Genomic DNA, 114,436 nt, shown 5'->3' with positions numbered 1-114,436 from the left:
ATGAACCTAGAATAGTCATCAACAATAACAAAAACATATGGTTTTCCACCTAGACTTTGCATAGAGTTAAGACCAAATAAATCCAAGTGAAGCATTTCAAGTGGTTTAGTGGTAGATATAAATTTCTTTTTCGTAAAGTTAGATTTTGTTTGCTTACCCATTTGACATGCATCACATATTTTATCTTTCACAAATGGTGTTTTAGGCAAGCCTTTCACTAAGTCTTTTCTCACTAGTTTTGACAACAAGTCCATGCTAGCGTGTCCTAAGCGTCTATGCCATAACCAACTAGCTTCATTTATTGTAGAAAAATGAGTTACTTGTTGTGAAGCTAGATTATCAAAAGTAGTAGTATATACATTTTCATGGCGATCTGTAGTGAAAAGAATTTTATGATTTGATTTACTTTCAACTATGCATTTATCATTTTCCAATGAAACCTTATAGCCTTTATCACACAATTGACTAATGCTGAACAAATTATGCTTAAAGCCATCAACAAATAGAACATTATCAATAATCAGGGAAGGATCCTTACCGACCTTACCTACGCCGATGATGCGCCCCATTGCATTGTCGCCAAACGTCACGTTCCCTCCATCCTTGGGAGTGAATGCAAACTTCACCTTATTGCTAGTCATATGCCACGAGCACCCACTATCTAGGTACCACCTGTCCTTTGAAGAGAACGATCTCAAACACACCTGCAAGATAGACTAAGTAACTGACGCTAGTCCCCAAATTCTGTTGGGTCCACGGGGGCTAGTGACTGAATGACCCTTAACTACCCATACCTTTCTAATTTTTACATGTTTATTCCTAAGTGGGCAATCAAATATAATGTGACCGATTTGCTTGCATTTAAAACATTTTAATCAACACCTTGGATCTTTAAGTGCGATTTGAGATTTTGATTCACATGTGAAATGTCCCAAATAAAGATTATGTCGTCTAATATTTTCAACACCATTAAAACCAAGTCCCTCTTTGCTAAGAGAGTTTCTTTGGGCCCCATGTAGTTTTTTAAAATTATGTTGACCCTCGGTAAATTTAAAAACAATTTTGGAGATATCCTCCAATTTTCTTTCAAGCTCATCAATTTTCAAATATTTTTCTTTAAGAATCATGAAATTTTTTGCCATTTCAAATAATTTTGACCAATTCTCGCATTTCTTTTTCAAAACATCATTTTCCTTGGTCATTTTATTCAACAATTTGGATACACGAATATATTCAGATTGCAATTCTTTAAAAGTAGGCATGCTATTAGACAAAATCATTAGAAGAATAATATGAAGATAAAGAGTAAGAAGACAATACCTCATCATCATCTGCCATCAAGCACAGGTTAGCAACCTCTGAGTCACTGCAGTTTGAGTCTGAGTCATTGCTACTTAGTTTATCCCAAGAAGTGCCCGCTTTCATGACTTTCTTCTTTTTCCTAACTTCCTTTTTCAGTAAGGGACAATCCGACTTGATATGCCCAACCTTGTTGCAGTTATAGCACGTAGGAGCGTTTGATTTTTCCTTTCTTTTACTCGATTCTCCCTCCTCAGAAGCGGACTCCCTATATCTTTTGTATGGTTTACTATTCTTCCTGAAGAATCTACTGAATTTCCATGTTAGCTTGGCCATATCATGTCTAGAATCAAGTTCGCTGCACTCACTAGATGTATTAGTGGATGTTTTCAATGCAGTTACTTTTCTTAACCTATTATGTTCATTGAGTCTCTCATTTATAGCTAATTCATAGGTGATCAGTGAACCTATCAACTCATCCAATGTCATGGCCTTAAGGTCTCGACCCTCAGAAATGGTCATAGCCTTAACTTCCCAAACAAGAGGCAAGCCTCTAAGGACTTTCCAAATCATCTCATATGTAGGATAGGTCTTACCTAATGCATGTAGTGAATTAATGATATGTGTGAATCTAGTGTACATGCTTTGAATAGACTCCCCAGTGTTCATCCTAAATGTTTCATACTCACTGGTCAACATATCAATCCTACTATCTTTTATATCTCTAGTACCCTCATATGTGACCTCTAACTTATCCCATATCTCCTTAGCAGATGAACATGCCATAACTCTATTAAATTCATTTACATCAATACCACAATACAAAATATTCGTAGCAATGGCATTCAAACTAACAACTCTCATATCATCATCATTATATTCTTCCTCAGTTTTAGGAACTCTAGTTGTACCCTCAGTTTTCATGAGAACATAATTACCCCTAGAGACAACTTTCCACACCTTCCAATAAGTGTTCTGAAGATAGATGCACATCCTTTGCTTCCATAAGGTGTAATTAATACCATTGAAAATTGAAGGGCGTATGGAAGAGGGTCCCTCAAGGAAAAGGATTACAGTACAATGAGCCATCTAGATCTTTCATAAAATAACTATTAAGTCTAAGCTACTAGTCTTTGATACCAATTGTTAGCGTTAATGTAATTCCAAGAGGGGGGTGAATTGGTATTTTAAAAAATTTGTTCCCTAGGTCAATCCACTAACAGTAGTATTACTCAAGCCTAAGGTCAATCTAGTGCATATAAAATAAATCAGTATGAATAATAAGAAAAAATTAAATTGCACAATTGATTTAACTAAGCATGCAAATACAGTAGTAAATGGAGATGACACCAAATGACCAATTATATTGTTTGTGTGCGTAATTGATATATTTCATACTTTGTCATTATTGTGCATTGTATGGTTATATTATTATCTTGTTGGATGCTGAAAGTAATAAGTCTTAATCATACTGAACTGTTTGAGTAAGTAGTTGTGGATATCTTGAAAAATATATTACTCAATCAGGTCATTTGTATACAGAGATTTTTGGGAAATGCTCTATTTTCAAATAGCATGCTGCCGAAATTTCTAAAAATCTTCCAAACTTATCTCTTATATATGAATGTGTATTCCTATTTGCCTATATACTTAAATGTTTATTTAGACCCTTTTTGCTATTGCCAAAAGGGGGAGAAGTTGGCAAGTATTTGTCATCATCAAAAAGGGGGAGATTGATGACCCTATAAGTCATTCCCAGTTTTGATAATGACAAATACTCTTTGTATTAGATAGATTTCAAGTTTGTGTGCAGGTTTATATTAACAAATCAATTAATGGCACATGAAGTAAAGTCTGAAGACCCTAAAGATTATTTCTTATTGTAATTTATATTATTTGGGTTTGTAATAATTTATATCGGTCTGTAATAATTAATGCATAGCATGCATGTAGGCACTGAAGCTCAAAGACCGTAGAGACCTTAAGGATCACCCTTCCATTGACCGAAGGTCGACCAACGCCAGGTTTTTTTGGCGTACCTAAAAAGGCCTTAGAAAAGACCGAAAAGACCCTAGGTCCCAACACTTGCACGTAAGAAAGACCCCATATCACTTACATAATCAGGGGAATTAAAAAAGGCAAAATCGGATTTAATTGAAAAAGTTGAGAGGCTTCGGGTGACCAAACCCAAGCCGTGTAAAACGGCTTGGGCGATCGAACAAGTCAACATGCTGAATTCATGTTTCGGGCACCCAAACCTATATTGAGTGTATCTCCTTTAGGCACCCGAACCTGTGTCAGGTTCCTTTTCAACTACCTGGGTGCTTGAATGATCATGTTCAATATGGGTTCGGGCGACCAAATTGGCTGGTTTCGTTAACCGAACTTGGAACCGGGCAGTCGAACCTCGAACAAAATGCTACTGACTTTGGTTCAGCCAACCGACCCTGATTTCAGGCACCCGAACCTTTAAAAGTTGAATTTCTGACTAAGTCTATTCGGGCACCTGAACCTCAGACCGGGCACCTGAATCTCACAGGTAAAATTATTTTTTACTAGGGTTAAATTTAATTAACAGGGTTAATTTTCCTAAACCTTTTTAAAAAAATTTAAAGAATACCCTACATTCCCCCAATGGTTATAATTTTGTCATTCTCTATATGTAGGGACTCATTTGCAAAATTAAGGGTAGATTAGCAACATAATTAGTGAAAAATCCTCTCAATCTCAAAAAATATGTTTTTTCCTATTCCACTCCAAATACTCTCATATATTCATTCCTTGGATACATCTTAACATTGTGAGAGTTTACAAATTGTGCTAGTGCTTATTAGGTATTGCTGATACTCCCATTATCATGCTTGAATATTTGATATTGATTTTGGGGAGTTTAGCGTAGTTTATTCCACAGATTTTTTATTGATAAAATCTTGTGTTGGGATAAACTCATAAGCTTAAGGATTTTTGCATTGTCATTGCAAGATTCCTATAACTTTATTTTTGTGTACAAAATATTTTACAAAACTAGATTTCAAACAACTCTTGTATTAGATACATTTGAAAAAAATATTTTTTGAGTTCGTTTGAATATCATTGCTAGTATATTTGAAACACTAATTTGATATTGAGATTTAATATACTTTGCTTCCAAAGATTAGCTCGTTAGGACACTTTACGCATATTCAAATATACATCCTTGAGTGTTGATTGCACATGTAGAGCACCGAGCTTATAGTTCTTACAACGTTAAGGTGCATTGATTATATTGTGCATATTGTAGTTCATATCTGCTTAGTGTGAGAAGCATATTTCCATGTACACAATTTTTATATACATTGGTTGTATTCCAGCCACGGGCCTGAAGAGGGAGACTAGCCCTGTTGAATAGTCCCAGACTGGCTTAGACCCGGTTAGGAAAGCTAGGTGTGCCATCCTGGTAAGGCGTGTTGGTTGAGGTCAGCCCTATTAATTGACCTGGTTGTAAATGGTGCCGCTCGTCCTGTTAAGTGAGCATTAGTGGAATCCTCGGGCTAGCGAGTTAGAGGTAGAGACGTAGGCACAGTTAACTGAACCCCAATAACATTTCTTGTGCGTTTTTTAATTTCTGCATTTTAAATTCCAGCACATGAATGTTTATATTTTACTGTTGTGAATGATTGGGTTTATGAATGCATAGACAGACCCTAGGTTGAGTAATACTGCTATTAAACCAATTGACCTAGGTGATAATTTTTAAATACCCAATTCACCCCCCTCTTGGGAATACACCAAATCTAACAGAAGATACTGATAGTGCTCCACTGCACCGACAAGCATAAGGTCCTCTATGTCACATATAAGTTGGCAGGAGAGGCCAAGAGATGGTGGACGACCACGAAATTGCAAGAGGAGCAGAAAACCATTCCAGTGCCGATGACTTAGGCCCAATTCAAAGACATATTCTTTAATAGATATTATCCTACCACCATCAGAGAGACTAAAGTACAAGAGTTTCTGAGTTTGACCTAGGGATCGTCGACAGTTCAGCATTATGCGGTGAAATTCATTGAGTTGTCATCATTCGCTCTATATATAGTACCAGATGAAGTTAAGAAAGCCCAAATGTTTGAGCGGGGTTTGAGACGAGATATATACAAGTAGGTGGTAGTACTAAAGGTGCAGGATTTCTCTGAGTTGGTTGATAGAGCCACAATAGTAGAGGAGAGTGAGAAGGCAAACATGGGAGTACTGAACCAGAGTAAGAGGCCCATGCTACCAGGTTTTCAGATGGGTTCTAGTCGGGGCCCATGGAGAGGAGACCGGTTTGGTGGAGGCCAGTGGTAGGTGATGGGGTGCCGCGGTTTTCAAGGTAGGCAGACTTTTCCTATCTACCTTAGATGTGGCCAGAGGCATTTAGGTGAATGTAGGATGGGATAAAACGTCTTCTATCGTTGTGGGAGACCCGGTCATAGGGCTTGGTCATGCCAGGGACTACCGGCTCATGCACTAGCTCACAGACCATTTCGGGGTGGTTATCAGGTGCCTCGTGGAGGCTAGCAGAGGAACACAGCATCGACGAGGGTTTATGCATTGATGCCGGGAGACGCTGAGGCTTTTGGAGATGTTGTGCCAGGTATCCTTACTGTTTTATCATATAAAGTTATTGTTTTATTTGACACAGGTGCCACTCATTCCTTTGTATCTGTGGGTTATGTTAAAGTAACTGGGGTAAAGGCACAGTTGTTAGATGTTGAGTTGTCTATAGCCATGCCAACGGGATCCATTGTGAGGTGTAGGAAGGTACTTAGGAACTTTCCAGTGGGCATTCAGGGGAAAGTACTACCAGCTGATCTCGTGATATTAGATATGCAGGGGTTTGATGTAATATTAGGTATGGATTGACTGACAGCTAATCACGCTAGTATTGATTGTCATCAGAAAGAAGTGATTTTCACTCCCCCGGGTGAGCAAGAATACATATTTGTGGGTGCATGCGTGCATGCCTCAGCACATCTGGTGTCAGTTTTTCAGGCAAAGAGACTACTTCAGAATGGTTGCCAGGTAGAAAAGTTGCCAAAGGAAGAACTGAAACAGGCTGATATTCTAGTGGTCAGAGAATTTCTAGAGGAATTACCTGGTTTACACCAGATCGAGAGATCGAATTCACTGTGGATCTGTTACTTGGGTTGGAACCAATATCTAAAGCACTGTACAAAATGGCTCTAGCCAAATTGAAGGAATTAAAAGATCAATTGCAGAAGTTGTTAGATGAAAGATTTATCAGGCCTAGTATGTCATCTTGGGAGCCCCAGTTCTGTTTGTGAAAAAAAAAAATGGGACCATGAGGATGTGCATAGATTATAGAGAAATAAATAAACTAACAATCAAGAATAAATATCTTCTTCCCATAATTGATGATTTATTTGACCAACTCCAAGGGACCCAGATCAACTCCAAAATTGACCTTTGGTCAGGCTATCACCAAGTGAAAGTCAAGGCAGAGGATGTATCAAAGATAGCATTCTAAACCAGGTACGGGCACTACGAACTCCTAGTAATGCCATTCAGATTAACAAACGCACCAACAGTGTTCATGGATTTAATGAATCAGGTGTTCCATCAGTACTTAGATCAGTTTGTTGTGGTGTTCATTAATGATATACCAGTCTACTCGAAGAGCCTTGAGGAGCACGAAGGTCATTTGAGACTGGTTTTACAGGTGCTAAGGGATAAGAAACTATATGCTAAATTCAAGAAATGTGAATTCTGGTTGAGGCAGGTTACTTTCCTTGGGCATATATATCAGTTGATTTGAGTAAAATAGAGGCAAAAGTGAGTTGGGTGAGACCAATGAATGTTTAGGAGGTTTAAAGCGTCGTAGGTCTGGTAGGGTACTACCGAAATTTTGTGGATGGCTTCTCCAAATTATCAGGTCCACTCACATGACTCACGAGAAAAAATGTGAAATTTGATTGGATTGATGAGTGTGAGCAGACCTTCCAGGAGTTGAAGCAGCGGCTGGTCACTGTATCAGTATTGCCTATTCCATCATGGGAAGATGGTTTTGTGATATATAGTGATGCGTCCCAGAAAGGACTTAGGTGAGTGTTGATGCATCACGGGAGAGACATCGCCTCCGCATCTAGATAGCTTAAAGAGTATGAAAAGAACTACCCTATACATGATCTAAAGTTAGCTGCAGTGGTGTATACTCTAAAAATCTAGAGGCATTATCTTTATGGTGCGAAATGCGAGATCTTCACTTATCATAAAAGCTTAAAGCATTTCTTCACCCAGAAAGATTTAAATATGCAGCAGAGAAGATGGTTGGAGCTTATCAAGGATTATGATTATACTATCAGTTACCTTCCAGGGAAAGCAAATGTGGTGACTGATGCACTAAGCAGGAAAACAAAAGGAGTAACGGTGTCAACAGTGGAGATTTAGCGCCCTATCTAGATGTATTTGGAGAGGTTAGGCGTGGAGCTGATAGAGGGTGATCACTGGGCATTCATTGCCAACTTGGTGGTACAGCTTACCTTGTAGGAGAAAATTAAAGCCCGCACAGAAGAATGACGCAGAGTTGGCAGAGTTGATAGAGAAAGTGCGGGATAGACAGGAAGACGAGTTCAATATTTCAAAGGATGGAGCCTTGAGGTTCCGTGCCAGATTATGCGTTCCTGCAGATGCTAAGACTAGAAGGACTAAATTGGAGGAGGCTCACTGATCCCTATACATAGTTCATCCTGGTAGCACTAAAATGTATCGGGATCTTCGAGAGACTTTTTGGTGGAGTGGAATGAAGAGGGATATAGCTGAATTCGTGCAGCAATGTTTGACGTGCCAGCAGATAAAGGCTAAGCATCAGAGGCCGACAGGACAGTTGCAGCCACTCCACATCCCTGAGTGGAAGTGGGATTACATATCCATGGATTTTATCACTAGGTTACAGCCTGCTACATGTTCAGAATGCTATCTAGTTGATTGTTGATCGATTGAAAAAACAACCCACTTTCTACCCATTAAAGTTAGCTACCTTATGTATAAAATGGTAGAGACCTATATTCAGAAGATAGTTCGACCCCATGGAGTATCAGTATCCATCGTTTTAGATCGTGACCCACGTTTTACATCACGATTTTGGAGGAGCTTGCAGGAGGCTTTGGGGTCTCAATTATCATTCAGCACAACAAATCATCCTCAAACTGATGGGAAGACAGAGAGAACGATTCAAATATTTGAGGATATGTTGCGAGCATGTGTGCTGAATTTTGGGGGTTGTTGGACCTAGTATATGTCGTTGGTTGAGTTTGCCTATAATAACATCTACCAGGCCAGCATCGACATGGCACCTTACGAGGCGTTGTATGGTAGGAGGTATCATTCTACATTGTACTAGGATGAAATGGGTGAGAGGCAAGTTTTGGGTCCGAAAATGGTACAACAAGTGTACGATAAAATCCAACTAATTAAAGATAAAATCAGTGTAGCTCAGAGTCGGCAGAAAAGTTACGCAGATACTCATCACCGAGAGTTAGAATTTGATGTGGGAGATAATGTGCTTTTGAAAGTAGCACCATTGAGAGGAATTATGGGGTTTAGGAGCAAGGGTAAGCTGAGCCCTAGGTTTATTGGTCCATTCAAGATACTCGAGAGAGTGGGTCCAGTTGCCTATAGGCTAGCGTTACCACCAACATTGTCCAAAATGCACGATGTATTTCATGTCTCCATGTTAAGGAAATATGTCCCAGACCCTTCCCATGTAATTAGTTATGTAGAGATAGAGCTCAGAGATTCACTAACATATGAAGAGACACTAGTGCAGATCCTAGATAGGAAAGAACAGGTATTGCGCACTAAAATAATTTCATTAGTAAAAGTTTTGTGGAGAAATCACGCAGTAGAGTAGGCTTCATGGGAGCTAGAGGAGGAGATACGACAAAAATACCCACAGCTGTCTGGTGGGGATTAGTAGTAGTCAGGGGTGATAAATCACAGAAAATCAGTATTGCTTATTTTAGTGCAGAGTAATTAAAATATGAATGCATATTAGATCATAGGATAGATAGTGTTTAAGTTTTGGGAGAATTTTCATTTTATGTATATATTTGTAATCTGCCATAACCCTAGTTGTAACCATGGTATTCCTCCCCCATAAGTGAGGGTAAGTAATAAAATAAGTAGCCAATTTTTTCAGAGGATGGTGTTTAATAGAGAAAAAATTTCAAGGACGAAAATTTATAAGGAGGGGAGAATGTAAAGACTCAAAAATTTTGATAATTAAATAATAGAGAAGAACGCTAAATTTAAAGGAGGTAGAGCAAGGCTCGTCGATGAATGTCCTGGCTTCGTTGACGAACTCCCTCTAAGATTCATGGACGAAGTTCAGGGTTCATCGACAAAAAGATACTGACAGGGGGTTCTTTAGACCTATAGGTTCATCAACGAATTCTTTTCCTTCGTCGATGAACCACCTTCTTCGCTTTGCAGTCGAAGCCACATGTCTCGTCGACGAAGCCATGTTGCTCATCAACGAAACCATGTGGCTCGTCGACGAAACCACATGTCAAGACACCTATAAATACGCAAAATCGGGAATTCAACCTGAAAAATCTCTCTCTCCTTTATTTTCTCTCTTTAAAATTCGACTACTCTGACTTCTCTCTATAAATCCGTCTCCGTTTCTCCCCAGTTCGATGATCAGAAGCTACCACAATGATCCTGAGGAGATTCTCTACAACCTAACCAGAGCAGAATGTTGATTTGAGAAGTTTGGTCACCACCCCAATTTCAGGGTAAGTAGATTATTTTGGTATTTTCAGTATTATCAAGTTTATCTGTACCCAAATTTTTTGTTGTGTAAGAACATCTTGGTGTTTTATGAAGTAAAATTAGGGTGTTATGATTTCAGGGTTAGGGTGTTTTTAGGACCCTGCAGGCATGGGTTGAGGACCCCAACGGATATCCTCCTAGGAGACCAGGTAAATTATAGTTTAGAAAATTATGAATAGGCAGGTTCAGGAAATATGAGTGTGATGATTTTCTGGAAAATTCAGTGTTTTACTAGGGAGTTAATTTATATATATAATTATAGGATTTTGAAATTGGTACGCTGAGGGCGTGAGGGTTGAATTGGAGGCAAGCCTCCCGGTCAGATAGGTAAGGGAAATATGTTATGCCAGAAAATTCAGGAATTTTATCCGTAAAATATAATATTTGTTTATTAAGATACAGATTATAAATTATACAGTTTTACAAATTTTAGAACATGACTTTTTATCAATTGTGTGACCTGAGTAGATTTTTTTTAGTACAGAGTTTATATAATTATTCAGATGACCATGATTTACAGTATTTATTCACAGAAATATGTTTTACCAGATTTTACAGAATTATAAATTACAGTGTATATACGAACATATATTTTACAGATAGATATTTTACAATATTTATAGAATACCATGATTTCCAGAATTTCAAAACCATAACACTCAAATTATTTAGTCAAATATTATAGATATTTCAGTCAGATATTATAGTTATTTGAGTCAAATATTACTATTATTTCAATCAGATATTACAGTATTTACAGATAAGATTTACAGTGCTATGGTTATTTTGGAATCATGATGAAACAACAAGATAATTATATATATTAGTATTATATAGTATCATACCTTGATGAATCAGTTCAGTTTATATTCAGTCAGCCAAGCACGGTACTGTAGCAATTTCAGATCAGAGTGCAACCACATATCTTAGATAGTATGTGGAATACTGTCAACCGTGCCTGAAGGGATTGTTGGCTCCCCAGAAGTTTGGGTTATGGTGGCCGATTTAACGAGGTACATATCAATTACCGAGCCCGGAGGGATTGCAGCTGGCCGGACTGATGATTGGTAGAGTTCTAGATTGACTTACCTGGTAGGCCAACCAGAGTTAAGTCCTACCTATAGGCCTCACAATCCTGTCATGAGTGGTTAAATCATGACATACAGTTTTTCAAGGTATTATCACAGTTATTAATATGTATACAGATTTACAAAAAATAGCAGATATATTATAATATTAGCAGTATGAATAAATAGAAAATTCAGTTAACACGGCTGTATTTTAAACTATATAGGTGTGCGTTGTACTATATATTGTCTTACCAGCTAACTCAGTTTCAGATATTTATCAGTATAATATTTTTTTAAACTCAGTTGCCACACATTAGTAATAGTATATTTCCTCTTACTGATCGTTGTCTCATCCCAGTAATTTAACATTTTTCAGGTGATCTAACTAGACGAGCAGATCAGGCTCGTAGATAGAGTGATTGTTGCACCGCCCTGGTTGTGGGGTATGTGTTTTCAGGAGGATGTGTTTTTCGGTAGTTTTCTAGGGTTTTTGGTGGATGTTACTGGGAGATATGTTTTTGTGTATATATATTTTTTGAAGAATTATTAAATTCTGGTATTGTAAATATGGATGTACAGTTTTATGTTTTATGCTGCGTAGGTGTGCAAAATGAACAAGGTTTCCTTAGTGCTCATTTGGGGCCTGAGATGTTATAGTAGATAATCCAAAGGTATTAGAGTAAATTAGGTTTCAGTATATAGTAAAGTTTAATTGAAAAAAAAATGGTATAGATTTTCGGGTTGTTACAGTATCTAATCCTAGCAAGGAAAGCCCGGGTATAGAGCATGCGAAAGTGTGTAATTTATAAGCTTAGCCTAATCTCTCTGTCCCCCACTTTTATTCACATGTTATTTCAACAGTTAACATGCTTATTAAAAAAATGTGGAAACAAAATATTCACAATTAACATGCTTATCCAAAATATGGAAACAAAAATATTTACAATTAACATGCTTGTTCAAAAAAAATCTGGAAACAAAATATTAACATGCTTATTCAAAAAATATGGAAACAAAATATTTAACATGCGTATTCAAAAAATATGGAAACAAGATATTCACAATTAATATGCTTATTCAAAAGATATGGAAATAAAATATTTACAATTAAAATGCTTATTCAAAAAAATATGGAAACAAAATATTCACAATTAACATACTTATCCAAAAATTATGGAAACCAAATATTCACAATTAACATGATTTTTCAAAAATTATGGAAACAAAATATTCATAATTAACATGATTATTCAAATATTATGAAAACAAAATATTTACAATTAAAATGCTTATTCAGAAATTATGAAAAGAAAATATCCACAATTAAAATATTCAAAAAATAAGGAGTAATTAAAAGACTTTTCAAATTTGAATTTGGGATAATTCCTAATTAATTACTGGCTCGACTCTCTAGCATTCCCAGCGAAGTTGTCAAGCTGTCACGACGTCTCGAACAGAACGAGGCGAACTGAAAAATATAATTAATAATTTTCGGCAAAAATAGGAATGGAGTCGCCACGATCCTTTTAGTGTAATTAGAACACTTGATTACTTCCCGACGATGGGTAGAATTGGTCCGTGTCACCAAAGTAGGGATCGAGAGTTTGGTTATGCGAGGGGAAGGCATGAGCACCCCCCTACATGCCCGTTTTTACGAACGATACCTAATTAATTATAAAATTATCCCAAAGTAAATTTGAAAAGTCTTTTATGTTACTCCCTTTTAGAATTTACAAAATGCAAATGTACATGAATAAATCACACAAATATTTACAATATATATATTCCCTCAGAACCGAGGTACACGAAACTTAAAAAGCTCATACCCTTTTTGTGGCAATTATAGGGAATGGAAAATCAAGAAAATATGTTACAAAATATACTCCCAAAATTTTGAAATTTTGTAGGGTTTTCTAAGTATTAAAATACTATTTCGGGAGGTTTTCGGTATCATTCGGGATGAAAACTTGCCAAAAATGATATTTAGGTCTCAACAATATTTTTCTTGATTTTTCTATTTTTCGTAATATTTTTGCAATTTTTTATTTTTCCCAAACTTTGAGCAATTAAATAACGAAAAGACAATTAAAGAAAATAGTGAAAATTAAATCAAAAATATTTTTGGAATTTTCTTAATTTTCTCTTTTTATGCTTTTTTCTCAAAATTTTAAATAGCTAATATAGTATGAAAAATAAAGAAAATAATATAATATTAATACCCTATATCATAATACGTAAATATTGTATATCATGATAGTCAAAACCCTAAATACACAAGCAGTGAATATAGAGCCAATATATCACAATAACGAACATGACATTACAATCAATGAATAAAGAACTAGTACATAACGATATAAAAGAATTAGTATAATGAAATAATACAAAAGATTAAGACAACAAAAATTTAAACTTTAAATATTAAAACATCAACTGTAGCGCCTCGACCCGCCACGTGGGTCCGAGATGCTAGTGTAAAACATATAAACTCTCTTATACCAACTGAAGCATATATAGATGCAACCTGCCCTAACCAGGAAATCCTAGGTGCACCTGCCATTACTAAAATTAAACCATACAATGGAAGAATTCTAAAACATCTAACCACCACTTTACCAAAGTTCTATCTGTTCCCAAATACACACATACACAGTCTGCCTGTATATTACAATCCCAAAATAACAAAAGAAGACATCTGGTATCTCACCAGTTATGATAACCACTCCCAGAAGTCAAATCCCAACCCCGAGGTAAGCTAGGTACAGTTCCCTCGAGAACCTGAAAAATAATTTGTATAATGGGGTGAGACACTTCTAAGTAAGATGGATTATATTAATATCAGTATGTTGCTAGCATGAGTTCTCAAGTGAATATAAAACTTTCATTATTTAATTGTATATGAAATGACATTTTATAATTGTACTGATCAGTATATCTGGAAATATATACTTTCTTAATAATAAATTGTCAGCTCAGTATAGCCCTTTTATAGTAAATTTGCTTATATATGCACAAAAGATACAACCTAGACTGCTGTATTAGCGTCATCATGCTATCATATTCTCATACGACATGCTTCCCCCCATGACGGGTTATATGACCCGAAGGCTGGACTCAGCTCCTGGCCGACTAACCATAGCTGGGTCAAAAAAGGTAGTAAGTACGATCGTGTCTACCTATGGTCATTCGGAACTACCTCGGATGGCCCCCCCCAGTAGAAACCTCGGAGTAGTACAGTGGCCTAGGTCACCGAATCATCTATCTATCATCACACTATCATCCCAATGTGATTGCACTCCCTGCCAACATATAGCTACGGTACCATGCTCATAACATCACATTTCATATTCATAGGGCTCTAGAATAGTAAATGACAATTTACATAATAAAAACTAGTTTATTCTCATTTCATATAAAACCTGTCATTTATTAACTCTTGGCCCTGAGCAGTCATGTTAAATCTCGGCCCCCAACCATCGTATCAAATCTCGGCCCCCAGCCATCATATCATATCTCGTATTATCAGTAAAAACATTCTACTCATATATACCATTTAGAAACTATTCTCATGCCACACAATTTTTATCTGATAGATCATAAATAAATAAACTGACGGGGAAAAACATAAATTTCTTAAAATAGGGTCTAAACATCTCCAGGGTTTTATTTAACTTAAACTATTTATTTTATAGAAAATAGGAGATTTCAAACCAACCATTTAAATTTTCCCCAAAACATATGACAATCAAAACCATCCTTTTCAGATACCTGATTCGTTTAGAAAATCACATGTCACAATTTAAACGGTCCATATTTCAAAATTAACTAACATGATATAATCTCCTTACCTGGCTTACTAAAAACCCTAAATCCACGCCCTGCAACGTTTGAAGATCAAAACCTTAAAATTACATTTTTCCCAAACTAATCAACTCAACACATAGAATATTTCTCATTAAGCGTTTCCTAGGCCTCATATGCTCCAAATCAACAATAAAACCCTAAAATACCCTACTTACCCTAGTTTTAGAGTGGTGCCTAGAAAGGCCCGATCAAAAATCCACTCTACTAGACTTGTAGAAAATCGCCCCTAGACCCTTGTGGTGGCTTCCGATCGTCGATTCGGTCGATGAATGGTGAGAAACTGAAGAGAGAAGGGAGTGGGGCACGGGTCAGAAAGAGAGAGGGAGAGAGAGAGAGAGAGAGAGAGAGAGAGAGAGAGAGAGAGAGAGAAATTATGTCTTCTTAATGAAGAAGCAATCTAAAATTCTATTTATAACCCTTTGACCGGCACAATTCATCGACAAAATGGGACCTTCGTCGACAAACCGTAGAAGCACGTTCGTCAATGAAGGAAGAGGTTCGTCGATGAACCCTAACCTGAACTTTCCTCTCGGGATCTCTTCATCGACAACACCTGAACTTTGTCGACGAAGCACAGCGTCGACGAAAACAGGGGATTCGTCAACGAGGCATGCTATTTTCCCTTTTAAAATTTTTCCTTTTTCCTTTTCTTATTTATTTCCTTATTTTTCGGGTTCGAGTTTCTACATCAACAATATTACATGAATATTAAAGGTAAATATAATAAAAATAAAGTCCCATAGCCACACTATTAATTATTTACTACCAACAAAAAAGTGAATAAAGAGAAACACAATAATAATATACAATAACAAATATACAATAAAACTTAACCCTCAAATATTAAAACCTACATATATATATTTATATATATATATATATATATATATATATATATATACACGCATGTGTGTGCAGGTTAGCATGCAGTGAACTCATAGCAGGAGGGTGCTGCCAGAGTTGGTGTGTGATAACAGTGTGTGTGCAGAGTATGTGGACAGTGTATGAGTGTATGTATGATGTGCGTATATGGGTGTAAAAAAGTTGTGTGCATTCATGAGTGTTAAAGTGTGTGTATGGGTGCATAAATTTGTGCATGAAAAAAAAAATATGGACGTGCATGTGTGTTAAAGTGTGTGTGCATAGTGTTGTGTGTGTGGTGCGTGCAGTGTGTATGTGTGGTGTGCCAGCAGGAGACTTACTATAGGAGGCCACCGGAGCTAGTGCGAGACGACAATGCTGGTGACAGACAATGGCGCTAGTTCAAGCAATGAAAGTGGGAGAGATAGGGAGATTCGTTCGCGTGGCTATGGCGTTTCCCCGGTGCGGCTGTATGAAGGACTACCACTGCTATCATGGGAGCAAGTTCTTTGGCTGGTCTGCAGGCAAGGGTGACGATGGTGACGGTGGTATGGCAGAGAACGCTGACGGCTATTATATGGCCGGAGCTAATACGGTGGTACTTGCAGATGGTTACGGCGTGCTCATAGAGAATCGGAGAGGGCTAGAAATGGGAGAGCTGGGTTCGGATCTGTGCTGGTAGAGTGGGAGAGAGGCAGTAAGGATGACGAGGCTCTCAGGTGCCGACCGTTGACTAGTGGTGTAGCGATGTGAGGGTGACCGGAGATGATGATGATGGTGGTGCAGGGAGAGGTGGTGTGAGATCTTATGGTCGTGGGATGGCTAGGTGGTGGTGAAGATCTTGTGGCTGTGTCATGTGCGACAGCTGTGTGTGACATTGCATGGGCTGCATGGCCCATGCTACAAAAGCCTTTTTATTTAATATTATTCCTCCAATCAACTAAGGATAGGCCCGGTAAAAAATGAACTTGATTTCCCGGAGACAAATGGACCCAAATTCAATTTAATAAAATGAATAAAAGGGACTCGATTTTTAGTGACTTAATTGAAAGAACTCAATTTTAAAAGTTAAAAGACTCAATTAAAAATTTAAAAGACTCAAATTTAAAAATCAGAAAGACTCAACTTAAAAATACCAAAACTCAGTTTAAAATAATCGGGACTCAATTTAAAGATATCCGGACTCCGTTTTTTAAAAAAATAAAAATAAAAAAATTAATTTTGAAAATAACTCAATTAATAAATAACCGGGACTCAAATTTGAAGTAATCGAGACTTAAATTTAAAATGATCAAGACTCAATTTTTAAAATGACCAGAACTCAAATTTTTTTTCAAAATAGCCTACACTTAAATTTTTAACATGACCGGAACTCATTTTTTACAATGCGGGGACTTGAAATTAACGATAACTGGGACTTAATTTTTGAAATTAAATGACTCAATTTTGAGATAAAATAGGACTCCCATTCCCAGGATTCAAGTCAACTTTTACTACGCGGGGTCTCCTTAGGATGACATGGTTAAAATTGGGGTGTCTACAAAAGGTATAGCCGAGTGAGTTTGCATGGTATGCACATCCCGCATCAGGATCATACCACTTTGGAAAGGGAGGATGCACGGGCGCCCCTGGGATGGTCGAGATCAGTTTTCTCTCAATTAACTGAGGGAATAATTCTGAATATGTCATAGGAGTTGGCTCCACTCATTTGAAGCCTCTATCCTGTGTTTGGGTGTCTTGTTGTCTTGGTACGAGCCTAGGCCCAGGGGAAATTATCTAGGGTCATGCACCTGAACGCACTGCTTGATTGACCGCCGATTCATAAGTAAAATTTTTCTTTTCCCAATGGTTCCTACCTTCTTGGTAAAGGCGCCCTTGAATCGTCTAGGCTTCTTCTTCTTTCTTCTTTTTGGCTCACTTCTTGGTCGGGCCAGAGCCTAAATTCATGCTTTTTGCTTTTCCTGTTTTGATAGCAGTTTGATCCTTTCTCCAATGGACACGACATCCATGAAGCTATGTGGTGTGCTAACTAGAAGATGGCCAAAGTATAGGTCCTTTAGGGTGTTCATAAACAATGAGATTGCCTCCCTATCTTCTACATGAGGACAAAACCTAAATTTCGGCCTCCCTTCATCTGTATGCATACTCCTTGAAGGTCTCAGTGGCCTTTTTCTCCATATTCTGTAGAGTCGTCCGATTAGGTGACATCTCCAAGATGTGACGCTACTGTGTCATGAATGCCTAAGCCAAGTCTTTCTAGGTACGTACTCGGGCCTTGTCCAACTGGATGTACCATCTAACCGCTGCCCTAGTCAAGTTCTCATGTAAGCAGTGTATGAAGAGCTTGTCCTCGTCAGAATAGGCCACCATCTTTTGACTATATAGGTGGAGGTGATTCAATGGACATCTGGTCCCATCGAACTTTTCAAGCTTATGAACTTTAAATTTGGGTGGCAGAGTCACCCTCGAGACTAGGCAAAGATTAACAGCATCTACTGATTTGAATTAGCCAGTTCCTTCCATGTCTCAAAGGCATTCTTCTATCACATCATACCTCCGCTCGTTTCAGTTTGGGAAACATGTTCTTTGTTTATTCCTAGATCCGAGAACAACACTAGGGGCGTCTATGTAGAGAACCAAAAAATTAAATTAATAAAAGAAATGAAAGAGAAGGAAAAAGGGAAGGGAGAACAGCAGGGATTCGTCAACGTACTCAAAGACCTCGTTGACGAATATACCTACAATTCTCGTCAATGGAGTATACGTGTAACGACCTGATTTTACTACCATATTTTTTTCCCTATAAATATAGACTATGAAATTTCACTACTCTGTTACCTTTTAATATAAATCAAACTATGATCATGGTCCAGATAGGACCTATAGAATCTGAGACACAACAACAACCTAAGCAGCGAGAAGTTGAAGTAAAAAAACCCATAACCATATAAATACATTACTATACCATAGTGTCTGAACCATTTCCAAAACATACATAAAAAATTGTTCCTAGAAATACCCTCAACTGAAACCAAGGCTATACAAAATAACCTCCCAAAAATACTCACCCTTCTGATGGAGCAGTACAGTAGCCCCCTCTATCTGCGAGCCTGATCTGCTCGCCTAATTGGTTCACCTGAAAAATATTAAATCATTGGGATGAGACAATGCTCAGTAAGACGAAATATGCTATTGCTAGTATGTGGAAAATGAGTTACATATTCGTAAAACCCGATTTAGAAATACTGTAAATAACTGAATTTGAGAAAACATGTATAATAAGAGTAATGCATAGTTCATATATGTGATACTTAACAAAGCTATTTCCATGATTTTTCTATTCATAATATTTCTAATATTCATAAGTACATCCACTGTTTTTGTAAATCTGATTATACATATAATAATTAATAAAAATTCCTTAGATGGCTATATGTCATGATTTAACCCCTCATGATAGGGTTGTGCGGCCCGTAGGCGAGACTTATCACTAGCTGGCCTACGAGGATAAATCACTATACTCCGAAAGTCAAATCGGCCTCCTCAACCCTAACTGACAGGGAGCCTGTCCACAACATAGGCATGATCGACTGCTATAAATCCACATACTATTTGAGTTATGTGGTTGCACTCTGAATTGTAAATAGTTACAGTATCGTGCTCTGTGAACTGATCTGTAATGGTCCACCAGCGTCTAATACTATATAATACATCTTTATATAAAATATATATGTTTTATCATGATTTTGTATCAACTATATTAACCATGATTCTGTAAAACCCTGTATTAACCATGACGCTATAAATAACTATATTTCTGTATGAACTGTAATTCTGTATAAACTATAATTTTGTATGTCATGGTTATGTAAAATTGTATAATCATGGTACTTATGAAAACTGTAAAAAAACATCTTCCTATACTATAACTATGAATCATGAAACTATAGAGACTGTATTTCTGAATAAAACAGTATATCTGTATAAACTGTGTATTTGAATAACTGTAATTCTGTAATTTAAAACTGTTTATTCTATGAAAAATAATACTATGAATCTGTATACTCATAATTCTGTAAAAGCTGCGTAGAACACTGTACCATACCAGTATTTCTCATGCCACACAAGTAAATAATACTCATTAACCATAATCAATAAAATCATATAATTCCTACTCTAGAAAACCCATAAACAAATATTATATTTTTCTAGTGAAAATAACTGTTTTACTAGTATAGCATATTTCCCTTACCTGATTTCTGTAAAGCTTCTACAATGTCTTGTCTTACACTCGCAAGGTTCCCTGTTCAACACCCTAAAAACAACATCTCGCAAAACAAAACCTTAGTATTTCTTTGACCACTACACTTTCTATAATTATAAGTAAGCCAAATTCTAAATAAAAAGCCTTACCCTAAATCTGGAAAGAAATTCAATATAGTCCCACCAACAATCCACTCCAGCAGACTTGAACAAAACTCTCCTAGGAGTGTCATGGTAGCCTCAGATCGTCGATCCGATGAAGAATCAGTTCAAAATCTTAGAGAAAAAGGGGAAAAGGATGTAAGGAGAGAGAGAGAGAGAGAGAGAGAGAGAGAGAGAGAGAGAGAGAGAGAGAGAGAATTTCCTCACATGATTTCTGCTGAAAAATCTAGTTTTAACATACTTATACACTGGCCTTCGTCGACGAGACACGTCACCTCATCGAGGAGGTCACGAAGGAAGTTCGTCGATGATGTTTATTCTTTGTCAACGAAATTCAGGGTTGAGAAATAGCCTCTCAATATTTCCTCGTTGACGAAACGCGCCCCCGTCAACGAGCCCAAACAGCCCCTGTTGAATTTCATCTACAATTTCTTTTCTCTCTGCCCTCTATTATTTAAATACCATAATTCTTTGGGTCATTACAATATGTGTCTCATTGATGAGAAAATACCGTGAGTTTTGGGAAATTTTCAGATTTGTTGATGAAATAGCCTCCTTGTCGACGAAGTGCCTTCATGGGTTTGTCAATGAATTACTTGAACTCGTCAACGAACACTGGCCTATATATTTACAAACCCTCATTTTCAGCAGCGTTTTCTCTTTCCTCTCACTCTCTTTCTCTAGATCCCAAAACCCTCACCTTCTCTCTTCGTTTTCAGCTTCATTACAACCTGGTTTGACGATCAGGAACAGCCACGAGGTTCTTGGGAAGATTCTCTGCAATCTAGGTGGAGTAGATTTTCAAGTTGGAGTTTCAGGGCATCCCAAAACCAAGGTAAGTGAGATACTTTAAGGGTTTTTAAGTTAATTTGGAGTATATAGAGTTTAGGGATTTATAAATGATAAATGTTCTAGGAGCTGGGTGGTTTAATTTGGGAAAAATGTGATTTTTAGGCTTTTAAGTTGTGAACGCCGAGTAGCGTTAGATTTTGGGTGTTTACGAGCCTCTCAATAAGCCAGGTAAGGGGAATAAATTATTACAATCGATTTGAGAAATACTGATTAAGTTATTATGTGAAAATGGTATTATTATATTTTACCTGAAATTTATTATGATATAAACACTAGATGAAATTTGTGTGGCATATGATTTATATTGAGATTTGTTTAAATCTGGGTTAATGATTTACTCTGAGAATATGAGATTATGAAATGTGAATTGTGATATGAAATTTGAAATGCGGAAATGATAAAAAGTGATTATGTATCGAAAAATATATCTTCTGAGAAATGATGAAACATGAGACATGGAAATGTTTTATGGAGAAATGTGAATTATGTTAAACGAGATATGTATATGTAATTATGAGATGAAATGAGTATTGAATTAATGAAATACCATTGAAATGATGAAATGAGTTGTGATTACTAAAAATGTGAACATTGCAATGATAATGCTGCAATGAGAATAATGATATGTGAATACTGGTATGTAAATATGAATATGAGAATATGAGAATGGGAAATATTGCAATGTAAAATTTTGCAATATGTATATTGAATTGTGAGAATTGAAATGTGAAATTCTGAAATATGAGTACAAAAATGTGAATGATGAAATGCAAATACCGCCTAATGATTGTGGGTATGTTGTAGTGATAACCCTAATGGATGGATATGGAAACTCTAATAATTGGTTGTGATATTGAGCATGGTACTGTTGCTAGTGGAGATAGTGCAACCACACGGACTCGTGGAGCGTGTGGCGTGACAGTCGACTGAGCTATTTAGTAGAGTCATTGTGCCCACTGAGTCCGGATTAGGGCTATAGGCTGGTCACTCGTACTACAGACATGGAATATATGAGATGATATTTTGATCTAACCGGGTCGGCCAACCGCAGTTAGATCCAGCTTTTGGGCCACACAGCCCTATTCATGGGGGGAAGCATGACGTGGAGAGATATCCTCAGGGCAACTATGAGTTACAGACACGGATGTAACAGCGACACTCATGAGCTAGATATGAAATGGAAATGGAAATGGAAATGAAAATTAAAATGGATATAGGAAATGAAAAAGCGTGAGTTATTATATAATTAATTAAAGCGAAGTAAGACATTCCATGTAATAACCCAAAAAATAATAATAATAATAATAATTAATTAATTAATTAATCAGATTTAAAATATATATATAAATTATTTTTTTATTAATAAAATATATTATTGTTAATATTTATTATTATTATTATTATTATAACCTCCTGAAGTAGAAGCTTCAAGAGGATTTCAAAAGGATAAAGGATGCAGAGAAGGCATCCTGCGTAGGACACCCCCCCCACCCCATTGAACTCTCTCTCTCTCTCTCCTCTCGTTCTCTCTCCCTCTCTCCTCAATTTCGTGGCGGATTTTTGCCTGATCGAGAATCAGAAGATACCGCTAGACTCCATTCTCTGCTGCCGTCATTTCTACCAAAGCGGATCGGTAGTAGGAGCGGCATAGGCTCCCCTTTTTCTTTAATTTCTTGCAAAATATAAGTCTGATTGACGAACGGAGACTACCACGAGAATCTAGGGATGATTCTCTACAAGTCTAACGGGATGGAATTCCTGTGGGGTCGTCGTGGGCAAAACCTCAAATTTGGGGTACGGGGGTTATTAAGGGGCTTATTTTTAATTAATTAGGATTAATTTAGAAATACTAAAATGTTGAGCACCTGAAGTTGAAGTAGAATTTTCAGAATTTAAGGCTCGAGTGAGCGCCGCAGGTGTAATTTTGGGCCCCATCGGCATAATTTAGAAAATTAAGTGAGAGTGTTAAATATTAGTTTGAATGTTAATTTGAGGTGTGTGGAGCCTAGGGAAGGCTAGATGGGTAGTATTTTGGGGAAATGAATTAATTAATTTGGAAAATTTTGTAATTTGACTATATTTAAGGGTATATTTATTTATTTAGAATTTATAGGTTTAGGAAATTATAAATAATATTTTATTCAAGATTAATTGCATTAAATTAGGATTTTTGATTTAGGGTTTGGGTGAGCGCCGCAAGTATTTTTGGAGTCCCTGTTGGCGTAATTCAAAAAACCAGGTAAGGGGAATTATATATTAAATTAGATTTTATGAAATTAAAGGTAATAATTTATGTTATATTATATGTATGTTTTAGTGTGAATTGTTAAAATGCCAACCATGTACTATAATTTTTGAGCCTAACACCACTTATTTAGTTACGTATTTATGGAAATGAACTGAAGAAAGTGGAAGGAATTTTTTGGATAATTATGTAAGAAATGGAAATTGTATTTTCAATAATTAAATGTTAAATGTGGGTTGACCTATTTTATAGGAATATGTATGAATTTTTATTGTTAAATTGTGTGGCATGAGATTCTGTGCAAATAAATATTAAATGTATGAGATACAGGCTAAGTAAGTAAGACATTATGAATAAAATGTGATACGGACAATGTTGCCTGTGTATGTTAAATACAACCATGTAAATATAAGACAGCTGAAAGATAGCCATGTTAGCAAATCTAGCTCATTTCTATGTAAACTAACTGATGACAGCTAAAAGGAGCTGTGTAGTAGATTCTAACGCATTTCTATGTGGACTAACTGATGATAGCTAAAGACCAGCTATAGTACAAAGGAATGAAATGAAAATGTTTTGCAATGAAATGACATTGGAATGACAATGCAATGAAATGAAATGTGAAACATGAATGATACAAATGGGAAAAAGAGTCACTTAAAGTGAAATGCAATGCAATGTTAAGCTATGAATATGAATATATGTGCATGATTGAATAATGATAGAAAGTATGATGTATTATGATATTAGAAATATTTATGTACGTAGAACATGTTACGATTGGGCAAGGCGTACCTTTCGCCTGAGGGCCTGCTGAGTAAGGCGAGTACACTAGTAGTTACAGACGTGACAGTAGCTGCATAACATACTAAGGCAGAGGGAACCTACTTGTATGGGTGGATAGATTTCCCTATCCTTAGGGCCTTTGCCAATAAACTTTTGTATGAACTGTGTGAGTATAAGATCAATTTATCACTTGTCACTTGAGGGCTTACTAAGTAAGGTGAGTGCCCTGATATGCTTTAACTGCAACCTTTGGGTTGCCTAAATATCATAGCAGAGGGGTGCTACTTGTATGGGCGGGTAATCACCCTTATCCTTGGGTAATCTCGTGGGTTAAATATTTGCATATGATTGATTAGGTCCAAAAAATGATTTCAGAAATTATACTAAAGATCTTCAAATGTTAAATTTTATGTTAATTATAAACTCATGTTGGTCACACACTGTTTTAATATATTGTTTCTTCCCTTACTGAGATGTGTCTCACCTAAATTTGAATTTATCTTTTTCAGGATTTCCTCAAGATCGAACTTTATGAGCTCAAGGTTTTTATAGCATTATTGGGGAATAGAAAAAAAAAAAAAAAGGTGTATTTCTAAGTTAATTTTAGGATGTATAAAATTTATGTTTTATGTCTTTATGTTTTAAGTTAGTTATGAAAGGAATGTTTGTGAACATACTGAAATGTTTTGGAGATGTATGTATTTATGGAAATGCAGGTGATGGTTGGTTTTTATGGATTTATAGATAGAAAATAGAAAACTCTGATATTATGGTATATGTTATATGGGGATTATGATTTATGTTTTTCGCTGCATATGTTATAGATTATGATCTATCAAGATATTATCAGGTATAACCCACCAAACCGGGGTTTAATATGGGTTGCGTGTGTATGGTTTTGGAAATGAAAGTAAAATCTTATGAAAGCTTGCATTTTATATCTATATGATTATGATTGTGGAAATGGTATACTTTCTCAGAAGATACGAGATAAACCTGGTGATAGAGCTTCGAGATAGAGGGGAGCTGATACCCTGAGTAGACAGGGTGAGTATTACTAAGCTAGGATGGAGGATTGCCCTAGAGTATTTTGTGCTTCTTTTGGGAATGTGTTAGTCATGTATATATGGATGGTTAGTACTCTGGTATGTGTATTCGTTGTGGTAAGCATATATATGAAATGACTTCCGCTATTAGGTTTGTGTGTATGAGTATGATTGTGTATCTAGTACCCATTTTTGGGTCGGATTATGTATTGTGGTATCAGAGATTGACGTGACCAATATATGATTATATGTGTTATTTATATGAAAAAAAAATGGTATGAAAAATTGGGGCGTTATAGTCTATACATCGAGGAACCCTTGAGCTAGCAATTTTGGGATGAATGGTTGCACACTTGGCATAAGTTGTCTATTGTGTAAGGAGGAGGAACCGAAATCTACCCATGAACTGGAGTGAATCTCGGGGCATGGGCAGGGACTAACTCTGTTTCTGAATCTTGGATCTGGGCAACCTTCCCCTTATTGGCATTCATTAGCTGTTCCATCATCTTGCTTATCTAGGTCTGAATGTCCTTAACATTATTGCCCATATCTTCTTGGCCTTGTTCCAAGCCCATGACACTATTCTCCAAATGCTCACTCATTATTTTGGTCTATCGTATGGTGTTGTAAAAATGGGTGGTGGTCTCAATATTAATTTCTATCAACTAGGCTTCTTCTTCACTTTTGTAAAGAAAACCCTCCCTTTTAGAGCATGGTTGCATGAATGTGTAATGTATGAATGCGTAATGCATGAATGTAGTATGCTAATGTAGAAATATATACATAAAAGTGTGACCATGTATGCAACATAAGTTACTTTTACTAAGATTTATAGAAAAGGTCATCATCATTTGACTAGAAACGATCTTACTTTTATTTCTCAATAATATTCCTCTGGTATTTGATAATCAACCCTTGCTCCCTTTGCCTTATTCGTTGAAAGTCCATCTCAGTTCCTGTCACTCTTTCTTATGTGGAACATAGTTCTTCTTGCAACTTTGTTTTCTCCTGTACCTAGGGGTGTACACGGTTCAGTTCGGTTCGGTTATTGCCAAAACCGTCAACCGAACCGAACCTCTCGATTTTTAAAACTACTAAACCGCAATCGAACCGTATACCGTCGGTTTAAAACCAAACCAAACTGTTTATTTTACGGTTCGATTTGGTTATTTCGGTTTTACCAAATTTTAGACTAACAAAATAAAAAAATAATTATATGAAGCCAGCCATAGCCAACTGGGCCACAGCTTTAGGGCTTTGACTGCAAAGCCCAGCACGGAAGAGATTCAGCAGATCCAACTTCAATAAATAGGGTGAGGAAAATTTTTTCTTCCCATTTCCAACCAATGTGGGACAGGCAAAGCAGTAGAGCACCAAGATAATGTCAGCGTGAGTCCGTGACCGTGAGCGACTGGCGTGGGCGCCGGGCATGAGCGTGGGCGTGACCGTGAGCGACTGGCATTACTATGTGTGTCTGTGTGAGCGTGAGCATGGGCGTGACCATGAGCGACTGGCGTGGGCGACGGGTGTGAGCGTGGGCATTGCTGTGTGCCTGTGTGTGACAGTGTGAGCATGGGCGTGGAGAATCAGAGATGTGGGCGTTGCAGTTGTTGTGTGTGTTTGTGTGAGCGTGAGCGTGGGCGTTGCTGTGTGTGTCTGTGTGAACGTGAGCGTGGGTGTTACTGGAGATGTGGGCGTTGCAATTGTTATACGTTGCCATCCATGTGTGTTTGTGTGAGCGTGAGATTGAGAAGATGATGCCTTGCCTGGTGTGGTAGACTTGTAGTAGCACTGTTGCAGGCTGCTATTCGTTCGGTCCTTCTTCCCTATAGCACTCATCCCACATGGCCAAAATGGGAAGTTTTGGTTCTCATTCCTCTTTTATAAAATCCTTCCCCACTCCTTAAGAAAGTATAAGCCAATGTAGGTATAATTATTTTTTCCACATGCACTTGTAATCAAAGTTCCCAAGATATAATTATTTTAAAATTATAGTCGGTTTTCGGTTTTTACGGTTCGGTTTTTGAGTGAAACCAAAATCAAAATCGAAAATCTACTTTTTATATGTTCAAAATCGAAACCAATTACCGAAACTGAAAAATCGAACTGAAGCTTCAAACGGTTCGGTTTCGATCCGATTCTCGGTTTTTCGGTAAATTTTGTACACCCCTACTTGTTCCCATTTTTTCTCTTGAATCTCCCTTGATAATTCTGCCTGACATGTGAAAACTTTTGGAATTTCTTTAACTTGAGGATTAATTCTATTGGCACGCTAATTGTTATAGATTTCGTGAGTCTCCATGGCCCAAGTGCCTAAGTCTACCAGATATACATGTCTCAATGATATCGTAAACTTTCTGATTCGCTTTTGGGTCCTATTTCGTTTATAAGCAAACTCATAGTCCGCTAAACCATAACTCATAGGTATAAATTGGGAGGATCATGTTTGCCTTCTGAACATAGGAGGTGCATAAGCTATCCCTCCCCATGGGCCTAATAAAGGAACCCACGGGAATCCCCCACATCTATATATCATACTGGGGTAGCCCATCCATTGTGCCTGCATACAAGTCCCCTAGTCATCAGGTTACGCAATCCTGCGTTCCATTCAAACCTGTTGGGTTGCTCTACCCACTGGACTTTTTCAAATTCAGTTAAGGGGATTCGAAGTGTTGAGAATATGGGACGAAAGGAACTTTGGCCATGTGGCAAGTGACTCATGATCCAAACATAAAGAAAAGGTATGCAGCACCTTAATATTCCTCGCCCCTTGGTCCTACAAACATTGAGAGATCGAAATGTTTCTTCCAGGACACCAGGTACTGGGTTAACTCCACTCTGTACTTGGGCCATGAAATAGACTGTAGCTTGATCAATAATCCCCAATTCTTTAGGAAAGATGATTAGACCACAGATAACAAGGGCCAATATATGCAAATGGGTCTCTTCCCTTTTCTCTCTTTCCATCAATATCGTCAGGTGTTCCTAGGTGATATTTGTAATGACCCAAAAAATTTTAATGATAAAATAATTGGGAAAAATAATAGATGAAAAATAAATTGTTAAAGGGTACAAACAAGCGCTCGTCGACAAGCAGGATTTTCTCATCGATGAGAGATCTTCAGAAACTCGCCGCTGAGTATGTATGTCTCATTGACTAAAATTAACCGAGAGGATTTGGGCTGTTCTGAAACTCATCGACAAGCTCACAGCCTTGTCGACTAGTGTTCTTCAGTGGTTCATCGACGAGTCCATGTGGCAAGGATGAGTATATAAAGATCTAAGGTAACTTTCTTGTGAAGGAAAACATTTTTCCTTCAGCTCTCTCTTTTTAAACGCGTCTCTCTCACTTCTCTCTAGGAATCCTGCCTGGATTCAACCTGAATCGACAGTCGGAGTTTGCTATGGTGTTCTAGGGAAGATTCTCTACACATCTAGTAGGTCAGTTTTCTAAATTGGGCATTTCTAGAAACACTCCTAAATTGAGGTAAGGGTTAGGATTTATAGTTTTGGGTTTTTAAAAGGTTGTTTAAGGTTATTAAGTTGAGAAAATGTAGAAATAATAGTTTATATGGGGTTTATTTAATTAAACAAGAGTTTTTGAACCAAGGACTGGGTGAGCATCACAGGCATCAGTTTGAGATACTTGTTGGTGTAGTTCGAGGATTTAGGTAAGGGGGAAGTTATATATATTAAATCAGGTTTTTATGAATTAAATAAAAATAGACTATGTTATATATATGTACATATGTTTTCATGTGGGTATAAAATGCCAACTTTTTAAATTATGTTTTCTGAGCTTAGGGCTACTTAGTTAGCTATGTACATGTGAAATGAACTGATGAAAGTGGAATATATTTTTAGGATAACTATGTAAGAAATGAAAGGTATTTTCAGTATATAAACATTGAATGATGGTTGGCTTATTTTACAGGCAATGTATGAATTATATTGCTAAAATTATGTGGCATGAGCATATGGTAATGAAGTGTAAATGTATGTTATATGTATGTGATGTAGGCTATGTAAGAAATGCATTGACAATGAAATGTTATACAAACCATGTTGCTTGTGTTTGATAATGCAACCATGTATGCAATGACAGTTAAAAGGAGTTTAAGACTAATTGATGACAGCAAAAAGGAGTTGTGTTAGAGGATTCTAACGCATATCTATGTGGACTAACTGATGTATAACTAAAAGGAGTTGTAGTACAAATGAATGAAATGAAAATGAATGAAATGGAAATGTGAATGAAACGGACATGAAATATGAAATGTGAACGATGTAAAATGTTAAAGGTTACGTAAAGTGAAATGCTATGAAATGCTAAAGTTATGAACATGAACATCTATGGATGTTTGAATAACAACAAACAGAATAATGTATTATGGTATTATCAGGTATTTATTCCAATAGAATGTGTTACGCTAGGGCGGGGCAAACTCTTCACCAGAGAGCTTATTAAGAAAGGCGAGTGCACTAGTAGTATCAGATGTAGCAATAGGCTACATAACGCACTAGGGCAGAGAAAAACTATTTGTATGGGTAAGAATATTTCCCTATTCACAGGGGCCTTTGCTAGTAAAGTTTTGTATGAACTGTGTGAGTATGAGATTAAACTATCACTTAAGGGCTTACTGAGTAAGATAAGTGCTCTGGTATGCTTCAGTTGTGACCTTCGGGTTGCCTAATATATCAGAGTAGAGGGGTGCTACTTGTATGAGCGAGTAATCACCCCTATCCTTGGGTAGTCTTGTGGGTAAATATTTGCTTGTGTATTATTAGGTTTAGAAAATGATTTCAGAATTTATGTTAATGGTTTGCAAATGATATTAAAATGTTGATTGTAATCTCATGTTGACCACACAATGTTTTTAATATATATCGTTTATTTCCTTTACTGAGATGTGTCTCACCCGATTACGAATTTATTCTTTTCAAGACCACCATGTAAACGATCCTAGAGAAGCTCGAGGTTGATAGCATTTTGGGTTATAGATCGAGAAAAGGGTATAAACATTTTGATGATATTTTGGGTTTATGTTTTAAAGTTTTTTTAGGTATGAATGGTTGTGAAACATACTGGTGTTTGTGAATATTGATTATTTTTTAGATGTATATATACATATATATATATATATATATATATATATATATATGGGAATATAAGTGATGAATGACTATTGTGGATTACAGATAGAATTAGTAAACTCTGGTATTTAATATTATGATTGAGGATAATAGTTATGTTTTCCGCTGCATATGTATGATTTAATTATGGATTAATAGGATTTAATCAGGTATAACACACCGGACTGGGTTTACAGGTTCGGGGCGTTACATTTTGGTATCAGAGCAATGATTTTGGGATTTTGAGAACTTAGGAAATTATTTATACCAGAGTATAAGAAACAGTTTGGATAGGGATACTAGATGAATAGGTTAGGCATTGAGAAGTAGTTTTGGTATAGGGAAGTATAGGATTTTGTCTTATAACTTGGAGGCAGAAATCCCTTGACGGACTTCTATGATTTTTTGATTTAGTCGACGGTTTCAGAAAACCACAGTAAATCCATCAACGGTGATGTTTCTTAGCTGTGAGATTGGTCCTTATATGGAGATTTTGGATTTTTATTGGATTTAATTTAATGATTATGTTGTTTGGGGTTATGAGATGGAATTCTTATCTCTTTTCTGTCCTATTTTCAAGATGGATCCTAGAAATGAGGATGTAGAGGCTGAAGGAAGGGAAGGTTCAGATACTTCCAATGAATAGGAAGTTGATACCTCCAAGACGCTGTGAGGTATAGTCCGTCAAGTTAGGGTAGAGATGAAGAAGAATCCTAAAGAACATAACTATCCACTTGTAGGTCAGGGCTGCAGCATTAAAGAGTTTATGGGGATGAACCCTCCGACTTTTGTAGGAGGACCAGATCCAGTGGCTGTGGAGAATTGGGTATAGAAAATAGAGGAGATCATGGTTGTACTCGATTACACAAACGAGCAGAAGGTCCGTTATGTTGCATTCAAGATGACAAGAGAGGCGAAACGCTGGTGGCTTTCTACAAAGCTGCTAGAGGACCAAAGGCTAATAAAGATAGCTCTTACTTAGGAGAGATTCAAGGAACTGTTCTTTAATAGGTATTTTCCTTCGTCTATTAGAGAGGAAAAGATTGAGGAGTTTGCTAATCTATCCCAGGGGGATATGACCATTGTAGAATATGCAATGAAATTTGTGGAGCTATCATGCTTCGCACCATTTCTAATCCCGAACGAGGCAAGGAAGGCCAGAAAATTTGAAAAAGACCTGAGGCACAGAATATACGAGTTGGTGGTGGGGTTTCAACTTCAGACTTTATCAAAATTAGTTGATAAGACTTCGGTGCTAGAAAAGAGTATCCAGAGGAGCACAAAACCTTCAAACCAAAAGAGGACGCCTACACCATTTAGTTTTCAGTTTAAGACCAGTTAGGGATCAGGGAAGAAAGGTAAAAAGGTAGTGGACTCCATATGCCATAACTGTAATAAAAGGCATAGGGGTGAATGATGGTTTGGCACTCCGAATTGTTTCAGATGTGGTAAGTCGGGGCATATCAAGAAAAATTGTCAGGAACCATTGCCTATGGTATCTGTCCAGAATCACGATCGAAGAAAACAACAGGTACCACTTGGAAAAGGTGTTCCACCCCAACTATACACTTTAAGCTGAGGAGGATGCCATCAGAGAAGCAGGTATGGGTTTAAGATTAAGGAAATTATAAATTAATTCAGTTATGGATGATTGAGCAGTATATATGATGATGTGATTAATTGTAAATAGTGTAGGGATTTGGGTGATATACATATTCAATTGTATGACTTAATGAATTTTAATGATGTGAAAGAATGATTAGTAGGTAAAATTTCGAGGACGAAATTTCTTAAAGGAGGAAGAATGTAATGACCCAAAAAATTTTAATGATAAAATAATTGGGAAAAATAATAGCTGAAAAAGATAAATAAGGAATAAAGAAAAAGAGGGGAAAGAAAAATTTAGAAGAAAAAGGGAAAAGAAATTGTAAAGAGGTACAAGCAGGTGCTTGTCGACGAGTAGGATTTTCTCATCGATGAGAGATCTTCAGAAACTTGTCACCGAGTATGTATGTCTCGTTGATGAGAATTAACCAAGACAATTTGGGCTATTCTGAAACTCATCAATGAGCTCACGGGCTTGTTGATGAGTGTTCTTGTAACGACCTACTATAATTTAAATTTTTATTTTTTTTCCATATATATTGTTATTCACATATAAGCTGAAATTACACTGCTCTGATACTCTTCATTTTAGGTTTAATTATGCACCTAAGCAACAAGAAGTTGTAGTCATATATCCACAACCATACACAAATATCTTACAATACCAGAGAGCTAGATTATCCTCAAGTTACACGTATATAACTGAATAGGGCTATACAAAAATATTTTCTACCCCAAAAGACTCACCCTTCTAACAGGTCGGTACTGTTGTCCCTCTACTTGCTGCCTGATCTGCTCGCCTAACTGGATCACCTGAAAAATATGCTATTGCTAGTGTGTGGCAAGTGAATTACATTTCTATAAAAATCTGATTCTATAAAATCATGAATAACTGAATTTGGGAATACAGGTACAAATAATATATAATACCACCTTGTTCACGTTGCTTAACATAATTGTCTTTATAAATTTTCTATTTATAATGCATCTAATATACATAAGTACATCCTTTGTTTCTGTAAACTGTATATACATATAAATACTGAAAAACTTTCCTGTGGATAACTGTATGTCATGATTTAACCCCTCATGACAGGGTTGTGCGGCCCGTAGGCGGGATCTATCACTGGCTGGCCTACCAAGACAAACCACTATATTTCGTCAGTCAGATCGGCCCTCCTCAACCTATATATGATGGGGAGCCTGTCCACAACATAGGCACGATCAACTTATTTGCCACGTATTATTTGAATATGTGGTTGCACTCTGAATTGTATATAGCTACGGTACCGTGCTTGGTAAACTGTATCTATAATGGTCCATCAGGGTCTGATACTACATAATACATCTCTATATACAACTATGTAGCGCCCCGAACCCTTAAACCCGGGTCCGGCACATTTAACCTGATAAAATCTCTGATAAATCATATTCCATAATTAACATAACATACGCAGCGGAAAAACATGATCATAATCTCCATATAACATAATACCAGAGTTTACTAATTCTAACTATAATCCATATTAAATCATCCAACACCTGCATTTCCATAAATCTACATAACTCCCAAAATAATTTAGTATGTTCACAAACTTTCTTTTCTCCACAGACTTAAAATATAAGGACGTAAAACATAAATTTTTGCGTTTCATAATTAACATAGAAATATACCATTTTCTTTTACTATTTCCCAATAATGTTATAGAACCTCGAGCTCTCTAAGCTCGATCTCGATGAAATCCTGAAAAAAAAAAAAATTTATATTCGGGTGAGACACATCTCAGTAAGGGAAGAAACCATATATTAAAGCAGTGTGTGGCCAACATGAGTTTATAATCAACATAATATTTAACATTTGAAAATTGTTAACATAATTTCTGAAATCATTCCCTGATCCTAATCAAACACATGCAAATGTTTAACCCACGAGATTTCCCGAGGATAGGGGTGATTACCCGCCCATACAAGTAGCACCCCTCTACTCTGATACTTAGGCAACCCAAAGGTCACAATTTAAGCATACCAGGGCACTCACCTTACTCAATAAGCCCTCAAGTGTTAAATTGATCTCGTACTCACATAGTTCATACCAAAGTTTATCGGCAAAGGCCCTAAGGATAGGGAAATCTACCCACCCATACAAGTAGGTTCCCTCTGCCCTAATACGTTATGTGGCTACTGCCACATCTGTAGCTACTAGTGCACTCGCCTTACTCAGCAAGCCCTCAGGCGAAAGGTACGTCTCGCCCAATCGTAACATGTTCTACATACATACATATTTCTAACATCATAATACATCATTCTTTTTATCATCATTCAATCATACACATCTGTTCATATTCATGACTTAACATTGCATTGCATTTCACTTTAAGTGACTCTTTCCCATTTTACATTGTTCATATTGCACATTTCATTTCCATTTCATTCATTTCCCTTTTCATTTCATTTCATTTCATATCCAGCATCTTTCAGCTGTTTTACCCAGCATCTTTTAGCTGTTATACATTTACCCAGCCACTTTCAGCTGTTTCACATTTACCCAGCCACTTTCAACTATGACACATTTACCCAGCCACTTTTAGCTGTGACACATTTACCCAGCCACTTTTAGATGTTTTACCCAACATCTTTCAGCTGTTTACATGGTTGCATTAACACACACATGCAACATTGTCCATATCGTATTTTATTTTCATGGCTTTACTTAACATGCATCTCATACATTTAACATATATTTGCACAAATTCGCATGCCACACAATTTAATAGTAAAATTCATACACTGCCTGTAAAATAAGCCAACCAATATTTAATGTTTATATACTAAAAATACCTTCATATCTTACATAAATATTCTAAAAATATTTTTCCACTTTCATCAGTTCATTTTCACACATACATATCTAATAAACAGCCCTAAACTCGAAAAAAATATAATTTAAACAGTTGGCATTTTACCCATACTGAAACATATACACGTACATATAACACAATTTATTTTTCCATTAAATTCATAAAATTCTGATTTAGTATATATTTTTCCCCTTACCTGGTTTCTTGAACTACGCTAACAAGGATTCCGAAAAATACCTGCGGCGCTCACCCGAACCCTGAAATTAAATTCCTAATTCCAATAAATTATTCTTGAATAAAATATTATTTAAATATTTCCTAGGGTCATAATTCCTAAATAAATAATAATACCCTTAAATTTAGCCAAATTGCCAAATTTCCCAAATCCCACTCTCACTTTGGAGTAAGGCCTAAAAAATTCCAATTGACAAATTACCTACGTCAAAATGATGATAAGGACGACTAGGACCCCGTGGTGGTGTTCGTTTGTCGATTTAATCACGTATTAATGGTGAAATTGAGAAATTGGGAAAAAATTACCTTTCCCCAGGAGCAGTGCCTAAGCCTTTCCCATGAAAAATCTGCTCCAGTAGAAATGTCGGCAGCGGAACCAAGATTTTAATGGCACCTTCCGTTTCCCGATCGGTCGCAACCTCGCCGAGAAATTGAGAGAAGGAGAGAGACAGAGACGAACACGTAGGAAATTTTTTAGAGAAGGGGGGGGGCAGCGTGCAGCTCTGCTTCTTTCTTCTTCTTCCTTCTTCTTTCTTCTTTCTTCTTATCTCTTCTTTCTATCAGTAACTTTATATATATATATATATATCTTATTTTAATTATTATTATTTTTTTATAAATCCAATACAATGAAATTTAATTTAACAACTAGTTATTTAATTATTTAATTTATCTTAATTTAATTTAATTTCTTTAATTTTAATTTTTTTTTCTCTTTTCCCACGTCATTCCTTTTATTTCTTTATCTGTAATTTTATTTATTATTATTTTTCTATATTATTTTAATCCTTTTAAATTTTCGGGTCTTTACAAACTATCTGTTTTACCATGATTCTGTAATAACTGTATTAACCATGACGCTGTAGTAAACTGTAACTATATTAATTGTATTTCTGAAATAAATTGTAAATCTGAATGTCATGGTATTGTAAACTGTATAATCATGGTATTCTGAAAAAAATATTATAAAGCATGTTCGCTATCTATATATTCTGTAAAACATAATCCTGAAAATTACTATAAAACATGTCTTTATACTATACTATATATATATTCTCAAGTCACACAGTAATTTAAAACATATTAAACATAATAAATAAACCATATAAATTTCTGTTGTGAATAATAATCTGGTAAAAACGTATAATTTATACTGAAAACATACTAGAACTACCTAGCATAACATATTTCCCTTACTTGATTCCTGCTAAAAATCCCCTACTATAATAGGCTCACACCCGTAGGGCTCCCCACTTAATACCCTGGAAATAATATTTTTCAAAACAAAATATTACTATTTCTTCGCCTACTATATTTCCTACAACTGCTGGAAAGTCAAATTTTGGCAAAAAGACCTTACCCTGAATCGGGGATGAAATCCAACTTCGTCCCACCCGTTCCACTCCGGCAGACATAGGGAGAACTTCCCCAAGAGTGTCATGGTGGCCTCAGATCATTGATCTGACGGTCGACGGGGCCAATAGAGGAGAGAGAGAGAGAGAGAGAGAGAGAGAGAGAGTAGGAACCGTAGAGAGAGAAGAGAGAGAGAGTCCCACTGAATTTCTGCGTAAAAATCCTCGTTTAACACTATTTATACTGTGGCTTCGTCGATGAGCCATGTCATCTTATAGACAAGGCGAAGAAGAAGGTTCGTCGTCGAACACCTTCTTCTCATCGACGAAATTTAGAGCTTAGGAACAACCTCTCAGTATATTCTCGTTGACGAAACATGTCCTCGTCGGCAAGACCCTCTTGTACCCTTGTCAATGAATCCCCTGTGTTCGTCGATGAGGCCCTAATAAAATTTCTTGGGTTACATGGGTAGTCTTAGGAGATTACAACTATAAAGGAAGATTACCCCAAAACCAAAATACTACCTATCCTATACTCTACATTACAATTACATTGTATAAAAAAAAATTTATCACTACTTAATTTATGTTGATTAAGGTGTAATCCCAAGAGGGGGGGTGAATTGGGTATTTCAAAAATTCTTTCAAACTTATTTACCAATCAATCCCTATTTATATGTTTAACTAATTAATGGCTACAATTTGATGTTGATTTGAATTACTAAATCAATGAATTCCTTTTTACCCAATTAAGTGCATGTAAAGTTATTCAACAAACACAAGCAAGCTGGAAATTGAAATACGATGCGGAAAATAAAAAGGATAAGGGAAGAGAGAATGCAACTGCGATTTTACGAGGTTCAGCCAACCCAGCCTACGTCCTCACCTTGAGCAACCCACTCAAGGATTCCACTATAATCACTGCTCCTTAAATTGGGACGGAGCTTCCCTTATAATCCGCTGCTTACAAGAGGTACAACTCCCTCCTAATCCGCTGATTACAAGAGATACAACTTCCTCCTAATCGGCTACTTACAAGAGGTACAACTTCCTCCTCACACCCGGTTCATAACCCGAACCGTGTTTACAATTTAGGCTCAAATCTGCAAACACTCAATGTTGCTCTAACAAAAGCTGGTGAGTACAATTCAAAGTCCTAATACATAATCATATGATAAAACTTGAAGCTCAGTATGAATGAAACGATAACATCATTTTATGAATGAAATGCTTCAACACACAATTTACCTCTTTAACCAAAACTCCAAAGTAATGATATATTTAAAATGTTTTGGAGCATACTAGGGTTCTTAGTTCACTTTGCAAAAATGCACAAAATATATTTGATGTGAACTTATGAATAAAAACTTTTTCTTGACTATTAAATCAATCAAACTCACAAAGTTTTCTTTCAAGTATTCAATCACAAACTGAGTATATTGTTTTTCAGAAAATATCCCTTAATAAAATGTATAGTTATAAGAACCGAGGATATTTAATCAAGCGTTAATATACCTAAAATATAGGTCCTTTAGCGAACACACACTTGAATCAAACCTTTCAATTAATCACACATCCTAACTCAAGTAATGATTTTGTTTAGAATAACTATGTAAATGTATAAGCACTTTCAAGATCAATCTTTTAAATCAAAATAGATTTTTCAATAATAAGCTCTATGAAATATATATATATATATATATATATATATATATGTATATTTATACTCTTGAATCAAAAACCAATCAACCAAGCAAAACAAGCTTTCTCAAGTAATGATCTTTTCAAAAATCAATTTTTATACGTATATGCACACTCAAGATCAAAACTTTTCTAATGATAATCAAGAACACGTAATGAGATGAAAAGTTCTTTAGAGTAATAACTTGAAAGATCAAACCTCAATACTAGATTGAAGTACAGTTGAGTAAACAAGTTCCCCTTGAGAATCTGAGTTGATTTTCCAAAGCTCGAAGATTAGAGATTGAAGTGTAGGCAATCGTATAGCAATAGGAGCAAATTTTCAATGTTCTTTCAACAAGGTGTGTTCTTCTCTTTCTTGTGTGTCTAACCTTTATTCTAGGGTTTAGATATTCAGTATATATCGTGTCTTACCCTTAGGATTGATCTCAACTGTAGGATCAATGAAATAGCTCGTGAGTCCTTTTAATAAAAATCCAATTTTTAAACTTTCCCACGACTTTAGGCAACCGAACTAGGGTTCAGGTTCCTGAAGTGGCAAGTTCAGGCGCCTGAGGTCCTCAGTTCAGGTGACCGAAGTGCCTCTGCCAGGTTCTGTGTTTCCCATTAATTCTTCAGGCTACTGAACTTAATCTTCAGGCAACCGAAGAATTCTTTAGGCGACTGAAGTTGAGTTCAGGCTACCGAAGTGCCCTTTTTCTCAATTTTTCCTTCCTAACTTAAAAATCTGCTTTGCTCCTTTTCTTGGGTCTTTTATAAAACAAATTTTTCATTATTTTAAAAACATTTCTAAGTCCATGGAAGTTTCCTAATGATGTACATGAAATGCATGAATCCTAAAATCATTCTAAGTTATGTTGAGCTTCAAATTAAATCATACAAAAATGTAAGTACATGAGTTTTAAATACCCATTCCCAAGATATTCTTGAACTTTGCCGTTTGCATCTTGATTCTCCTACTCTTTGAGTTCCATGGATCTTGCCAAGATTTGTTAGCTTTACTTTGTGACTTCCATGACTCGTTATCCTTCCGTGCATGCTTAATATAGTTCCTATTCACAAACTCAATGCACAGATCAAATACCAAGTGATTTGTCATTATCAAAATCGGATTGGACTCATAGAGTCAACAATTTACACATCACTACTATAACCCACTAAACAAGTGGGGGTATTTTTGCCTAATCTCATCTTCAAGCTCCCAAGAAGCTTCTTCTATCGCCTGATTCATCCATAGGACTTTTACTAATGATATCTTCTTATTGCGTAATTTTTGTTCTTTCCAATCTAGGATCTGCACTGGAGCTTCCTCATATGCTAGATCATCACTAAGTTACAATTCTACTTAGCTGATAATATGATAAGGATCTGTGATGTATTTCCTTAGCATAGAAACATGAAATATGTTATGAATCCTAAATAGAGAAGGTGGTAAAGCCAACCAATAGGCAACTGGCCCAATCTTCTCGAGTATCTCAAATGGGCCAATAAACTTAGGGCTCAACTTACCCTTCTTCCCAAACCTCATAACCCCTTTTAACGGAGCTATTTTGAAAAATACATGGTCTCCCACTTCAAATTCCAATTCTAGGCGGTGAGTATCCGCATAGCTTTTATGCCGACTTTGTGCTGCACTAATTCTATCTCAAATGAGTCAAACTTTATCGCACGCCTGCTGTACTACTTTTGATCCCCAAACTCGCCTCTCACCCAGCTCACTCCAATATAAAGGGGAACAACACCTCCTACCATATAGTGCTTTATAAGGAGCCATGCCAATGCTAGCCTGGTAGTTGTTGTTGTAGGAAAATTCCACCAATAGCATATACTGAGTCTAGCTAACCCCAAAATCCAACACACATGCTCGCCACATATCCTCAATTATCAGAATCGTTGTCTCTGTCTGACCGCCTTTCTAAGGATGGAAAGCGGTGCTGAATGCTAGCTGAGTCCCCAATGCCTCCTACAAGCTCCTCCAGAACCGCGATGTAAACTGTGGATCACGGTCCGAGACTATGGATACCGGCACTCCATGGGATCGAACAATCTCTTGTATGTAAATCTCTGCTAACCTGTTCATAGGGTAGCTAACACTAATGGGCAGGAAATGAGCTGTCTTTGTCAGCCTATCAATAATTAACCAGATGGCATTTTGACCATGAGGCGCTGGCAGTAACCCAGTAACAAAATCCATGCATACGTGGTCTCACTTCCACTCAAAAATGAAAAGTGGCTGCAACTGATCAGCCGGCCTCTAGTGCTCATCCTTAATCTTCTGGCATGTCAAGCACTGTTGCACAAATTTTACTATTTCCCTCTTCATGCCACTCCACCAGAAATACTCCTGCAGATCCCTATACATTTTCGTACTGCCATGATGAACAGTGTACAAGGATATGTGTGCTTTTTCTAGAATCATCCTCCTGATGCCGTTATCTGCAGGTACACACAATCTGGTGCGAAATCTCAAAGTCCTATCGCCAGAAATGTTGAATTCTTCTCCCTAACCATCTTATATTCTGGCTATTACTTCTGCTAATTATGGATCATCCCCTTGAGTAGCTTTAATTCTTTCATATAGTATAGGTTGTACAACCAGACTAACAATAAGCGCCTAAGGATCATCCTCCACTAATTCCACACCGAGCCTTTCCAAGTCCATATGAATTGGGTGCTGAACTACTGCTGCTAGTTGTGCTACATCTTCTGATTTACGGCTCAAAGCATCAACCACCACATTTGCTTTACTTGGGTGGTAACTGATGGTACAGTCGTAATCCTTAATGAGTTCCAACCACCTCCTTTGCCGCATATTCAATTCTTTCTGTTTAAAGAAATACTTTGAGCTCTTATAATCGGAGAATATTTCACATCTCTCACCATATAAGTAATGTCTCCAAATCTTCAGTATGTGTACAACCGCATCCAATTCCAAATCGTGAGTAGGGTAGTTCTTTTCATATTTTTTCAACTGCCTGGAAGCATACGCTACCACCCTACCATGCTACATCAATACACAACTAAGCCCTCTCAAAGAGGCCTTACTATAAATCACATACCCATCACCTCCTGATGGAATCGTCAGTATTGGTGCAGTGACGAGTCGCTGCTTTAATTCTTAGAAACTCTCCTCACATTCTTCATCCCACACAAACTTCGCATTTTTCCTGGTCAATCACGTGAGAGGTCCTCATAAGGCTGAAAACCCCTCCACAAAATGACGGCAATAGCTTGCTAGTCCCAAGAAACTTCTAACTTCTTGTACATTCCTCAGCCTGGCCCAATTCATCACCGCACCAATCTTGCTGGGATCCACTGAAATACCATCTCCTGAAATTACATGGCCTAAAAATGCAACTTTCTCAAGTTAGAACTCGCACTTGCTAAATTTGGCATAGAGTTTCTTTTTCCTGAGTGTCTGCAGAACCTCTCTCAAATGCACCTCATGATCCTCAAAACTCCTCGAGTAGACCAATATATCATCAATAAAAACTACAACAAACTGATCTAAAAACTAGTGAAAAATTTTATTCATCAAGTCCATGAACACAGCTGGGGCATTCGTTAAACCAAACAGCATAGCGAGGAATTCGTAGTGCACATACCTGGTCATGAAGTTTGTCTTCGCGACGTCCTCTGCTTTTACTCTCACTTGATGATACCCTGATCTGAGGTCGATCTTGGAATACACCCGAGTACCCTGGAGCTGATCAAACAGATCGTCTATACGGGGTAGAGGATACTTGTTCTTAATAGTAACCTCGTTATCTCCATGTAATCAATACATATCCTCATAGTCCCGTCCTTCTTCTTTACGAACAACACTGGAGCTTCCCGCGGTGATACACTTGGTCGTATAAATCCCTTATCCAGAAAATCTTGCAACTGATCCTTTAATTCTCCCAATTCAGCTAGAGTTATACGGTAGGAAACCTTGGAGATCGGCGCTGTCCCTGGAGGCAAATCGGGAGGAAACTCTGGTAGCTCCTCTGGTATATACATCAGGAAGTTCTTGCACGACTGGTGTACTGTCAAACTTCGATTCATTTTTTGTCACTTCTTTTACAAAAGCTACAAACCCTTGACTTCCATCCAGGAGCAATCTGCTCACCTGCATAGCCGATACCAACTGCGGCGGCGTACGTACACGTGAACTAGTAAACCTAAATTCTTTCTCACCAGGGGGTCTGAAAACTACTTCTCTCTGATGGCAATCAATACTGACATAATTAATTTCCAGCCAATTCATACCCAGTATTACATCAAACATGCACATCTCTAACACGATCAGGTCAGCTGGTAGCACTCTCCCTTGAATTTCTATAGGATAGCCTCTGAGTACCCTTTTATACCTTATCACTGACCCAGACAGTGTAGCTACTGACAGTTCTCTATCTAATAACTGAGTCTTATTTCCAAATAATTTAACGTAGGATATAGAGACAAAGGAATGAGTAGCACCTAAATCCAATAAAATAATAACGGGATGTGATAAAACAGTAAATGTACCTATCACCACATCCGTAGCAGCCTTAGCATCACCCGACGTCAATGCGTAAACCCTGGTCGAGGCTACATTCCTCTACTGGCCTCCACGAGGCACCTGATATCCTCCCCGATAGGGCTTGGGAGCTAGAACCTGATCTGGCGATCTTGGGCATGCACGTGCCACGTGGCCAGGTCTCCCACAACGATAGCAAACATCTCTCTTAACCCAGCACTCCCCCAAATGTCGGCCCCCACATGTCTAACATACCGGGATAGTCGGCGTACCCTGATTCTTGCGAGGTCCTGTCATCTACCGCTAATCTCCCCTATCACAACCTCCTTTCCATGAACCCCTACTAGAGCCAACCTAAAAACCCAGAGGTACTTTGCACCGCTATACCCCTTTGTATACCACTCTCAATGATCGCAGCCCTGTCTACAACTTCCGTAAATTTATGAGCCCTAAAACAAATCACTTGCTCAAACAAATTCTGCCTTAGTCTCTCTTCGAACTTCCTTGCTTTTTTCTCTTCATCTAGCGCTAAATGTGGGGCAAAACATGAAAACTCGATAAATAGAGCTGCGTACTGAGATACTATCATTTGCCTCTGAACTAGATGCATAAACTCTGCTACCTTCGCGCTCTGAACGATAGAGGGGAAGCATCGCTCGAAGAATAGCTCCTTGAATTGGTTCCAGGTCATTAGCACTGGAACCGGCCTCTACTCCTTAATTAGTCGCACTGATCTCCACCAGCGCTTCGCTTCCCCTGTCAGTTTAAATGTTGAAAATACTAACTTTTGTTCGTCTGTACATGGAAGCACAGTCAACATCTCTTCGATGTCTTGGACCCAATTCTCAGCTACAACCAGATCATCTTCTCCAGCAAAATATGGAGACTTCATTCACGTAAACTACTCGATCGTGCGACTACGCTCCCTAGAGATCTTGGTCATCTCAGCCATCACCTACTAAGTGACGCTACGCAGTACAACATCTGTATCTTCTCCACCCCATACTGGAAGGTCCTAGCTTGTCTCCCCCAGCATTCGTGCCACTGCTCCCTGGGTCCATCCTGAGGAAAAAGAACACACTTTAAAACCTTATTGCTTATACAATCCTTATCTATTTCATTCAACTAAAATCCCATATTCGCGCTTTACTATCTTCCCTGTACTAAATTCAGAATCAGTTCCAATAACTCAGACACACGACCCGACGATAGTTTACTGTGGTTTTCCTGAAATCGTCACCCTAGGAAAAACACATAAACCATCATGATAATCCTGTACCCAGACTACAGAACAAACCTCAAATCTTTTCCTATACTCTAGTATTGCTTCCGCTGCACTCTAAAGTCTAAAGAACCTAGCAACCTAGGCTTTGATACCAAATTGTAACGACCTGCTATAATTTAAATTTTTATTATTTTTTTCCATATTTACTGTTATTCACATATAAACTAAAATTACACTGCTCTGATACTCTCTATTTCAGGTCTAATAATCCACCTAAGCAACGAGAAGCTGTAGTCATATATCCACAACCATACACAAATATCTAACAATACCAGAGAACTAGATTATCCTCAAGTTACACGTATATAACTGAATAGGGCTATACAAAAATATTTTCTACCCCAAAAGACTCACCCTTCTGACAGGTTCGTACTGTAGTCCCTCTACCTGCGAGCCTAATCTACTCGCCTAATTGGATCACCTGAAAAATGTTAATATAATGGGATGAGATGACACTCAGTAAGATGAAATATGTTATTGCTAGTGTGTGGCAAGTGAATTACATTTTTATAAAAATCTGATTCTATAAAATCATGAATAACTGAATCTGGGAATACAGGTACAAATAATATATAATACCACCTTGTTCACGTTGCTTAACATAACTGTCTTTATAAATTTTCTATCCATAATGCTTCTAATATACATAAGTACATCCTCTGTTTCTGTAAATTGTATATACATATAAATACTAAAAAACTTCCATGTGGATAACTATATGTCATGATTTAACCCCTCATGACAGGATTGTGCAGCCCGTAGGCGGGATCTATCACTGGCTGGCCTACCAGGATAAACCACTATACTTCATCAGTTAGATCAGCCCTCCTCAACCCGTATCTGTTGGGGAACCTGTCCACAAAATAGGCACGATTGACTTATCTACCATGTATTATCTAAATATGTGGTTGCACTCTGAACTGTATATAGTTATGGTACCGTGCTCGATAAACTACATCTGTAATTGTCCATTAGGGTCTGAAACTAAATAATACATCTCTATATACAACTATCTATTTTACCATGATTCTATAATATTTGTATTAACCATGACGTTGTAGTAAACTGTAACTATATTAATTGTATTTCGGAAATAAACCGTAAATCTGAATGTCATGGTACTGTAAAACTGTATAATCATGGTTTTCTGAAAAAAAATACTATAAAGCATGCTCCCTATCTGTATATTTTGTAAAACATAATCTTAAAAATTACTGTAAAACATGTCTCTGTGCTATATCTATATTCTCAAGCCACACAGTAATTTAAAACATATTAAACATAATTTATAAACCACATAAATTTCTGTTGTGAATAATAGTCTAGTAAAAATGTATAATTTATACTGAAAAACATACTTGAATTGCCTAGCATAGCATATTTCCCTTACGTGATTCCTACTAAAAATCCCCTACTGTAACGGCCTTACACCCTCAGGGCTCCCCACTCAGTACCCTGAAAACAATATTTTCCAAAATAGAATATTATTATTTCTTCACCTACTACATTTCCTACAACTGCTCGAAAGTCAAATTTTAACAAAAAGACCTTACCCTCAATCTGGGATGAAATTCAACTTCGTCCAACCAATAATCCACTCTAGCAGACTTAGGGAGAACTTTCCCAGGAGCGTCGTTGTGGCCTTAGAACGTCAATCTGACAGTCGACGGGGCCGAAATCGAGGAGAAAGAGAGAATGAACCGTAGAGAGAGAAGAGAGAGAGAGTCTCGCTGAATTTTTGCATAAAAATCGTCATTTAACACTATTTATACTATGGGCTTCGTCGACGAGCCATGTCATCTCGTCAACGAGGCCAAGAAGAAGGTTCGTCATTGAACGCCATCTTCTCGTCGACAAAATTTAGAGCTTAAGAACAACCTCTCGATATCTTCTCATCGACGAAACATGTCCTTGTCAACGAGACCCTCTTGTGCCCCTGTCGACAAATCCTCTGTGTTCATTGACGAGACCCTGATAAAATGTCTTGGGTTATTACAGTTCTTCAGTAACTCGTTGACGAGTCCTATCTTCTCGTCGACGAGTCCACGTGGCAAGGACGAGTATATAAAGATCTAAGGTTACTTTCTTGTGAAGGAAAACATTTTTCCTTCGGCTCTCTCTCTCTCTCTCTCTAAATGTGTTTCTCTCACTTCTCTCTAAGAATTCGGCCCAAATTCAACCTGAATCAACGATTGGAGGGTGCTATGGTGTGCTAGGGAAGATTCTTTACACATCTAGTGGATCAGGTTTCTAAATTGGGCATTTCGGAAAAAACTCCTATATTGAGGTAAGGGTTAGGATTTATAGTTTTGAGGTTTTAAAAGGTTTTTTAAGGCTATTAAGTTGAGAAAATGTTGAAATAGTAGTTTATTTGGGGTTTATTTAATTAAACTAGGGTTTTTGAACCAAGGACCAGGTGAGCATCACAGGCATCAATTTGGGATACCTGTTGGTGTAGTTTGAGGATTCAGGTAAGCGAAAAATTATATATATTAAATCAGGTTTTTATGAATTAAATAAAAATGGACTATGTTATATATATGTACATATGTTTTCATGTGGGTATAAAATGCCAACCGTTTAAATTATGTTTTCTGAGCTTAGGGCTGCTTAGTTAGCTATGTACATGTGAAAATGAACTGATGAAAGTGGAATATATTTTTAGGATAATTATGTAAGAAATGAAAGGTATTTTCAGTATATAAACGTTGAATGATGGTTGGCTTATTTTACAGGCAATGTATGAATTTTATTGCTAAAATTGTGTGGCATGAGCAGATGGTAATGTAGTGTAAATGTATGTTATATGTATGAGATGCAGGCTATGTAAGAAATGCATTGATAATGAAATGTTATATAGATCATGTTGCTTGTGTTTGATAATGCAACCATGTATGCAATGACAGCCAAAAGGAGCTGTAGACTAACTGATAACAGCTAAAAGGAGATGTGTTAGCAGATTCTAGTGCATATCTATATGGACTAACTGATATATGCTAAAATCTGCTAACATAGCCCCTTTTAGTTGTCATCAGTTAGTTTACAGCTCCTTTTAGCTGTCATTGCATACATGGTTGCATTATCAAACACAAGCAACTAATCTACAACTAAAAGGAGTTGTAGTACGAATGAATGAAATGGAAATGTGAATGAAATGGACATAAAATATGAAATGTGAACGATGTAAAATGTTAAAGGTTACGTAAAGTGAAATGTTATGAAATGCTACAGTTATGAACATGAACAATTATGGATGTTTGAATAACGACAAACAGAATAATGTATTATGGTATTATCAGGTATTTATGCTAGTAGAACATGTTACGCTAGGGCAGGGCAAACTCTTCGCCTGAGGGCTTGTTAAGAAAGGCGAGTGCACTAGTAGTATCAAATGTAACAGCAAATTGCATAACACACTAGGATAAAGGGAAACTATTTGTATAGGCGGGTAGATTTGCCTATTCTCGGCGGCCTTCGCTAGTAAACTTTTGTATGAACTATGTGAGCATGAGATTAAACTATCACTTGAGGGCTTATTGAGTAAGGTGAGTGCTCTAGTATGCTTCAGTTATGACCTTCAGGTTGCCTAATGTATCAGAGCAAAGGGATGCTCCCTTTATGGACGGGTAATCACCCATATCCTTAGGTAGTCTTGTAGGTAAATATTTGCTTGTGTATGATTAGGTTCAGAAAATGATTTCAAAATTTATGTTAATGGTTTGCAAATGATTTGAAAATGTTGATTGTAATCTCATGTTGACCACACGCTGTTTTTAATATATATCGTTTCTTTCCCTTACTGAGATGTGTCTCACCCGATTACGAATTTATTCTTTTCAGGGCCACCATGAAAACGAGCCTAGAGAAGCTCGAGGTTTATAGCATTTTGGGTTCAAGAAAAAGAAAAAGGTATAAACATTTTAATGATATTTTGGGATGTAAATAAGTTATGTTTAATGTTTTATGTTTTAAAGTTTTATAAGGTATGAATGGTTGTGAAACATACTGGTGTTTGTGAATATTGATTATTTTTAGATATCTATATATATATGTTTACAACCATTCATGAATACAGGTGGTGAATGGCTATTATGGATTACTAATAGAATTAGTAAACTCTGGTATTTTTTATTATGATTGAGGATAATAGTTATGTTTTTCGCTGCATATGTATGATTTAATTATGGATTAATAGGGTTTAATCAGGTATAATGCACCGGACCGGGTTTATGGGTTCGAGGCATTACAATATTCTATCTTCTTCCCCATCTTCCTGAGTTGTCTTTTAAATCTTGATGCCTATAGCATTATACAACTCCTTTACGAAGGATACCCTGGGATCATGCACGTACACCCTGTAGGTTGTTTGTAGCTTCATTAAGTGCAATAGCAAAGTGTATTCCTCAATGGTTAGGGCCATGTATACCCCCTCCAAGGGAAAGCAGCAATATGGGGGGGGGGGGGTTCCAAAATTCTACCAGTACATTCATTATTTCGAGGTCTACTGGTATATGCAGCAAGAATCCATCAACATTTTTTTTTTTAAAGCATTTTTGCATAAATGGTTCTAAACGATCCCTAAGAAGTGAACCAAGAAGGCTCGGTGAGAAGAGGACATGGAGTCATAGGAGTGTAAGCCAAGAAGGCTTGAGAGAGAATGATAGTGATCATTTGAAAGTGAGCTAAGATAGTTTGAGGATGGTTGTCCTGTAAGAGTCAAATTGTGTAAAAAATAATAGAATCTAGTGAAAAAGCTCGAGCTAGTTGGCTTGTGGAGTGGATGTAGGTCTAGTGACCGAACCATTATAAATCTTGTGCCTTCTCTCTCTCCTCATTGTGCTTATTGCTTTTTGGGCAATAGTAGTGTGGGAGTCTGGTTTTCATAATATCATTTCATTGCTTTGCTTGAATGTGTTAAATTTAATTTCGAATAATACTTGTGTGTGTTTTAGATCATTGTTTCAAAATTATATAACAAGTAATTTTTAAAACCACCTAAGTCATCCTTTATTGGGTACCTTACAGGACCAAAAAAATGGATCATCGATCTTGGATGACCTCTAAAAGTAATAGATAGCCCATAGGGACTTGGTGATCATTGAACACAAAGATGGTCTTAGGGGTTTAGCTTCATTTAAGTGAATTTGGAAGGAAAGGATTATCCATGTTGGATGAGCCAAGAAAGAAAAAAATAGTCTATGAGGATTCAACCCCGTCTTGAATGAGCCTAAAAAGGAGGTAAAGATGGCCCATAGGATTCTTATTCATCTTGGACACACCTAGAAGGAAATGAGCATCCATCTTAGATGAGCTAAAAAAGTAATAGGTAGTCTATGGGTGATTCAACCCTATTTCAGATGAACCATGATGGTAAAGATGGTCGATGGGGGTTGAACCCCATTTCAGATGAATTTGGAAGGAAAGGATCATCCATCTTGGATGAGCTTGAAATGTAACGTAATCTATAGAGATTCAACACCATCTTAGACAAACATGAAAAATGAAGGTAATGCGCATCTTGATCAGGTTCAATAATGGAATTTTATTGGGAGCAAATTCTTTATGGCTAAGTGGTAAAAGAAGTCAATGAGTCCCTTTTTGGAGCCCCATGTCTCTTAGACAGTTTGCTTCATTCCTATGGTGAAACCTTCTTCGTTGTTTGTAGTCTTGTTATCATTATACTTGAATGTCTATCGTTTAGACAATGGAAGATTGATAAATCTAGATTTGTTGGAGTTCCTCGATTATTGGCATTTAGGATTCAAGCATATGGTTTGAAGATTGCCTTCTTGGGATCGATGGGCTGACAATTGTGAAACTAATAGTGCATCTTCTTGGTTAACTAATTTCCTGTCCTCTAAAGAGGCTTGGTGCAATACATTTGAATTAATCCTTTTTTTTATATAGCAATAAACAACAATTAGCACCAACCTTGTATTGTTCAAGAAATACATTTCCTTAAAAGGAAGGAGAGACTTGTTTTTGACCCACAACAAGAATTGGTCAATGAATTGAGAATTACTAAAAAGCTGAAAGGCATATGAAGTGGATTATGTTCAGCAGAGAATAATGGGACACTCGAATTTGCTTCACTAACCACAATATTGATCTAGCTACAACTTTAAGAGTCTACATAGAGATGTAAAAAACATTAATGTCAATTGTCTTTCCCATGTGTACCCCTAACAAAAAATACCCCAGTATCATAGTTTAAAGAGGGAATACGGTCTTCAGTCCATTCCTGGTATCATTTTTTATCCCAAGAACAATTGAAGTGTGGAATGGGTACTTATTTAATGCAATTCTAGGGTATATTTCTTTAGGATCATTCATTAACACTATATATCATTTCCCTTTTCTTGGTTCTCTTTTTGTTTTGAGCCTCTGCTCTTCTTTCTTTCTTTTTTCCTCTCTCTTTTTTATTTTTTTTATTGATTGCTTTTTTTTTTCATTGTACCTATATCCTCTGCTTAATACCATTTTTGGGTTTTCACCAAAAGTTGGCTCTTTCATGTACATTGCATATTAAAATTTTTGTCACATATGAAAAAATATAATCCATTAGCTTGCCGGAGGATTATTGTACTTAATGGTAAAAAGTGAACTTAACTTCCTTTGAATCCTAAAAACTTGATGAAGCTTGTCAAATTGATTTTGGTCATCCTTGTCTAGCTTTAGACAAAGTTATTTAAGTAAACATCATCAATTACTATACTCAACCCATGATATTAGGGTGGACTAATGACACGAGGAAAATAAGATATGTTAGGGTATAAGAAATGATTGCAAAAATCGTTGTTAAACCCAAGCTCCCATGAATTAATGGTACTGGGTAATGATTGAATGGTGAAAAGTTGGATTGAACTTACTTTCTTTAAAAAGTTACCTATATAACGCCTCGACCCCCTAAGTGGGCCGGAGTGCTACTAATCCATTCATTTACCTGCTAGCCGACATTCTAATATCATTTATGTAGCTGAAAACATAAATGTAATCTTTCAACAATATAATACCAGAGTTTTCTACTTCTGTCTATATACCAAAATCAACTTTTCATCCACTTGTATTCGCATATTTACATATCTCCAACAATCAGTATTCACAACCATTCATCTCTTAGAAAACTTCAAAACATAAAACATAAAACATAAACTTTATACATCCCAAAATATCATCAACATTATACCCTTTATTTCTATAACTCAAAAATGCTGTAATAACCTTGAGCTCTCTATGTTCGATCTCATGAAGGTTCTGAAAAGATAGATTTGCATTCGGGTGAGACACATTTCAGTAAGGGAAGAAACAATATATATTAAATCAGCGTGTAGCCAACATGAGGTTTGTATATAACATATTATTCGTCATTTGCAAATCATTAACATAATTTCTGAAATCATTTTCTGATCATATTCAAACACATGTAAGGTGTTTTACCCATAAGATTACCTAAGGATATGAGTGATTACCCGCTCATACAAGTAACACCCCTCTGCTCTGATATAATAGGCAACCCAAAGGTCACAACTGAAGCATTCCAAGACACTCACCTTACTCAGTAAGCCCTCAACTGATAGATTAATCTCGTTCACATAGTTCATACAAAATTTTACCAGTGAAGACCCCCGAGAATAGGGAAATCTACTCACCCATACAAATAGTTTCCCTCTGTCTTAGTACGTTAATGAGCCTATTGCTACATCTGATACCTACTAGCGCACTTGCCTTCTTCAACAAGCCCTCGGGCGAAGAGTTTGCCACGCCCAAACATAACATGTTTTACTAGTATAAATACTAATAATACCATAATACATTATTCTGTCTGTTACTATTCTGTAGTTCACATATGTTCATGTTCTCAGCTTTGACACTTCATAGCGTTTCACTTTACATGGCTCTTTCCCATTTTGCATCGTTCACATATCCTATTTCATTTCCATTTCATTCTCATTTTCATTTTAATTCATAAAATATTCAGCCTCTTCTCAGTCGTGATTGTTTAGTCTTGGCATCTTCTCAGTCGTGACTATTTAGTCTCGACATCTTTTCAGCCGTGGTTGTTTAGTTTCGGCATCTTTTCAGCCGTGGTTGTTTCCATAGGTACATTAACCCTCAAATGCAGCATATTTCATATAACACTTTCATACTCAGTTCATTTCCTGTATATCCTGCATCTTATATATAACATAATTTCACACAATATGTTTTTTTACTCATGCCACACTATTTAGTAGTAAAATTCATATATATCTCCTGTAAAATAAGTCAACCTACATTTAATATTTATATACTAAAATATACATTCATTCCTTACATAATTATCCTGAAAATATCTTCCACTTTCATTAGTCAGTTTTCACATATACATATCTAATAACATAGCCCTAGGTTTAGAAAACATAATTTAAACGGTTGACATTTTTAAACTCTTACAAAAAACATATACACGTATATACATAACATATTTTATTTTCCATTCAATTCATAAAAATTCGGTTTAATATATATTCCCCCTTACTTGGTTTCTTGAACTACGCCAACAAGGAACCCAAAAAGATACTTGCGGCGCTCACCCGGTCCTTGAATCAAAAATTCCAGTTCCATTAAATTAACTCTAAATAAAATACTATTTTAACATTTCCTAGGCCCCTAAATTCCAAATAAATAATTATACTCTCAAATATAACCAATTTACTTAATTCCCCAAATCCCACTCTCGCTTTGGAGTGGTGCCTAGGATACCCAAATTGAAAATTTACTCCGATCAAAACGTCGACGATCAAGACTAGGATCTCGTGGTGGTGCCCGATCGTCGATTTAACAGAAGATTTAAGGAGAAATTGAGAAAATAGGGAAAATTTACCTTACCCTAAGAATGATGCCTACGTCGCTCTTACGACAGATCCACTCCGGTAGAAAGTGTCAGTGGCAGAGTTAGGATTCCAACGGTATCTTCGATTTTCCGATCAACCAAATATTTGTGAGGAAATTAAGGAGAGATGGAGTGGAGACGAGGAGAGTGACGGAGAGTGGGGGAGGCATTTGAGGGCCTCTGCCTGTTTCAAATTGAAACTTTGGATTTCAATTTGAAATCTGCCCAGGAAGCTTTGTAGCTTCCTTTCTTATTTTTTTTCTTTTTACTTTATTATATATTATAATAATATCATGTTATATACATATATATATATATATATATATATGTATATATATATATATATATATTTATCATCTATCCTTATACATTTAGGCATATAAATTTAACCATCATATAACTTAACTTAATTAATTCAATTTAATAATAATTAATTAATTAATTAATTAATTAACAATGAGTAATTTTAATTTAATTTAATTTAAATTTTTTACTATTCCTTTTATTTGTTTATTTCATTAATTAATTTAATAATATCTAATTAATTAATTGATTTATAATATATATATTATTTTATTTTTATTTTTTTTTCGGGTTACTACAACCTACCTCAAATTATTATGTAATTTAGGTTATTGATGGTGCTTTGCTAATGAGTAGATGAATGTCTCAATCTTTGTAAGGAGGCTAGGGTGTTCAGGTTAGGAAAGAACAAAATTTTTTGGCTTAAGGTCTATTATGTTTAAGGTCAAAATGGTTAAGGATCACCTTGTCCATTCTTGTTGAGCTTGCATTTTGAGCTTCAGTACTATTTTTCTCATTCTCTACTTTTTTCTTGTCTCGTTTTCCCTTCACTTTCCCCTCTTTTTATTTTAATTTTCTCTATTTTCTCTTTTCAATTTTTTACTTTTTATGCTTTTTTTAAAGCTTCCCAATTTATGAGTAAATTGCTAATAATTTGCCTAGTAGGGAGATGATCCTCTAATTGAGTTGAAAGAGACAAATTCGGGCTTAGAATGGAGTGACATCTTTGGAAAAATACTTATGAGTACCAAAGTGAGCATATGTGATGGGTGACCATTATTTGGTCAACCCCTACTAACAATATGCCTGTATACCATAAGTCCTACATACTAATGGGACTTCTATAGGGAGTCCCTGACCCTTCATTTGATATTGGTAATCTTTCTTAGATTATTCAAGTTAACCGGAGAAAGGAAGATCTTTGTTGCAGTGGATTATTTCACCAAGTAGGTGGAGGCAGAAGCCTTAGTCCTTCGATTATGCAATGATGCTTTATGACATAGTTTGGGTTAAATGCGTCCAAGGGCCATGACCTCAAAGTTAGGGGGTCAGATTTGAATTGAATCCTCCTCAATATAGGGTGTTGGCCTTACAAGGTTTAAAATCTTGTTTTGATGATAACAAATCAGAGGAACTTAACATATTTGATTAAGTGACGATGTGACAGGACTCAAGAAAGAGAATATAAGGTCAAGTGCTCACAAAGATCAATGAAAGCTTATACTACAAAGAAAGATGATCAAATGAAGCTTAAAAGACTTGAATTCAAAGATGATCTAATAAAACTTGAAGATCATGAGAGCATGAATGAGAACTTGCTAAAGTATATTGAAACTTGAAGACAAGATGTAGTGAAAACAAAAATATCATGGAAGACTTCAAAGCTTAGAGTTGTAGGCTTTAAGAAATATGATGCTAGTACTTCATGTTTTAAATATCTTATGAAAATATGTTGAAAGCTCTTTAGGGGTAATTATGGAATTAGAGACCTTATTTCAAACCCCGGAAAATGTTTTATAAGAAATCAAAGCAAGAGAGTAAAAAGGATTTTTGAAAACTAAAATGTAAAAATCTGAATTTAGTCTGACAATTGAGGTGCACTCTAAGAAGACTGAAGATGTACTTCAGAAGACTAAAGATTTCGTTCAGTTTATCGAAGAATTTCTTCAGAATACTGTAGAATTAGTTTAGTCCACTGAAGATTTTTCTAAAAGAATACAGAAAAGGTAGTGCACCCTCAAAAGACTGAACCCTCAGTTCAATCGTCTGATCTGAGACTTCAGAAGGCTGAACCCTCAGTTCAGTCATCTAACCCTATCTCCAGTTCAAATTTTTCACTGTGTTAAGGAACATTAGAAGACTGAACCCAGTACTTCAGTTGTTTGTACATTGTTAATGGCTAGAAATTTTAAATGTTTTAAATTTCAGATAAAGGTTTCTTGTGCCTCAAAATTTATGAAAACTTGGCGGATACTCCAAGTAATCTTGGGCAATACGAAATTACTTTTCTAAGCCTATAAATAAATGGTTTTGCAAATCAAAATTACAACCAAGAATTGAAAATTCTATTTCAAAGCTAAAAGTACACTTACTCTTTCAAAGTTCTATGTTGCTCATTCATTGCAAAATCTGATTTGCTGAGAATACTGAAGTGCTGATCCATCCTACTTTGATTTCTATTGCTGATCATCATCTAGAGAAGGATATTGGTGAAATCTTACTAGAGCTTCAATCTTATTTCAGTTTTATATTTAATTATTGAAGTATCTAGTGTTTGAAATTGTACTAATTTGCTTCATGTGAGAGTGCTATTGTACGCAGAGATTGTCTCTTGTTTTATTGTAGTGATTGACGATTCCAGGTTGTTGGATCATTGGACCTAGCTTGGGGTATCGCATGGAGAGGCATTGCTCTAGCCTATTGAAGGAGTGACTGAGCGTGGGGTATCGCTTGGAGAGACATTGCTCTAACCTATTGAAGGAGTGACTGAGCATGGGGTATCGCTTGGAGAGGCGTTGCTCTAGCCTATTGAAGGAGTGTCTGAGCGTTGGGTATCGCTTGTAATGGTTTGTTCTGCTTGTAAAGGAACGGTATAGTAGAATCTTTAGGTGGTATTGGCCTAAGGCGAGGACGTAGGCTAGGGATAAGCCGAACCTCATAAAAAACGTGGTGCCACTCTCCTTCCTTACTCTCTTTACTTTTCAGCATATATTAACTGTGTGATTGAATTTAATTTTTTATCATATACACTGCGTGGATTGAATATTAAATAAACTAAAGATTAATTTAATTTTGGGATTTGCGGAAACTGAAAGGAAGTACGTTGGTTGATCAATACAAATTGTGGAAACTGTAAGGGAGTACATTGATTGGTTAACACCCAATATTCATTAACTGAAAGTTTATTTAAAGTCCAAGTTCTTGGAAGGAGTGTTGGATTTCATATTGAGAAATCAAATCAATCAATACAGGGCTTACATATATTTACAGGGCTGCAAACAAACAAATATTTTTAGTTCTTGCAAAAGCTGAGAATTGCCAAAAAGCTGCATATTATATCTTGATTTGGTATTTTGTGGTTAGATGTTTGTTCAAGTTGTGTTTTACTTGTGGTGTGTTAAGTATTGGTTTGTGGATTGAATTAAGTGATTAAAAAGTTTTGCTGTGTGTTTGTTAAAGTAAGAAGTGGTTAAGAATTCTTGAAAATAATTAAAAGAAATTTTTAATAACCCAATTCACCCCCCCTCTTGGGACAATACCTCAACTTTCATAGGGCATAGACCTAGAATTAGAGGTTAAATCTGAATCAAATTCTCCCAAGGGTTATGAGCCTAAACAGGAAAGTTAGATTTGAGTGAAGACCTTGCAAGGCTATGAGCTTGGAGATGGGGATCAATTTTTTCTTTTGATCATTATAAGAGCCAAAAACTCAAAGTTGGGGGCAGATTTGAATTCAATCTTCTTATGGGGCATGGGACCAAAGTTAGGGGTCTATGAGTGCGAACATAGCAATTAGATTTGAGTTAATAAGGTCCATATCCTAGATTTTGGGGTTAAATTTTTATGGAATCCTCTCAAGGCTAGGAGTTGGAGTTGGGGATTTTGAAAATTGAATCCTCTCAAGGCTATAAACTTGGATTTTAAGTTCAAATTTGAGTAAAATCCTATAAAAGGCCATGAATATGAAGTTATGGGATTAGATTTGAGCTAAAACCTACCGAGAGACAAGAGTCATAATTTAATGATTACATTCAAATTAACTCTACCTAAGGCTAGTAGCTCGGATTCGGGAATTAGATTCATGTTAAATCCTCTTGAAGACCACAAGCCCAAGTTATGGGTTAAATTTATGTCAAGGGTTAGGCATAAAAATTGCAAAACCCATGTGACGAAGGAATTAAAAAGCATTTATAGTAATGACGAACATGAATAACATCTAAAACTTCTAGGATCTCCACTTAGTAAGAAGGAACAAAGCCTCCAGGCAGTAAGAGCTTCCACTTCGATTAGAGTGGCAAGGATGGATGCCTAGTCATTATTATGTAGCTCAATTGTCAAAGGGTTAAGGGGTTAAGCTAACATTAAGTAAATTAAATTTTTTAAATTTTAGTTATTAATACTATTTTTAGCATAAGATAAGGTGATAATCATGTGTTATAAATGTACATTAATAACAATATTATTTTTAACTAAAAATAATAATATTATATTATTTAATTAGTAAAATATTGAATTTTAATTATAAAAAATAATATAGTTATCAATTAAAATTTTAATTATAAATATTTTTATTTAAAATAAATTAAAAATAATCCTATATTATTTTACTATGTATAATGACATATTAGTTATTATTGAAATATAATTTAGTTTTGGAGTGAAGAAGAACAATCTATTAATTTAAACTAACATTAAGTAAATTAAAAATTTTAATTTAAATGGGAATATTTTTTTTATCATAAGTTAGTACAATAGTTGTATGTTATAAATATACATTTAGAACATGATTATTGGTCCTTAAAAATGTCAATTTTATATTATTTTATTTAATATAAAATATTTAAATGTTAGTTAAAATAATTAATAGTAAAATTATTAATTAGAAAATATTAATTTTTTTAATTTAAAATATATTTAAAAGTAATCATATCCCTATATTAAAAAGTAAGTATTCAAATATATTTACCCTATGTTTGGGGAGCCCTTAGGTATGGATTTGTATTGAATTTGGATAAGATATAATATAATATTATGTTGACATTCGTTCAAATACACTTAAATTCAAATCCAAGAACCAAAATCCATGCTCCTAAACACTACTTTATTTTTAATTATTTAATATTTTGAGATTTTTTAATTATAAAATCATAGGGATTTAAGTGTTAAAGTTTGTTATATTTTTTGTATTTCCTTTTGGTTATGAATTATAATAATGTACTAGGTTTTCGATTTTGAAAATTTATATAATTTAACATGAGTGCATTTTCTCTATTCTTTTTTTCCCTCCTTTCTTAACTAGCTGAACCACATTAGCATGTCCATTTCTTAACTTAATCATAAAAATGTATACTTTATACTAATTTATGTTCATTCAAAATTTACTTATCGAATATGAGTATTTTACAATGACCTTAGGGTCTGTTTGGTATTGTTTCTGTTTTTAATTTTTAATTTTTGTTTCTCTGTAGTAAATAAATAAATCATAAAAACATATTTGCTTATGTTGTATATTTTCTATTTTTATTGACAATTTTTAGTTGTTTGTGAAAAAAAAATTGAAAATAAGATATTACGGTGTTAAGTTGTTTTGACAATTTATTGCCAAAATATTTTACTATTTAGGATTAAAATTTTTGGATTAAATCATCCATTGTATCCCTATTTTTTTTTACTAAAATTAAAATAAAATGATCACATGAATTTAAAATATAATTAGAATAAAAATTCACATAAAAATTTTAAAAAACTAAAAAAAATAATAAAATTCATGTACAAAACATTTTTACTATATTTCAATTGTGATATATAATAAGATTATTTTTGTAAAGTGTTTCCAATTATATTTATTTTATTGTTTTAATCAGATATTGTAATTATTATTTGATTTAAGGACCAGAATGAGCATTTGTTTAATCAAGTTTTTAAAAAATAAAAAAATCTACTCAAGTAAAAATTCATGTGATTCTATTAAATATAAAATAAAGCAAAATTAAAAATTCTTCGCATTAAAGCTTGAAAATATTTAATTTTATTTATAATGTCATAAATTCATGAAAATTTAGGTAAATCATCAAGTCTGGCGAAAAATGTGAAAATTTTTTTGACTACTTATAAATTAAAGAAAAAAAAAAGATGCCTCTTCAAATTTTGAAAAATGTACTACCATTTGACTTGGTTAGAAAAACACAAAATTTTCAGTAAATTTAGTAAAAGACAATAAAAATTTAGAAAATTTTTATATCTAAAAAAAAAAAAAAAAAACACTATCTTTTTCTCAAAGATGGAAGAAGTTCTTATTAAAAGTTTAAGATATAAACACGAATGACTCTTCATCGAGGCCACTTAGGTGCTTGCCTAAGGACTCAAAAATTTTGGGGCCCCAATTTTTTATTTTAATATAATAATATAAACATTATTTATGGAATTCACTTATTTGGTGGGTGAAGTTCATTTGATGTATTTAGAAAAATTAATTTTAAATAAAAATAAAAATAATACAAAAATATTAAGTATCCTATCAAATCCTGATCCACTTAACAATGTATCACAGTACCGAGTGGCAAACCTCCATGCGTGAGCAGCGGAAAAAACACGACCTCTCCTCCACCAACTGGTCAAAACCTGACTGCGTTTGCTATTCAACAATACGCGACGACCCCATGATTTGTTCGCGAAAATCTCTGCCATGCCCCAGCTTGGATTATCTGAATCAGCTTTTCATATCCAATTATAGCATTCTTGCCCGTAATCCTATTTCACATGGTTCCCGACTTCTCTGCTCAAGGTATACTTCTCTTCTTCTTTTCCTTCCTTGTTAAGCTTTTCATTTTTTATTATTTATTATTTATTTTTTATGTTTTTAGTCTTGCTGGCAATTCGCTTCCTGCCCTTTAATTTCTCACTTTTGTTCGCTTTTCTCTGATTCATTCTTTGGTTTGGTTCGATTTCTTTGCTTAATTTCCATTTTTCTGGATGTTCTATAGCTGTAGCATTAAGGATTGGTTAATCTGACAAAAGATATTTCAAGGTTGATTTGGTTTCAGATTCTGACCCTTTCTCATATATGACTTTCTGTGTGTCCACTATATATCAATGACTGCGTCCATTGCAAATTGTGCTTTGTCTGGCAATGGATGAGAAATTAATTGATTTATGTATTGGGTATTGGGAACCCAACTGTGCAAATTAGGCACCATCTATTTTAACGAAGAGTGTCACGGACCCCCAAAATGGGACTCAAGTAAGGGCCCTATGGCACTCATTGAGAGCTCTCCCTCGACAAGTTAGTCAAATCTCACACATTCAAGCTTGCAAGCACAAGCACCAGGTGAGTCTCAATACTCAAGGAAAACAAGGAACAATAGGATTTCATACGAGCAATATATTCTTATACACCGAATAAGACTACAACAATCAGAGACATCATAATCCAGGGCAACAAAACACCACAATGAAAAGAACTACCTGTATTATTCAACTACAAGAGAATCACCATACAAACGATAACACAGATATTCATATATTCATTCTAAATCCCTGGAGAATACAATTATAGCAGTATCTTTCTTCCCCTTTTCCCCATTACATTGTCACTCCCTAACATCCTCCCTCACTCATTTTATCGACGTCCTCGTCGATGTGTTGTAGAAGGCCTTGTCACTCTTCTGATGTCGAAGTTGATGTTATAGTCTTCGAATTTTTGAAATCTTCAATCTTCTGTATGGCATGATGAAGGTTTTCTGCCTTTTCCCAACTATTCTCTTCTTCCCCCAGCCCCAACCATTGAATCAGAAATTGTTGTTGTTGACGACCTTCTGCATTGACAACTCTATCTGCAATGATCTCCTGGACTTCATTGTTGACAGGCTACCTTCTGGAAATTGTTGATCTCCTTAACTTTTGTCGGTGTGGATCTGCTTCATCTGTGTGGAATGACTTTAAATTGCTTACATGAAACACGGGGTGGATTGGACATCTATGGCTTTTCATCCACTCGGGTTGCTCAAGCCGATAAGATGCATGTCCCACCTTCTCGATCACTCTGATTAGACCTTCGTAACGGCGTAACAGCCTTTTATCCTTGCTGCGAAGAAAACGAAATGTCTCCGGCGGCACTTTTACAAGAACCAGATCTCCAGCTTCAAATTGTTGTGGTCGTCTCCCTTTGTCAGCCCATTTCTTCGTGCGCTTCGATGCTTTTTCTAACTGAACTCGAGTGACTTCGATGTTTTGCAACCAATTTTTCGTGAATTGGTATGCTTTCGGGCAATTTCCTTTGTATGGACCATCTAGAGAGTGCGGGAGAGTTGGTTGTTGACCTGTCACAATCTCAAAAGAGCTTTTATTAGTCGCAGAAGATTTCATAGAGTTAAAACAGAATTGTGCCGTGTCCAGTAAAGTAACCCAATTCTTCTGATTGGAGTTAACGAAATGTCGCAAGTATTCTTCCAGCATCCCATTAAAACGTTCGGTTTGATCATCTGTTTGTGAGTGATAGCTGGTGGACAGATTAAGGTTTGAACCCATCAAGCGAAAGAGTTCACCCCAAAATCCCCCCGTAAATCTAACATCCCTATCACTGATTAGGCTTTCTGGAACACCCCAATATTTCACCACATGCTTGAAGAATAGCTGAGTTGTCTTCTCTGCTGAACATGACTTCGAGACTGGTACGAAAGTTGCATTCTTTGAGAACCGGTCAATCACCACCAAAATTGTGTCATACTCCTCTACTTTTGGCAACGAGGAAATGAAGTCCAAAGAGACACTCTCCCATGGCCTAGCAGGAACTAGCAATGGCTCCAATAAACCCGAGGTCTTCTTTCTTTCTACCTTGTCTTGTTGACAGATCAAGCAAGTTTTGGTATAACTCATCACATCATCTTGCATATTCGGCCATTAGTACCCCTGTGTAATCAATGCCTGAGTTCTTCGCCATCCCGGATGACCAGCCTACAACGTGTCATGGCACTCTTTTAGTAAGGTTTTCCTCAAGTTTCCAGCTTTGGGCACATAGACACTCCTGCCTTTAGTCATTATCAGTCCATCTTCTACCCCAAATTGTCGTGTCTTCCCTTCTTCTATTAGTTTGCTCAGTTACTGTGCCTGCTAGTCTGTACTTAAATGTTCCCTGATAAGATTCTTCAAAGGTAACGCCACCCTACTAGTTGATAGATGACTGATGAGTTTCAATGCTGCCAATTTGGTTTTTCTACTTAAAGCATCAGCCACTTCATTCGTCTTCCCTACTTTATATTCAAAATCAAAATTAAATTCAGCTAGCTTCTCCTGCCAACAGGCTTGTTTTGACGTTAGTCCAGGTTGTGACAAAAAGTGAGTAATTGCCACATTATTGGTTTTTATAACAAATTTGGACCCCAAGAGATAGTGCCTCCACACCCAAAGACAGTGTACCACTGCGAGAAGCTCATTTTCCTGTGCTGTATAGTCCCGTTCGGCACCCGATAATTTTCTACTTTCAAAAGCAACTGGATGCCCTTCCTGCAAGAGAACTCCCCCTAATGCAAAGTCTGAGGCATCTACTTGCACTTCAAACGGCTTTGTCACATCAGGAAGGATTAGCACAGGATCTCCTACAATCTTTTCCTTTAATTCAACGAATGCTGATTGACACTCTTCTGACCACCCCCATGGTACCCCCTTCCTCAGTAAATTTGTTAACAATACAACTCTTCTGGAGTACTCCTCTATAAACTTTCGATAGTAGTTAGCTAGGCCCAAGAAAGATCGCAGTTCTCTAACGGATGTAAGTGCTCGCCACTCCTTGATGGTTTCTACTTTAGCTGAATCCATCCGTATCTGGCCCTCCTCAATGATATGCCCCAAGAATTTAATACGCTTTTGAGCGAAAGCACACTTCTCCTCTTTTACATATAATTGATTTTCTTTTAGCTTTTGAAAAACCTTTCGAAGATGATCTTTATGTTCTTCTAAGGATGCGCTGAAAACCAATATGTCATCAAGGTAAACAACCACAAACTGATCAAGGTAGTCCCGAAAAACCTGATTCATTAGAGAACAAAAGGTAGCGGGTGCATTTGTTAGCCCAAAAGGCATGACAAGGAATTCAAATGCGCACTACAATGCGCACTTGATGATATCCCGATCTCAAGTCCAGTTTAGTGAAATATCTAGCTGTACTTAACTGGTAAAAAATATCAGCAATCAGTGGAATGGGATACTTGTTGCGAACCGTCACCTTATTAAGAGCACGATAATCTACACACAAGTGCAAATTACCATCTTGTTTCTTCTGGAATAACACTGGGGCCCCAAAAGGTGCTTTTGAAGGACGGATGAACCCTGCTGCAATTAGATCATTTAATTGCCTTCTAAGTTCAGCTAACTCCAACGGCGCCATTCGATAAGGGGCACGTGCTGGTGGCTTTACTCCTGGCAAAAGCTCAATTTCGTGGTCAATTTGTCATCGAGGTGGTAAAACCCTAGGTAGCTGTTCCGGAATCACCTCCTTGAACTCTTCTAAAACTTCCTTAATCTCAACTGGATATTTCTCTAGATCTGCATCTTCTGAGACTATCGGTTGACCCACGAAAGAAGATTCTCCCCTTTTTACACAATTTTTGAATTGGAGGGCTGAAAGCAACTTCCTCTCATCGAAATTGTTGTAGGTTGTGGGGACCGTACAAGGTGTATTTCCCATTATCACAAGACAATCTGCAGTTGGTATCGGCATTGAGCGTGTCACTTTAAGAAAATCCATCCCCAATACCACATCAAAGTCGTCAAGGGGTGTCACGGTGAAATCAACTGTTCCAGACCATGACCCCATTTGGCATGCCACTTTAGGTGCCACCCCCACCGTGGTTAACGCTTGAGAATTCACGGCTTTTAACTTGCCCACATCCTTATCTACTTGCAATTCTAATCGTTGGGCTTCAGAATCAGTAATGAAATTATGGGTGGCCCCTGTATCAATCATGGCCTTGATTTTCTTTCCATTCAAAAGTAGATCAACATACATTAATCCCTTCTCCTGAGACTTGTTGTTAACTACTTGCCGCTTTAATGCCCCTAAAAATCTCAATGCTACCACCATATTCTATTGTTCTTCTGGGGTTGCTGTCGTGGTTTCGGTTTCCCCTCGAAGGGCCTTTAAAACATTCAAAGCCTTACGTTCAAGGCACTCCGCCACTCGATGCAGACCCATGCAAAGAAAACATGAGATCGGCACTCGACACTCTCCACCCCCCGTTCGTCTGCCCCTCCACTCCCTTATTCATGGGCGCTTTTTTATCTTTCCAAGAACTATTTGTCTCCCTATCCCTTCCCTCATTTGTGGGCTTATACGCTTTACTGGACAGGGAATCATTACTGGCAGATATAGGCAAATTTCGCTTCCCAGAATTGTCTGAAAAATCATCCAACCGTTCAGCAGCAGCGAGGGCAGAAGAGAGATCACAAGCACCTTGCTGACGTAGTTCATTCCTTGGTCATGTCTTCGAACCCCGAAGAAAATGAAATAGTCTATCCGATTCGGTCATATCTATAATGTCCAACATCAAGGCTTGGTATTCCCGTACATAGCTCCTTATTGAGCCGGTCTGTTGCAATTCCATTACTTTGCACTTTGCTATGTACTCCACATTTTTTGGATAGAATTGGGTCTTCAATGCCTGTTTCAACCCCTCTCACGTGTTAATGATACATCTATTGTGCTGAATATCATTCCATTTAATTCTCCACCATAATTTTGCATCCCCAACCAGGTATACCGTTGCCATATTTACCCGGTCCACTTCTAGATCCACTCGTGAGCACGTGAAGTAGTGCTCCATATCAAAGAAGAAATTGTCCAGCTCCTTTACATCTCGCGTACCCCTAAAACTTTTAGGTTCCGGTACCTTCAATCGAAAGCCCTCACTTGGATCTGCAACTGGCCTTCGGGCTATCTGTGCCACTGCATTCACTTTCACAGTTATCTCTTGTAGATCCCTCTGGACCTGGACCACCGCACTTTGGACATTGCCCATCTCCTTCAAATCTTCCTTCAAAGCAGTAATGGACTCCTTAACATCTTCTGCAAGGAAATCAAAATTATTCGTTAGCTCTCGTAAGGAGGCCTCAAGCTCTATTGGCTCTCCCTGTTGGGACGAAAGAGATGGCAATATGCCCTCAATATGTTCCAGCCTGCTCTCAAAGGCTTCCAACTGCTCGATACTCTTCTGGAAGGCCTCAAGCTCTCTTGGCTGTTTCTCCAGGGATTTCGCACGTGGAATGAATTTTTCAAGTTCTTCAAGTCTCTCTACAACTTTTGATACCCCATAGAGATTTTCTCTAGGGTTTTCTTTAGCGGCCTTAAGCTCTGTTGGCACGCCTTTCTCTTTTATCAATGTTGCCACCAACCCTTGGAGTTCACCGCACGTTGTCTCCAGGGTTACAAGTTTTGTCTCAAGCGCCTCAATGCGCTCCACTTTTCCTGACTTGTTTCTCATATTACCACTTATGGTGCTCGCACACACTGTGCTCTGATACCAACTGTCACGGACCCCCAAAATGGGACTCAACTAAGGGCCGTGTGGCACTCGTTGAGAGCTCTCCCTCGACAAGTCAGTCAAATCTCACACGTTCAAGCCTGCAAGCACGAGCACCAAGTGAGTCTCAATACTCAAGGAAAACAAGGAACAATAGGATTTCATACGAGCAATATATTCTTATACACTGAATAAGACTATAACAATCAAAGACATCATAATCAAAGGCAACAAAACACCACAATGAAAAGAACTACTTGTATTATTCAACTACAAGAGAATCACCATACAAACGATAACACAGATATTCATATATTCATTCTAAATCCCTGGAGAATACAATTATAGCAGTATCTCTCTCCCCCTTTTCCCCATTACATTGTCACTCCCTAACAAAGAGCTTAAGGGTTGTTATTTTGGTATTGGTAATTGAACTGCCTAGTTTTTGTTCTCAGCATTCAGATTCAGCCTCACACTGTTTAGGGCTTCAAGTGATGATGTCATTTAACGGGATGTTGCGAGAGGCCACAATCGTCATTAACAGAAAACAAATTTTGGTTTTGGAAAATGATAGGTCTTATAGCATCAAAGAAAGATATAATCATAAGATCTATCATCTATCATCTATCATCTATCATCTTATTTTAACTATTGACAGAAGTTGGTCTATGGCAATACTGTTGGGCCTTGTTTCCTTTAAGAAAAAAAGGAAATCCTTGGGTGAGAATGTTGAGGGCACTTTGGAAAGGATCCATATATGTATATGTGTAATCCAAATGCTATGCATTCTAAATGATGTGCAAGAAATGTTTTCTCGGGTTAGTGAATGGGTGCTTATTGGGTTGTAGTTTTGTTGAATTCAAGCCTAGGGGTAGTGTTAATGAATAGAAAGAAGTGCCAAGATGCTTGGTTTGTGGCTCAATGAACATGATTCAAGGGGTATTGCAATGGGGCATAAACAATCCATCCTTTCAGTAGTCAGTTTTCTTGAGATTGGAATTTCCTAGTCATCGACAAAGGTGGAATTTCAGTGATCGGAAATACAGAAGAAAAGGATTCATACAAAAAAACTCTAGTCCATACTGTTCGACCCTTATCTGCAGAGGGAATTCTTCAAATTTAGCTTCTAATTTAAGAAGCTTGTCACAAGGAAATTTCATTCTACACAATAAATCGATCAACTACCTTTGTTGCCACTAATCTTAGTAGGATTTGAACATTATTTATTTTTTATAGCAAAATAAAATGAATTTATTAGAAAAAGAAGAATGTACAAGAAGGAGAACAAGAAATCTTACACAATAGAATAAAGAAAAAAGAGAGAAAAACAAAACAAAAACAATAAAACAAAATTTAGATAATCAGACTAACAATGCGTTCCATTGGATATCAGAAAACCTCACTCCTTTAAAACAACCTGAAAAAGCACAAATTGTGTGAGGCCAAAGAATGAATTTTTTCCTATAAAAAAGATGTGTTTAATTTTTTTTTTTTTCTTATTCCATGAATTTACGAGTATTTGATTCAATCCATGAACTCCAAATGTGAAAACCACACACATATACAAAACATGAGCATCTTCCTTTTACCAAAACCAAAAAAAGAAGTGGCCAATGAATCCTCCACCAACTCCGGACTAACCCAGTTTTCTCCCAAAAGACCAAAAGTTTATTCCATATATCCAAGCAAACGTGCAGTGCAAAAACAAATGAGATGCTGTTTAATGCTGTTTTAGGACTATCATGACAAAGAAAACATTTATTAGGAGAAAGTGCCTTTAAATGTCTCCTACTTTACAACAAATTGTTGGTGTTAACTCTATTAAGATTGGCCAACCAAGTAAAAGCCTTGATCTTCGACGGAAAAATTATATAAGACGGAAATTGACTGCCATTTCAATTTCGAGGGTGATGGAAATTGGAAATTTCAACAATTTCCTGGAAATTTAAGACCATGTATGTTAATAAGAGTAACGGTATTATGGTCATTAGAATGTACTTGATATATATTATAAATAGAGACAGGTATTATAAATAGAGAAAGAGACATATCTTTGTTAGGTCTTCATTTTTACCCTGAACTCAATAGTTGTTAACATATTGAATCTACAGTGTGCATTAGTAGTTCGGTGGAAAAAACTAGTACTCCTGCCCCCTCCTTCAGCCAAAGAGCCCTGGATTTTTGCCTCCAAGCAATTTCCTCTGTAATGATGGCTTTGGCAAGATCATTTTTGAGAACAAGTCTTCTAAACCTACTCTCAAAATTTAAGGCCTTCTTAAAGCTCCCCTTCTTCTCCTTAATGTTGTTTAGAATTGCATTCCTCCTCAAATTGATGTTGGCAAAAGTAATTTTGCTCCACCATTTCAGTTTCTCTTTCAGCACTTTCAGCTTTGAGGCAATCACAAAGCTGGCCTTCCCTTCAAACTGCAGCTCGAGCCACCAATTCTTGACCTGTTCATCAAACGCTTTGTGCTTGAGCTTCATATTCTTGAAGCAGAAATGAGTTGTCCCCCACTTGTTTCCTCCCATTTCAAGAAGGATGGGAAAATGGTCCGAGATTTGACGAGGGAGTAAAGATTGGGTAACTTTATGGAAGTGTTTCTTCTTAGTTAGAGGAAATAGAATTTGTCAATCCTTGTGTGAGGGAATCTCCCTAGAGTTTGACCTCGTGAAAGAACTGCCAATGAGGGGAAGGTCAATGAGGGCTTTACCATTCACGAAGTTGTGAAAGTCTTGCATGCTAGTTGATTTTGAGGATCTCCTGCTCCTTTCTTGAGGGTGTAAAATAATCTCCCCTTGATGGCCCAAGGGGCATCCTGTTTGCCTCTAACTTTCATGAGCGCATTTCACAACAAATGTCTGGAAGAGCCTTCGCCTGGACCATAAACCCCAGTGAAAATCTAGTGGAATTTGTCTTTCAAACTCTTGAACAACCAAGAAGGAGAAGGAAAGATCTAACATTTCCACTGCCAAATCATTCCACATTATGAGAATCTCTTTGCATTGCCTGCTGAATCCAAAGCAATCCATTTGCAGCTCTTAATTACCAACTAGCTATTTAGAGATTTGTTTTTTGATAAAAAAATATGATATATTAAGACAGAGAATATACAATCAGCATGAGGATACTAAATCCTCAAAGAAAAAGAAAAAAAAATCAAGAAACAAAAAGAAAAAAAAGATAACAAACCCAACTACTAAAAAGCAAAAACTAAAATCAGCCAAGAAATCCCCTCTTCAAACCCTTCCCATCATAGTTCACTGAACACTTCAAATTAGCTAAATCTCTCTGATCCATATTCACCTTAGATTTACCAACAAGCTTAACTTCATTTCCTTCATGATTAGACAATTAAGGCCCAAGTTATGCAACAAACTCTGAATTTGAAGGTCCTTCCCAGAAATTACTTGAGCCGGAGTTGGCGGAATTCAATCTTTTTCCTTTTGCCCTTCATTTGAAACATCATCCTCAAAAGTACTAATGGGAGGCACATAAGTTAAATCCCTGAGATGATCAGGAGAATTGGAAGACTAACCATGCTGATCCTGAATTCGATCCAAAAGTAAGCTCCTATCACAATCAAAATCACTACTGTCAGCATTATCATCATCCAGAACATCCCCCCATCTCTTACTATCCTTGCAGATACTATCTTTCTCACCAATGGCTCCACTTAACCCACCTTTTGAATCCCTCTTGAGAATTTTTTTTGAATCTACCTTAGTTTCCTAAAAACAGATGACATCTGCCTTACAATCATTGAGAAACAACCTCATGGACCTTTTGGTTTTGTCATTAAGTCCCCTCATGTTCTATAAAATCAATTTCCTCAACATAGGTTCAGTACACTAATCCGACTACTTCCAGCCTCCGCCATGTCCGAACTCCCTCCCAACCTATCATAAGAATTTTTTTTTGAATCTACCTTGGTTTCCTAAAAAACAGATGACATCTCCCTTCCAATCATTGAGAAACAACCTTACCGACCTTTTGGTTTTGTGATTTAAGTCCCCGTACGTTCTATAAAATCAATTTCCTCAACATAGGTTCAGTACACTAATCTGACTACTTCCAGCCTCTGCCATGTTTGAGATCCCTCTCAACCTATCATAAGTTACCGAGCATTCCAATCTCTTCAATTTCCTATTCATACCTTTCTTTTGACTGCTACATTGAGGCAATTATTCTTCCTTCCTCTTTTCTCTTCTTTTTGATTTCTTCAAATAAACATGTTGGTCTGTCCTTGAAGCCTTCTAAAGTAACCCCAAGTCTTACTAAGCAAGTTCATTTTGTGAAGAACCCAATCGGACACCTGCATTTTGAAGCTGGCACTGTGAAAATCAAGCCCATTGAGCTTATGTGAGCTTATTTGGCTAAAGAACATATTAAAAGAACTTGATTTTCCATATTCTCAGCCTATGGAGGTGACATGTGCTAGTCTAAGTTGATATTCATTTTTCCTCCAATGCAGTATTCCATGAGCAAACAAAACACATTGAAATTAGTTGCCACTTTGTTCGAGAAAAACTTGTGCAAAAACTTATTATAGTGACTAGTGAAGTCCAAATTCCAACTTGCTGATTTATTCACTACTCTTGGGGGTGCATTTGTAGCAAACTAGGAGCATATGATATCTATGATCCTATTTGAGGGGGAGTGCTACTAGTTCAGTTATTTAGTATTATTGTTGTGTTAGTAAGCATGAGTTAGTGCGAGAATTAGTAAGGGTAATATGGTCATTTGTACTTGGCATACGTTATAAATAGAGAGAGAGAGCTCTCACTGTGATTAAGTCTTCCAATTTACCCAATACTTCAACATATTATTTAAGTAGAGTAATGCCTTAAAGAAAAAGGGGAATGTGATCCTCAGTCAAAGTGATATTTTCTAGTGCCAAAGTGAAATTAGCATAGAAGGCTCTTTAAGGGAGGGTGTTTGTTCATTAATTATTGTTAAACTCACTAAATATTGAGTACATGCTTAGTCTGCTTGCCTCTGTCGCTAAACAGACGTTACCTATGGTGGTGAATGAGATGAATTGCATTGCTAAATGGTTTCCCACTTGACTCGTATTTGCTTTATGCTTGCTTACTGCTTACCATGCATTTTTTATTTGATGCTTGTGAACTTGTTCGTATGGTGAATTAAGTATGTGTGCTGCAAGCCTACAACTAGTATTGCATGGCCTTTACACCATGAGACATGTTTGGCCTATGACATGAGGGCATGATGTGATGAACATTATTCCACAATCTGGTTATCAATTTTAATTTAATTTGTGCTTGCAAGAAACTAGCTGGATTTGTTATTTACTCATCACATGATGTTTGCATGAATGTCAATTTCTAAACATAGAAGGTTGGCTTTGAGTTTCCATCCTTTTGCATTGGTTATTGATGAATCATAAATGGATGGGTAAATGTCGGGTTCTAGTCCGCCTTACAAGAATCAGGAACTGCATAATGCCGAGGGGGTTTGAGTCAATGATCATGCTTTTTGAAGTAGTGGCCCGACTTTGGGCTGCTACAACATGGGTGAGTTTATTGGTTAATTCAGGAAAAAGTCCTTTGTTTTATGTTGTTTGTTGGAAATTTGAGTTGTTAAGACTATAGAGGGACGGGTTATAAAGTAGAGTATGCTAAATATTTTTAATTTAGAAGGTTTTGTGATAAGCAAGATTCATAAATATAAGGAATGTAATTTTAGCAATATATATATTTATATAGAAAATGTAACTTAATTGAGAGGAAGTACAATGTACAAGGAGGAAAAGGATTACTTCTAAACAAAACTTGAGGAAATAAACCAAAAAGAAAGAAAAAGTAAAAATATATACAAAAGGAATAGGATAGCCATGGTTTTAAATAACACTAAGGATCAGCGTGTGGTTATTGTGGCCATTGCTGATGTTACTCTTTTCATGAATTCATTTTTTGCATCAGCAAACTAGTAAAAAAGGACTTGCCTTATGTTGTAAAGTTAGAGATGGAGGAGAGAACAAGAGAAGGAGAGGAGAAGAGGAGAAGAAGAGAAAAAGAAAGGAAAAGGCTGAGTGGCATTTTCCTATAGTCTACGTATAGCTCCAGGTCTGCCCCTGCCCTCTTATATATTACTAATAATAATAAATTCTTAAGAACAAAATATCCCTGTTAACACAATCTAGTTATTAAATTAACATATTCTCTCTAACACTACCCCTCAAGCTGGAGGTGTATAAATATCATCTAACCTTAGCTTATAACACATGTTAGACAAGGTGGGCTTAAATAAAGGCTTCGTAAAAACACTGCCTATCTGATTGAAAAATTTCACAACGGGAGTTCTCATAACCTTCTTCAACACAGCATCCTTCACAAAATGACAGTTAACTTTTATGTGCTTTGTACTCTAATGAAATGCTAGATAGCTAGCAATATAAATGGCAGTTTGATTATCACAAAACACATCTATTGGCTTCATTACCAAGAATCCTATCTCTACATAAGAGACTTAAGCCACATAAGCCAACTCACAGTATGAGCCATAGCTTGATATTCCACTTCAACATTAGATCTTGCTACAGTAGTTTGTTTCTTGCTACACCTAGTAACAAGATTACCTCCCACAAATGTGCAATTTCTAGTAGTAGACCTTTGATTGTCATTAGGTGCAGCCTAGTCTGCATCAGAGTATCCCACAATCTCACAATTTCTATCACATTTACGTATTTAACCTTGTTGGGTCAGCCTTTGAGATACCGCAAAATTCAATAAATAGTATCCCAATTTAATTGGTTGGGATTTTACTGACTCACCACCCCCACTGCAAAAAATATGTTAGGTCTAATGACATTCAAGTAAATCAACTTGCCAACCAACTGCCTATATCAATGTTTGTCTTCAAAGTTTGGTCCAACACCATATTAGGATCCATAGGAGTATCAACTGGTTTACAAGTATGAACAGCTGCATCACATTTCCGAACCAATTATACTTCATGACCTTGTCTATATAACTATGTAGAATGGTGATGTTCACTTCTCCTTCCCAAACAGCTAGGAATCTGCGACAGACTCAAATGCCTAGCATGTCTTTCCTACCATGATGATTCAACCTCATCAAAAGTTACCAACATCTCCAAGAGAACAAAGGGTCTTCCACTAGTACCATAGATCTGGTTGATCCAACATCTCTGTGGTCTCAAGTCCCAATTCCGTACTTCAAGGGAGAGGGCCTTTTGGTCTACAAACCCATGACTAGAAATGACCATAAATGGTTCAATGTTGATTGCAAATGTGACGAATGCATGAAGGACCCCATTTATGATTTTGAAGACGATGACAAAAGAAGGCAAAAAAAGAAAAACGTTCCAAAAATCTAAAAAAGAGGTACGAATATGGAGACCCAATAGTTGGCTTGCTAGGAGAACCGTCAGGCAAGTTTGACTATTATTCAAGTATGGGGAGAAAGATGAACATGATGATCTTCCCCAAGTGAACATGTAAAGACTTTCAAACTATGATGGTGATTTCCCACTGTTAGAATATGAAGATACGAGGTCGAGAACAAAACATTTCTGGAAGGTCAGAGATCCAATTATCGTCAACCCAAACGGATCTACTAAACAAGTTTCTCCAATTGAAGCAACTCTTAACTGCCAATCAAAAAATGACCTTGCATAGAACAGGATGCTACAACAAATCATTGACAACCAAAGAGAGCTCGCCAACAAAGTTGCGAATAAATTTGATGTTACAACCATTCTTATTGATAAATGCTAGAATAATATACAGAGGATTCATGATGAATTGATGCCAATGATCCAACACATATCGGCATTCTCACCTGTGTTCAAAAAGAAAGAAGCAAAAATGCAACATCTTAAAGCTCAGCTAAATTCTCTTAAGTTGAGTCAGCAACAACACAAATAGGCGAGAATAGACCCCTTATTTTTGCCATCCACTTTGGTATTTAGCTCTCCCCAACCAATGTAAAAAAAAAAGGGGAGTCCCTAGGCCATAAGGCTCCTCGCTTCGCAAGGGTAAGGGGAGAGTTGTCACAGTGTACGCAATCTTACCCCTTCTTTTTTGTAGAGAGACTGTTTCCTTGGACTCAAACCCATGACTAACCGGTCACAAAGGATCAACCTTACCTTTGATCCAAGGGTAGCGACCTACATCAATGTACCAACCTATATCAATGCAAGCTTCCTTCATGGGTTGCGACTCTTTTCTTCATTTGAAAAAAGGCAACATACTCAGCAGCTAACCCAAACCCAAAGGGTTGAAACGACGACAACCTCCACAACATAGAAAAGGGACAAATAAAAGGTTGGTGAGCCAAGCATTCTAGACCAAGAGCCGCACATTGGAGTTTTGGAGAAAGAAAATTCAATTTCCATACTGCTAACAGAGATGGATGATCCTTCACAAAGTCATCCCAAAGAAGTATCAAAAGCAGAAAATCCACTTCCAACACTTCCCATCATGATAGAAGATGAACTATTTGAGTGCTCATCTAAAGAAGAAATACAACCCCCTAGAGCCACCATGATGACCCAACCATCTGCTCACAAATCAGAATATGACAATACCATTGACAATGAGGGAATAGATGACAACATTAATCTCTCTAAAAACACCTAATCTACCACCCCGATCCACAACTCAAATGGTTCATTTGTTAGCCTTTCATTCAAGAAAAATGAAGATATAAACCCAACAAAGGTTTGCCATAAGGGGATGCATCTAGAGTTCTTTGTTGGCCTTCCATTCAAGAAAAATGAAGATATAAACCCAACAAAGTCTAGCCATAAAGGGATGAATCCAGAAGACTACTTATTGGCCCAAAGTGAGTTATTCCAATTGCAAGCCCACTAAGTCACAATGGGCTTGTGACGCTTTCTATGTCAACATGAGGGCAAAGCAGACAAGAGGAAAGCTAAGACTTGTCATTAATTATCAGCCCCTTAACCACTTTCTTGCAGATGATAAATTTCCATTACCGAATTAGGCTTGTCTATTTTCACAACTATCTTAGTTCTCAAGACTAAACAAACCAGCCTTACTTAGCAAGTCTAACGTTTATTTTTGCTAAGATAGATTTAACCCCTTTCTACACTGTACAATCTCAATACCAAGAAATTAATGCATAATACCCAAGTCCTTGATTTGAAATTTCACTTGAACCCACTACTTAACATTTGCAATCCCATGATGGTTGCTGCCCATGATGATGATATCATCAAGTTAAACTACTAGTATTGCAACTTTCTCTGTTTTGCGGACAAAAACTTAGAAGTACCATACATTTCTTCGTTTCATGGAAAAAAATTGAATGATTATAGCACTGGATAAAGCCAAATATAGAAATAACAACACTAAATTTGTTAAACCAGGCTCAAGGAGACTGTTTAAGACCATAAATGACCGTATGCAACATGTATACATTACCATCCTCCCTTTGAGCAACATACCATAGAAGTTGCTCCATGTATACCTCCCCCTGCAAATCTTCGAACAAGAAGACATTCTTCATATCCAACTAATATAAGGGCCAATCAAAATTAATTGCCAATGAGTTAATACACAAACAAAATTTAATCGAGCAACAGGAGAAAGGTCTCAAAATAATCAATATCATACGTTTGGGTGTACTCCTTGGCAACCAACTGAGCTTTAAGCCATTTGATAGAGCCATTAGGAAGATATTTGATGGTCTAAACCCAATCCTAACCAAATCTTTACTAGGAGGAAGATCTACAAAGTCCCATGTCCCTTGAGTGGGCAAGGCATCCATTTCTACGTCCATTGCATGCTCCCACCTGGGGTTAGCAAGTGCTTCAACATGTGAGGAAGGGATAGAAACTGAGAAAATAGATAAGACAAAAGAATGCATAGGATTAGAAAGGTGAAAAACTAAAACTTAATGAGCAATAGGATAAGAAACTAAGGATTGTTGAGCACGTGTTTGAGTGCCTTCTCGGTGAGCAATGGGCAAATCCAAGTTACATTGGGATGATCTCCATAACTAGAGGTCGAAATAGTGATGGGTAAAGGAGGTGCCTGCATGGTGGTAGTGATGTCTCTGCTTGCTTTCCTTCGTTCATAAACCTTCAATTGTTTCTTTGGATCAATAATTAATGGATTTTGAAGAGGGGATAATATTTCTTGAGAGGAATAAGGGTAGGAACAAGAGGATCAACACAAGAGGAGGGGATCATAAATCGTTGATGGAATCAAAGTAGATTCATCCAAGGAGGATCGAAACTGGGAAAATAAGGTGTCCCCTCTAAAAAGGTGACATCAACACTAACTTATTTCCTAAGGTTGTGGGGATCATAACATCTATATCCTTTCTCATTTCTTGGGTACCCAAGAAAGACACATTTAATAGCACGAGGAGAGAACTTGTTTTGACTAGTATGTGGAACATGAACAAAACATATGCACCCAAAGATGCAAGGCATAACCAAGGACTTAAATTTCGGTCGAAATGTCAAAATTTCGACCGAAATTTTGAATTTCAAGGGGTCCCGGAAGGAAATTGAGAGACAGATTCGGTTTTGAAAAAAATTGACCGAAATTTCGAGGTTTCGGCAAATTTCGTTCGACATTTAGAAAATTTCGAACATTCCGGCTGTTCTTCTGAAATTTTCTGGAAATCATGTGGAAAAAAAAAAAAAAAAAATTCAAGGGAGGAATTTCAGCGTTGTTCTGAGTATTCTCATATTTTAAATTTTTTTTCCCACGTGATTGTGCACGTTGTGCAACCCGTGAGCGTATATAGTAAAAAAGCAAAAATTTCGCAGAGATACTCTGCAGATCCATCATTCAACCCAATAATTCCACCGCTACCACTATGCAATTTATTTGTATAAATTAACATCATGCAGCATTCGGATACATACCTCAAACTCTCAAAGCCTTCTTCTTCTTCCATCTTCAAACTTAAAAAAAAAAACCCTAGATTCCAAATTTTCTGCTACCTCCTGCCTCCACCTTCGAAGCTCGAACTCCGAAAAGCCCTAGCCTTTGGATCCCCTCCTGTTCTGATCCTTCGAGCCTCTGCCTCTAGCCTTCGGCTTCACCCTCCACCTCCATCGTTGTCGCACACTCACAGTCGCAGCCAGCGGCAAGAACTCCAGCCTGCCATCTTCCTTTTTGCTGAGGCTCTCGCAGAGCTGCGAGCAAGAAACCGAGAGAAGAGAGACGAGAGACGAGAGTCAACTGTCGCTCCTCCCTCCACGAGCAGCAGCCAGCTCCACGAAATAAAAGGGCTGAAAACTAAAGGCAATTTGTGGTTTATGTTTTAAATAAGATGTTTTAAGTTTTTTTATTTACTGAAAATCTCCCTTGCCCCCAATATATTTACGACAATGCCCTCCTCTCCCATTTACGGTATTTACCCCTTAATCAGTTAATGTTACTACTTTGCTAGTATAGTAAATAATAAGTTAGTATAGAAAATAATAAGTTAATAACTAATAAATTTAGTAACTAAATAAAATTAAAATATTTTACTATTATTGTCTTATTACAGTATAAATTAATAAATTATTTCATTTATTTAAATATATTCATTTTAAAAATTTATTACTTAATAATAATTTTGTAAAAATTATCATTAATTTTGTAATTTTAATTTAATAATTTGATATTTCTCTTAGTTATTAATTTATCTTTATTTAGCGTTTAAATATTTTTATTTTAAAATTGTAGAGTAACATCCAAATAATTTTTTTTTTTTACAAATTTAGAGTAATTTAACACATAATCATTATAGCCTAGTAATTAAATAAATTAAAGTACTTACTAGCTTAATATAATTTAAATTATTTCATTTATTTGACTAATTTAATTTCCATAATTTATTAGTAATTTTGTACATTATCATTAAATTTTTTAAATTTAATTTAATATTTTAATGTTTGTCTTATTTATTAATATTATATTGATAATAAAACATCTCAAATAATTTTCTTTTAAAAATGTTGACTAATTTAACACATAATTTTTGATTCATTGTTACCTTGTAGGAAAGTAAAATTATCTACAAAAATGTCTGAAGGAAGAAAACAAGATCTAGCATGGGAACATGGGTACCCGATGCCCAATGTAAAGAATGGATTTATTTGCAAATACTGCAGAATACAAATGAAGAGTGGTGGTGCAACAAGATTAAAAATGCACCTAGCAAATTATGACCTGCAGTATTGTATAAAATTCTACGACAAAGTACCTTCAGAAGTTAAGTAGGAAATGAGAATTGTTTTAGAAAGAAAAACAACAGCTAAGGCCAAAAAAATAGAAAGAATGGATCAAATAAAAAATGAATTGCGTGGGAACTTGATGCAACCACAACAAATTGATGAAGTTGATGATGTTGACGACATTGCATACCCGTCTGACATTTCTTCCTATGAAAGGTCTGCATATTGTCAAACATTCTATGCTTCAAAACAGATGGAATAGGAAAGAGACCAATCTTGTAGGTTTGCAGGTAGCCAACAAGGAGGCAGTTTAGGGGCTGGTAGTAGTGGAGGGCAACCTCCGATGAGGCGATCTCAAAGTGTGAGAGAGCTAGAAATAGAGCCATATATTTCAAAGCCTTCTCAATATTACAAGTCTGATGCAGCAAAACAAAAAAGTGAAAATTTTATTCAAAGGAGGTAAAATAAAAGAAGAAATGAATAGGTTGATTTCAAAGTTTTTTATATATGATAATGTTCCACCTAAGAAGGCAAAATCACCTCATTTTAAAAACATGGTATGGGGTTGCCAATCAGTTAGAACGGGAGTCGATCCACCGACACCCTATGAAATCAGAACAAAATACCTTGATTTAGAGGTAGAAGAAATGGAAGGCCACGTAGAAGAAGTGAAGAAAAAGTGGGCCACGTATGGCTGCACTGTTATGTGTGATGGATGGACAAGCCGTACAAAATTATCCATCATAAATTTCCTGGTTTACTCGAAAGGAAGCACAATTTTTCTAAAGTTGGTAGATGCTTCTGACAAAATAAAAGACCATGAATACATATATTCCCTATTAAAACATGTTGTGCAAGAGGTAGGAAAGCAACATGTTGTCCAAGTGGTGATCGATAATGGTAGTGCCTACAAGAAAGCGGGTCTAAAATTAATGAAAAAATTCAACTTGTATTGGACTCCTTGCGCCGCCCATTGTATTGATCTCATTTTTTAAGAGATCAGAAAAAGAGAGGCAATAAGCATAGTGATCTTGCATGGGAGACAGATCACTAATTTTATATATAATCATGGATGGTTGCTTGTTAAAATGAGGGAGCACTGTCAAAGGGATATTGTGCGTCCAGGGGCCACACGATTTGTTACAAACTACATTACACTTGATAGCCTACAAAAAAAAAAGAGTAGGTTTAAAATCTCTGTTCACATCTGATGAATGGGCTGAGCATGCTCTTAGTCAAACAAAAATGGGTAGAGAAATTGAAAGTACAGTTCTTAACCATCAATTTTGGGATAGAGTGGCAAAAGTTTGTAACATTTATGAGCCTATATATCGAGTATTGCATATAGTTGATAGTGAAGTGTGGCCAACATTAAGAGTTGTGTTTGAAGTAATAAGAGTGATGAAAGAGGCCATTGAAGTAGGTGCAAGAAGTGCAAGATGGGTTCTCAAAGTAATCAATGACCGGTGGGAAAGAACCCTTGAACATCCTCTTCATGTAGCAGGTATAAAATATTTATAAATTTCAAGAAATTTATATATCAAAATACTTATTACATATTTATATTTTACTTTATTTGATTGATAGCTTATTTCTTAAATTCAAAATGTCAATACAAAGAAGGTGTTGGGGAAGATCCTTATTTTCTTGATGTAGTTCACAAAGTTTTTAACACCCTTGAGCCACATTCCTCGGGTCTGGATCAAATTGGAAATGAGTTATATTTTTAAAATAAAATTTAAATAAAATAAGTCTTAATTCATGTTTAATTATTCAATAACAATTTTTTTTTTGATTATTCTATTTAGAGATGCTAAAAGAAGCTTTGGAGAAGCAGCTGCTAGGGTAACCATGACACCTGGTAAGTATATATATATAAATGTACAATACAAAGTTACAAACTTCAAGTACAATCTACTAAGTACTAACTTGTGTTCTTAAAACATCTTGCACAGCTGATTGGTGGATGATGTATGGATCAAGTGCTCTAATCTTAAGAAAGCTAGCATTGCGCATTTTGTCAGAAACCGCATCTTCATCAGCTTGTGAACGAAATTGGAGCACATTTGCACTCATTCACACAAAGCAAAGAAATAAACTAGCCTACACCAGACTTCAACAACTTGTTTTTTGTTATTACAACATGAAGCTTTGAATAAGAGATATGGAGGCCGAAATGGACAAAGTGGCCGAACAAGATCCCCTGGACCTTCTTGACATATCAGTTGAATTGGGTGATGAGGATGAGTATCCACTTTTTCAATGGATTAGGCCATCCCATCTTGATGAACAAGACGGAAGTGCCCATCCACAAGTGACCAAGCATGCGCAAGATGACTTTGGCATTGATGTTAATCAGGTAATGGTAGAAGAAGTAATATCTAGTAGTGATGATTCACAAATGAATCTTCGGTCTAGATATGGAACTTCATCCACTATGCCCTCTGGTGGTGATGATGATAAAGACGATGATGATGCTAGTGGTGACGGATCTAACCCCGGCGGTAGCAATGGGCAAGGTGGTGATGGTGGGGAATATGGAGGAAATGAAGGATGACAAGTTTATAGACCAGAAGTGGAATATACACGTCCTTCCCAACTAGAAGATGAGGGTCCACAAAGAGAAACACGTCTAGTTGATAGGCAGTACAGTCGTAGAAAGGGAAAAGGGAAGATGCATCACATAGAAGAGGATACCTTTTCCTTTAGTATGGAATCTATGAGTATAGGAACAGAGCATGACTCTAATAGTTATGGTGGTTATGAATTTACACAGAACAGCTCCTCACAATCTACATATGGCCAACCGTTTTCATATGCAAATGAGCAGGCACAACAATATGGAAATTGGCAACAACATGCCTATGGGTATGGACAACAAGCCAAGAATATGGGTATGAGTATGACCAGTATGCAAATGCAAAAAAATCTTATGGACATACACAACAAGTAGAACTTGCAAGAAGAAATCCTAGTACACGAAGATCTTCTGGCCAAGTAGAAACTGCCATGAACTAGATGACTACGGAGGAGTATGAACAACACATGTACACCTATACTCAATATTTTGGAAATTATATGACATGGAGTGATTATTGTAAACAATATATGTCATCTCGAAATCCTAATGATAGGGATAGGAGAGATGACTTTGAACCACCAAGAAAGTCCATGTGGTATTAAATCATTAAATGTATAATTTTTATTGAAAATGTAGTTGTTTAAATGATAATTTGTTGCCTTAAATCTTAAAGGAATAGCTTCAAAACTTTATAATGATTTGAATGTTCTTCAGTTCATAGTTTGTTTCACGATATGCAGTTTAATATCATACACACTAAAAACTTGTCATATATGCATTTTTTTAATGTATTTTGATACCATATTAAGCATAATCATCTATTCTAATATTTCCTAAAATTTTATTGTAAATTTCCATCATTTACTATAAATTTTCGTAATTTCTTTAAATCGAAATCGAAATTGAAATTTCCATCGAAATCTCCGTAAATTGAGACCATCGAAATCGAAATTTAAGTCCTTGGGCATAACAGAGAATATGGATGTTTTTGGGTACACAATGGAGAAAAGGAATTTGTCCCCCTAGAACACTTAAGGGCATCTTACTGAGCAAAAAATAGGCTTTAACTTGTAAGTAGAGCATCAATCCAAAATTTTTTAGGGACATGTATTTGAAGGAGTAGAGGTTGTGCTATGTCAAGTAAATGTTTTTTTTTTTTTTTGTTTAGCTACTCTATTTTGCTGAGGGGTATGTATACATGATGTTTGATGAATAATCCCTTTGACCAAGTAAAAAGACTAAAGCTCATTTTGAACAATTCAAGCGCATTATCAAATTGAAAAATTTAAATATTGATGCCAAATTGAGTTTCTATTTCTTGGTTTGAGTAAAATACATTAAAAAATTCAGCCCTATCTTGTATCAAATGGATCTAGGTTATATGTGAAAAATCATACACAAAGGGCACAAACTATTGATGACCAGTCAAATTCTTGACTCTACACGAAACCATATATCTGAATAAGTAAGAGAAAACAATGATTACTAAAAGACTTGACTCTAGACAGAGAAGGTTTCCTAATGTGCTTTCCTACCTAACACGTAGAACACTCAAAATGAGAAAAGAATTTCAACATAAGAAAAACTTCTTGTAGTTTGCGAAGGGATGGATGACCCAAATGAGCATTCCAATAATCAAGAGAAACACCATGAGTAGAAATTGAGGAAGCCGTATGACAAATTTTGGACCCACTATGACACCATCGAAATAGTACAGGCCATCCTTCTCAAGCCCTCCACTAATCCTCTTCTTTGCCCAGAGATCCTAAATAACAACAAATGAGAAGGAAAGAAGGTCACAAAATAGTTATGAGAATTAGTTAATTAAGTAACTAATAGCAGGTTCAAGGGAAATTTAGGCACATATAACAAAGACAAAAGAGGAATAGAAGGAATTGAGAAAATATTGCTAAAACCAGAAACTGGTGTAATTGAATCATTAACAATAGTAACCTTAGGATGTGAAGTAGTCGGGTTCAAGGGCTTAAGCAAATTAGGACTACCTATCATATGAGGGGAGGCACCAGAATCTATAACCCAAGGTGAGGAGGATGAATAGGTGAGAAGGCCTTGTTGTACCTGAATGGGCCACAATAGCACTAGATGTAAAATACTGAGTTTGGAGTTGTTGAACCATGCAAAAAAGATCGTTAAATTCCTCTTAGGACATGGTGGATGTTGTACTCAAGTGGAGTGGCTAGGTGCATTTGAAGTGTCAACAGTAGAATCGCCCTTTGCAAGAGACTTATTGGCCTAAGCTGTTTTCCCAAGGAGATCTCAACAGCGATCAATGGTGTGATGTTCCTTGCCACAATGTGTGCAAATGCGAGAATTACAATGACGAGGAGCCCCAATGAACTCCTTGTCGTATTACATAATTGCTGCCATGACCACCATCCAAACCTTGTCCTCGTCCTCCGAAACTTCTCCTACTACAGTTAGTGGTAGTATCCATGGCTGACTTATCGTGGGAAGGAACTTGAGAAGTCAGGCAGCACACACCAACACAAACAACAGTTTCAGGACTTCAAAAGCCCAGAACTTACAACACTTCACACACTCGAAAGTTCAGAACTTCGGTTGGCATCTATGACTGTGGAACTGAGCTTACAATATCCTAGAAGAAATTACTTAACCACCAAGAACAGAGCAGACCACAGCAAATTACTGCAGGCATTTAATGAACAACCTGGCTGCAGCTCCAGGCATTACGGCTGGCAGCAACTGGAAACGAATGCAGAGAAGAGCAGGAAATGAATATTTGAACATCATCCAAAACCAATCAGCAATTGGAACAAGATTGCAAGCAATTAATCACAAAAACACGCCATCAAAACAGCATCATCAGCAAACCACAAACGGAGTGACAGAGGAAACAGCAGCCACAGCATACTGGAAACAGAGTATAACTGACTTCATATCAGCAAATCACGATCAAAACACACAACCTAACTCAGAATGTGGGTGTCTTAAAACGACTCTATAACCAACTGGGAAATCATATTTGAGGACTGATTTGGGGAGTATAAGGAGAAAAAACGAAAAACAGATTATGAAAACCAATTCAGATAAATCAGATTTGAAGGAGATCAATGCTCTGATATCATGTTGTAAAGTTAGAGATGGAGGAGAGAAGAAGACAATGAGAGAAGAGAAGAGGTGAAGAAGAGAAAAAGAGGGGAAAAAATTGAGCGGCAGTTTCCTGGAGTCTACGTACAGCTCCTGGTCTGCCCTCTTATATATTATTAGTAGTAATAAAATACTGATAGCATATTCTCTTCTAACACCTTATATTAATTGTAATATGGAAGAATAAAAAATGTTCTAGTTAATTGAATGGCTTTTGGGGCATACATCTAACATTTATATCCATGTCTTTGTCATTGACTTGGTAGTCAAAATAAGATTTTTTTTTTTATGAGAACATTATTCTTGAGATTTTCTCCCATCTTATTCTAGTTCCTTGAAAGGAAAAAAATATATATATTTGGTTTAAGATTTTTATTACTGCTGCAAAATAGTTTGGTGGAGCATATCATATTTGTTGAATGTTGCATTTTTTGACACATGCAACATAGGTTTATTTATTTATTTTTTCCTCATGGATTTTGACATCATTGGAATTACTTCTTTATGGGTGCTTGGTACACCTTTTAGATGCTGAGTATGCAATTGATTATTGTTGCCTATTTGATTCAGCTAGCCGTGGATCTTTGAAATTTGAGAAGATGTCTTCCAAAAAGTTGCAAGGAAGTGCAGAGAAATCTTTGTCCCCTGAAGAGCAACAGGTCAAGGTATATTTGTATATGATGGTAGTAAGTGTTATTATCTTCTGTTTACTAAAAACTTGCTCTGTAGGCTTGATTGAATATCAAATCAAGATGATGGGAAGAAGTCATGTCATGTCCCTTTATTCTACTTATGGGTTGACTTGGTCCTTTTAAATGAAGTAAATGTTGAACAGTGGGCCACATTGCAAAAATGTAGCCATCTTATTTGTGGGCCTTTCCCTGGTTTTAGTACAGTCTTCCTTGTGTTTGGTAATACAAAGCTTGTAAGATTGTTTCATTTCTTTGTTGGGTCCTACATTGGTTGTCTTCACTGTTACATGTAATGGAAATGATAGAACTGAAGTTCATTATATTATCAATGAAGATAAAATACTAGTAAACTTTAGAAGGAAAACAAAACTTTTAGATGGGCTCAAACCAAGGGTTGCAAAATATAGAATGTCTGGAACAAATTCTGTTCAATAGAATGCCTTGTCCATGCATAGGCTTGGAATGCTCTCCATATGGATACAATATTCCTAGGAAGCTGTGATACTAGTGTGAAGATCAATACCTTAAATGTACCTTATGTGGATTCCTTAGAGGAATGGAAAATTGAATGTGTAGAATTAGGAACTAATCTTTGTTTCAATGATGCTATATAAAAATTGTGCATAGCTTGAGACTAAAGCATGGCTTCAAAATTTTGTTTTGCAGTTGAGTTGTGGTTAGACATAATGGAAAAAGTTTGAATTAGATGTAAATACTATAAAATTGGGCAAAGGACACTAATGCCCCTTGAAGTTTGGCAAAAAGACGCAAACCTCCCATAAGGATTCAAAAATACCACAGGCCTCTGTAAGGTTTTGCAAAAAGACACAGACCTCCTTGAGGTTTCAAAAATTCCATGACCTCCCTTGACATTTAATTTTTGGGACACTTGTATCTCTCCCCAAGCTTGTATTTTTGACAAATATAAGGGTAGGTCCGTGCTTTTTGCCAATCCTTGGGAAAGGTCCGTGGTATTTTTGAAATCTCATTGCAAGTCTGCGTTTTTTTTTTTGTCAAACCTTATGGGAGGTATGTGCAAATTTTGAACAACAGGGAAGGTCAATGTCGTTCGCTAATACAATTTTATGCGAAGAATTTTAACTTGTGGAGATACCTTGAACATTGATGAACTTATTCAAATGTTCAACAAAGCTCAAATTTTAGGAAGTGTGTAGAATTTAATATTTCCATTTGCCACATTTAATGTTGGCAAACAATGTAAAATTGAATAGTTAAGCTTTGATGCACATTGAAATTCAAGTGAACCTAGAATCTCAAGACATGTTATGCAAGAAGTTTTGGGTTACATCTTAGAACTCCTAAGCCTTGCATATGCCTCTTGAACATGAACTTCACTTAGTTTCAACAAGTTCTTGAATGAAGAAACCACTAACTTCCAAGGACAAGAATTGTATCCATGTAAATGTATCCTAGGACTTCTAAGTATTTTTGTTCATAGGCATCATATGACTTGTTTGTTATATTTTTTTGTTGTTTAATTATGAGGTTAAGAGTTGCCTTGCAAAAGAAAGTTGTGCAATGGTTACGTAAGTTAAGAGAATAGTGCGAAAAAGATGCAAAAGCATAATATAATAGGTGAAATAAAGAAAGACAAAGAAGAATAGGCTTATCATAACATGCGGTTTCAGAGATGTGACTCTTGACAATGGCAAGAAAAGTGGGTGAAAATGGGGTTTTCTATCTCTTTAAATTCAATGGAGTCACCACTAACCTTTCATTTAACCTTGGAGTGGTTAAGTCACCTAATTAACAACAAATTTATGAAACCCTAAGTTACTCCTAGGTCATAAAACTAGTAGGTTCTGCATAGCCAAGCTGAGTTCGAGAGTACGATTATGTGAGGGAAAAGTATTAGCATCACCCTACACACCAATTTTTCAAATAGTAACTAATTAACCTTAGATTTCATTAAATTTAACTAGCAATGATCTTTACTTAATTACTCCTTGATCCTCCTATAGTTTAAACATTGAATACCTTTCTTAAATATTGGGGCCCTTTCATCCCTCACTGTAGTTTGATGAGATATGCAAATATTTTTTCACCTCATGAAACCCTAGGAGAGAGCCACACTCTTTAGGTGTTTATTGTTGGATTAATTCAAAGATTTATTTGTTGTGCATGGGAAATATATTTAACAAGAGGACGATCACATTCAAACACAAGATATCAAATATTAAATCGAAACTTTCCTTTGAAAAACATTCTCATGGATTGTCCTTGTAATTTCGAGTGAATGCTGTAGAAAGTGAAAACCCTTTTTAGGTCATTTGTCATTGTTGCTAGTGCAGCACACGCCAATGACATATTTTGGGCAAGATTGGTCAATCAAATGAATCGAAGAAATTAAAGCAATCTACTATCAAAATGGAAATAAACATGCAGTCCAATCTGTACAATAACCCTAGATACATCCTAGGTGGTAAAGCTTGATATATATTGTTGGTTCACAACCTAACAGCTGAAGCTTTTAGGTGAAGTGGTGATCTAATAAGGTATCAGAGCTGTTTACTGGTCTAGGGTTCTAGTCTTGTTGCCCGCATTCATTGTGTGTTATTTAAAGATTATTGCATTCCTTGTAATGGTTGTTATCTATCGCTTGATTTTCTCTCCATATACTGTTGGGCTGCATGTGTAGGGGAGTTTTAAAGCTTGATATACATTGTTGGCACACAACGTAACACCTCAAGCTTTTAGGTGAAGTGGTCATCTAACACTAGGCAAGAAACATATTAACATATATGGCCTTCTAAAATTTTGAAACTTTGCAACTAAGGTACATTTAATTTTTATTTCGAATTTGTGAATTTTTATTGATTTTTCAATTATTTTTAAAATGAAAATAAGTAGCTAAGACGTATGAGAAGGTAAGTTAACCTATTTTAGAAAGATTTTTTTTTATTTTTAGAATTTTTTTTAATAATTTAAATAGAAAATTAGTAGTAATAATAATTAAAACATAAGAATTAACTAATAAAACCCGTAAAAATTTTCTGTCAGTGTTTTGCAGATTTTTTAATTCGTATATCAAATAATTTAAAGAAAATGAATATTGAAATAAATAAACTTAAGAACTTTGGCTAGGGCCATTCTAGTCATCATAGTTGCCATCAAGGGCAGCTGAGTTGCTGGTGAACCTCCATAGAAGCTTGCCTAAACCTTGCTCTCTCTCTCTCTCTCTCTCTCTCTCTCTTCTTCTTGTTCCTTTTTGTTTCTTCTTTAGTGGCAATGCAGGAAGTCTGACAGCCCAGCTGAAGTTCTTTTCATTTCTTCTTTAGTTGCAATGTAGGAGGTCTGACAGCCCAGCTGAAGAAGAATGATGAAGCTCAATGCATGGATTGAATGATGGGGCTAAGACACGCTGTGTTATTGAGGCAAATAGGGTCATGCATGGAGACTTGATGATAATGAGAATTAACATACATTGTTAATGGTTATTTTGGTCATTAGCATTATTAGTGTGTGCAAGAGTATTATGTTAGTGAGAGTTCGTGAGGGTATTATGATCATTGGCATGTGCTCAACATATATTATAAATAGAGGGAGAGACCTATCATTGAGAAAAGGTCTTCCATTTTTCTCATTATTCAACATGGTATTGGAGCAATCCAGCCTAAACCCTAATTGCATATCTGCCACCAAACCAAACCCTAAACAGCTCATATCCCACGCAGACCTGCTGCTGTAGAAGGATCATCAGTATCACTAAAGACAGGAAGCAGGTTCAGGAGTTGCTGGAAAACACTACAGTTTCCAGAAAAATCCCAAATGCTGCTGTTCTCTTCAAAACCTCAAGAAATACTTAAGATTTTGCAAAACCAACCACATAACAAGCCACAGAACTTGCCAATCTGCTAGCCCACAAAGTTCCACAGCCAGAGAATATCCTACGTGCCTCTATGTGCCTGACGAAAGCTGGCAGCTCTGACTCCACGTGCTGGTGTGAGTGTTTTGAGCAGGCCTTTTGCTCAGATTTCCTCTTATCAAGTTGTTTGCCATGCTTTTTGTCCAAAGATCACCTTTTTAGTTGGTGATGTGCTGCATTCCAGATTGTTTGGTATGTCTGAAGCTGTTTGTCAATGTGAGTTCATTGGGGCCTGAAACAGTGGTATTTCCCTGTGTTTGCGATTCATTTTTATCTTTTTCATCATGTGCTTGTGGTTTGCTCCAGTTGTTGAAGGTTGTCAATTGGGATGGAGTCCATGAATTCCAAAAGGATGTTGTTTTCTGTGTATGTCTAATTGGCTGCTGTATCGAGGTTGTTTGTGTGTTGGGATGGAGTCCCCAAATCCCAAAGGTATGTTTTCCCCATCAGCCACCTGTTCGAGTAAACTGCGTATTGTAACTGTCTCTAAGCAAGAATATTCAAGGTTTTTGCAGCATCAGGCATTCCAATAAGCATCTCATCATATTGCATCTTTTGCTAAAAAATGTAATCCTATAGTCTGTATGTCATTTGGGATCTCCCCCACTAGTCCTTGGGTTATTGACCACTAGTGACCACATGATACGTGTAACAAACTTCTTTGCTGCTCCCCCAGTATTTTAAGATTTTTCCTCCATTTGCCCTTGCTGATGGGTCCACTACTACAGTTGAAGGGATAGGAACATTAAATCATACACCATTTCTCTTTCTGCATGTACATTCCTAAAACCCCTTTCAATCTCATGTTTGTTAGTAAGATTACGTAGTCACTAAACTGTTTTGTAAACTTCATTCCCAATTTTGTGGTTATTTAGGATCTGAAGACAAGGAAGACAATTGGCACAGGACGTGAGGCTTGTGGACTTTACTATTTTGAGTCACTCTGTACTCCCATTGCTTGCACAACCACTAGTAAACCATTTCAAATCCATTGTCACCTTGGTCATTTATCCTTAGAAAAGTTGAAATAGCTGGCTCCTACCTCAAGTTCCATGTCTAATCATTAGTGTGAGTCTTGTCAATTGGGAAAACATCATTGTGTTCCCTTTGCTTCCCTAGTCAATGGACGGTTAGTCCTTTAATGCTAATCCATTCGATGTTTTGGGGGTCCTAGTCGTGTCACGTCAAAATTGGGGGTTCGATACTTTGGTACATTTGTATTGACTACTCCAAGATGACTTGGTTTTATTTAATGAAACATCAGTTTGAGCTGTTTAAAATCTTTTGTGCCTTATGTTCTCAAATAAGGACTTAGTTTGATATGCCAGTCAGGATGCTTTATTGTGACAATGCTAAGGAGTACTTAAGTACCTAATTCACTATCTATATGACTAATTCTAGTATGATCCATCATTCATTTTATGCCACTCTCCATAACAAAATGGTGTTTCAGAGTAGAAAAACAAACATATTCTCCAAGTCACTTGTATCCTATTGTATCAAATGGATGTCCCCAAAGTTTTTTGCAGTGCTGTCATGCTCATTGTTTGCTTTTTAATAAATAAAATGCCATCATTTTTCTTTGTGGTAAAATCCCATATTCAATTATTATTATCTTCTCGAAGGCTCCTTTGTTCCCATTTCCTCATATATTCAATGTTGTGTCCTTTGTCCATCAACTATGTCTAGGGATGGACAAGTTGAATCCTCGTGATATCAAATGTATTTTTTTGGGCTATTCATGTGTTTAGAAGGGATATCATTGTTATAGCCCTACTTTTCATCTATTCTTTGTCTCTACTAATGTCACATTTTCTTATTCTAAACCATACTATTATGAGTCCTTGAGTTCTGTTGACCTTGATGAGTCCCTTCCTTTACATAGCCTTCTAAATCCTAAACTATTATCTATGTACTATCCTCCTACATCTTCATCCAGTTTGAGTCCTTATCGCTTGGATCATTCCTGTTGAGTAATTGGGTAAAATGGAACACCTAAACTCAATGATAGGTCTCTCCCTCTATTTATTATATATGTCAAGTACAATATGAATGACCATAATACCCTTACTAACTCACACTTATTCCTAACAAAACTCTTAACACATAATAATAAGCTAAATGAATTAATAACCATTAACACTCCTCCTCAAGCTGGTGCAAATATATCGTATCCTTCTATCTTGTTACAAATGAATTTCACACGAGCACCTCCCAAGGCTTCAGTGAACAAATCAGCAAGCTGAAACTCAGAATTCAAATGAGTGGTTGTAATGAGCTTTTGTACAAGGTTCTCCCAAATAAAGTGGTAATCAATTGCAATGTGCTTTGTCCGCTCATGGAAGACTGGGTTGGAGGCAATATGAATTGTAGCTCGATTATCACACATCAACTCCATAGACTGAGAATGTGGAAAATGTAGTTCTTCAAACATGTTTTTTAACCAAACAAGTTCGCTTGTAGTGTGCGCCATAGCCCTATACTCTAACCCAGCACTTGACCTAGCCACCACAGTTTGTTTCTTATTTTTTCAAGACACCAAATTACCACCAGCAAAGATTCAATACTCGGTTGTGGATCTTTGGTTGGAAGGTGACTCGACCCAATTTGCATCCGTTTATCCTTGAATATGAGTGTGACCTTGATCTTGATATAAGAGACCTCTCCCTGGAGTACTTTTGAGATATCTCAAAGTGTGAATTATTGCATCCTAGTGACATGTTCTCGGGGAATCGAGAAACGGACTCACAACACTTGTTGCGATTGATATATATAATCGATTAACTGTGAGATAATTCAACTTTCCAACTAGTCTCCGGTACTGACTTGGGTTCGACAACAAATCACCCATATCTGGCACTATCTTACTATTGGGATCCATGGGTGTATCAACAAGTTTGGATCCCAACAGCCCCATCTCATCTAAAAGATCAAGAACGTACTTCCTTTGTGACAAGACAGTTCCCGTATGAGATTGCGATACTTCTATACCCAGAAGTGCTTCAATGGTCCCAAGTCCTTCATTTGAAACTTACTTTGTCGAAAAAGATTTAGGTTCTGGATGCCTCGATCATCATCACTAGTGATCACAGTGTCATCCACATGCACAATAAGAAAAATCCCGCCAGATGGAGTATGACGATAAAATATAGAGTGATCTACTGCACACCAATGGAGGCCAAACTCAAGTACTATAGCACTAAAACAGCCAAACCATGCTCTTGGAGATTGTTTTAATCCATACAATGATTTCTTAAGCCAACATATTGAGCCTAACTTCTCCTAAGCAACAAACCTAGGTGGTTGCTCCATATATACCTCTTCATGAAGATCACCATGTAGGAAATCATTCTTCACATCTAACTGATGTAGAGGCCAATTACAAGGGGTGGCTAAAGAAATGAACAAACGTACTGAGGCAAGTTTAGGGACCGGAGAGAATGTGTCTAAATAATCCAAACCATAAACCTGAGCATACCATTTAGCAACAAGGCAGGCCTTCAAAGGAGCCATAGAACCATCAGGATTGACTTTCACATAGTACACCCAGCAACAACCAACCACAGATTTATCAGGAGGAAGAGGTACTAAATCCCAAGTATCATTATCATGTAGTGCATGCATCTCTTCAACCCTTGTCTTCCTCCACCTAGAATGGGATAAGGCTGCATAATATATTTTGGAAAAGCAACAGAAGATAGAGTACTAACAAGACAATAGTAAGAGGGTCACAAGAAATCATAACAAACAAAATTAGAGATTGGATGTTGGGTACAAGTGCGTTTACCTTTTCGAACAGCTTTAGGAGGATCAACGTCATGGGAAATAAGATTGTCCAACGAGGGAACTAGAAGCATAGTAGTAGAATCTGGAGGAGGCACTTCCCCCTTAAGTCGCCGTGTGTATACCTGCAAATTTGGTTGATCCAAGTGACGAGAAGGACTCAAATTGGATGAAGATGTTGGAGGATTAGGCATAGGTAATAGGTTTGAATTTGGAAGGCAAGGCAAAGGAAGGGACTCATCGAGGTAATTAGAACTGAAGGGATCAGATTAGTGTGGTGTAGACTCAAAAAAGGTGACATCAACAGAGACAAAGAATCGACGCAAAGTAGGACTATAGTGTTGATATCCTTTTTGAGTATTTAAGAATAGCCCTGAAAAATACATTTGCTAGCATGAGGATCCAGCTTATCCATTCTTGGAGTTAACTGATGGACAATGGACACCCAATTGAATATACGAGGAAGAAAGGAGAACAAAGGAGCCTTAGGGAAGATAACTAAATATGGGATTTTACCACCAAGGACAGAGGATGACATTTTATTGATGAGGGAGTAAGTTGTGAGCACAGTATCACTTCAAAAAGCTTTGGTGACATTCATTTGATACATTAGGGTACAAGTGACTTTAAAATATGTCTATTTTCCCACTTTGCAAACCCCTTTTGTTGTGGAGTGTAGGCACAATAGGACTGATGGATCATACCAAAGTTAGTTGTGTAAGTACTGAATTGGGTATTGAAGTAGTCCTTAGCATTATCACTATGAAGTATCCTGAATGGCATGTCAAATTTAATCTTTATTTGGGAACATAAGGTACAGAAGATATCAAACAACCTGGAACAATCTTTCATTAATTATAACCAAGTCATCCTAGAGTAGTCATCAACAAATGTAACAAAGTTTTGAAACCCTAACTTTTATATGACACAACCAAGAACCCAAACATCAGAATAGACTAGCATGAAAGGATTAACCACCCGTTTGTTGACCCAGGAAGCAAAGGGAACACGATGATGTTTGCCTAGTTGACAATGCTCACACTCAAGATTAGACACAAAACTCAATGTAGGAACTAGCTATTTCAACTTGTCCAAGGACGGATGACCAAGGCGACAATGGATTTGAAGTGGTCCAGCTGCAATTGTGCAGGAAATGGGTGCAGAAGGCGACTCAAAGAAGTAAAGTCCATAAGCCTCGCATCTTGTGCCAATTGTCTTTCTCGTCTTCAAATTTTGAATAGCCATAGAATCAAGAAAGAACGTGATAGAACAATTTAGTGGCTTTGTAAGCTTACAAGGTGACATGAGATTGAAAGGAGACTTAAGAATGTATAAAGCAGGAGAAAGAGAGATGAAAGGAGTAAGATTTACTGTTCCTACCCCCTTAACAGCAATAGTGGACACATTAGCAAGGGTAACTTGAGGTAGATTTCTAGGATACAAGAGGTTAGAAAAGAAGTTGGTTGCACCAATAATATGATCAGTGGCAGCGGAATCAATAACCCAAGGACTATTATGAAGGATACCAGATGACATACTAAAAGTAGGATTACCTTTCTAGGCAAAAGATGCAATGTGATAAGATTCTTGTTGAGACCATTGATACTGTAGAAACCTTGAATGCTACTCCTCTGATATAGTCACAGTACGCGGTTCACTCGAATAGGTGACTAACAAGGGAACCATACTTTTAGGATTTGCAAACTCCATCCCAACTTTCACAAACTCAGACCAGTGATCACAAAGTTAGTTGTTGGAACAATTAGAACAGCCATGAGCAAGGTGACCCACCATGAACAAGTCACAAATAAATCAGTACAAGACTGCCACGGCTTGAAGAAACTCAGACCTAGCCCCAAAAAAGTGTCAACGTAACAGCAAACAGCAAAGCAAAAGATTTCTTTCCTTGCTTCAGCCCACATTTATTTCCTTATATTTCAATTCATTATTTTGTATAGTTAGCATATATTTAGTTTACATGTATAGGGCTTGACAGATTATAGTTTACTTGTATAGGGCTGGAATCATGCTAGACCTTATTTACTTTCCATGTATAGCATTCTTGTAAAGTCTATATATAATATACAGAACTCAAGGCCAATTCATTCGGCCATTCACAAAATATTTGACATGGTATCAGAGCCAGCCGATTGCTAGGTTTGTTTTTCCCTTCGATTTTTTGTCTTCTTGGTTTCATGGCTGTTGTGGTTTTGTTTTCTCTTCTGGAATTTTTCTCCGTTCTTTCGGTACTTCTGTGGCTGCATGGCTGTCGGCACAGTAGCTTTCTGGGTTGCCATTTATTCCTCCAGTTTATTATGTCCTTGTGATTCTCGGCAACCAGGCAACAGTTTTCTGTTGCTGTTTGTGACTTTTGGCAAGCGGGCACAGCAGGTTTCTGGGTTGCCACTTATTTCTCCAGTTTCTGTTGCTATTTATGACTCTTAGCAACTAGGCTTGTGACTTTCAGCAGGCATAGCAGGTTTCTGGTTTGCCACTTATTTCTCCAGTTTCTGTTGCTGTTTGTGACTCTCGGCAAGGAGGCAACAGCTTCCTGTTGCTGTTTCTAACACTTATCTTCTTGGCGCAGCAGGTTTTTGGTTCAAGGTTTAATTTTTAGTGCAGTTTTTTGGTTCAAGATTTAATTTTTTAGTGCAGGGAGGTTGTTCTTGGTTTTTCTTTGTACCTGCGTTGTTTATTTTGGGCTTCTAGATTTTCTGGTGGTCTGTTTCTTTTGGCACAGTGTTTTATTTTGGGCTTCTTGATTTTCTTCTTTATTTTGCATGGACTCTGCACCCGTGTGTGCCAACTTTACGGGCAACAATTATTCTACGTGGGCTTTTTAGTTTGAACTTTTCCTGAAGGGAAAAATATCTTTGGGATCATATTGATGGCACAAATTGTGCACCCAATTCTGATAAATCCAAGGAGTTCGTAGCTTGTCCTTCATGGGCTGTGCTTGGTGCTCGGATTATGTCTTGGCTTCTTGCTCGGTCGGCCACATATGGTCCCCAACTTGCGACCTTATCACATCGCTTAATCCATGTGGACTTATTTAAAAACAGTATATCATCAAGATAACGGTGCTCGGATTATGTCTTGGCTTCTTGTTCGTATCCGCCCGCAGAATCGTCAGGCCCAGGCATTCCAGACTTATGTTAGTGTACCTCACTCAATGACTTTTACGGCCCTGGCTCTTCTTCAGGTGACTTCTCTCTTCCTGCGCCTCCTCCAGCAAATTACTGCACACCTGAAAGGGTGCAACATATACTAATTTCGGCATTATCAGCAATGGGGCTCCAAGGTAACAATTCTACTAATCTCTGGTATGTGGACTCAGGCGCCTCTAATCACATGACGAATAATCCCACTACCTTGTGTCATGTTTGGCCCTACGTTGGTCAATCTGCTATTCAGACTGCCAATGACATTTCTTTGCCAATAGCTGCTGTCAGAAATGCCTCTTCTAAGTTCACTAATGTGTTTCTTGCTCCTCAGCTTTTCACGAATCTTATTTCTGTCGGTCAATTAGTTAACAACAATTGTGCTGTTAATTTTTCTGGTAATGGTTGTGTTGTGTAGGACTAGGTAACGGGGGAGCCGATCGTGAAGGGACCTAAAGTGGGGCGCTTGTTTCCACTACTTTTGCCTGTTCTAGCACGTTCTCCAGTTTCTTCTATAAAGTCTTTTACTTGTAGTAATGTTTCAGATCTTAGTATGGTGTGGCATCGTTGTTTAGGCCATCCCAATACTCATATCTTATCTTATGTATTAAACTCTGGTTTACTTGGTAATAAAGAACATTTTTCTTTATCTCTTGAGTGTGCCTTTTGCAAACTTGGTAAAAGCAAAACTCCTCGCTTCCCTTTGCATGCTAATAAAGCTTTTCGGTGTTTTGAGCTTATCCATAGTGATGTTTAGGGACCTTCCCTGGTTAGTTCACATGAAAAATTTAAATACTATGGGACTTTCATTGATGATCATAGTAGATTTAGTTGGGTCTACTTTCTTCACTCTAAATTTGAGGTTTTTTGTACTTTCACTAAGTTTTTAGCGTATGTTGACAATCAATTTTTTGCTTCTATTAAGACATTACACACAGATTTTGGTGGTGAATATGTGTCTACTGAGTTTCAGGCATTTTTGGCTTCTAAAGGCATTATTCATCAACGTTCATCTCCTATTACTCCCCAACAGAATGGAGTAGCCGAACAGAGAAATCGTCATCTCCTATATGTGGTCTGTACTCTCTTGCTGGAATCCTCTGTTCCATCCTTGTTTTGGGTTGAGGCTCTAAAAACTGCTACTTGATTAATCGTTTACCTTCTCAAGTCCTTCTCATGGAGTCTCCTTATTTCTGTTTATTTTCTAAGCAACCTAGTTACAATGACCTCCGTACCTTTGGTTGTGTGGGCGACATAAATTATCTACTCAATCTGTTCGATGTGCATTCTTGCGATACAATGTGTGTCAAAAGGGATTTGTTTGCCATGATCCTACACTACATCATACACGCATTTCTAGGAATGTTATTTTCTTTGAAAATCAACATTTCTTTCTTGTGTCCTCTGTACCCTCCTCTCCTACTATGATTCTCCCCTCCTTTGAGGAGCAGTTCTCGGATGCTCATCTAGTCAGTTCTTGTTTTAAACCAGGTATTGTGTATACGCGGCGCCCCCGCCCACAGTCGCTTCCTGTAGCTCATCCGATATCTGATCCAACCACGCTCCACATTCAGTCAATTGCAGCACCTCCAGAGCCTTTGGTACGTCGTTTTTCTCGAGAAACATATCCTTGAAATCACTTGCACCTTACTTTATCAAATGCATGCAACTTAAGTGTTTTGGAGTGATGCTGTACTTATTGCTTGCTTTCTGATCAACAAGATGCCATCCTCTATTTTTAGTGGTAAAATTCCCTACTCCTTTCTCTTTCCTAATTCACCTTTATTCTCTCTCCCTCCTCGTATATTTGGGTTTGTCCTCTGTTCATCAACTAGCTCCTTGTGTGGAAAAGTTGGATCCTCGTGCTATAAAATGTGTCTTTCTGTGCTACTCATATACTCAAAAGTGATATCATTGTTATAGTCTTGTGTTGCATCACTTTTTTTTTTCTACAAATGTTACCTGCTTTGAGTCTACACCTTAATACACCTAGTCCTTGAGCGCTTCTGAGCTCATTGAGTCTCTTCCTCTGCCTAATCTTTTAGATTCTACTTTGTTGTCCTTGCCCAACCAACCATCTGAGTCTCCATGTAGTTTTAGTCCTTCTCATTGTCTCGATCATCCTAATTTGCTAGTATATTCATTACAACGACTTCAAGGAAGAGAATCCCCTCTAGGTTCTATTACTTCACCTTTGGTTTCCTTGTCTGATGATCATATTTCTTATGTTGTTGATCCTCCCATTGCTATTTGGAAAGGTAAACACACATGTACCAACATCCCATTTCCAACTATGTGTGTTATGACTTCTTGTACCCTCCTGTTATTGTTTTGTTACTACACTATCATCTATTGCCCTTCCTAAATCTATTTTCGAAACCTTAGCCCACTCTGGGTGTAGGAATGCTTTGGTTGAAGAGATGAATGCTTTATAGGAAAATGGCACTTGGGACTTGGTATCTCGTCCTATTGACAAGTTTGTGGTTGGTTTTTGCTGGATACATTGTGAAAGTCAACCCTGATGGTTTTGTGGCTCGTCTAAAGGCGTGTCTTGTTGCTAAGGGGTATACTTAGGTGTATGGTTTGGATTATTGTGACACCTTATCTTCGATTGACAAACTTAAATCAGTACGTCTGTTCATCTCCTTGGCTACTACTTGCTACTAGCCTCTGCATTAGCTAGATGTGAAGACTACCTTCTTGCATGGTGATCTTGAGGAGGAGGTCTATATGGAGCAACCACCTGGGTTTGTTGCTCAGGGGGAGTCAGGTTTAGTGTGTCGGGTCAAGAAGGTACTATATGGTTTAAAAATAGTCTCCCAGAGCATGGTCTAGTTGTTTTAGTGTTGTAGTACTTTAACTTGTTCTTCAACAGTGTGCAATGGATCATTTTGTGTTTTATCTTCATACTTCATTAGGTAGGATCCTTCTTGTTTATGTGAATGATATTGTTATTATAGGTGATGATGATAAAGGTATTCAAAGTCTCAAACTTTTTCTAAAGACTAGGTTTCAAACTAAAGATTTGGGACCATTGAAATATTTTTTGGATATAGAAGTATATCTAGATCTCATATGACAACTGTTTTGCAACTGTAGAAGTATGTTTTTGACCTATTGGATGAAATTGGATTGTGGGGATCCAAACCGGTTGATACACCCATGGATCCTAACAGCGAGTTAATATCGGATATGCTTGATTTGCTGCCTAATCTCGGAAAAAATACCGCAGACTTGTTGAAAAGTTGAATTATCTCACAATTACTTAGCCGAATATATCTTTTGCAACAAGTGTTGTGAGTAAATTTCTAGATTATTGAAGGATAAGTGACCGGGACACAGTTCATATCTTGAGATATCTCAAAGGTGCACTTGGGAAAGGTTTTTATATTGTGATTAGGGTCACACTTATATTCATGGATATACTGATGTAGATTGGGCTGGATTGCCTTTTGACGGAGATCCACAACTGGGTACTATATCTTGGTTGGTGGTAATTCTTGGAAGAGTAAGAAACAAACTGTGGTAGCTAGGTCAAGTGCTGAATCGGAATATAGAGCTATGACTCACACTACGTGTGAACTTGTTTGGTTGAAGAACATGTTGGAAGAAATGGGTTTTTTACATTTTCAAATCTCAGCCTATGAAGTTGATGTGTGATAATCAAGCTGCTTTTCATATTGCCTCCAACCTGGTCTTTCATAAGCGAAACACAATGAAGTTGATTGCCACTTTGTTCGTGAGAAACTTGTGCAAAAGCTCATTACTACTGCTTATGTGAAGTTTGATATGCAGCTTGCTGATTTGTTTACCAAGGCTTTTGGGGGGTGCTCGTGATAAATTTATTTGTAACAAGCTAGAAGCATATGACGTTTATGCTCGAGCTTGAGGGGGAGAGTTAAGAGGTTATTTATGTCTTTTAGAATTATTACTATTATTATTGTGTTAGTATGTTAATTAGTGAGAGTTAGTAAGGGTGTTATTGTCATTAGAATGTATTTGATTTGTATTATAAATAGTGGGCAAGTTTGATCATTCATTTTAATCAAAATCTCAACAGTTTTCTGTTGTCTTTTTTGTTTTCAATCTTTTCTTTCTTTTGTCTAGCAGGACTTCTTGTTCTCCTGGTTGTATATTCTTCCTTCTCTAATAAAAAATTTGTCTTGTTTTGTTTTCCAAAAATATTACAAAGTTTAGTCTTTCATAAGCGGGAAATGGGAAAGAAGGGTTGGGGACAGCAGTTCATCGGTTGGATTGGGAGCAGTAAGCACTAAGCAGCTCAACTCTTCAAATTTGGGGGAGAGAAACTGTCAAGACGATAGAGAGAGATTCTCAAAGAGAATACCGTCGTCCTTGATCTGCTGGAGTGAGACAACTGCCTGGTTGTCTCATCAGAGGAGCAGTCCTTGCTGGAAAAGTTAGCCTCAGGGTGTTCATAGAGGGAGGGAGAAGGTCCGTCGAGGGAGGCAGGGCTGCTCATGCTCTGAACGTTGCAAGAACAAACAGCAGAACAAGTCCTTTCGAGCCCTAATGGCATCTTTTCTAATTTCTTTTATATTTTTCTATTAAAAAGTAGGTAAATGGGCATGCCAGTAGGTGTATGCCTTAGGGTCTGAGGCATGAAAGGCATGCCTTTTGGTTGGAGCGTATGCCCTGCTATTCACCTTTTAGGATTTGTGCATTTTAAATTATGCCTTGGGGTATTTTGAGCTCAAAAACGCATAAAGGCGTGAATTGGAACACCTTTTATAACACTGGATATATGCATTTAAAAATGGAGGAAGAGAAGGAAAATAGATTTGTAGAAGAGAGCTATAGGGTGGAAAATCAAGGTAGAAAATTGGTCAGGCACAAGGGCATCCAAAGAGCTAATTATGAGTAGTACGAAAAACATGGCAAAAATACAATGCCTAGTGCACAAAGCTCCTTTATTCTGGGGAGGGGATGATGGGCATTCTCTTCTAAATGTTTTGGGCAGTTAGTTTTCTGATCTTTAGCATGATTGGTTGGCAGTGTTAGCTTGATTTTCAATCTGCTTGCTATTATTATTTTTTAAAAATAAAACCTTTTATTTGTTTTGTTTTCTTTTGTTTTGTGTTTTTTGTATTCTTTTGCAGCTGGAGGATTTAGTGTCATTGATATATATTTGGAGAGATAGAGAGAGGGACCTCAATCACACTAACTCACTAATTATATGGGCTATAGTTTGGTATTTTTATTCGGCACTGGATCTTGCCATGGTAGTTTGATTCTCGCTTCTCCATGTGACATGATGACTGTTCGTAAAGGTACATTATCCAGTAGTCAATCTCCTATCTTTGACTGATCCTGCCCAATCTGCAATATCAAAGCTCCTATTTCACTTGTACACTAGTCCTTCACCCAGAGAGCTCAAACAATAAACACGGGCAACAAACCTAGAATCCAAGGTCTCTTGGCAACCATAGCTTTGATATCATGTTAGACTACTAGTTTTCCAAAAAGTTTAAGCTATTAGGTTGTGAGCCAACAATATATATCAAGCATTCAATATCCAAGTAGTGGCCAACGTTACATTTTGATCACAAAATTGAGGGCTCCAAGCTTGTTTCCCAATTATTCAACGAAGTTTAAGAACATTTGCCTTTGTCCTTTTTTTGATTTCATATTTTCTGACATTTGTATTCTTATAATTCTTATATCTTACTTGAGACATTAATTATTTTGAATTTTGAATTTTATTTATTTATTGTATTTTTTTTTTTCCTTTTTTTGAAAAAGACAACCCACAACATTAACTTTCTTGCATGGTGAATGTCAAATATTAAAGCATTGACAAGGTGTTTGATGGCAACAAGAGATGTATTTTTGCTTGAAGTTTTAGCTTTTAGCTTTTAAAATCTAAAAAGTAGAGCTTTTTTCCCCCAACAAATTATTCTATTCCATTATTATCCTTAGTTTCTTTTCAAATATTAAAAAATTATTAATGCATTAATTACATTTCCTAAAAATAAACATGCATTTTAGTCATTTTAAATACTTTAAGGCACTTTACAATGTTTTTATCAAACATTGAAAGCTACCATTTTCTTTCTAAAAACTCCTTTTTTTCAGGGGGAGCATACAATTTTTACAACAATCTCGATCAACTCCTTTCCATCAGCTCCTTTCTAAAAGTTTCTTTTCAAAAGCTACCCCCAGGGGGAGGGGGACTAAGCTTGAGTAAGGATTTAATGGCCTTAAATCTGTGAAAGGAAATTTCCTATGATCGTGTAAATTGGTAGAAAAGGATTTATTTAGCTAGCTCCACCTAGTGAGGCTTGAAGCTTGGTTTGTTGTTATTGTTGTTTTGCATATAGACCTGGCTTCTCTAAAGGAATGACACAGTCACTTTGTGTATGAATAAATTTCTTGGATCTTTGTCTTGACTGTGTGCCTAGCATGTTATATCTTATGCATGTTTATGGTATTATGTGCTTTGGATTGTTCCCTGTACATAAATGTGATAGTGGTATTATCCTACATTTGCTTTATATGTGTTGTTTTCAGTTATTGAATACACATTGCTTGTCCACTCTATACTAAGGTGTGATTAGAGGTTTCCGGTTTGCTTAATAGATAATTTAGTATAATTATCCTTGCATTTTTTTGGGTTTCTGTCTTCTTGTTTCTGGTTGTTTCCTCACATTCCCATTGTTCTATTTCTTGTTCATGTTTCTGAAATGTTTTATTTCTGGATCAACTGAAATATTTACTTATTCGAAAAACCTGCATGTAATACTGAGTTATAGGCTTATAGCCCTAGATTTGTTGTTGTGTGACCTAGAGGTCATGGGTTCGAGGCATGGAAACAGCCTCTTGTAAAATTGCAAGGTAAGGTTGCATACTATAGACCCATTGTGGTCTGCTCCTTCCCTAGACCCCACATATGTGGGAGCTTTGTTCGCTGGGCCGTCCTTTTTTTTTTTTTAAGATTCTCTCTTACTACTAACAATTTTTGGAAAGGCCCTGTGGAATTTTAACATATAAATTGTTGCTCAATGAAATGATTATTGCCACCTCTCTGCAGATCAATGACATTAGAAAGCTGATAGGACCCATCGCTGACAAGCTTCCAGCCCTATGTTCGGATGCTTCAATATCAAGGTACCTTAGAGCAAGGAATTGGAATACAAAGAAGGCAAGCAAGATGCTGAAAGAAACCCTAAAATGGAGACTGGATTACAAGCCGGAGAAAATTCGATGGGTATGCATTTTGTGCTTGTCACTCTTTGGTTAGTGTTAGATAACAACCCTGTCAATTTATTTCTCTCAAATATTCTTTCGAACCAATGACTGAATAATGTACTGAAAGTTTTTGTTATGCTGGTTTATGATCTCTTTGCATCATCAGTCGTTAGCATGAGCTTTTCCTTTTGCAACAACTAGTGGAGACAGCATGTGCAAGCCACGTGCCAACCTCTTCCATCAAGATTTTTCCGTTAAAATTGGCAATTCTTTTCCCATTCTAAAACCTTTAAAATGCTAATCACTGCAACAACTAGTATAGATAGCATGTGCAAGCCTCATGCCAACCTCTTCCATCATGATTTTTTCTTTCAAATTAGCAATTTTTTTCCCATTCTAAAACAGTGACCACCTTTGACACTCTTGCTAAATCCACCTTTTCAGAGCACTCCTATATAGCTTTTGAATTTCCTCCTTTCTAGAGTGAGAGAGAGAGACTGGAAAATGGCGGGGCCCGAGGTTGACTGTCAACTGGCAAGAGCTGCAAAACTTCTTTTTTCTTCTTCTCCTTCTGTCTTTTCCTCTGCTTTCCCTTCCTTTCCCTCCCTTTTTTCTGCGGAATTCTGGTGCTATTCCGTGAGAATGCTTCTAATTTGGGAGAATTCTTACTATTCTAGTATTGTCGGTGCTATTCTGGGACCGTTGGTTTTTATCTAAGAGTATTGGTGATAGGTGAAGAATAGAGCTAATTATTGGGATGGGGGAGAGGTTATTAGGGGCCGAAATTAGAGGCGTCAACTAGGGATGAAAATTGAGGGCATGATTTGGGGCGAAAATGGGCACATGATCAAGGGGTGAAAATTGGGACATGAGCTGGGAGTGATAATGAGGGCATGATTTGGGGGGTTGAAGGGAAATTGACAATGATGGAGTGTGGGAGAACATGCGCATATCACAGCCACAGGCGAGCACACGCTGCACATGTGCTACACGCAGGGGTGTGTATGCATGCTGTGCGTGAAAGCCACGTGTGAGCGCGTGTGAAATTTTTTATTATATACATTAATTTTTATTATTTTATTTTTATTTGAAAAAAAATTTATTTATGCACAAGAAAAATCAAAATAAATTTCAGAAAGGCTAGAAAATTTAGGGAATCTCTCGATTTCTTTTGCAATGATTTTCAGACCAGACCCTTTAAAGCATGTGGAAGGGAGAAAATAAGTAGAAATCAGGTCAAAATGGTAATTGACACACTTTTCATATGACTGAAACTAATATGCTCATAATACAACCCACCCTCACTGTTTAAAAAATAGACCTCTCCCTTCAGTGATTTCTTGGGTAGATGGTAACAGCTACCAGTCCCAAAAGAGACTCAAGACCCGCAATCCACTTTGCTCCTTTAATGATAGGATACATACATGAATACCTACATAGTTCCATACACTCACATATGTTTGTGTGTTTTTAAGTCAAAAGCTCAAAGATGTTTGCAAAGAAGTTATGTTTCACAGTAGCCTTTAAAACTGTACCTGTATTTGTACCTCACCAGCCTGACCTTGTTTTTGTTTGTGTGTGTTTTCTTTTTTTCCTATTTTGAAATTTGATTTACTTTTTATTTTCTGAAGGATGCTGCTTACTTTTCATTGATATTGCTATCTTAATTATGGTAGTGTCAATTCATTAGAATAATGGTGTAAGATGCTAGTTGATATCATTCTTTTTGTGCTTATTGATATATACTTTCTCCCTGCCCATTAGGAAGACATCGCTCATGAAGCTGAGACTGGGAAAATATATAGAGCTAATTACTTTGACAAGCATGGAAGAACTGTTCTTATCATGAGACCTGGATTCCAGGTGAAGGAAAAAAAAAATATGATTATAGTACCTTAGAATTCAATAGTTGTACTAGTTTCATGTTTGTATTTTTCTTCATTGGTTTATGATCTATGCTTTGCTTTTGCCAGAATACAAACTCGACAAGAGGGCAGATAAGGTACTTGGTTTATTGTTTGGAGAATGCCATAATGAATTTAAAACCAGATCAGGAACAGATGGTGTGGCTAATTGATTTTCAAGGGTGGAACACATCAAGCATATCAATAAAGGTGACGCGTGAAACTGCTCATATATTGCAAGATCATTACCCTGAGAGATTGGGTCTAGCAATTCTCTATAACCCCCCAAAAATCTTTGAATCGTTTTGGACGGTATGTTGCAATGTTGAAGTCATAACATCATTTACTCATCCTGAGGTTATTGCACAATCATCTTGAGATGTTATTGCTATAAAGCCTGATTGGTTTGCATATCTAGATATAATATCTACTAACATAATTGTATTTCTATAATGTGCTATCATAAAAACAGAAAAAAATATCTATACCAATATGTGAGCTTTGTGCAAGATCATGCATGCTCACACACTGCAGAAATAAACAAACATGCCTGCACAAATCAATGTCCAACCATGTTTGATATGAAAAAAAATGATAAAAAGAGATTATAAGAATACCAACCTTTGGATTCATGTAGCTTATTTGATAATGCACACATGGCAGACTTCTAAGCATATACATACAGAGTGACGACAACCAAGAAATTCTTCCAAACACCCTCTCAAAGAAAGAGAGAGATGGAGTGGCCAACAAGTGGTAGCTTGTGGCTGCCCCTTGTGCTCATGCCCCCCATTCAACCCTAATCCTAATTAGGGTACTAAATCTTATATGTATTCCAATTATGCCCCTTATGCATCTCATGTTCTTAACCTCTAATTTATGCTTAATTGCACTTTGTCCTTTTAGTGAATGATCTCCCTTACATTTTTCGTGTGCGACCCCTTAGGTTTTCTAATTTGACAATTGAGATAATGATATTAATTTCCATTAATGTCTCAGTTAAAACGTTGTAACTAACTAGAAGACACAATTCTCCAGATGAATCCAAGACTAATTCCCAAGATGTACAATGCTTCTCTCAAGTCCTTTAAGATGAAGTTATTTGAGATCAATACTTTGACTAATGACATCATGCCTATGTCATTCATTACCAATTAATAGAATGTCATGTAGATACTATATAAAAAATGATAATGTTATGATTTATTTTAGACACAATTCATGTTCTTCATGAATAAAAAATATTGGCTCAATTCATCAATCATCACAAGTCATAATGAATGTTCCAACTTCAAGAAGGTTACTTAAGCCTTTCTTTAGCTTGTGCACTTTGTGAATTCTGCCATTGGATATAAGTATATGACTCGGTCCATGTAGATATCTTCCTCATGATATTCATTTAAATGTGTTGTCTTCATATCCATTTGCCAAATCTCATAATCTGTGTTCCACCATAGCAAATACAATCCTAATGGATTTTAGCATCGCTATTGACAAAAAAGGTTTCCTTATAATCAATACCTTGCATTTGTTGTAACTTTTTGCCATTAACCTAGCTTTGCTCCACCTTTCTATTGGAGCTTGTCTTTCTCTTGTAGATCTATTTGCCTCCAATAGGCACATGCCTTTAGGAGGGAAATCCACACTTAGTTGGAATACATATAATCTATTTCAAGTCCGTGGCCTCTAGCTATGTTTTGGAACCAATATTAGTCATTGCTTCCTTGTAGTTTGCCAGACCATTTGTAATCACTGTCATCTAGGTGGATTAATTCCTCTACATCTTCAAGGGGAAATCCATCTCTTTGGAAGTCTAGTTTTTTTGCTAGATCTACAAGGAGGTAGCATGTCCACTGTTTCTACCACAATAGGAGCTTCTGCATTTTTTTTATTGATTTGTGGTTCTTCAGATAACTACTCTACTTGTATCAACTTTCTCGAAATTTTCTTCTAGATTTAACTCATTTTTAAGAAAGGTGATGTGCTTGCTAACAAAGACTTCTTGTTCACTTGCAAGACAGAAAAATATCCCAATGACTCTTTGGGACGATGCCCTTCAAACCTACAAATATCAGTCCTAGCTTTTAGTTTGGCTGCTTTTAATTTCTTAAGATTAGCAAGACATCCCCATATCTTAGTATGATTAAGACTCAATTTCTCTTGATACCATATCTCATAAGGTGTCTTGGGAGCGGACTTGGAAGGAACTCTATTAAAAATGTCCCTAAATGCTCATAGCTCCACAGATTTCGCAAAAGGAGTCCTCTTGACTTTCTTCAACACAGCATCCCTTACAAAATGACAGTCAACTTGAATGTGGTTTGTTTGTTGGACTACTAGCAAGTTAAATGGCAGCTTGATTATGCAAAACATATCTGTTGGCTTCATTACCAAGAATTGCATCTCTGATGGAGGAGACTTCGGCCATATAAGCTCACTCGCAATATAAGCAAGCTTGGTATTCTCCTTGAGTAGTAGATCTTGCTATGGTAGTTTGTTTCTTGCCACGCTAGGTAACAAGATTACCTCTCACAAATGTACAATACCCAAGTATAGGCCTTCGATCATCAGTAGAGCCAGCCCAATCTCCATTAGAGTATCCCATGATTTCATAATTTCTATCATAGTCCTAAATCTCCACGAAATTTGCAAAATTTCCGCTTGTCCACAACCCTCAAAATTGGAATAGCAATCAATTTCCATCTTACAAAATTTCTGTCTAAATTTCCAAGAATCATTCAAATGTATCAAAATCTTGAAATTTCAGCAACACTTTGTTGAAGCTTTAAAACTGTCCTTGAAATTAAAATTTGAGAAACCCGAACTGAAATTTCTCTCTTAGCTAATATTCTTATTGAAATTAAAGATTCTTTCAAGATGGATATGAATGATACCTTTCGGATTTTTCAAATTTTATGAAAAATTAATGTTAGATATTAGCTTCCACATTTTATTTGATCATTTATATCTAAATTAGATATACTTGCATAATAGATAATATTCAACTAATTTATGAATTTCATTTTATTAACTAAACATGTATAATTTATTGCACTGTATACATCAGATACATTTCATTGGTGTATTATTCATAATATTTTGCTTCTATATCTTGCATTATTATGTTTATTATCATTTTTTTTTTAAAGTTTCATAAAAAGAATTACATGCTTTACTAGTGATTTCCATTATTTTTAAAAATTGAAATTGAAATTTTTATTTGAAATTTCGGTATATTTTTAGCCTTCAAATTTTTATCAGAATTGAAATTTAAGACCTTAGTTTCTATTACGTATATCAACCCTCTGCCAAGAGCCCCTTCGAGATAGTTTGCTCCAAAATTGCTCTCCTTGATTCAATGTTCTATAAGTACGAGCGTGCCTGCATTGCCACTATGTAGACAACATTGAATGCATGGACAGTTAGCTTCACAGTCTTCCCCAATTTCTGTTTGCATCTATCAGATCCCAATATGAGAACTGCTCTTAAAGTCTTGATCCAGATTGTTGGAGCACCCTAGATCTCTAATTCCATAGCAGCCACCCTCCACCATCAAATGGTTTATAGACTTCAGAACCATTCTTTTGATCCTGCAACCCCTCGAGAAAATCAAGATGCTCTCCTCTTTAATTATGATACTACTCTTGTCCCGAGCCATGTCCACATCCCAAGGCAGCTACCTAGAGAAGAACTCCTCCGCAAAATCCTACAAATAGCATCTAGTGTACTTGTTAGATTTTCTATAAATTGACTCACTACCCCCCATAGAAAATATATATCTAGTGACAATCAAGTAGTCAACTTGTCAACCAACTACCTTCATTGATGTTAGAACTTAATGCATTTTCTTTTTTAATCTAAAAAACAAAATCTAAGTGATGGCTGAAAATATTACTTGTATTTTATTGTTTAATTCCATGAATGTTTTAAAATTTAAAGCAATGGAATGCAGAAATGCATGTTGGACCATTTCTAAGATCTTGTCTTACATCGTGTGGAATGGTAGGAAAGAAATGCATATTGAAGCTACCTATAAGAAAAACTATTTTCAAACTACTAGTCAACTGATTATATCCTATTGGGTGATAATAGTTGTTGTTTGATTCATTTTAATGCTTGTAAGTTCTGATAATTTATTTATAACACATTCTAGGTACATGAAGGAGGTAAATCGAAGTGATTAAACACTTGATTTTCATTCTCTAGCATATTTATGCTTCAAGAGCATTGTCTGCATGATTCCCATACAAATGTCTGCAGAGAGTTTCTTAGTAAATTTTTTCACTGGTTTTTCCCCCTTAATTATTGTCCTTGATAATTTGAATCATGAATTTATTTAATTTGTTGCTTTTTCATTAATTGGTCAAGAAAAAGAGAGTTGACTTATGCAGTGATCACATTCTCTTCCTTCAGTATAGCTTGAAAGAATCTTGTTTTTTCGCTATTTATTTTCTGACATCCTGAAGGCACCTGCCAATTTTATAATAACAGAAAATGGTGTGCCAGCATATATATGATGCATTATTGGTGCAGGATTGGAAAGATTGGCTGAAAATCTTGCAAATGATGAAAGAAATTTGAGAAATTCATTGAGTATAATGTTCTAGACAGTGTTAATCAGTTTGATGTTTTTAATCCTATATGATAACTTTTTTTTGGAACATTTGAGCGTGTTTTGATCTCACTTCTTAAAATAGGGCATTTTATTTTATTTTATTTTATTTCATTTAAAAATTCAGTTTTTGTTAGCTCTTATTCTCAATATTAAAATAGTGATTTCTTAGTTCAATCATCTATTTTTGATACTCCTGACTTCGTTGTAATATGACAGCAAAAATTATATCCCCTGATTGCAGCTGCTACAGGTGGTTGCATTTTGGTTCTACTTAAGCTCGTGAAGTATCCATATGAAAAATCAATAATTTTTTTGTTAAGCACTTAATAGCTTGTGTGAGGAAAAAAAAAAGTACTTTGTTACAATGCCCCTATGAAGCGATTGCAGCATTTAGCGACTCGTAAAATTTTGGGTTAGTGCACCTCACGAAGCATGGAAAGGGAGCAGGCAACACTTGTTTGGTTGCCATCCCTACCTTTAATTTGCTCTTTCTTGTTAAAAAGAACTGTTTTGACTGACCTCATCACTCAGGAGCCTCAGAAGCGCCAACTATTTCTAGTCAGCTGTTATGTCTTTGTTGAGGTTGAATGTAAAGTCTTGCGTTTGATGTTCTAAATATCTTATCTTATTACAACTTCTTACTGTAGATGGTGAAACCATTTATAGAGCCGAAGACATTCAAGAAAGTGAAATTTGTCTACTCTGACAACGCACAAAGCCAGAAGATAATGGAAGAACTCTTTGACATGGGCAAGCTGGAATCTGCATTTGGTGGGAGGAACAAGGATGGGTTTGATTACAAGGCATATAGGGAATGGATAAGGGAGGATGACAGGAAGAAGTTGGTTTTAATTAAGTCTGAAATTCCCTCCCCATCACATGCATTGTCTATTCATACTGAACCGCAGCAAACTGCATCATTGGCTTTTGATAATTCCTTGGATGACACTGATGAAGATGGTTTTTCCTCTAGTGAAGAAATGGCCTCTCCACAGTTGGATAGTGTTGATGAGAAGGTCCAGGGCCAAAACGTTGACTGCAATGATGCTGCAAATGTTGGAGATGGCTCCAAGGATGCTGCAAATGTTGGAGATGCTACCAAAAGGCTGCAATTGAATTGAATCAGCACAAGATATGAAGACATTTCCTGGCTAATGATGTAATATTTTAGATTTTATCGACACAATAGATCACACTGGATGAGCATGAGCATGAATGCAACTTTTAATGAGAATGTTGGGCTCTTGGTTTGAAATTCAAAACCAGAGCAGTCAATTTCATTTGTTGAACTGTATCGCTTTAAGATCCATGAGTTTCCCACTCTGCATATCCTACATTTATTTCCTGTTCCAGGCTTTTTATGTTATTTCTCGAAGTAGGTGTTGATATTGTGGGCGGAGAGAATGATGTGGGAGAACTGAAACTTAGATTCCGTCATATAATTGATTTTACCCAAATGAAACATATTCTGCAAAGCGCACGCTCTTCAAAACCTGAGCTTTACGTGCTTTTACCTGAAAGCTCAATGGTTTAATGAGCTTTTACCTGTGGGAGACTGGGAATGGTTGCCAGGTTGGTTTTTTATTTCTCTGGAGGAATGGTTGAAAGTGGGTTTTGTGCTGGTAGTTGGAGGTGTGGAGTATGGGGCAAGATGCAGTTTGGCTGTTTGCTTTGGGATAATTGTAGATAGCGGGCTTGTTTGGTATCGTTGCTGTTTTTGACTTTCTGTTTCTGTTTGTGTTTCTTCACAATGAGGAAATAAATTAAATAAAAAAAAATTATTTATTTATGTTAATTTTTTGTTTCTATTGTTGCTTCTATGCAACTTGTCAAAAGATTGAAAACCAAATTTTATGATTTTTAATTATTTTGATAACCTGTTGCCAAAAATTTTAATATTCAGAAATAGTTTTTCTAAATTAAATGATATATTTTATATGCTTTTAAATTGAAATTAAAATTAAATGATCATGTGAATTTAAATATAATTAAATATTATGCAAAAATTTTAAAAAATGATAATAAAGCCAATTACGAAATAATTTTACTATTTTTCAATTGTAATGTCCAATAAATTTTTTATTGTAAAGTAAATTTTGAAAGTACAACAATTAAATAAAATAAATATAATAAATTTTAATTTAACATAGTAATTTTTTAATGTGTATTATTTGTAATTTTATTATTTTAATATATTTCTATAATATTATTTGATTTAACGATAAAAATGATTATTTTTTATTAAGTTTTTAATTTGTATCAGTTTTATAAATGTTAACCGAACATGGCGCTAGTTTCTAATTTTTAATTTCTGTTTCTGGTTTTTAGTTTTTGTTTCTCTAATTTTTGACAGTGATACCAAACGACCCCTAAGTTTGAGAAAAAGAAAAAAGGAAAAAAAATAAAAAATAAAAAAAATAAAGCAAAACCGAGCTCTTTTGAAAGGCATGAATTTCATGAATTGAGCATTAAGTGAAATTTAATAAATTTTAACAAATTTTTGTGGCCATATCTAATGTTTGGTAAATGATTACTAAGGATGGTTTGGCCTCTCTTTTTTCTGTCCAATGAACTCTTTTTTTTAAAAAAAAAAGTTTGATATAATGTGTTTGGTATTTTTTTAACATTTAAAAATCTAACTTCAATTTTTTTTTTAAGAACTTTAAAAGTATTGGATTTGAAACATCAAAAAATTAAAGTTCGATTTCTTTTTAGCAAACTATTTTTCTGTGGAGTGCCTTTTGTTTTTTTTTAAATATTACAAAATTATTAATATATTAATTATGTACGCTAAAAATATTTATCCATTTTGATCATTTTTAATATTTTTTAAACACCTTATACATTTTTTTATTAAACGCTCAAGTTTAGACTTTTAATTTTTTCTTAATAGTTCAAAAGGGATGAGCCAATTTTTATAACAATCTCAATTTTATTAGTTTCTTTCAAAAATTATAAGGGAGCCAAATTAAGCATATATCTGTATTTTTAAGTTCTTCAAATGAAAATTATTTTGTAGTTGGAGGTAAAAACAATCATAAACTAAAAAAAAAATTGTGGAATTCACAAGTCAAAATGAAATCATTGAGTTTTTGTCCTTATTATGAACATTTATGGTAGCATAATTATTTTTGGCTATTTTTATCAGAATCATACTACACTAACACAATTCATGTGCAAAATGATGTTGAATTTGATGTGTATAAAGGAGAGTGGCTTTCTTTCTTACCTTTTTTCTCTTATGTGTTTTAAAAAGTAAAGTAACTCTCGTTTCACTAGTCAATATTAAAATTTGAAGGATAAAAATACCGACTCTGTGTGTATCATTAGAGTTGCAAACAAACCAAATCTCTCATTAGCAATCAACAACTTAACTCGATAAGAGCTCCTTTATCTTTGTTCATTTAATAAATGAGCTGATCTTAAATATGAACAAATTCAACTTGTTTAAATTCATAAGCAGTTTTTTTATAGGTTTGGTTGAACTCGTTTAATAGGATTGAATTAGGTTCATTTATGGACTTGTTTAATAAGGTCAAATTTGTTTTGATAGACTATAATTGGATTTAAAGTACTATTTCGGCATGTGATTATTTAGTTCAAATTTCATAACCTTAATTTAGTAATGAAGCCAATGCCCAATGCCCAATGCCCAATGCCCAATGCTTAGCATGGTGGAGGGCAAAAAAATTCTAAAATAGTATAAGTAAATAGTTTCTTTTTTTATCTAATAGAACCCTAAGAGTCTCTTGCCTCTCAAAGTAAGAGGTTCCAAAATGGTCAAATCGTTCATGAGCATCTTGATAACTCAACTTAGTACGTTTGTTAGCTCATTCATTTATATAATAAACATGTTTTAACTAGTATATAAAAGTTTGGTTTCAACTTAGCTCAAGCTTGAGATCATTTAAAAAATTTTAATAAATAAGCATGATTATAGTGAAACTCCACTCCAGTCACTTGTAGGCCTATATAATAGGGAAATGGAATTGAACAATTCTTGAAAAAGCAATTGTAATCCAATTGAATGTCCTTTTTATTTTTTCAATTAATTTCAATGGGAATGTTGCCCAAATCATGTTCAAAGTTTTCTAAACCTCGATTCATTGAAGAAATTTGAAGAAAAAAAAATACTAAGTTATTGTACAATTGTTGAAATTGGCGCTCTTATACCAATTGTTGATGCAAATGCGCAGCGGAAGAACCTCGCAAACTCGAATCAAATCGGAACAAGTAATGCAAGCACTCAACGATTAATATATGAAACAAGCAATCACTTACAATGAGAATAAGGAAAGCAAAAAAAATCAAAACACACGATACAACAATTCATGTGGTTCGACAATTTGCCTATTTCCAAGAGACCAAGCGATTGGATTTTCACTATCACATGTGAAGCTTACATCAAGCTTATCAAATAAGGGTTACAAATATTGATTAAAAACTAACCCTATGCGTACAGAAGACTTATAATATAACTAAAACACTTCTGAAGCTGTTGGAAATGGTGTGATCCCAAGGGGGGATGAATTGAAGATTTAAAAATTTTTCGGCTAATTTAAATGTTTCACCGATTCACATATATCATATCTCATTCAATATTAAACGCGAGTATGTAAAAAGGTTAAGATATTTGGTTCATGCATACATGTGTATCTCATTCAAAGTAAATGTGTGCATGCAACTACATATAACAGTAAATAAGTAGGCATACACATACTGAATTTAAAGTGCAATAATTTAAATGAGATAGGGAAAGAGAGACACAAGATTTGTTATCGAGGTCCAGCCAAACCAGCCTATGTCCCCGTCTTAGACATAAACCCTAAGGATTACACTATACCTGCTCACTTAAACAGGTAGAGCAGAAGTCGTTTACGTCCTCTCCTTACGGGACGAGGAATATAACAATCCGGAAAATTTTAAATAATTTGAAATAATAAGGAAGATAGAAGGGAAGGAAGAATAAATTCGAAAAGGTGGCAGAAAACATTTGTCGACGAATAGATTGGCCTCGTTGACAAATGTTCTTCTTAGCTCGTCGACAAGGGTATGTGTTTCGTCGACGAGGAATTATTGAGAGGGGTTCTTCGCATGACTGCAATTCACCAACGAGTTGGCGTTCTCGTTGACGAACTATGTACTAGGACTCGTCAACGAATCGACGTGTCTCGTCGACGAATCCCTACGTATAAATAGCAGATTTCTTTCATTTCAGCACGACTTTCTTGCATGTTCTCCTTCTCTCTCTAAGAACTTCATCCATACCACCTTTTCTCTTCGTTTCCGGACCAGATTTAACTCGGTTCGACAATTAGAAGCTATCACGAGACTCCTGGGAAGATTCTCTACAATATAGGCGGAGTGGATCTTTGATTTGAGTAGTTTGGGAAACATCCCAAAACCAAGGCAAGTGAATTATTTTGGAATTTCTTTAACAAATATTGTCCTTTGGAGCTTAGGAAGTACTATAGGAGTATTATACTAAGATTTGAGGAACTTGGAATGTTGGATTTCAGGATCTTGTTTTGTTAATTTTGGGTCAAATTTCGAGGAGCGGGTAAGGGGAAATATTTTATAATGGCTTTTTAATAATTTTAAAACAACTAGTTTTGAGTATAAATTTATATATATATATATATATATATATATAGGTATAATTTTCTAAACCTTGATGGTATTGAAATGTTGTTTTATATAAATAAATTATATTGGGAAAAACCGCGTGGTTGAAACCATTTTTGATAAATTAAATGATTGTGGACATTGTGGAATGAATAATTATTGAGAATGCGAATATTGTTTGATTGTGAATTTTGGCTAGTGGAATATGCTGATGTGGTGTTTGATTGTGGTAGAATAATGGGTATGTTGATTGATTGGTTGTTGTTGATTTGAGTTGTGGTTCATGTAAATTACGATATAGCATTAGCAATGGTATGAGGAGGTCGTT

The 114,436-nt window shown here is 36.4% G+C and overlaps 1 protein-coding gene and 1 long non-coding RNA gene across 4 annotated transcripts; one reads left to right on the top strand and one right to left on the bottom strand.

The window, feature by feature from the left end:
• Window positions 1-13,571: 13,571 nt before the first annotated feature.
• On the bottom strand, window positions 13,572-16,779 carry LOC131144408 (uncharacterized). The gene is made up of 2 exons (XR_009133814.1): window positions 16,247-16,779; window positions 13,572-13,958 (listed from the first exon to the last, which is right to left on the bottom strand). It is a non-coding gene; the product is annotated as an uncharacterized LOC131144408 (long non-coding RNA).
• A 42,580-nt stretch (window positions 16,780-59,359) lies between these two features.
• LOC131144080 (uncharacterized) lies at window positions 59,360-109,758 on the top strand. Of its 3 annotated transcripts, XM_058092457.1 has the most exons (7): window positions 59,366-59,608; window positions 79,335-79,387; window positions 83,807-83,901; window positions 101,807-101,983; window positions 103,729-103,827; window positions 103,938-104,180; window positions 109,131-109,758. In XM_058092457.1, the coding sequence occupies exons 1-7, from the start codon at window positions 59,394-59,396 to the stop codon at window positions 109,602-109,604; spliced, it is 1,356 nt and encodes a 451-aa protein (XP_057948440.1). In that variant the 5' UTR covers window positions 59,366-59,393; the 3' UTR covers window positions 109,605-109,758. The 3 variants fall into 3 exon arrangements, with proteins under 3 accessions (XP_057948442.1, XP_057948440.1, XP_057948443.1); XM_058092459.1 differs by lacking the exon at window positions 79,335-79,387 and having other exon boundaries at window positions 59,360-59,608; XM_058092460.1 differs by lacking the exon at window positions 79,335-79,387 and having other exon boundaries at window positions 59,371-59,608; window positions 103,938-104,078.
• The last annotated feature ends 4,678 nt before the right edge of the window (window positions 109,759-114,436 follow it).

The sequence above is a fragment of the Malania oleifera genome, chromosome 12 (genome assembly GCF_029873635.1).
Source record: "Malania oleifera isolate guangnan ecotype guangnan chromosome 12, ASM2987363v1, whole genome shotgun sequence".
NCBI lineage: Eukaryota > Viridiplantae > Streptophyta > Magnoliopsida > Santalales > Ximeniaceae > Malania > Malania oleifera.
Note: the sequence above shows the minus strand (reverse complement) of the source record. Positions and strands in the feature narration are given on the sequence as shown.

Excerpts from the sequence above, each read along its gene's own strand:
- LOC131144080 (XM_058092457.1), top strand. The coding sequence starts at position 59,394 with ATGCGTGAGCAGCGGAAAAAACACGACCTCTCCTCCACCAACTGGTCA. Across the intron at positions 79,388-83,806 it reads TAGGGTAACCATGACACCTG|CTAGCCGTGGATCTTTGAAA; the intron begins GTAAGTATATAT and ends TATTTGATTCAG. Across the intron at positions 101,984-103,728 it reads AGCCGGAGAAAATTCGATGG|GAAGACATCGCTCATGAAGC; the intron begins GTATGCATTTTG and ends CCTGCCCATTAG.